Source organism: Antennarius striatus, chromosome 18, assembly GCF_040054535.1.
Source record: "Antennarius striatus isolate MH-2024 chromosome 18, ASM4005453v1, whole genome shotgun sequence".
NCBI classification, from domain to species: domain Eukaryota; kingdom Metazoa; phylum Chordata; class Actinopteri; order Lophiiformes; family Antennariidae; genus Antennarius; species Antennarius striatus.
In genome coordinates this window covers 8252950-8394945 of record NC_090793.1, presented here as the reverse complement: position 1 = coordinate 8394945, position 141996 = coordinate 8252950, and the positions used below count along the sequence as shown (strand labels likewise).

Genomic DNA, 141996 nt, shown 5'->3' with positions numbered 1-141996 from the left:
ACTCTCTCCCATAACTTCATTGTATTGCTCATCAGCTTTATTCCTCTGTAGTTGCCACAACTCTGCACATCTCCCTTGTTCTTAAGAATTGGCACCGGCACACTTCTCCTCCATTCCTCAGGCATCTTCTCACTATCTAAGATCCTGTTGAACAACCCAGTCAGAAACTCTACTGCCACCTCTCCTAGACACTTCCATACCTCTACAGGTATATCATCAGGACCGAGTGCCTTAGCACTCTTCATCCTTTTCAACGCCCTCCTCACTTCACCCTGACTAATCTTTGCTGCTTCCTGGTCCACAACAGTCACCTCTTCTAGTCTTTGTTCTCTCTCATTTTCCTCGTGCATCAATTCTTCAAAGTACTCTTTTCATCTTCCCATCACACTCCTGGTACCTGTCAATAGACTTCCATCCCTATCCTTAATCACCCTAACCTGCTGCACGTCTTTCCCATCTGTGTCTCTGTCTTGCCAACCTGTATAGATAAGTCTAGTCTCTCCCTCCTTATTGTCCAACCTAGCATACAAGTCATCATAAGACCTCTACTCTCACCTTACACTGCATCTCCCTGTATTCCTGTCTACTCTCCTCAGTCCTCTCAGTGTCCCACTTCTTCTTAGCTAACCTCTTTCTCTGTATACACTCCTGTACCTCCTCATTCCACCACCAAGTCTCCTTATCTACTGTCCTTCCATATGAAACACCAAGTACTCTCCTACCCGTCTCCCTGATCACATTAGCCGTAGTTGTCCAGTCATCTGGAAGCACCTCCTGACCACCCAGAGTTTGTCTTAACTCCTTCCTAAAAGTTATGCAGCACTCTTCCTTTTTCAGCTTCCACCATTTCGTCCTCTGCTCTGCCTTTGCCCTCTTCATCTTCCTCACCACCAGAGTCATCCTACACACCACCATCCTATGCTGTCACTGATCTCCTTCAGATTACACCGTCTACACAAGATGTAGTGTACCTGTGTGCTCCTACCTCCACTCATATAGGTCACTCTATGTTCCTGCCTCTTCTGGAAGAAAGTATTCACTATAGCCATTTCCATCCTTTTTTGCAAAGTCAACCACCATCTGTCCTTCTGCATTCCTCTCCTGGATACCAAACCTGCCCACCAACTCCTCATCACCTTTGTTTCCTGCACCAACATGTCCATTGAAGTCTGCTCCAATGACAACTCTCTCACTTCTAGGCATGCTCTGCATCACTTCATCAAAGTCCAACCAGAATTTCTCCTTGTCCTCCAGCTCACATCCTACCTGTGGAGCATACCACTAACAACACTGAACATCACACCTTCGATTTCTAGCTTCAGACTCATCACTCTATCTGACACTCTTTTTACCTCCAGGACATTCTTTACAAACTCCTCCTTCAAGATAACTCCTACTCCATTTCTCTTCCTATCTACACTATGATAGAACAGCTTGAACCCTGCTCCTAAACTTCTAACCTTGCTACCTTTCCACCTGGTCTCCTGGACACACAGTATGTCTACCTTCCTCTTCTGCATCATGTCAACCAACACTCTACCTTTTCCTGTCATAGTTCCAATATTCAATGTACCTACTCTCAGTCCTATGCTCTTGGCGTTCCTCTTCTCTCTCTTCCTACAAACACACTTTCCTCCTCTCCTTCTTTGACCAACAATAGTCCGCTGCCTGATGCCTTACACCATATTGTTCATGTGATTCCTTCTGGCAGTTGCGCTGTGATTGGTTGGGCGCCGTAATTCGTGGAGCCCTTCATTGACAGGTAGTGGGTTGAGTTAAAAAGCTTGACAGCGTGAGCTTATTCAAATATGTAGGTGGGGACATAATACAGTTGAGGTCAGATTTACATTTGATGGTATTTTATTCAGTGAAGGCATCGCACTAGAATTCTTCGGTGTGTGACACACCTTAATATTCTATTAATAAACTGTGATATAAAATCTAACCAAACCTAATTGTAAAAATACCACAACTGCTTCATATTTGTTGTGACGTTTATTTTTTTACGTTGAATTAAAGGGAAAGTACACAAATCAAAATAATCATCACAGGCAAAAAATGTTGACTCTGAGCGTTACTAGGTCTGTGGGGGAGTAAAAATCTGGATGAACTGGATTGAAATAGTTGGCTGTTAAACTGTGGTTGCAGAATTCCAACCTTCATAGAGAAAATAAAGTGGTCGTTCCAGGCTACGTTTTCAGCCCGTGACACCACCTATGTCCACTAGATGGCGCAAAAACATCATGATTTGAGCCTAAAACTTTAAAAAAAAAAATTATTCCCTCATTTAAGTCGTTTGAATAATTTAAAAGACTTTGACTTTAAGTATGTAAGACATCATCCTACACCACAGACCAACAATTAATGTTCTACACTCTCTGTTCATCACATTGTCCATCATTCAGTTCAGCCATTAGAGGTGAGTGAGAAGCTTTGCTGTCAGTCTGAGGTGTCTGACTCTGGGGTGCAATTTACGGAGCACCAAGGACAAGCACAAACTTTGTCCCCTTCAAAAAGTTCATCCAAACACTTATTAGCACAGAAGTGACACCAGAGAACATGAAGGACATTTTGGCAATAGGAAACATTAGTTACACCACAGTGATGAGACCATTAGCAGCATAGTGCTGTGGAGGAAGGACACAGGGAGCAGAAGGTGGCGACCTGCTCTCAGGACTGGATGGATGTCACGGTTTAGCTCCTAGAAGGCTGCAGAGGTTTCAACTCAGTGACATCATTTACCCAGGAGCCACAAGACCAGTGAGCAGGTGTGTGTTAGTGCGTGCATGTGTGTGTGTGTGTGTGTGTGTGTGTGTGTGTGTGTGTGTGTGTGTGTGTGTGTGTGTGTGTGTGTGTGTGTCTTCCTCCCTGTATTTCCATGGATGTCCTTTTGGTGCTCAGTTTTGCCCTCCACCTAATTAAAATGTGTTAAGTCAATTCTTCTGTTGGTGTCCTCTATCAAGACATTTCCACAGAGCTGACTTTGTCTCTGATCCTTTTATTTTGTGTTTCAACAATAGAATTATAGAAGATCCGACATAGTTCGATTATGGCTAGCAGTCTGTTAGCATAGCTAACAAGTTCTGGCACAAGTTCTATAATAATAGGTAACTAGGCTGGCCTCAGACCACTTTAAAGCAACAATCCCATCATAGTCCGGTCCTCTTTGAACATGAAAACCTTTTGAGATACCATGAAGAAAACTAAGTGGACATTTTGGACTGTGTTGAACTAATTGGCATTTAAATCAACATGGGCTTTGGAGATGCACAATATTTGGTGTAGCTATTTGGTTAAAAAATATGTTGGATTCAAACTGTGTTAATGTTCTGACAAGCCAAATGTGTCGTAATTAGGAAGAGCAAACAGACGGGTATTTTCATATGAGGCAATGAATGTGGGAGTCTGTGTGAAAGAGGGAGAAAGCAAGAAGCTCAAAGATGAAAATAATAATGTGATCAAGCATCTCTGATAAAACAGTTTGTCCTGTGAGCGGTTTAGTTTTCTTTTAGAATTTGCAGAGGCTGACAGGTCTGTAGTGACGGGAGTCTTTCACTTTCCATTATTCCTCCCAGTCTGTGAAACCACAGCCATCAGTAGGTGATTAATTCCCTCTGCTCGAGAGTGTTTGCATGAATTCAAGCTCCTTCAGATTAACAGGCAGTTAGAAATAAGTGTGAGAATTCTGGTAATGAAAGCTGAAAAGATGACACTACATCAAGAAGAAAATAAAGAAAGGTGTTGAAGTGGAAGTCAGACAACTTCCCTAATGCTTTTATGAGGCACACTAATGCCTTATTGTTGCCGTGGAAACTCCAAAAGTATGCTAATTTTTAATCAGCACAAGATTCCTGGAATTCATAATTTGTCAAGTGCAGAACTTACCAAGTTTCAAAAATGACTCTCACTCTTCTTTTAAAAATTTGCCAATGCAGGACAAAGCCAACTGTCAAAGTGGTCGAGAGTATGCATGTACAGCATATTGTTAAGAAGAAATTTAATAGCATTTTAAATTGAGCTTGTTGTTTGTTAGCATTGCTTCTAATCTGGTCCTGGTACCGAGTTCTACCAGCCACCTTTTACTCAATCTGGACTGTGACTCTTCACTCTAGAGCTGGAAAGCAGGATTATGTGTCGCGGTCTCATTCATCAATTCAGATAAATTTAATCTCATTTGGTAAATGATTTGATCCCTGCCACGTGGAGCTCCTCAGCATAACCCAGCAACCCTCTAATCTCCATCAGTCCGATAGCATTGATCTTTTGAAGCCCAGTCCTTGAATCAGCCTGAGGTGTCATTGGTGGGTGAAAGTGGAGCATGACTTTCAGCAATTTTTGATTAAAACAGACTAAGAAAAAAAAAAACCCCTTCAGAAATAGAAGACCTAGATGATGAAACAGGGTTAAAAACTGTTGTAAAGTAGGTTGAGGAGTGAGGATGCAGAGCTCCCTGATCATTTAGTCAAATTCCTCTGTGTGACGGAGTCAGAGTGAGGCAACGAGACTGAAACACTGTCGGACATCCAGGGTGAGTCTTACCTGCTGCAATTAGGAAATAAAGAACTCACCTACGTCTTTGTAGTGTTACCGTTTCCATCAAAGAGTTAAAGGAGAGGCAAGAAAGATTATGATGACAGGAGACCAGAGAGGAGCGGCAGAACAACAGAAACACCTCCATTTATTCCAAAAACATCAATCAAAAGGATGTCAAACAAGACCTGAACATTCAAACCCCCAGGAATTTATTCCACAGTTGTTTTATACCTCATTAGGGTTAGTCAAATGTACCTAATGAATCAGAAACCAGGTGTCTTTATTCTATTATTGTCTTAATTTGATAAAGAAAGAAGCCGTAGAAACAGGAAATGTGAGGAGGACGCAGAGAATGACAGAAAAGCACCACAGCTGGATATTATTAATAAACATATTAATAGTTAAAGAGAAATTATCCGGAATATTAACAATATTCAGCAATATTCAGCAATACTACCACAATATAAAAATACATTTGTGGTGGAAAAGCAGATGGCATTGTGAAGTAAATAAATAAATGTATAAATACACAAGTAAATATGTAATCAATCAATCAATCAAACAATCAATCAACAACTATGTAGTGCACTGGTGTTGCTCTCGGAGTGCCCCCCCCCCGCCCGTAAATCAGCTGGCATAGGCTCCAGCAAACCCCCCTGACCCTCAAAAGCTGAAAACGCATCAAGAAAATGAACGAATGAATTAATTGATGAAGAAATGAATGAATAATACACAAAAACAAATAAGCAAACAAACAAATAAATGCTGTAAATAATGAGTGTAATAATGATTAATAATGACAATAATAATAATAATTACAATGATGATGATGATGATTGTTGCCTGGAAACAGAGTTCAGTGAGGGTGTTGGCAGATGTTTACCTGTGAATATATTCCACCTGTGTTCTTCCTGTAACAGTGTTAACGAGTGAAATCAACCTGTGTGTTTGTGTTTGTAGTTTACAATCAAGTTTATTCATTAACAGTTCACTCTCAAACAACACGTCGGATTGTTTTCACTCGACCAGAGACACCTGATGAAAAATCAGGACAAAGGCTGAGTGTGATGTGGACCACAGATGCTACAGAAGAGAACTCATTAAAGACCCCCCCTCAGCACACACGCACACACACACACACACACACACACACACACACACACACACACACACACACACACACACACACACACACACACACACACACACACACACACACACACACACACACACACACACACAGACACACACACACATCTGCTCCTCCACACATGACCTGAATTTTAACTGCCTAGGTAGATCAGTGCGTAATTGAGCATGTAAAGGTTTTTTGTTCATCCCAGAGTTTGTGTGTGTGTGTGTGTGTGTGTGTGTGTGCGTGTGTGTGTGTGTGTGTGTGCACGTGTGTGTGTTTTGTTGGGGGTTGGGAGTGTTAAAGCTGTCATCAAGTCCGAATTAAAAAAAAACCTCAGACGCCAGTCGCTTGTAAGACGAGCGCATGCTAAAATAAACTGACGCTATGCTTCAAAGACAGAAAATCCATTGAAGACAAGCTTATTACTGCGGAGCTTAAACATTTATTATCTGTGTAAAAGCCTGTAGCTTCATTTGTTTTTGCCCCCCCCCCACCCTTCCACCGCTGCTCACCATCTCTCACAATGTTGCTCCTCTGATATATCAAGGTACATTTACCCCTCACTAACAGTGACATGCTCCATCCCATCTCCCTGTAAGGACATCTCGAGCTAACGGGGTCATCTCAGGAAGATTTTCTAAGGGTTTCCAAGCACTGAGCAAATTTTGTCCTTGAGATATTTCAGTGGTGATCTCTATTTCAGATCCCACTTTTATTCACTCTAGCCTAGACAAATTGAGCTACTTAAAAAATGATTTACTGGTATTGTAACTATAGTATCAAAGATAAAAGACAATGTTAGTATCACATATCCAAATATCTTTCCCTCATGCATGCATCCAAACCGATTGAAGAGATCCGCTAGCTGTGCTCTAAGGATTGTAAAGTTTTCAGCATCTTTGTGCATCAAATTTAACAGAGTGACCCTCATTATGGAAGAAAAATCTCAAATTAAAAAAATCACTAAGATTCATCGACTGGATGTCACAAATGTGTGAACTAAGCTTTCACACCCGTCAGGATAGTCTAAATCAGGAGGGTTCATGATGATTTCATGATGATCTATTTGGTACATGTTGAAATGTATTATTAGCTGCACTGCTTATATAACCGGATTTTAAATAACCATTTTTTTCATGAAATAAAACTAGCAATTTCTAAATTGACAGTCTACTGTCCAACGACGATGCGTTCCATGCGGTTACCCCACGTCCTCCTGACTTCCTCCACCCAGAAAAGGCCTCTGCTCGGAAACGCTTTAACCCAGCATGGTGGCTGAACCCAGTCTGCACCACAGTTTCAAATCCAGTTCGGTACAGACGTCTCTCTACGGGGATATATCCTGTTTCCCCTCTTTTTTATGTGTCTGGGTTACTGCTCTGTTTGATCTCCTTATATTAACAGCATCACCATAAAAAAGGAATCCCATGAAGAGCGTCTCCCCAGCAAATAATAACAAGTAAACACAGCAGCAGAGACGCATCACACATCTGCAGCAGCGTGGAGAAATCGCAGTGACGCTGAAAGCCTCATTATGCTCCAGTTTCCTACTGGGCCCACTGTGCGTTATTGGTGGTGGTGTTCCGCTCCCATTAAAATGCTGTAATGGCTCTTTCCAGAAGATGTATTTGAATCCTTGTCCTGATCCTACCTCCCTTGAGTATTGTGTATTCTCCATTGTGCATGGATGGCTGCCCCCCACCCCCTTTCTAGTTGGAGAGTGATTGACATTGTTTGTCTGTTTGACGAGGCACCCGGCATTTTTTAAAGGCACATCTTGCATTAACGCTGAACCAAGACTCCTGGCATGAGCACTGAGGCGCTAACTGTGTGCACATGTGCAGCATGCATACAAACATGTGCATCATTTCTTTACATTCATTCATTTATGATTGTCTTCCTAAAACAAAATCAGCTGACTAGGAGCTGATTTTGACACATGTGGATCATTGCGGGGGGTTGTTCCCACATTAACCACCTTTAAATAGGCTGACATCACAATGGAGCCTTATTTAGCTCATTATGTACAGCTTATGGCATTATCCTGTCATGAATAACGCCGAGCCTGCTCAGATATCCACTTTAAAAAACATGTTCACTTTCCATCATGTGGAATATTTTGATCCCAACAGCTTTAAATGCTTCAAACAACAAACACATTGTGTGTGACGACCATTTTTATGATGACTATAATCCGACATAAAACTGATGCTGTGAATTGAAGCTTATGGCAGTTTTAAATCTGCTACCAATCCACAGAAGAATGGATATTAATCAAATCTTTTACTGTTATTGAACAGTGGAGATTTGGCCTACAGATTATAGTTATTCCATCTCGCTCTCTGTTTGGTTTATGTTCTATGTCTTCTAAATGTTAGTCAGATTCCTGGATGTCTCATTCTGTTGGCATCTGCCGAACTGGCAGTCAAATGCAATATGCGATAAGATTTTTTTTTTCTTCTTTCTGTCAGTGCATTAATTAATATGAGAGCGGTGAGTCCATGAAACATAATATCTATGACAACAAAACCTGTGCCAACATCCTCCAGGCAAACATTCAAAAAGTGTCCAATTTTAATGCAGGAATTCAGATTAAATTCAGATCGCAGCTGTCTGACACCTCAGGGAATATACTGTATATATACCAGTCATTATCGATCTTATTTAGTGTCTAAATGCTGGAATTGTTAGCCTCTAATCCCGTTGCAGGCGGTTTGGTTTTGGCATCCTCAACATTATTGTGTTTTTTTGTGATATAATGTAAAACAAAAGGAGAAAAGCATACACTGCCTCACCCAGATTGGATCAGATACATGAGCAGCAGTTGAGGACTACTGCTGATGCTCCTGATCCAGTCGGTGTGGTTATTTCACACACATACAAGTTCCTCCATGGTGTCTGAGCCAAGAGGAAAACAGCAGTGGTGTGTGTGTGTGTGTGTGTGTGTGTGTGTGTGTGTGTGTGTGTGTGTGTGTGTGTGTGTGTGTGTGTGTGTGTGTGTGTGTGTGTGTATTCTTCTACCTTTCACTGCATCTGTGATTCCCACTTCACACAACAAGAGGATGGAGGAGCAGAAGGAGACAAACAATCAATGAACTGAGTTTTACTGCAGAGGCCTTGGGGAAGTGCTCACCTTAACATGAAAAAAAAACACACCCCCATATCGATTCTGTCCAGGATATCTTGTGCACCCTCGCTTAAAATTCAGTCAATAATAACACTGACAACTTTTAGATCTTCTCTGAAATTGAAAATACAGTGTAGTGAAGAATATGTGAACAGGATAAGTTTCCAGTTTCTAACTGATGTGCTAACATGTAGTGATCATTCTCCAGTGGATCCGTGGTCAATGTGCTTCGGTTAGAGCCTCCATCAGCAGCAGAGAAGCCCCCCCCCCCTTGCTTGCTTTACTAATGAAGCCGCTGCTGTGTGGTGCGTATTGACCCCTCTGCAGTGCCGAACCACTGGCTGCTACCAGATTGTGAGATGCATGATGCAAAGGTTTTGATGCTCAGCAACATTTTCCCTCCACAAACCTCAGAATCTGCGTCTTTGTCTCATGTGAACATGAGGTGTGATGAGGTGACGCACTGGGGGGCACACACACAGGAGGAGATAATATATGATGGATCTGATTGTCATGTGTGAATTTGAAATTAATTCACAGACACGGATCAGTCTGAGGTTTATGAAGGAATCGGATTATAGTCATATAAAGTGTTCCACACACACACACACACACACACACACACACACACACACACACACGCACCACCCACCCCCACCTCCATCCTCACCTCCTCCACCACCCTCTCTGAGTGGGGGGAGCAGGAGCCGTCTGCCTGTCACCGCTTTTGCCTCTTTGTTCAAACCGATGTGGCCCCTCGCTCCCTCGGGGACAACGGTGGAAGCACCTTGCTGTGTGTGTCGGAGCGCGTTCACGCAGGGGCGCGCCTCGATTACGATCCGGCAGATGTGTGTGAGGATGTAAGGCGTGTAGGCTGCAGCCAGCCCACTGAGGAGGAGAGTATTCCGCTGACGACGGACCGAAAGCGCGCTTGTGCGCTCACTGCACTCCGCATTTTCCTCCGCAAAGAAGTGCTGTTTCACCTTTTTTTCTCCCCCCCCCCCCCCCGTACGCATCCTGTTGGTGCGTCTGCACTGAGGCGCAAAGCTGCCGCGAACGCCGCTGAGTGGACTGCCGCATCACTTGAGACGCGTCAAAATAAGGTAAGAGTGCGAAAGAGATGCGTGTTTGATGAAATACATCATTTGTTCGGAAGTCAACCGGGTTGGAGGAGGCGCTCAGCTGATAGGAGATGCTTTAAAGTGTTTCAGTTCTCAGGTTTGTGACATTAAACACACTTTCTGTTCTGAAAACGTGCTCATGCAGAATTTAATTGTGTGCAAGTATTTCCTGTGCGGCAGGCTATTCATTTCCAATCGCATGATCACAGAGTTGCGCAAAAAAATCGCAGCCGATCGGGGTACGTTGAATTATTTACCTAGCTTTTTAATGTGGGTCTATATTTACGAGTCAGTGTAGGGGCATGCATAAATCATCAAGTCACCAAGTAACCTTGTTAGTGTGTCCTCAACATGGTTTCCCTCAGGAGATGTCTTCAAGAACTACATCTTCAAAAAAATATTCCTTTGGATGACATCAAATGAAGTACTGAAAGAGGAGGATGCTTCATTCTGAGTGATGCTCATGTGGAAGCAGATCCAGCTCTTAACACCAGAACAGGTGTTTGTGAAGCCTCTTATGTATCAGCAAATGATATATGTGGAATAAGCGCCAAAATCGGAACTCACACCAGTTCTCCTGTCATCATGTGCATGACAATATGTGTATATGTTCGTACTGCTAAAGTGCCTCTTGAAATAAGTTTGCTTTGTTCTGTAAAGTCTAAAAAACAAAAAAGCAGCAGTACGATGGTGAAATAAGTGACATTCTGGTGTCAAGGTGCTCAGTAGATCTTTGCAACTTTCATATTAATGACCTGCCTCCTCAGTAAACAAACACTGACACGCACAAATCACTGTGAAAGAGGAGAACACTTTGGGTCACCTTGACAAATGAGCTGCATTGAAGGGTAATATGAGAGCTCCTGCAGCCCCATAAAGTCTCCTTTCACAGCTCCTCTGTGGACGAGTCCAAGTCTTTTCTTCTGTGGCCTTGTTAGTTTGCCCACCACCAGCTGTGTGCCAGTGCTATAAAGCTTGAAGAGGTTAACCGGGCAACGCCGCTGTGGACCAGCTCGAGCTGAGGAAATGTAATGTGTGTGTGTGTGTGTGTGTGTGTGTGTGTGTGATGGGTAACAAAGAAGTGAGGAATGAAGATGAAAGTTTACGACATGCATTTTTCTTTCTGTCCGAATGAGCATCGCTGTGTTAGAAAAGAGCACTCACGAGGGCCAGCATGCATGCAGCAGTTGCATGTCTGTGTGTTCACACACATGGCTGCACTTAAGAAAGCGTAGGGACAGGAGGGCGGCGGCGTAGAGAAGGAAAGGGTCTGATTTTAACATAGGTAGGAACTGACTTTAACTGTCTGTTGCTGCACATTTGCACTCAGTCAGCCTCGGTCTTGTTTATCACGTCTGGCTCGGTGCCTTCCGTCATTCAAGGAGTCACTTTGCATCAGAGGAAGGTTGAAAAGGAGTAATGGTAGATGCTTTTAGATAGATGACAAATGGTAGAGGCGAAACGCGAGCCTTTTTTTATACACAGGACTCACAGAACAGCGTTTCCATGAAAGGCCCTTCTTGTCAACACCCATTGTTTGTTTGCACTGAACAACACAGCAGCAACACAACATCACTTACAGTTTGTCAGATTTCAAGCAGTGAGAGTCGAGGTGTTGAGAGAAAACAAGCTTGACATGTAAGACATCAGCCCCAAAAGATCCAGAGTGACATTTAACATGTAATATTTTGTTTTCCTTACAAATGTTTGGGTGTCCGTCCGATCTGAAGACATTTTGGGTTGATTTTACTCTTTTCTGGTCGCTTTCTAAGATTCCCACTGTCTTCATTAAATCACCACCGACCCACCCTGACTCCCCCCCATAGATGTGCTTTTTGATTTTGTTCCTACCTTCCTTCATTGGGAAAAATGAGTTTTTTTGGTCACTTTTATAATAAATTGACCATCAGGAGTGTTATTTTTTGTATAAATACAATTTTAATAATTTCACAGTCCATACAGACAAAAACAAATTTGTCAACAGTGAGAGCTGAAAAAAAATCAGTGAATGTTTTCCATTCAAAACTGCAGAAAATAGTTCGTAAATTAATTCACCATGAAGATGGCCATTAGTTTCAGCACTGAAGTAGGCTAAGTAAGTGTGATGCTATAATGAAATGAAGGAGAGACTTTTGCCCTGCTGGTTAGAAGTCAACGGTTTCAAGTATGAAGGTATTTTTAAGTATCGCTGATGGTTTACTCAAAGGGAGAGAGGTCGATCTAATCCAGGGTTTGTGGGGTTATTCCTTATGATATGAAGGTAACCACCATCCTTTGGGGTCTAAGGGGTCTATTCCCCATTAAAATAGGGCTAACAGCTAACAAAGTAATTCCATATAAATGCAAATCCAACACCCGCTTGCAGAAAACAATCAAAATAACTTTCACCTCTGATTCAGCCACAGTCCTTATGGTTCAGTGTTTTGCTTTGCTAAAATTTGGTTGAATTTGTTTGAGAAAATGTTTTACATTCCTTCCTGGCTTTTTTTTTGTGTCCCAACAGCAGCAGATTCATCTGTGAGGAAGTCTTAGAGCTGAGGCGGTCATCTTTTAACTTTGTGGTCCCTTTACAGCCAGAAGGGGAATTGTCTTTAGACTAACAATGACTTTACAATGACTGGACCCAAAACTGTCCATATTATTAGCACTGGAGGGTTCCAGAATTTCAGATCCCAGTGACCAAACCATAAACACTTGTTAAAATTCTAAAAAGCACTGAATTGATGTGTGTTGAGCTGATGGATGGGACTGGGAGGTCATTTAGAGCTCAGGCGCCTTGGAACATAAACTCTCATATAGAATGGGTCCCCAAACCACTGCAAATCCAAAATGGATTGGACAAGCCGGTCCATCAATCAGCCTCAGGTTTTGGCCTGGGAGGGTCTAACGCAGCCCACCAGGCCAATCATTAGAGGCGTATATGAGACCGCAGCTGAGCCGCTCACCCACACAAAGAGAAGCGTCTCTCTCTTTGTCTTTGAGCCGAGGCTCCGAGGGACCGACTGGTGGAAGACTAATGTTTGGCTTTGGAGAAGATGCTCTTTAAGGCAGAGCTCTAGCCTTTAAACATAGCCAGGATTAAACTGATGAGTCACTTTCAAAGACAGTGAAGATTCTGACACGTTGTTTTTCCCCTAATAATCCATAGTTTCAGACCAAACCAGAACCTCCTGTCACTAACTGATGTGGATTCTTCTTGCTTCCTGGTCGTAAACTCTTGAAGGACAGAGCTCCTCTTCTTTACTTACCTCATTGGTATTCCACAGACAGATCAGTTGAGATGAGCTTTTCTCAGATGAGGTGCCAACAGCATGACTGTTTGTGTCTCATATCCCTTTTCACTTGTTTTTGGTGACCGTCTCTCTGTCAGTGTTCCAGCTCCTACACTGATCCTTTATTGACTTTGTTACCCAGGGCTTAGCTCAAACCCCTCACCTCTGACATCTGGTATATTTTAGTCTCAGCTGGTGAGGTGGATACTTAGAGAGTCCCCAGCTACGTTTACTTGGCCTCTGACCCTAGAATCATTATCTCGTTCCATATTTTTATTTATTTACAGATTTGATGTGTCAGATTTAGTGGCATCTCTTCGTGTGCTTACAACTCACCCTCCCACTTTAACCATCAATTCATTTTAAGACCATTTTTTATTCATGTAACGCCAGATCAAAACAAAAAGTATTTAAATACTTTACCAATGGCATGCTAATACTCTTAATAGTGGTTATAACAGCGCTAATAAGGCTGGCCCCGAGCGGTAGATACACGGTAACCTTTGATACCATTAAGCACAAAGATTGTGCAGACATTATTAACTTGCATTAATGACATGAATGCATAGAGGAGGAGAGGGAGAGGGGTAGAGAGGAGCTCAGTGCATCATGAGGGGTAGTCATAGTCTATAAAGGCATAGCTAAGTGCTAGCATAAGCCTAAGCTTTAGTAATAAGGATGTTTTTAGCTGGTTTCTGTTGCCTGGACCAAGACTGGAAGTTGGTTCTGCAAGGGGATTAAAATGTTTAGAGACTCCAGAATCCTGGATCCTGGCTGCGTAACGTTTTGACTATAAGTCATAAGATGTAACAACTTCTTTAAAATGTGTCGTTGTCTAGAAATCTAGAAAGGCCCACTATAGGGGCCAGCATTTGTGTTGTCCATTTTGTGCTGCCCTAGAAACATGCTCGGGTAGACAGGAAGAGGAAGCTTCCTCGGATTTTCAGGCATGAATAGCCACCATAGAATATTTGTACATAATTAATCCAAGAAGAGATTCCTATTCGACTGCTGTTTAAGGACATCACAGTTTTTACAGAAAATAAATCAACTTGTTTTTTGTGTTTTTTTGTCTCTGAAGTCCTTTTTTTTTTTTTTATCCACTTTCAGAGAAAGGTTCAACTGGAACAAATCAATTGATGCCGGACTGATTTGATCTTTTTTGATGCATTACAGAAATAAGCCATGATTGATTTCAGCGAGGCGGCTGTCTGATGCTGTCTGGTTTTTACTTTATGAAGAAAAGCTGTTGATGTGCAGGCTTTTAAATATCGTGGCTCGCTCGTATGTAAATCTCATTTTAATTAGGTATGCTGTGTCTTATAGTCAAACCTATATGTTATATACATGTAAACACACAATCAAACCGTGACTACATCAGAAAGAGAAGCTTTAGGAGGTGGAGAGAGAAAATGAGCACATCTGAAGGAAGCTGGAAATAGATGGATGTTAAAAGAGCTGTAAACATCACATTAGTGTGTTTCCACTTCAGTAATTGTTAAATTAATAATCAAACTGTGTTTCACTGCACACACGTTTGAGCTTTCTTCAAACCGGTTTCAAAAACCCTCCGTTCCCACACCCAGTAATATCGCTGGACATTACAATTAATTATTGAACATTCTGTGGAAGCACGTTGACATTTAGATTTCAGTCACAAACGTGTTGAGTCTGGCTGCAGCCTTTGACTGGAAAACAGCAAATAAAAATGAATTATCCAGCTTCTGAGCCTGGAGAGCTTTCATCGGGACGGTATAGTAGCGTAATGTGGGAGATAAAATGACCTTTCCTTTCATTCCTCTTCTTTCATTTCCTTCCTCTCTCAGCTCACCACTTTGTCTGTCACTCATTATGAGCGGTTACTCTCCCGTTCGCTCTGCAGACTCTCTGGAGGTAATGGCTTTGAGAGACATGATTAAAGAAAAAGAGAAGGAGAGGAATCACCTCCTCCTGCCATGTTTCACCAGGGACAAGCAAGACAAACCGTCAGACTCTGCCTCTCCTCTTCAGCTATATGTGCATCTTCAGGCTGAAGTCTGCTGCTTCATTCGGGGGTTGTGTGTCAGGACGTCCTGTAAAATATGAAAAATAAATGTTGTTTTCCAGCCACAGTCTTAGTTTGCTCACGTGTGCACTGTGTTGGTCACAATAAGAATATAGAAGCAGGCTATGTGTTACCATTCCAGCCCAGGACCAGGAGATCGGCTGAGACCAGCTTCTGATCTGGCTAGGGGTAGAAGCTGGTTTGCTTAACCAATGACCTCGGTCCAAACATTCATAAACCGTCTCAGGAATGCGTGTCATCATAACAGATTTTAGCGCTCATCCTTGACGCCACATTTTGGGATATTTCCAGTCCCAGATGAATCCAGTCAACACCACATCAGGCAGATGGTAGACATTGAGTATGGCGTTGTGCGGCGGTGCAAGGTGGTGGCAGGGTTACGTTGTAGACAAGGATCAGCTACAAGCAGTGTGGCTTGTTGGTGCTAATTTGAATGCACAGTGTATCTGTGACAACATCCTGAAGCCCATTGTCTCCCCACTGGTCCGCCGCCATCACCTCATGTTGCAGTGCGATAAGAGTGGCCTTCTGTTGTCAGCAACCCAACACACACCTCTGCAATAATCATGTTCAGTCGGCATCTTATTATGCTACCAGTCAGGTTGATGGATTATCTCCATCAAGATCAGATTTTCACTAATGTGAATTTAAACAAATGTGCAAACAGAGTGAAAGGGGGATAAATAATTTGTGTTGAGAAGCAAGTCTTATCTCAGGTATTAAGATTCATCTGCATATTCTTCTCTTGATTGCAATATGAAAATAACGTCAAATAATGTCACATGTCTGAGACAAACGGATAAGACTGCTTTAACACAAAGGATGAAATGATTTGACGTAAAACTTTATAATTAGTGAAATTTGTTAGGAATGTCTGCTGAATGTTGGCAGCCAAGAGAGCAGACAAGTTTTTACAAGGAAAGAACTAAATGGTTTGCATCTAATTGAAAATTTAGAAGACACAGACGATTTTGAATTTCATCAACCCTGGATTGAGCTTCTCCTGACTGCAGGACTTCTAAAATTGCATGATTTTAAGGGAATCTGGAGCCCAAACACAGGATGCCGTGTTAATACCAGGTCTAAATGTTTGTTTTATGCAGATGACTCTGACTCTCATGTTGTGTGGACATAAAAGTGTTTCTACAGTCACATTGTGGAAAATCACATTTATTTTGAGGATAAAATTTAAGTTCCTGTAACAAAAACCATTAGATTTTAGCACACAGATCGTCTTTATGGAGGTTATTCAATGGTTAGAGTTTACCATCAGGGGGAAATACAAGTCAATGAAACATAATCATGAGAGGTAGATCCATGACTGTGTCAGTGTGAGCATGTGTCTCATAAGTTCCACACTTCTCAGTTTTCCCACCAACTTCAGAACTCAAATATCTGAGCGGGACCCATCTTTTCCTGCGTCACGGCGATCGTGATGCCGTTGGCCTCCTCCTTCCTCAGATTGACAGCTCAACGCTGAGCCGTAATGTGAGCCTGCCAGGCTCGTCTTTGGCTCCGTTGCGCTTGGCTCTCCGGCTCTCACAATGACCTAAAGAAAGCGTCTCCTTTCAGGCCACGTCGTCAAAATGTGTCCGCTGGACAATGAAGTCCACTGAAGCATTTAGAGACTTCTGTCTCTTTTCTTCTCACAACACAACTGCGCCTGTGAAAGTGAAGAGGGGCCATTTAAAGGGAGGCGTTCACGACATCTGATGTCTCGTCCCCAACAAAAAGCCTTATCGGTTAGTATGCAGCTGGTGCCATTGGGCGGTCGGTGCACTGTATGTCGTAAATCCTAGCTGGTAAAAAGGTGGGCCTCTATAGGTACACAGTGCATGTTGTATGTCATCCATAGAGATGTCTGTGGGCTACACTCTGTATTCTGCTGCTGTGGACCCTGGATGTTGGGCCCCAGCCAGTCCCAGGCTCTCCAATACAGCGCTTTATAATGCTCTCCCCTTCCAGGTTGGGCAAACTCCTCAGTGTCATGACCCTCTCCAAGTCTAAAGAAATCTCCTGTCACCCACCCAGCTAGCTCAAACCCTTTCCTCAACATGCAAAAGGACCAACAACTCGACCCCAATCTGTCACAGCCCATCACGGAGTCCTCACCCACTAGTTGGTGGCTCGGCGGGGGCCTCAGCCCCCTGGAACCCACTTTCTCAAGAGTTCAGAGAGTTGCCCGTTATTAAAAATGACTCAACAGATTGTTCCGTATTGGTGGTATAATGTGGCATTTGTCGCACAGTGTTTTCCTCCGCTGTTCCCAACATGCAGCTCCAGTTTTGTGCATCTAAAGGTTTTCACATAGTCAGAGAAGAGAGCTGCTATTCATCAATAAAGGCCTGAACTGGTGTTGCATAATCTTTTTTCCTGAGTATCGAGGATGCTGTTGGCATAGACCATGGTTACCGTGGTGTATGCAAAGCAGTTTTTTCTACTTCATGAAGCTGAAGTGTTAGTGTCTGTCGATAACGCCAATGCAGCCAGAAAGGGATGAAGAACCACTTTTTTGCCCAAGGCCAAATTGATAAATTAGTTGTTTTGTGTTGTTAACTTACCTTGAAATCGGCACAGTAAACAAAGCCGTTTTCACCGGAGTATTCTTGTCTTGACATCATTTCACTCGTAGAGGGAATAAAGCTGCATTTGAACTCTCTCTCTCCGTCGAGATGAGGAGCTCCTGGCCTCCGGCCAAATCCTCTCGCAAAGTAAGCAGCACATTTCTGACGTGTGATTGGATTTCAGAAGGAAGACACCGGAATCAGTGCTGAGGACTTAAAGTTCATTCAATCTCTAACCGGTAGCAAAATCTTTGGATACATTAGATTTACTACTGTGTGTCTGCTCCAAGATCAAATTAGTTTTAAAGACTAAACTCAATGTCTCCATCCTTTAGAGTTTTCATTAAGAAAAAACTGGGTTCTTTGGGTTTATTTTTACGTCATCACTTATTTGAGTTTTGGACTGAGTGTCAGGTTCAAACACTAAAACATGAAAATACTCACAAAAAGGAGAAGACAACAGTTGTATTTTTACTCGCAAGGAGAACAAACAGAGATATGCTCAGTTCCAGATCTCCAACCAGGTCTGAGCATCCCGGCCAAACCCTCTGTTTTTATTGCGTTTGGGAAGTGATTGTTTACAATGTGTCCTAAAGGATGGGGAGTAAAAATATCAGCAATGCAACATACATGGTATAATGTTACAAACAGAGTAACAACCTCTTCCTGTCATGGTATTCTCTTCTTCAGCAGATCAAAGTTTACATCTTAAAAGAGTCACCAGCTGCAACCTCAGCTACAACATTTCTGACGTCTGCCTAAACATAACTCAGTGCATAGCAAGACATTCACGGATGTATGCTGGATTATCTGGCCTTAGAGAATGTATGCAGTCTATATAGTTTCTTATATAGTGAGTCTTTAAAAGGACCTTTTACTGCTTAGGGGCACATTGGAAATGATGCATCAACAGAAAACAATAATAGTCTTACCTTGGGGAAGGTGCAGACTGCCAAATACCTACCCATTCATTAAAACATGGAGTCTTGACAGAAAACCTACTGCATAAAGAAGTGTCTCACTGGTTACCGACCCTGTCTCACTGCTCTCCTTTCGTGTTTCTCTGTTTGCAGGTCCAGGATGGTCCTCCTTCTGTTTGCAGCCGGGCAGCGGTTCCTCTTTGCTCTGATGCTGCTGCTCTACTTGGGCAGGGGTAAGACTTCTCCACCCCACTTACATTTTTTCATAAACTGCTGCATCTCCATGACTTGCAAAAATGAAGGAATTCTGACCTAAAGAAATCTATGATGGATGATGTCAGCAGACGAATGAGTAAAAAAGATCTTCATACTTTAAAAAAAAGAAACATTTACACTTTGAGTTTTCCATCGACCCAAATGTGTGTGGAGCGTCGTAAGTGAGAGGTGACATGTTCACAGACATGCTCAGTGGGATTTAGCTGGAATACCTCCAGACTCATTTATGTAAGTTTAGTCGACCATCTGTTCGACTACAACTGTGCAAAAAAAATCCCTCACAATTATGGAACAAGAAGACAAACCATCTCAGAGCTGCAGGTCTCTGGTGGATTGTATCACTGGTTTCAGGTCCCCCATGCAGCTTGCTGACTGCCTGCAGAAAAGATAAGTTCCTTCCCTTAATTACTTTTCCTGCAGTTGGCATGCATGATGGTAGCTGGTCAGCCTGGATTCTTATTAAAAAGAGAAACTGTATCGCTGATATTCAGAAATACAACACGTGATAGTAGACAGCTATTCCTCCACATTCAATTGTGGTTTTGTCTGGTTTTATCACACATTCCGGAATCTGAATGGCAGTTACTTATCTGATTCGCAGAAATGGTATTCACAGACATCTAAACACTTATTCATGCTGCATTTACATAAGAAAATCGATTCATCTGATTCTCACATATGTACACATTGATACATCCACAAGAGGGCAGTGAAGAGTCAGATATGATGACGTTATTGGAGGCAGCGACAATGTAGACTTGAGATAAAAAGTGGCAAAAGCATAGGTAGGTAACAATCAGAGGTCGAAGGTCGTTGGGTTTATTTATACTGTCCACTTCACTTATTTCTTCTTCCTTGCTTCTTAACAACAACGTGACTTGCTGGAATTGTAGCTACATTGCCCCCTACATTCCTAGTGGCATTTCACTGTTTTATCCATCTTTGTATCTGAAAAGCTCCATGAAAACATGCTTAAATATTTAGGAAGTGAATGCAAAAGGCTGTGTTCGCATCCTATGGATCTTAACGCTCCCATAGCAAGTAAAACAGTTTATTTCCCAGAATGTCAAACTGTTCCTTTAAAGAGATTAAAGCAATTTAATCTCCGAGTGTTAGCCTTGCAACCGATAACCTGTACATGCCACACGCCTGCCCCCTAATGCATGCTGGGAAACTATCCAGCTATATACAGTATGACCCTGAGAAGTATAACTGCATATAGAAATGACTGAAACACAAATGATTGAATTCTTTGACTGTAAATCTTTACTGCAGACATAATTCAACCCAAAAATTAACTTTTTTCGCATCAGATAAGGAGTATGTATTTTGTGAACTCAGCATTTCAAATATGAATTCCTGTATTATTTGTTTTGCAGCAGCAATTCTTGTCATTTTTTACATATGAGTCTGCGGGCAACAAAACACGTGATAAATCCATATTTGGCATGAAATTATCAAACTCAATCAGCCAGTACAATTTGTAGTCTAAATTTAAAAGCAGTGATGTCTATCTTTTTATCCTCTTTGCAATTTATTCATGATTTAAACGGCTCCATGGACCAACTGGAATGAGAGGACATCTGTTAATGATAGAAAGTGTCCTTTAATGCCTCCTCCAGCTTTCCCCTTCTCTTTTTTAGGTCGTTCTTCCTTTGTCCCATCTGTCATTACCATGCTACTGTCATCCACAGTCTCACTTTCCTCCTTTCAGTTGTGACTATCTCCTCCTTCTCCTCCCTCGGCGGTTTGCCCTCATATCCGCAATCTTCTTCCTAATCTTTCCTTCCTGCTCTGCCTTTGGTTCTGGCTCTCGTGGTTTTTCCTGTTATTTGTGATGCCATGATTTCATGTGATTTGGGGGGGGGGGGGGGGGGGGGTCATAAGGGTTGTTCTCCTACTCAGAGGGATGCTCTCAGGGGGGGTTAATGTTGTGAAAAGCCGTTCAATTGTAATGCAAATGGTAAAATCCTTCAGCAATTCAATATTCAAATCCAAATAAGGCTTTGTTTCCTGTTTTTCTGTTTTGTTTTCTTACACTTCTTTACGTGGCTTCGTGGCACACTGGCGTCGTGCCCGGAGTGTCCCCCGCCTCATGCCCTATGCCAGCTGAGATAGGCTCCAGCTCCCCGTGACCCGCTGCGGCGGATAAAGCGGAAGTAAATGGATGGATGGATGGAGGGATGGATGGATGGATGGATGGATACTTCTCTACATATTCTGCTCATTTATTTATTAAAAATCACCATTTACTACATGTGACATTTAAATGTAAAATGCAACATTTTTGAGCTTAAATCTTTCCATTTATCCCGTTTCTTGCTTTGCTGACATGATGGCTGACTTACTATGGAGTGTTGATGCTCTTCTTCCACTGCATTCACACAAAGACTGAAGATGTGATCATTATTCTGAAAATTCAAAGGTCATGTGATAAAAAGTCCATGCAGCTGAGCACAAATTTATTGTTTCGCACAAAAACACACCATTTCTTTGCTCACCAACCGTCACACTGTAATTACTATGGGTCTCTCTCACTCCTCACCTGTTTCGGACTCAATTGGCAAAACACTTTAATCGCCCGTCAGAGCATGAAAGAGGCCTCCGGTGATTTCAGCGTTAAGGAAATTCATCAGCATTGAGATTATAGAGTAAGCAAAGGAGAATGAGGAGGAGGAGGAGGAGGAGGAGGAGGAGGAGGAGGAGGAGGAGGAGGAGGAGGAGGAGGAGGAAGGCAAGCCAAGATTTCTAATGAAATCTGCACAACTTTGAACTCCACAATAATGATGCTGCAGCTTCAGCTCTGGTTTTACTGCATGACTGTGAGAAGATGGAAGTTTAGCTCAGTGTATTCAATATAATTTCTTTTGATGCTTTGAAGTTTTCTTTTGTGGGGGGGGGGGCATTTTAGCTCTAAATGGACAAAAACAGGCAGGAAAGAAATGCAGATGAGAGAGCAGGAGAAGACAAGTTGGAAAGGGTCAGTGTGTGTGTGTGTGTGTGTGTGTGTGTGTGTGTGTGTGTGTGTGTGTGTGTGTGTGTGTGTGTGTGTGTGTGTGTGTGTGTGTGTGTGTGTGTGTGTGTGTGTGTGTGTGTGTGTGTGTGTGTATTTATAAAGACCCAGAAAACAGAGCACAGCCCCATGAAACTAAATCACATCTAAACAATATTTTGTCTGTCATCAAAATAAAATACATTCTGGGCAAAAGAAGTTTTGGCAAAAGATGAAGTCGTCTTGGTTGGAGAATTTGGTCTTTACAGGTGATCCTGTTGTCATGGTTACATTGAACCTGCAGATCAAGGCCAGCAGACAGAGTGGATTGCTAATATCAATCTGAAAGACCACAAATCCAACTCTGCCGTTGCATGTGTGTGTCTCTAAAATGCAGCGAAGCAGATGCTGGCTTCTTATTCACCTTTATGCCTGATGGTTGTCTATTGGGGTAAAGTTTGAACATATTATGGGTTGTAAATGCAGACATCTGCAAATTCCTTGGAGTTAAATGCTGAGAAACTTTCCTCTTAAACTGTTGGACTATTTGCAGACTTTTTCAGAAGTGACCCTCGTCCCATCTTTACGAGTGAGTGACTGATCCTCTGAGGGACCGTTAATGGACCTCGTTACCTGTGGAATGTTTGAGTATTCCATAATTTTCTTCGTGCTGCCCAGACCCTTGACCTGTGAAGGCAGTGAGGTCGGTTGGTGCTGTTTTCAAGTGACCCGACGGTCAGAGAGGATCAGGAAATGACCTCCTAATGTTTTACGCAGCATCTCCACTGTTTATGAAGGACTGATGATACGTCATTGGTGAGATGATAAAACCGTGTTCTTGTGTGGACATATGGGTTTGAAGCTGTCAGTGAGGGTCTTTAGAAGACAACATAGAGCAGGGGCCAAATCAGCATAATGGCTGTCCTCATAGGGCCAGACGTAACTTAAAAATGTAACTAAATGTAACTCAATGTAATATAAATGTAACTACTCCTTAATGTTGAATGTATTACTTATTCAAGTTACAAACATTACAGTTGCACAGAAAAAATATGTTTGCTTGTTGCTCTGTTATGTTAGTCGGGTTTTGAAACCCACAGAACTCCATCAATCAAGGATCAAACTATCCAAGTGAAGAAAGAAAAATAAAATCAAACACAAGTTAGGACGTTCACTTTGTTCTATATGTTTTTGTTAGAGTTAAAATGGGCTTAATTACTGCATTGTGGGAAATGTAGTTTTGGTCAAAGCACACTTTTGACCTATTTATTTTTAGACACTCTGACCTTTTATGCTCTCGTGGGCCACATAAAACGATGTGGCGGATCAAATTTGGCCCCTGTGCCTTGAGTTTTACACATGCGACGTAGGCACTACACTTTCTATACATCATACCTATATAATAAGGTATAAAAACACATCAAATTCTTCATGCCTGTCAAATCATATTAATAAGACATGCTGTAATCCTGTGGTCTCCTTCCTCTCCAGGTGAAGCCTCCTCTATAGTGACGATGCGTCGGACGACTCATCCTACTGTACGACAGCAGCTGGCAGGCAGGGCCATCCTCCCGTGTGTCTTCACCCTCCAGACTGGCCCTTCCGCTTCACCCCCCCACCTCCTTTGGACTCGCACCGTGTTGCCTGCAGGAGGGCCGGGGGCTCCTGTGGAGCAGGTTGTGCTTTCAGCAGAAGGTAAAACGGACACAGAGGTCTGGTTACACGCCGACACGCTTCACCCAACATTCCCACAGGAGCTCAGAGAGTCGGTCCGTTAATGTTGCTGTATTAAACAGCATAGAGTGACTATATATGTGAACAATTATCACATGGGTTACACTTTCACTCAGAGTGTTAATGAAGTAAGCTGCAGGTCCCACCTGCTGAAACAATGACAATGAGTTGGCTGTTGAAACTCCTGTAATGAAAATGAGACAACCCTTCTGATTGGTGCTTTTCTGTTGGGCTTACAAAAAGTTCTAAACTCCTCGGGGGACTTTAGGAGAGAAGATGCAGATTGAATTCATCTACCTTGGGCTGGATTGGTTGGATTTTCAGTTTTGTCGCTCATTTCCTTTAATTGAAGTTTGTGTTCAGCTGACGTTGTTGATCAAATGTGGAAGTCCCTGGAAAGTTGGGGACTTCCACATCATCTCGTTCCATCTGTCTGAATCCAGCAGGCTGCCAATGGACACTTCTAATGAAGAAACTTGTTATTTGTGTGCCAAAGGTGATGTAATTAGGGTGAATAAGGCTTTCAGTGGCCGCGTCACGCTGCCAGGATACACTGCCAATCCTCTGAACGCTACCATGGAGATCTCCAGCGTTCGCACCAACGACTCGGGCACCTACCGCTGTCAGGTTGTGGTGGATCATGACTATGAGAGGGACACCGTGCCCCTGGTAGTCTCTGGTAGGTTCAGCCTGTGACCACATTAACATGTTTATTATATATTTCACACATCCGCTGTGTCCACACGTCTTCCGATGTAGGTGTGGTGTTCCACTACCAGGATCCCAGAGCTCGCTACGCCTTTTCCTTCGCCGATGCCCAGCAGGCGTGCCAGGACATGTCGGCTCAGATGGCCACACCCGCCCAGCTGTGGGCGGCGTACTATGACGGCTTCGACAGCTGTGCCGCCGGCTGGTTGGACGATCAGACAGTCCGGTGAGGAGACGCTCAAGAACTTCCTTCTGCTTCTTGTCAAACTTGCAGCATTTCGTCCTGCTGGGATTTGAAATGTTATTTACCGTTGATTAAGCTGCAGGTTATTTTTCTGATTAATTGGAAAGTAATTAGATAAACTCCAGGGATAAAAAAAATAAAAGCGCCTGGTTTTTTTTTGGCCTAAATTGATAAATTAGGAAGCTTTAAGGTTTGGTGAGTAGGCTTTATTTTAGGCTGATTTTAATTTAGGTAAAAATTTAATTTAGGTAAATTACTCAAATGTTTCCTTGGTCACTGCAGAAGCAGAGACCGCTGCTGATGAGGAACACATTGATTATTGATTGTGGAAAATATTTTGCACTGCAGTTGTGTCACCTGAGAAATTTATATCAGAGGTGGAGACAAGACACTCAGTCTTACCATCTATTATTCAACAAGTGGAGCAGATATATTACCAGTATTTTTCCCAACTATTGATTAAAAATTACGCAGTTGATTAAATGAATCTATTTCTTTTACCTTTGACCAATAAATAATCCCTCAATTACTTTATTTAAGCTCTGTCTGAGACGACTTTATTCTTTTATTATTCTAAGGATCATCTGCTGTCAATCAGTTCCTGTTTTGTCATTAGTCTCTTCATCATGCCTCTCCATTCAACCACTCTTGTTTCTAACTGTGCCTTAATTCACTCAAACTCACTGACCTTTATGCAAGATTACAACCAAGACTTTATATTTAATTAACATTTAAAGTTTTAATGAAAATATATATATTGTGCCGAGATGGAGCTCAAACAGTAAAGAGTTCACGACATGATGCTTCCTATTTCCTGTCATTAATAGAGAGGTTCACTCCCTTTAATGACGACCACATGGTTTTCTTCACAGCTATTCTGTCCAGCTTCCAGAACTAGGTTGCCATGGACACAAGGAGTACTCTGCTGGAGTGAGGAACTATGGAAAGAGGGACCGAAAGGAGCTGTTTGATGTGTACTGTTTAGCAAAAGAACTGGATGGTACACACGCACACACACACACACACACACACACACACACACACACACACACACACACACACACACACACACACGCACACACGCACGTACGTGTGCGTGTGTGTGTGTGTGTGTGTGTTTGTCAGACAGATTACACAAAACCTGCGTTGATAATGACCAACATCAACTACATTTGATTGATAAGACTTGATCGAATTAAAGGGACCGAATGTCATTCTATCATGAAATGAAACTTTTAATGAATTAAATGGTTTTAAGGAGTTGACCTTTTTTTTTGAATTTTTGTTTACATCACAGCAACCAATGAGCTTGGAGCTGAATGTGATAGACTTGATAAGTTAGACACCAGCTACAACTTGATTTTGGGCAGCTTCTGACATTTATTGAAAATAAATATAGAATGTTAATATAATTTAAAGCGGGGGTTGTGCAGCTAGAGAAACCAGCCAGACTGGCATCTAGTACTAAAGTATGCTGCTGTTAAAATCTTCTTTCGGTGCTGCTCTTCCAAGAAATATCCACCCAAACGTACCATTTTTGAACAAGCTGTCTGAGCTTTAGGAAACAGCTGGGTTAAAATCCCACCATGGTATCACCTGAATTTAAGTACTCTTAGATGACATTACAAGTGGTTTATATTCGATCAGGTGCCTCCCTGCTCTTCAACTCCTGTTCTGTCTCCTTCAAGGTGAGGTGTTTCACTCCTCCGTCCCGGGAAGACTGTCTTTGTCCTCAGCCTCGGACCGCTGCGTGTCCCTAGGGGGGCAGCTGGCCACGGTGGGGCAGCTTTATCTGGCGTGGAGTGCCGGTCTGGACAGCTGTGCCCCGGGCTGGTTGTCTGACGGCAGCGTCCGCTATCCTGTGACCCGGCCTGGCCCAGATTGTGGAGGAACCCAGCCTGGCGTCCGCACCGTGGCGCCCAATAGCACGAACGACAACGCCACCGCTCTGTATGACGCCTACTGCTACAGAGGTGAGTGTAGCAGTGGCTCTTAAATTCATTTAAAGAATACTGAATTCGTATTAATATCACTGACAAGTGTGGATGATCTGTGGAACTATTTTAACTTAACTAGGAAATATTCTTGTTACTGGAAAAACTCTGTTTGGCATAATGTTCGTATGCACAGGGTTAAATTATGCCTCCTTTTGGCAGGTACATTATATTAATGTCTTTTAATGCAATTGAGTGTAATTTGATCTTTTTTCTAAATTTAACAGCAGACAGTGTTCCTGTTAATATGCCACTGGCTAGCTGTCATCTGTTGGCAAGATGTCTTGAAATCTATAAAGCCATAAACCTGTCGTCGCTATGGCAACACTGATTTCCCGATCCACATCGTCCATCCCTCTGTCACGTCTGTGTGAAACAGCTGGAGTGACAGAAGCAGTGGGAGAGATAGAGAGGAAAAGAGGAGAGGATGTGTGACTGAAGCATCTCGGTTTACCGTCTGAAATCCGTCGTTGTTCTTCCTTGTTCTTCATTTGTTTGATTAAAAAGTGAAACATTGAGACAAACAGGATGAAATCATTCTGAGATTGTCATTTAAGCTGCAGCTATTCCATTTTCCCAGGTAAAGTGACGGAATCGGGCTCCTTCTCTCAGATCTACACGTCCCTGTGGATGCCCTGGAGCTACCTCGCAGGCTCGGCTGATGCCGACTCCACAGGGACGAAGAAACCTGACTTGATTAGGGACCAATCCGCTACCAGAGGTTCTGCACTCGTCTGTGATGATCGGATCTGCTCACCAGCTGATGGATCAGAAGCTGAACAATAACATAAATGTGTTTTTCAAATCTATCCCTGCAGGGACGCCAGACGGCAGAGACGCGTCCCCTTCGAACTGGACTGGACTGGTCGACCTTGAAGAGGAAGCCTCCCTTCACGGCGCTGATAATTGTAAGGACGGTCTTCCAATTAAGTGTATTGATCACAAAAGAATGTGGGCCCCCGAGATAACAACCCACTCGATGGTGTCCTCAGCCTCAGACCCCTGGCGGTCAGAATCTCCAGGGTCCTTCGTGACCTTCCAGATGATCCCAGGACAGAGTTTGTTAGAGACGCTGGAACCCGGTCCTGACTCGGAGGAGTTCCTCTTGCCACCGGCCCCCCCCGCTCCCACTGAGAAGAAGGTTCGTTTCTGGTTTAGTTGTAACAAACCGCAGCAGTATCACTGAACCGAATAAGTTTATATCTGAACGCTTGTTTATTTTTCAAGGTGATCTCCAAGATCGTCAAGTCCATTTGGAAGCCGTGGAATTACCTGGCAGGAAGTGTAGATGAGGAACAAACCCAAACGCCAGCGGGGGGGGAGAAGGAGGAGGCGACGGTGGCGAGAATTAAAAATGAAGGGTCAGATTCATCCACCGCAGCATCACCAGGTGAAGGAATTTAAATGGTTTGTGGTCTTTCATCTGGGATTGACTTGAAGACACAAAAGGGATTAACAAAGAAAATACCGATAAAGGAAAGGAAGTAATCTGGACATCTTTCCAGTGAGAGACTAATTACGGAGCGGTCGATCCGTGTGTGTCTGAGTGTGTCAGTCACACTTCAAACCAAAGATAGGAGAATTAGATTTTATGGGGAGCTTTAATACATTCTGTAGAAGACGGTGTTAAAACTATTTCTGCTGGAGTTATTGATGCATAAAAGGACTCCATCCACTGCAGTTTATCTTTCCCAGAGTGAGGGAATAAATTAACTCCATAAAATGCTTCTTTCGAAAAAGTAAAATAGATTTACAATTGTACAGCTCATATATAGCGCGTAGTGAATTAATCAAAAATAAACTATATAGGTTTTATAGGAGAAAGAAAACTGATGAGCTCATCAAATTAAAATTTCTCAATGACATTTGTAAGAAACTTTTTGGGATCAGCACATTTTTTTTATTTACATGATTCATTTTCCGAACCACTTTTTCCATTTTTGTGGGTCACGGGGGTAGTTGGAGCTTATTCCAGATCCCCCCCCCTGCCCCCCACAGCTATTTGCTTTATTTTCTTTATAATTTTAACACAACTGTCATCTAAATATCTTTGATTAGATTCAATCATTGAGAAAACATGTCATAAAAATATATCGTGTACGAGTGAATGAAAGTGGTTTCAAATGGGAGGATTCTCTGTTTCGTGTTCATTGAGACTGTGTTACAGGGTTGTTGATTCTATTCCGTGGTAATAAAGGAGGTTGAAGTGGTTGTAAGTTTCATTTTGTGTGACAGCTGTCTGTGTGTGTGTGTGTGTGTGTGTGTTTTCATCTCCATGTTCATCCAGAGGCCTTCATCCTTGTCATTTTCATTTTCTTTTCTTTCGTTTTTTTTTTTTTTTTAAATATTTGCCAAGGCTGTCCTTGTTCAAATGTCAAAATGACACAACACATTTATTACCTGACTGGCTTCTGTTTGTTTGTCTGCTTTTCCTCTAGATATATTAAAAAGCTGTCAACAGATTTAAATGAATTATGCTTAGAGTTGGGTTTTTTTGGACTGTGGGAGTTGTTTTGAGGTGTATTCGGGTACAGAAAACCTTCTTACTTTCCTTGACACCGAATATATGATGAACAGTAATAATGTGGGAACTAAAAAGAGTAAAGCATTCTGCAGTTCTGACTCTATAACACTGCAGCGTGTTGCCTAATGCTGCGTTCAGGTAATGTGGGGATTTTATGCATCATAATCAGTCTATGCATGACAAAACTGCTCTATATTAACTTTGGGTGTGATTGCTCTCGAGAGCTTTCAGAAATAGGCGCTGGTTTATTACATGTAATTATGATATGGGTGTCAGAAACGTGTAATAAAGGTAGCTGTGATATTACATGAGCATGGCTTAATATTGTTTGTGCTCATGCTGGGTCCTGAATCTCCAGCCGTCTCACTGCCTCGGCTTTGCTTTCATTAGTTTTTTATATACTGTAGGGTGTTTCTCTGGTGATGTTTCTCGTCGTGACAGGATGCTTAACATACTGCAGAGGGAAACGTTCTGTTCTTTAAATGTGATTCTTCAGAGAGGTTTTCTTGATGGTGCTGATGATATTGAAGTGGAGACAGGACGGGTGCGATGATGGATAGCTCAAACGATTTGGAGGAGTCTTATTTTGTTTCCCTTGGCAAAGCAGGAAGAATCCATATGGGGAGTTTTACTTTCATGTTTTATCTCTCTGTGTGCAATAATTGCACTCCTGACTCCTCCTGGTCTTTTCTATTTTCCTGTAGGTTTGTTCTCTTGGGGAAGTTCATGGTTCAAAGAGCTCACAAGGGAAAACTCCACACCCGCCGGTGAAGAATCACCCACTCGTCTGGCGTCTACTTGGGCCGCCTCCAGTCGCTCGATGACTACAGAAAGCACCAAGAGCGGCCAGAATTCAAACACCGCCTCCAGCTATGTGCCTGAAATCACCTCGTCCAGTGGGGACAGTTGGGTCCGGGTGGAGATGGAGACCACGACCGAGCCAGGCACCAAGAGGGAGGACGCCGTGACCCCTAGAAGCAGCGGTAGAGGAGGAAGAGGACGGGGGAAGAAGAACAGAGGGGAGGACAGGAGCAGAGAAGAGAAGGGGAAAGGAGAGGATGAGGGGAGTGGGGAAATCGCTGGTGTGGAAGCAAAAGGGGAGATACAAGTTTCACGCCGACCGGTTGGAACAAGTAAACCAAGGGAAAGATCCAGAGAGAGATCCAGAGAGAGGGGGCACAGAAAGGGCCAGACCACCACTACCATGGCGACCACGACTACCAGCGCTACTCCTCTGGAGCCCACAGGGAGGTCATCCTCACCGAACCCTTCACCATCAGTGACTCTCTCCATTTCCACGTCTCCTTCCTTTTCTCAAACGTCCTCCTCGGATGAATCCCAATCCACGTCTAATTCTTTCCCATTTTACTCCCCCCGCCCTCCAGGCAACCCCTCACCCCGATCCAAATACCAAAGCCCGTCTCCCTCGCCCTCCCCATCATCACTGCCTTTCCATTCCGGGTCTCAGACGACTGGATCAGGAGACCCAGCTCCATCACCTCACTCAGAAAACCAGGGCGGCTCCACCGACCCCCCAACACAGTTTAGATGGGTCCCAGTGGCGAAAGCAGCTCCAAACAGCTCGCTGGATTATCCACGCTTACTGTCGGGACCCCCGGGAGAGGAGGAGCCTGCTTGGTCTCGCGCTGTGGGCTCCGGGGCCCTGTTACCTGGCAACATGGAGGAGGAGAGCAACAAAGGAGGAGGAGCCAACGTCACTACGATGACTCTCAGCCCAACAGGTTAGCGTTGAATGTCTACCGATATCTACGTGTTGAGGTTTCACCATCCCACAGAAAAATGTATTGTATTAATCAATAGTTTTGATGTTATTTACCAAAGAATATTTTAATGCGATGACCTGAAAGGATGATTCAACAAAGTTTTCATCTGTTTGGAGCAGTGGTCAGACTGGTTTCCTACAGACTCCAAATGTTACTGCGAGAGAAACTGAGGCTAATCTCCAAAAGTAATCCCCAGTTGTGCATTCATTCCAGGGATTATTACCCTTTATTCACAGCATGGAGTAAACAGTTCCCTATAAATTAATTCTCTAACTGCAGCTATATGTGAAGTTATCATATTTGTATGCCGTTTCTTCTTAGATCCCATCTTAGCTTTCTTTTGTAAGTACACCACTGACAGAAATGAAGGCAGATGAAAATAACCAGACTGCCTCCCCCCTCCTTATGCTGGATAATTTATTCAAAAAACATCTAGTGTGTATTCCCCTGTCTGTGCACCTTTTAGTCCCACCAGAGGCAGACACCACATTCCCATCACCATACACAATCTGTTGATTAAATCTGCCGCATGGTGCACGTCAGCGAAGCTCCTGGCTGGCCAGCTGCTTTTACCTCTTACTTTTGTTTGATAATGAGAGCTCACGCTGGAAACATCCTATCACTCAGCGTTTGAAGCCCCCCCCCGGGCTTCTTGCTATTACACATTTCTGCGGTGATTTATTTTGTTTCCTTTGGAGGCGGCTCATGTCATGGCTAAGCCGCCCGACGGAAAGCAGCTGTAAAAAAAGTGGACGGACATGAAGCCGAGGGCGACCATCCGGACTGGGGGTGCACAGTACGAGGCCTGACTGATGGAGGGAGGGAGGCAGAAGTCCATAAAGACACAAACACACAGAGAGACACCTGTGCTGCACAAACAGAGATTCAACCACAATCCTGATTTTTTTTTTTCCTTACAGCTCTCTCCGGTGTACGTACTCCAGCACCCACAGTCTCAAACATATACACACACACACACACACACACACACACACACACACACACACACACACACACACACACACACACACACACACACACACACACACACACACACACACACACACACAGACACACACACACACACACACACACACACACACACACACACACACACACACACACACACTGCCATTGAATTTCTTTGTGGTTGGTTTTTTTTTTTTAAATCAGATTTTTATCACACCATCTTTACATAACATTTAAATCCTCCTTCGCTCTCCCTCCTGCCTTCACAGAAACACCACAGTCGTCCCCGTGGCTGGAAGCGCTTATCCCAAAATCATATTTCCAGATTAAAACCATATTTCCTCCCTTCCGGAGGCTGAGATCATTCACAGCGAAGGCTGTGTGTGACTTGTGGATTAATGTTTTGAGGCATCTCAGGGTTTGTCGCTGTAAAGTATTATCCTCTTACTGTCGTATCTCTAAAAACGTATTAGTTAGATTTTGCTGTTGCCAGCTTATTGTTGTTGTTGTTGTTGTTGTTGTTGTGTGTTGCTAGTGGTGTCAGTCGCGATGCAATGAGAGGGACGGTCCACTCTTTCACCTCCGACTGCACACTATTGATTTTCCTGCACCACTCGCTTTAATGAAAGGCCAATCACAGGTTTATCTTTCACACACGCAGACACACACACACACACACACACACACACACACACACACACACACACACACACACACACACACACGCACACACATAGTGTGTAAGTGTGCTTGTCTAAGCAGCTGATATTTGTCAAGGTATGCCACAACCTTGACTGATGCATTTGGGGGTGGGAGGGCAATCGCACCTCAGCCGGGGGGGGGGGGTGTACATTGAATAAAATGCATGGCTGCCTTTATCACCTGACTTCAGCAGGATTCCAATCAAGAGCAGAGCATTCGCTTGCAAAACTTCCTATAAATCTATAGCACGGATGCTATTGAGAAATCTGTCTCTGTGCAGCGGGAGGACTTGAGATTGAAAAACTCACTCTTTTCCTTTTATATTTCGTCCCTGAACGTTTGTTTTGTAGAGCAGCACCTGTTTCAGTGGTGATTCAGGGGATGTGAGCTTGAGGTGTCTGTTTCGGGTTACTTATTGGACAGGATCGGCCTCAAGGCTAATCATAGACAAGCATTGATTTTCGCTCATCGCACCTCGTAAACACACACACACACGCACACACACACACCCTCCGTCTTCAGCGTCAGAGAGAGCTGGCGGAACAAAGGCTCCCACGGCCGAGCCTTTGCGGCCAGGGTGAACACGCGGTGGATTTCAAAGACCGTGAGCCGCTGTAATGAGCGTTTGAGGGGAGAAACACGTGGTCATGTGTCAATTGATATGGAGATGTGTCATTGGTGAAGGAGACCACACACACACACACACACACTGTCATTTAACGGGTGAATAGTGAGGCCGAGGTGCGCTGTGGGGGGTCTGCTCATTTCTGTTTCAGAACGCTAATGTCTGAAGTTCTCACGATGCCCACAATGCTTGGCGTAAGCCAGGGACTCGCTTTTTTTTTTTTTTTTTTTCTTTCTGCATATGGTAACCATGACAACCGTGGCTGAGATTGGATGGCAAGGTTAAGGCTCTCTGGCTTGTTATCCTTTTGAAAAGAGAGTGTGAAACGGATACGGCTGAGCTGCAGCCACCGGTTGTGGTCGCAATGTGTAATAATTGGGATGCTGTGTCTTTTTCTGTGTCTTGCATTGACTTTGAATTTTGCTCAATGGTGGGGCAGGGGTGAGGGAAGGTTATTTTTGAGCATTCAACTGTAGGGGATTACCATGGAAATAAAATATTTCAAGCTCCATTCAGGTTTCAGGTGGAAAGTTTAGATCCAGGTTTTTTTTTTTTTTAATGAAATGTCACCTACAAACGGAGAGACATTGCCTTCACGCTATAATTCAATTGCTCACTTTCTCGAATCCCTGAACTCACCTCCACCCCTCTGTGTGTCAGTAGAGGTGGAGCCCTGTGTGACGAACCCGTGTCTGCACGGAGGAAAATGCCTTCCTCAGGGAACGGGTTACAGCTGCTACTGCCCACAAGGATATGCTGGGGAGAACTGTGAGATCGGTGAGTATCACACACATACACACACACACACACACACACACACACACACACACACATTCATGCATCCATGCAGCAGCGTGCAGCATATAATCAGCGCTGTGTGAGGCTGCTTGCATTGATTGACTGATGGATCAAAGGCAGCGCTGTCATTTAAATCAAGACATGAGGCCGAGTGAAGGCTGGGGTCAGAGGTTAGGGTCAGGTCCTACGAGTACCGATTACTTCAAATCCATCTTGGTTATTAGAATATATATTTAATATTTATATTTTTTGAAAATCAAATGGACCAGTACCATTTGATTTGCAAATAGGGGCTACAGCTGCTACAATCCAAGCAAGGGACTAATGCAGTGCGGCCTCGCACATTCGCGCATCAAAGCTCGCGACTTCACCTCTTCGCGGATTTTTGGTAGGCAGTCACGTGATACCGTACACTCATTCTATTGGCTGACGGCATTCAGAAGTGTGCTCGGTTCCGTGAGTCTTGGACATACGTGAGACACAAAAGTGCTTTAAACAGTTGATTCGAGTGTGGGAAAAGGTAATACAGATAGAAGGTGTTTTAATATCAGTATGGGGAGGGTTCATACATGTTTAAATTACCGTAAATAATAAGATGAATAGTTTGTCGCTCTATCCTGGAATTTGTTAATCGCGTGTGGTTCCTGGAATGCATTTACCGCAAAGAACGAGGGATGACTGTATGTATGTGATATCATCACAACCTCCTGTGACCATCTTCATATTTGTCATTGTTAAAACTATTGAGGCTTCGCTCCCCGCCTGCGGTTGTATCAACATAAAGAACATAATGGAGGCATAAACAGAGCGTTTACAGATGGACATATCCGTTTACATGCATAGAGGGAGCGATAAATGGGAGTTTAACCAGAGGCGAAGATGAAAAATACAGTTTATGCAAATCAATTGGTGGGGATTTCATTTGGTTTCATTGATAAACAGATGGAGAAAACATAAACTCCTTATTCACAGAGGTTGTAATCACTGTTGCCTGTGATTAGACCTCTAGAAGTTACAGACGGAGCTTACTATAGGAGGGGTGAGTCAGGGCCAGCAGGATGCATGTCGAACAAAACCAACTGTGACCTGCATGAACCACCAGACAAAGAGGGAGAGCATCGAGATTAAAAACCGTCCAGATCAATTCTTCTTTATCGACATTTCATTTCCTCTCTTTTTCTATCAGCTGATTTGCCCGTTGCTTTCTCCTGTTTGTTTGGCTGCAGCGAGGTCAAGTGTGAATTATGCTAGAAGTTTGCCTCCATCCTGTTGTGAGACAACACGCTACGATCCTGCATCTTCAATGCAAGGACAGATGTCTGCAGAGTAGTCGTGGTAGTGCTGCGAAATGTAGCCGTGACAAACCCGCCACAGATTTCTCTACAGGAAACAGTCAGTCATCCTTCAGCCCACACCATCACCACCAAACCTGAACAGACAGCAAGAGTTTTCTCACCCGACAGACTTTTTTTTTCTGTCATTTACAAGAATATTCAGGCCTCTGAAAGTAGAACTGGGTGCACGATAGGTGCTTACCATTTTGCATATCTGTGGGGACATTATCAATTGTACTATTTTAGAGAGGGCTTAGAAAACACCATGGTGATTTTATCATGATGACCTTGCTTTAGTCACACTCATGCTAATTTAAATATTACTGTGGGATTCCTACCACTACCATTAGAAATAGTTTTTGTAGTTTTTGTACCGATAAAATATGGTTCCATACTTTTGGCTCAGGATCAGGAACTTTTAAGGTGCATGAAATCTACTAGAATGACTACTAGATTGTGTTTTCTCAACTTGCATTAAAATGCTGGCAGCACCATGTCTCTATCCCACTTTGTTTTTGTACTGTAAACCAATAGATATTCACCTCCTCCTTCTTCTTCTTCTTCTTTCACTTTCAGCTTTTCCCTTCAGGGGTCGCCACAGCGAATCAGTTTCCTCCATCTAGCCCTGTCCTTTGCATCCTCTTCTCTCACACCAACTACCTTCATGTCCTCTTTCACTAAATCCATAAACCTCCTCTTTGGTCTTCCTCTAGGCCTCCTGCCTGGCAGTTCAAAACTCAGCATCCTTCTACCAATATATTCACTATCTCTCCTCTGGACATGTCCAAACCATCTCAGTCTGGCCTCTCTGACTTTATCTCCAAAACCTCTAACATGTGCTGTCCCTCTGATGTACTCATTCCTGATCCTATCCTTCCTGGTCACTCCCAAAGAGAACCTCAGCATCTTCATCTCTGCTACCTCCAGCTCTGTCTCCTGTCTTTTCCTCAGTGACACTGTCTCTAGACCAAACAACATCGCTGGTCTCACCACAGTTTTGTACACCTTTCCTTTCATTTCAGCTGAAACTCTTCTATCACACATCACACCTGACACCTTCCTCCACCCGTTCCATCCTGCCTGTTCACGCTTCTTCACCTCTTTTCCACACTCTCCATTGCTCTGGACTGTTGACCCTAGGTACTTAAAATCCTCCACCTTCTTGATCTCTTCTCCCTGTAACCTCACTCTTCCACTTGGGTCCCTCTCATTCACACACATGTACTCTGTCTTACTGCAGCTAACCTTCATTCCTCTCCTTTCCAGGACAAACCTCCACCTCTCTAGCTTCTCCTCCACCTGTTCCCTCCTCTCACTACAGATCACTATGTCATCTGCAAACATCATAGTCCATGGAGATTCCAGTCTAACCTCGTCTGTCAGCCTGTCCATCACCATAGAGAACAAGAAGGGGCTCAGAGCTGATCCCTGATGCAGTCCCACCTCCACCTTGAACTCCTCTGTCACACCTACAGCACACCTCACCACTGTCTTACAGTCCTCATACATGTCCTGCACCGCTCTAACATACTTCTCTGCCACTCCAGACTTCCTCATACAATACCACAGTTCCTCTCTGGGCACCCTGTCATAAGCTTTCTCCATATCTACAAAAACACAATGCAGCTCCCTCTGGCCTTCTCTGTACTTCTCTATCAACATCCTCAAAGCAAATACTGCATCTGTAGTACTTTTTTGGCATGAAACCATACTGCTGCTCACCTCCTCCTTATGATGTTAAAAAAAATGACAATAACTTTGATCTTCATCGGTACATGGATCAGATATGAAAAGATGATATATGAAACATATTCATTAACATGACACCTGGAACCAAACCTTCAGGTTAGGTTACAGGTGTCCAGACACCGGTGGTGGTGGTGGTGGTGGTGGGGGATGATGAGTCTGACACTGATGAGGCTAATGAAATGAATAGTTTGGTGTATCTGTGGTGACTGGGCAGTGATAGGGGGGTGAAGGGAGTGGATACCAGCATCATGAAGGAGATAGACGTGCAGAGAGATGAATAATTAAAGCCAGCAGCAGGATCACAGACTAACAATGAAGGTGTGTCGCTGGATAGATGGGACCGGCTGATGTGAACCGCTGATAACTCAGCCTCAGACAATGTCAGCAGGAAATGAAGACAGCGTGAGAGTGTGAGAGATGAACTGTGGCCTGATGGAGCATTCACACACATTCGCGTTGCTCTGATTAGTTTACTTTACTGCCATTGATAGAAAGTTGCAACAGGATCGTGAGAAACAGAACCGAGGCCAACGCCGTTTATTTCAGCTGTTTTCTTGTTATTTTCAACCCAGAGAGATGTAAAGACTGCGGTTTCAAAAACTGTTGCTAATCTGGGGTCACGACATAAAACCATAAAACCTTCAAATCCTGTTGGTACAATTCATGTCGTTGCTATGGTTACATGTGTTTCGTCTCATTCGCTGTAGGAATCTGATATCAGGATATCTGTTAAAACGGTTAAACAACAATTTGACTCAACTCTGTGTTGTTGTTTTTTTTCATTTAATTTCATTCAAATCTATCGAATTAAATCATATACTGCCTCAAAGGTGTTACATCTCGTCTTCCCACAATAAGTGATAAATAAGGAATGTAACATCACCGTTTATAGATGAGATAATTAGGCTTTTGGTCTCTTCCTGGATTTAGGCTCTGACAGGCAGCATAAGAATGCAATCATTTAAATACAATTTTTTATTCCTTTAATGTGATGAATACCTTCTTTTAATATGCTAGAAAACATCACATACCATAGTTAATTGTACTTAAGTACATCTTGAACAGTAAACTACACCCCCATGTAACCCTCAAGACCAAACTGGGTGGGTAGGCCTCCCTTTGACCTGCTATTATTCTACTATGGCAGAGGTTAGGCTCCATCCACATCAGCACTAATTGGGTTTTTCAAATGGCGGGGGCCATATTCGTCCTTGGACACTCATTTTCAAGGTGCTTCAGTGCAGCTCCCCACGCCGCACAGCAGACGCCTTCACAGACATACGGTGACACTTTGGCACATGAGTATAAATCTGCCATTAAGTTCTTAATTTGTTTAATTTGTATACTCAGCTCATTAGGCAGCCATTACTCAAGGAAGTAATCACTTTCGTAATAAATGAACAGCATACAGCAACATGAATTTGTTTTCACGGCCCCATTTGGGCGGCAAACGGCTAAATGTTTTCTGGATGCCAAGTGTGTTCTGTGCAGAGTAGCAGAAAGACGGACAGACGAACGAACAACCAGCAGCTGTTGCGTGGGTTTGCTGAAGGGCTGAATCATCCCAACCACTTAGCATGGAGCAACGCACTCATGGAGTGACAGTTTTCACTGCTTAGAAAATATGAACATAAAGGAATAAAAGGATTCAAACTTAATAAGATGACAAGCTTTTCCATCACACCTTTCTTCTGCAGGAAAGTCAACCTTTGCACTTCTTGGCTCAACACGCTTCATATTTATAATTTCACATTAACATGTGTCAACCCCAGAAGATTATCTCACATTTTAAATCAAAATGTTCTGTTGAAACCACATGTTTTCTTCTTTTCAGCTAAGTTTAGTCACTAATTAACTACCGTAAATCTGCCAGAGTAGGATAACTTTTCCAGAAAAATTTGTCTGACCATATCATGGGATTAAAATCAATGAATCTGACTGATTGCAATTTTAAGCCTGTTTTGCAAACTAAAATCCTGGATTTTAGTTTGCAAAAAATTAGTTTTCTACCATAAAAATGTTATAAAAGTTTCCTACTTATGAATATCCTTGACCATCAATTAAAGTCAGTGTAGAACTCTTTTTTTTCAAATATTTTTGTTGCCTGTAGTAGACATTAAGATAAGAGGAAATACTTCTTTTCCTACCCTCAAGCTTACATTGATTTCTTCAGTTCTTGGGGTACATTTGTTATTGTTTGTCCAAAGAAAATCCCACAGTGGTGGAAAAGGATTACATGCTCTCAATTTACAATGATAAAGTGATGCTTTATGGAGACCTGTGGAGAAATGTTCTTTATGTTAGTGTCTTACGCCACAGAGAGGTTAGAAAACACGTTTAGCACCGTTAGCGCTGCGGCATCAGAGTTCTATACTCTCTGTTAAGAGTACCTTTTCATTACTCCTGATCATAAATTGTTCTTCTTTTTTGAAATGTTTTGTAAATTGCTTACTCACAATGTCCAGATCCTTGGTTTGCAGCCAAAAACAAAAGAGGGTTTTTGACACAAGGCAAACAATCCCATGCAAATTATGAGGATAGTCCTGTAACAGCTTTGAAAATTAATACTATTTTTGTGTTTTAATGGAATAAATTTACTCCATCCAATTAATAAATCAAGTAATATGTCTTTTCCTTTATTATACTCTCAATAAAAGACTGAATATCAATTCTGACTTCAAGAGTTTTTACTAAAGCTAACTCTTAACATATATTCATCTCAAAATTAGCCAATGAAATGACACTGAAGCATGTCAAAAGCAATTTCTCTGAATGACTTTGGTAGTTTAATCTCACTTTATTACATATAATGAATAAAATTGTCCACTCTAGTAAACCAACATTGACAACTTAAACCACATAAGTTATCAAACACACAACGAATCGACTCATCTGAGATTCAGAGGAAGAAAGAACCTTGAACCCAGATCAGTTGATCAAGTTCAGCCTCTGTCCAACTGGAAACAAATATTAGAGAAGTAATCAGATTACATTCAACATCACATCAGATTTGAGTATGTAAGAATGAGGACAAGTGAAAGAGGAATGTCTGCTTGTTCGTCACACCCTGCTTGAATGACTCTTCTGTTGCCACCAGCGTGAGCAGATTTAACCGTCTGAGCAGAACTAATGTCCAGCTCGTTTGATGGCGGCGCATGAACGGCAGCAGATGTCTTTTTTTATGATCAACATCTCTTTAGCAGAATACGTCCTTTTAATACGAACCCTAATGAGATCTGCACCCCCACCCCACCCTAACCCCCCCACTCCCTCCCCATCCCATCTTCCTCACAGATGTAGACGACTGCCAATCAGAGCCATGTGAGAATGGAGGCACTTGCATCGACAAGATTGATTCATTCCTGTGCCTCTGCCTGCCCAGCTATGGAGGAGACATGTGTGAAAAAGGTGAGGGGGATAATAATAATACCTACAAGGCAGTCAGAGACTGCAACGTTGTTTTGTGATTATATCACATCAGGTTTCCGAGATGTGTGCCTAAAAGGGTTTAAAAGTGAAAATTTGACCTTGACCTAGTTTTTCAAGGTCAAGGTTGTGATTTAATTTCCATCCCCTTGCCTGCCTGAATATAACACCTTTTGTTTCGTCTTTCTATATTATGCGGTTCCTGAGATCTGTGCAAAAAAATGTACAAAAGTTGAAATTTGACCTTGTCCTAGTTTTCTCTAGATCAAGGTCATCATCTCATTTTCATCCCCTTTGCTGCCCGAGTAATGTGCCTTTTCTTTTATCTTTCTATCTGCAACGGTTGTGAAGATATTTGGTGGACGGATGGACAAACACACAAACCCTGACAATTCCAATACATCACCACTTCACAGAATTTAATAACACACACCTACATATTGGATGAGGGATGAATTACTGCAAACCACAGAGTGAGAAATCATCCTGTGAAATGCTATTTGGCTGAAACCGGCAGTAAAAGGTTTGCTGCAAATAATGCAGCTGGAAATAACCCCGATCAGGATGCAGTGTCTGTTACATTTGTATGTCACGCCTCACTATCACAAAGACGCACCTCTGTGCAGCGACGGTACGCCGGTGTTTGTCAAAGTACTGACAGATAGTAAACACACATCGGTTAGTGTTTGTTTTTTCTTTTTCTTTTTTACACGGCGGATGATTCGACATCCCACTGCTGGTGTGTGAGCAGGGTACTGTCTTTGTGGTTTAGGATTACTGCTCAGCAAACAAAAGCTGCGCTGACATTGGCGTTAAGTATTTTTTGGGCCTCAAACAAACAGGAATATGTTCAATCCGACATTGTTTACATCTGTGTCGAAAGGCTTGCAATGTTCCTCATCAATATTTCCATCGCTGCGTTGCCGTGCTTCTTGGTGTGTTACTGCCACCAGCTGTTGATCAGAGAAAAGGTGTGAAACATGTGACGGGGACGTGTGTCACAGATTGTCATTATTGTGTGTATGTGCAGGCATGACAACAACAGCAATAACAATAACAACGATAATGATTTACACAGTGAAATATTGCTAATTAGTGCTGCAGTTTTTTCTATTTAGTAAAAAATGAGAGCAGCAAACAGAGAAGGCTTTACAGGATAATTAGAGTAATTAAATTTAATATACATAAGGAAAAATAAGAAAACAAGCAGAATGACAAACTACAAAACAAATTATATCCAATCAAGAATAAACAAAAGAAACCAAATAGAGGCAAGATTATTTTTAAAAAACTAGTTTGATGTTTAGGGACATGTCTTTATTGCCTTGTAGAGTTCCTGAGATATAAAGTACGTATTAATTTATGAGCTTTGATTGTTTTGGTTGTTAGGACCTGTTCCCTTTAAACCAGAGGTGTCAAACTCATTTTCACTGAGGGCCACATCAACATAATGGATGTCCTCAAAGGGCCACATGTAACTAATAAATGTAACTAAATGTAACTCAATGTGAAGTAAAATAAATGTGACTACTTAATGTTTAATAACCCTGAATTTATTACTTATTCAAGTTACAAACATTACAGTTTCACAGAAAAAAAATGTCTGTTTGTTCTTCTGTTATAACATGAACCCTTTTAATTTTGTCAGGTTATTAAACCCACAGAACTCCATCAATCAAGGATCAAACTATCGAAGTGAATAAAGAAAAATAACATCAAACACAAGTTAGGACATAAACTTTGTTCAAAATGATTTTGTCAGAGTTAAAATGGGCTTAATTACTGCATTGTGGGAAATGTAGTTTTTGGTCAAAGCACACAATTTCGACCTATTTATTTTTAGACACGCTCACCTTTTATATTCTCGCGGGCCACATAAAATGATGTGGCGGGCCACATTTGGCCCCCGGGCCTTGAGTTTGACACATGTGCTTTATACAGACCTGGCTGGTTGGTTCTTTTGGGTGGTGCTGTGGATAGCGATGTCGCCTCACGGCTGGTTGGTTCCTCCTGTTTATCAGGAAGCATCAGCACCAGGCTCTGTGATGCAGGTGATCTAACATTAAAGTACAATAATACAACAAAAAGAGGCGATCTAGTGCTTCTAGCATGAGGTGAGGTTCACCCAGTGTCTCTGACAGGCAGGAGGAATCACCCCCTATAGCACAAGCTGAAACCAGCGTGCACACGAGCACCAATTCTTCACCTCACTGGCTGCAGTTACCTCCAGCTTCAGGCCGGTCCTCATTCTCTGTCTGTGTGGCTGTAATGAGGATTAATGAATATCTAACCTTTGCTGTTATTAATGAATCCACAGGCCTTGGTGTGATGAATGAATACTAATAGAGCAGAGAGAGAGAGAGAGAGAGAGAGAGATGCTGCGAACAAAGGAGTTTGTATAATTACACTTCATACATTAAGCCTCTGTAGATAAGTCACACATTTTAGCCTTTATTTGCTAAATGAGACAGAACGCTCAGTGGAAAAGCTGCCGCTCCCCTCTCGTCTCGTATGAAGTATTTTATCTCACTTCTTGTTCCTGCACTTAACTAAGCTGTTATGTGGCCTTTGTGAAATTATTTTAGCTCCTCTCGTTCCCACCTCCTCATTCCTCTTCATCTTTGCAGACGTAGAAGGCTGTGAGCACGGCTGGAGGAAGTTCCACGGCCACTGCTACAGGTAGGAATGATGAAGAACTGTTGGAATAAATGGAGCCACAATACATTTTATACCCCGGAGCTAGCGGTGACATACTTAGCGCGGCGCTCTGGACCATTTTTCAACCTGTCTGGCTGCATGATGTGTGTGAAACACGTGTGTTCATCTCCACAGGTACTTCACCCGCAGACACACCTGGGAGGATGCAGAGAAGGACTGCAGAGAGCACAGCTCGCATCTCAGCAGCGTCGTCTCCTCCTCGGAGCAGGAGTTCATCAATGGTGTGTGTTTGGTTTGGATTTGACATCACGCACGTGCAAAAAGGAGGGTTTGAAGAAACAATCAAGTGAAAGGAACTCGTGTTTTATTTCTTAAGGTCTGGGTCATGACAACGCCTGGATCGGACTGAATGACCGCACGGTGGAGGAGGACTTTCAGTGGACGGACGCCAACGATCTGGTCTGTGATCAGTTGTCAATCGTACAGCCACGTGAAAATTCAAAGATTTAAAGCCCTGAAAATCTTTAACTGTTTTTACTATTGCGTGTTTAATAACCTGACAAATTACAACTGTAATGTTTGTAACTTGAATAAGTAATAATTTTAGAGTTATATATCATTAAGTAGTAGTTACATTTATTTTACATTACATTGAGTTGCATTTAGTTACATTTATAAGTTACATCTGACCCTTTGAGGACAGCCATTACGCTGATGTGGCTCTTGGTTTGACACCCCTGCTTTAAATCCTCTTTTGCGTGCAAAATCTCTTCTCTGATCTTGAAAGCTGCGTTAGTCTGTAACTAACAGTGTTTTACCGATTCTTGGTTGGATATGCAGGCAAATGGAAAACCAACAGTTGAATCCCGTTGTCTGCTTTCCTGTAGGTGTATGAGAACTGGAGGGAGAGCCAGCCGGATAACTTCTTCGCAGGCGGGGAGGACTGCGTGGTGACTATTGCCCATGAGGACGGCAAGTGGAACGACGTGCCCTGCAACTACAACCTGCCCTACATCTGCAAGAAAGGCACAGGTAGCAAAAGGCTGCTGGACTGAAACTGTGAACAAACCAAACCTCCTCGGTTTCATGCACCCAGAGCTACTTTGTGAGACTTTTGCTGTCACTGTCAGTGTTTTTGCTCTTTAGGATCTTAAAGCTTCACTGTTTGTCACATTTTCCGAGCTGTTTTGCATCACTAGCACCTTTTCACAAATGATCACAGCAAATGCTCCAAATGCTCACAACAAACACAAACTAATGTGAAGACTGAGTCTGTCTCAAACCTGTATTGATTTTTGGGAGCAATATCAATCTCAATCTTCCTCTGTTTAGTGCCTCTCTCTCCTCTGGGCTCACTTACACTTGTCTCGCCTGCAAACCTCTGCAGCCTAAGTTATTGCCAATTACAGCCTCGTTCGCACAACTATGATCTGAAATGCCTCTGAGCCATTCATCCTTATACTCACCATTACGGACTTGAGAAATTCTATATGACCAAAAATATATGTCAGTATTTGATGGGATTATTTTTCAATAACGATAACCAGCAAAAGTTTTGCATATTTTAAAATTGTTTATGATATGATTATATTCATACTCGTTCAGTATTTATTTACTTTGCTACATTATCTACTTTATGATGTTCCACATCTGGATCAGTACTCAGTACTATGCTATTCACCTACATGAAGCACTCAGTGTAATACTGTGCTAATATACTGTATGTCTCTAATAAATATAATTTTATTCATTGTATGAAGGCGCAAGATCGATATCAAGCAGATTTCAGGATTTCTCTGATGGTTTAATTCATCATCCCCTGCAGTGTTGTGTGGAACCCCACCTGCAGTGGAGAACACCCATTTGATCGGTCGCCGGAGGTCTCACTATGACATCCATGCAGTGGTCCGCTACCAGTGTTCTGAAGGATTCTTCCAGCGTCACATCCCCACCATCCGCTGCCGGGCCGACGGCAGCTGGGAGAGACCCAGGATCATTTGCACAAAGTGTAAGTGTTCAATATCCAGTTCAATGTGTGGTTTACGCAAAAGAAATACATAATACAAAACATAATAACCATCTGTTTCCCTCCATCTTTTTTTTAGCTCGACGATCACACCGGTACCGACGCCACCACCACCACAACCAGCACCACGAGCACCGTGGCCACCGGAGACACGGAGGAGACGGACACAAGGCCAGAGAGGCTGCACACGGCTACTACTGAACCAAATAACACCACACCCGCAAAGCCTGGGTGAAAACCGTGGCTTATAAAGACAGACAGTAGCTCACTCTTTGCTTCTAACCAGCCTCCGTTTATTCTCCTGTTAACCGTTTTCTTACTCTAACTCACAGTTGATCTCCACCACTCCTGTCCCTTGAGTTTTGATGCTTCTTTTAGTTTCTTACCCGCCTCCTTTAACTGAAGTCCATGCGAACACTAACAATAACTCCTTAACGTCAGTACAGTGAACCCTCCTAAATCCCTGACAGCACTGTGTGTGTGTGTGTGTGTGTGTGTGTGTGTGTGTGTGTGTGTGTGTGTGTGTGTGTGTGTGTGTGTGTGTGTGTGTGTGTGTGTGTGTGTCAGATAGTGCTGATTGTTTTTACTTTTTTCTCTTACATTTAAAAAAAATAGTATTCTGTCTGCAAAGCACAGAAGTATCTGATGCAAGTATTCTAGTTTTCAGTTCCTGGTAACCCTCAGCTTTTCATACTGTTGCCGTTATTTTTACTATAGAATGTCTGAGTAGCTGCTTTGATTCCACTGATGTGCTTTTTGCTTTTTTTCTAATATTCACTATGGTTTCGTGTTTTGTTGCTATTTATTATTAGTATTTTGCTTGTGAATGGGCTTTTTTTTTTTTAATTTTACTTCATAGAGCCGATGTAACATAATTTTTCTACGCTAGTGTCTAAACAATTAACTAATCATATGATTGCCTCTAATCTTTGTATTGTAAATATTGTGTCGTTGGCTAATCTTTGATCAATAGCTGGACCTCATCCAGTCGAGCAGATCCCCTGTCCTCATAAGCACTCTCAGCTAATGAATACGTCCCATTGACCGATGGTGTGGATGGGATTCTAGAAAACCTTCTCCAGATAATCACTTGATTGTACGTGAGTCATCTTTGCATGGCTACATTTACACAATGGTTAGAATGTCACCATTTTTATTCTTGTCTCTGGTATTTGATCAGTCATCCCCCTTTTTTTGGTGTTCCTATGGCTTTTTGTCCTGCTGATGTATTTTCCATTCTTAATAAATTGAGAAAATGAATATTTCTGACTGTTGTAAATTCAGGTTTGCACCACAGCCATCTATTTCTTTGAAGAAGAGAAAATTATGGTCATCCTCAGCTGCTTTTTCACCTTGCAGTTCTTGGGTTATGCTGGAGTTAATTCCAGCTGGCTATGGGTGAGAGGCGGGGTACACCCTGGACGCCCACATTGTGGGGCAAGTTTGCACCACATTTGCACAAACATTGGTCCAGAGTAATAAACAACCAGTGCTTCTTTTAGCTTTGATTGCCATGCATTTGCTGCTGCAACGGTGAGATAAGCTCATTCAATGCTAGACTTCTGATGGGAGATTTGTATCTCTGCACCAAATCTTCTCCAGCATGTTCTACAGACTCTCCATAGGGTTCAGGTCTGGACTCTGGCGGGCAGTTCATGAGTGAAAATGAAGTCTCATGCTCCTTGAACCACTTGGTCGACAAATCATGAAGCTGTCATCTTAGACTGCGACCATGACATCGAGGAAGAAAAAAGTCCAGTCAATGTATTCAGGTGGTCAGCTGACATCAGTTTCAAAGGGGTCCTATTATGAATATCACACTTTTTCAGGTCTCTACATATACGTAGTGGTCCTCCCTAACCCAAACGACTCCTATAATCTGGTAAAAAAACGCTTCCTGCATCAATAGATATTTGGAGTTTTAGGAATTCATGGCCTGGACTGAATCACAATGAGCGGATTTTGCTAGAATGGCCGTTTGTGATGTAAATTAGGTCACAAATGGCGCTCTGTGATTGGACAGAGTGATTGACGGTATTGATTGGTTGACATACCCAAGGGCGTGGCAATCCTCGAGGGGGGAGTTTGTTCAGGCTATGGTAGCCTAACTCAGAGCTACACACTGAAAGTTCCTCACAAACTGTTGAAGTCAGCTAGCATTTGGCTAACTAGTAGCCCCGCTCCAGTCAGGTGTGTGTGTGTGTAGTTCGTGATCAGGCTACGTAGCAGTGTGTGGTAATGTCCTGGATCAGAGCTACACACTGTAAGTTCCTCACAAGCTGTTGAATTCAGCTAGCATTCGGCTAACTAGTTAGCAGTCAGGTGTGTATGTGTGTGTGTGTGTCCGCCCGAGGTTATCCCCACCATCACAGCGAACACATAACCAGTTGCACATTAATTACTAATTCAGAACAATTTTCTGGTTTTTGGTGAATGAAAGCAGCTTTAGCTCTTCTAAGTGATCGGAGAGCTGCTTGTATACACACACACACACACACACTCTCAGCTCATCTCCCTTGTTGTCCACGATCTGTCATTGTCCATGAAGATTTTCAGAAAACACAGCCTTAACAATCACAATACGTCCCCGCTTTGAAGCGAGATGTAATTATCTCACCGGCCGGTCTCATCATGTTTATACAATTAGTCACGTGTCTTTGTTCAGCAAAGACTGGGGAACATGAGGAAGCAGGTCCAAGCTTAGCGCCGAACAATCTACCTTTATATCATGAAAACCAAGAGTGGAAAACACAGAAGAATCAGAGTGAAATATGTAGCAGCAAAGTTACTGAAAGTTGAAAAAGTTCCAGAGAGCGGAAGAGAATTTATCAATATTCAATCAAAAATATTGAGCACCACGGATCACTTTGAGACATTTCCAGACATTTCAAATACAGTGTAGTTGGACATCTGGCAGCTGAATGACATGAATTTAAAAAAAGCATAATATGGGACCTTTATTAAGGAACATCACATCACGGAACAGATTTTTCGAACTGAAGCAAAATCATATCGCTGATTTGGGTGACTTACCTTCTAATGCCCATAGCACAAAAATCATGATTGAAGAATGCCTAAAATGAGCAAATGTTAGCATAGCATGCTAACAATGGCCATTTTACTTGTCAATTAACAGTGTTAAGTACACTAACAGCACTGTGGTTGTGAAGACATTAGCAAGTTGATAGCATTTATTTTAAAAATAAGGTTACACTGAGCTCTTTTCATCATCATGATATTCTCCCTGGGGTGTACCCATTCATCAATTATTTCCTGATCGTAAAGTTGTAGCAGAGGATTTCTTTCAGATAACCTTTTGCACCCCCGCAGACGAAAGTTAACCAAACTCTTTATTTTTGGCTTTAACTTTCAGAACTTTATTGCTTACTTTATTTTTCACCCGCCAAATCCCACAATAGTTTTATTTCATTTATTGTACAAGGCAATTTTCCTCAGTCCCCGAGCAGAATGCTGTCAGACAGAATAACGGCCCACCAGGTGAAACAGACACACAGGATTGTTTGCAGAAAAGTTAACCAGCGGAGCACCAATCATTTCAAAAGAACGCCAAAGTTCCCTCATAAAAATGAACATGGATCTTTGACTTCAGCTCAACTGATATAAAACAACTTTGTAGCGGGGTGCCTGGAAATAGTAAAGTCATGAATCCAAACACCCTCATCCTGAAAAATAGAATGTTTTTTTTCTTATCTCTCAAATAGCAACACTTCTGAAGAAGTTTGCATAAAAAGAATGCGCAAGTCAGTTATAAAATACAACCAGTTGAAAAATGTCTTTCCACTGGCAGCCCACATAAACATGGATTGAGCCATGGACAGCTGCCACGTGTGTGTGTGTGTGTGTGTGTGTGTGACAGCAGACCTACTGTAAATCAAGAGTTCACTTCTTATCACTTGGACAGCAAAGTGAACTGGGCCAGTGTTCCAATGACATCACCACCCTAAAACAATGGCAGCAACTAAAGAATTAATTTGGTACCACCTGGAAACTGCTCAGATATGATCTCATGAAATAACTGATGGAGGAAAAGTCTGATGCAAACATATTTTCATTAAACATAATTAGACTGGCCGTGGCAAACCTTATGGATCCCATTTTCAAGTGAAAATAACCCAAGTTTGGGGTCTGATATAGTTTAAGGAACAAAATAAAGTGGAACATGACACATGGAAAACCAGCTTGCCCAGGATGAGGTTTCTCCATTTTACAGGACAGAATTAGAGCTTGTGATTGGACAAAAACAGCATAGGAATCTGCTTAATATTTTTATTACTTTTAGCTTTATGTGTCCCCAGTGACAAAACTTTAAAGTATTTCACAATACAAGGTGCCAGCATCAACACATTCTCTGCTTGAGTAACATCTGTTATGATCAGAAACTCTTCAGCCATTAAAGCGCTTTTTAATCCTGTGAAAACTACTTAAATTCCGATTTTAAACAATGAAATCCAAGCAGTAGAGGAGTTTGCAGTGTAGTTCTGCAAATACAAGGTGAATAAAAATGGCCACTACCCTCCTGTTTTGCAGATACATGCACAGTGCAAGTAGATAGTCTAGATTGAGGTAAGGGGGGGTGTTGACTGGGTTTCTGTATGAGTCACCTCAGAGCTGTGCAGGCTGACCCCAGTCCTCACTTTGATCAACAGCCTTCTTATCAGGGTCCAATAGTCCATTGCAGGGAGTGCTGTTCATGCTGCTGCACATTGTTGCTGATTTTCACCAGCTCAGAACAGAGATTTTAAGCTTTCCTCTGGGTCAAGAAAGTGTTTGTTTAATGCAGTTTGTGCACCATCAAGAGTCACAAGAAGACAATAGCCATATCGCAGTGGGAGGTCTTCTTTGAGGGTCTGGTTTATTTCTTCTTCTTCTCTTCATGTCCCTTGGAAACAGGCTTCATGAAATAAGTGGGGATAGCGTGGCAGCGCAGCGCCAGCAGAATGGGTACGACAGCCAGAAGCACATTGAGGCTGATAACGGGCCACCACTTGTCTGATGGGAGTCGGTACGTGAAGGGAGTGTGTGAGTGCAGAGATGCTCCTATATGGCACCACTGGGTCTGCGAGAAGAACAGGGAAAGCTCACTTTACTGTATTTTTTACTTTTCCCCACTGATGAATAAAAACAAAGACATTACACTCATGGTCACCTGAGCCATGGCTCCAGCAAAGAAAATAGACAAGTCCAGCATCCAGCTACATCCAGGTGTTTGCAGACCGTAGATGAAGGCAGCTAGCAGGGGCACGGCGTAGAATAAATACACCAGCATCTGCAGATATGGTGCACAAAAAGATCCATCACCATTGTCATGAAGAATGTTTGATTTAAGGAAGTCTGATTTCTCTCCTACGCTCACCATAACCTTAGGGAAGCCAACCGGGTCTTTGAGGTAAGGCTCGTACTGGTAGATGTAGGTGAAACAGAAGTCAAAGGAACAGTCCAGCACCACCTGGAGCAGAGCAGCAGCAGTTAAAGTAGAAGTTTGTTTGATCTGACATCAGAGATCAGACGGAAACGTTTCCACTTGGTTTCACTCACAAAGGCTCTGAAAACAGAGAAGATAGCCGCTCCAACCAAGAGGAGAGATAGAAGCAGGTCGACAGGTCGAGACGTCAGCTTCTTCTTCTGCTCCACTGAAATCTACAAACATAAAGCAACTGGTTAGTTGTTAGCATTCTTGAAAGGAAAAAATCTGATGCTAATACTCTGAAGGTGAAGAGATTGAGATCGAAGAGATGCCAATACTGATCGACCTTGTCTGCTGTGATGACTGGCATCTGTGTGGGTCTGTTGAAAAGCACTGACGCCACCCAAAATGGTGCCAGAAAGAAAGGGACGTTCCTCACAAAGACCGGCCGGAGGTTGGACCCGTGTTTCCCTAAATAAAAGAAATCATCAACACAAACAGCCACACACAACACATAGCGTGTGATAAAGCAGTCCTCACCAACGACTACCCCTGGGATGAGAACGATCTGATGGGCGATGGAGGAGCCTGCCCACAGCAGCCCCAGGTTACGATAGGACTTCCTGTAGAGACAGGAAAAACGCAACAGGTTTCACCCTATTGGCTGATTGGATGAATCAGTAAATGGCACTGTTGGGCAGCTACGCCTCATCTTACCCGTTAAACATGCGATGGATGATGATGAGGAAGAGACCGAAGTGAAACACGCCCTCCCAGTAGGACATCATCACAGCGTAGGCGCAGCTCAGGTGAGGCTCGCCCTGAGGAGAAGTCAGGATCACATGATCAACATAACCCAGCTGTAGGATGTAGTCCGGGGGGGGTTAGACAGGTTCAGCTCGGTAGAGAAGCTCTTACCATCTTTAGGTAGAAGCCCATGAAGCCCCGGATGAAGCCATCCTGCTCCAGAGCGTTAGTCAGTCCCACCAAGCAGGTGAAGGAAAACTCTGCAAACACTGGACAGATACAAGTCCCATGAATAAAACCAAAGCCGCCATCGGTTCAGTCTCAATGTTCACGTTTGTCCTTGTCTGGTCGTACCGTAGAACAAGGGGTCCACCTTTGGCTTGTTTTTCACTATGAGGTGGACTAAGAGGCAAACCGATCCCAGGACAAATATTCCCATTCCCAGGATAGGAAGAGGTCTGGACAAGAACGGTGACAAAAGGTGTTCAGTCAGACACACTGTACAATGGAGCAGATATTTTAATAAACATTTAAGATGTTTGAAAGAAACATCCACTCAGGCACACACTTGAGGTGAGAGGAAGCTGCAGAACCCTGAGAGAACCCACACAGACACGGGGAGAACATAGAGCATAGAAGGGACTCAAACTCAGAACCTTTTCGATGTGACGCGACAGGTCTGCTCACTGCACCAACTGAATATGTTTTAGGATATTATGACGAATAGCTCTGTTGACATTTTAACAACCAAGCTAAATTCATTAAGAAAATAACGAAGATTAATCAATAATGAAAATAAATGTCAGCGACAGCAGTAATTTGATCTAATTTATCATCTTGTTAGGAAAAAACAGTCAGCAGAAGTGAAAGATTTGGGTTATAAACAACTAGAAAATATTTCACACCAGCTGTTTTCTTTTTTGGAAAAGTGAAGTCAACAATTTCAATTTGACTCACAGATTTTTAAGGTTTAGCTTGGTTAAAAAAAATGGAAAAACTCAGTTGCGAGTAAGGAGAACCTGTAGGCTCAGCTCTAAATCATATTTGGATACGAAACGACCTGGGTCAGATTTCAAGTAAGAAGGAAAATATTTGAAGCAAAAATCACTTTGATTCCATGGTTAGACAATTTCACTGGCATTAAAACATTTTCTCCTCGAAGTCTGCGTTTATTACTTGACTTTTAATTCCATCCTTCTTTTTTTTTGGCGTGGAAAACAAGCCACGTGGTGTCATGATGTAAAGACAAGAAAGTAATTCTATGGCACGGTTGCAAGAGATTAATTTCAGTACTTTTTAAAAGCTTTTTACTATTGGATTAATTCTTTTCACTGTCTTTTAAAATGTCACATTTCCCTCGAATTCGCTGGATTGTCCAGAACTTTAGAGAATCGTGTTTTCTATGGAGGGATTAAATCAACAGCAGCTGTAAATCAGGTTATTTCAGGATAAACGCAGCTTCTCTTAAACCTCCCCGTCCCATCGGGGCAGGTCGCCTCCTAATGTCAGGAATAAGTCTGATCACAGAGAGAATGAACACTTACTCCTGGATCGCAGGGATGTTGTTCAGTGTGAACAAAACCACAGGAGCCGAAAGAGACAGGAGGAACACAGAGACTTCAGTTGGAGGCTTCATTTTTTTTTTCTTCCAAAAACGTGTTAAAGTCTATTGAATAATAATTTTTTTTAAAAAAGAAAGAAATGAAACAATCCAAACAGAACTCTTCAGTGCCCGATGGTGACGCGGCGCATGATAGACGCGTCCTGTGCGCGCAGGAGAGACAGGTGATAATGAAAAAGGAGCGTCACCTGTTGCCTTCTGAGCTGTGACGAAACAGCTCAGCTGAAATGTGTCTGCTATCTAAGTAGGTCTCAAAGTTCATCCCAGGAGAAGAGACGGTATAAAGGGGGGGGGGGGGGGGGCGATGACACGTTCCGATAACGCACAGCCGAATCGTGCGTAACTTGCGCATGTTTCTTTAGGAAAACCTTCAAACTGAGATCCACTGGGGTAATTAAAAAGGTGAACTCTCAGAAGGGTGATTCAATCCAACCTGGGGTTATTCCCCATCACTGCTGGGTTTGTACAGGCTGCCACCTGCTGGTAACCAATGTATTTTTTTCCCATCAGGTTTAATGTACAGTAATGTGTGTAAATAAAACCAACAACAGTTTAAAAATCTCCAGTGTTTTTCAGGATTCAGCTTCTCTTTTACTTTGTAGAAAAAGCCTTTAGCAGCCGCTGATGGGATCCAAGCCCATTCCTGATGGATAAACACCTTCGGTTCTGGAATATTCCTACATCCACGTTCCTCAAATCCCAACAGAAGTTTTCTGTGGAATTCAAGTCAGGTAGTTGTGATGGCGATTGCTACGACGATCCAGATTGTCTTCTGAAAACAAGCGTTAGTTGACTTCGAGGTCTTCGATCATTTCTTCCTTTGGGAAAATTCCATGATGGCCAAGCTTTATCTTCTTCACAGGTGGTGAGATGTTTTCCTCTAGATTTCCTGATTAGTGGAATCTATCTTAACCTCTACATGTTTCAGGTTTAGAATGTTCCAGGAAATAACTTTTAGTAGAAATAAATTGCAGCACAAAAGCTTTTTTAAAAAATTGTATCATCCAGTTTGTATTATAAGACAATTCCGTGATAAAAGGTAAAATGAAAACTCGATCACTCTGCACGTGTTGAATCGCTTTGGGCTCCTGTGGCCCCAGATGTTCGCATCAGGAGCCATCTGTCCCGTTTGGGTTGAGATTAAGAACTCCACCGTCTGATATATCTGATGATTGGTTTCTGGATTATATCTGAGAGAGAACAAAGTTCAGAGCAAAGATCGTGTTTTTCCTGTCTGGATCATCCTTGTTTCACTTCCTGAACAGTTCCAACATGAAAGCCTCAAACCAATCTACTCTTCACGCTAACATGACCCTCTGGGGACACCGTACACAGGTGTCCTCTGTGGCCCACATACTCAGTCTTCTTCCCTCTCAGTCCTGATTACACAAGAGTGTCTTATGGATGAATTCGATCCGTGAAGCAGACCTACATCTAATGCACCTTTATCTTCTGCAGCAAAGCGGCTGAAGAGGATTAATGCCGCTGTTGCCACAGAAACTTGGTGACCAGTGAAAAGCAAGAACAGAGAGGGGTGGGGAGTCGGTGCAGAGGGTAGAGGCGGACAGGGAGAGACGATCCAGTCCAACACAAATACCATCCTTTGCCCACACAACAGACACACAAAGTCTTTTAAGGTGACACAGAGTCCACCTGTTCCGCCAACATGCTGCACCCTCTCATCATCGGCATCATGACCGTCAACACCTCCCTCACCGTCGTCTACTGGGCCTTCCTCCTGGGCGATGCCTACTTCAAGTGGGTGATGGAGCCAGAAGACAAACCCAAAAAGGTGGTCACCCCAGCCTGAGGGAGTCCCCGTCTGGACTGATGACTGGACGCTTTTACCTTTTCGCATAGGACTAGTCATCAAGAGTAGAACAGCTGTCAGAGCTTTTCTGTGGAGATTTAGATTCTCTTGAATCACTCGCTTGTTAACTTTTCATCAAACTGAATCCATCCTGGAGGTGAATGAGAAAAACTCTGGGAGGAAGTCACGGCACATTCATTGGCTGCTGTATTAGGTGAGCTACACCTTTACTGCCCATGCAATCCGTTGCACATTAACTCCAACAGCTTCCTTAATAATCTTTATCCTGTTTGGTTTTAACTGACATCATCAGAAAGGTACATGTTGATGATTGAGGTCATAGATAAGAGAGTTTTACTGGACTGCATTAGATTCAGAGGTGTTTTTAATGACCTATTAGGATTGAAATTTGGTCATTACATTTATGATAGGAGCGGGATATTTTTATACACCTTTAAAAACAGCCCGGCTAAATATAAGCTCAATGTTAAAACATAAGATTTAAGTGAGTCCCCTATGAGAGAGCTTTAGAAATATTAATATTTGTGCACGTGTTTAATTAAACTGTAGAGGTGTGCTTAATAAAGTGGCCACTGAGCAGGTATTGATTCCCTCTGTAATTATGGGAGATTTATCTTCCTGAGCTCTGGGTGTGAATCATCTGTTCAATCTGCTCCACGCTTATGTTCAGGAGCTTCAGGTGATGCTGCTTGAGCTCCGTGTTCTATCTGGCTTTGTGATGACTCAGTTGAAAGCCATGTCCATCAAATCCTGTCAGGGATTACTAAAGGATCGACGCAGACACCTTCAAACCGAGACGCATCCAGCGACTTCACACCGCGCTTTCAGCTTCCTCAACCTTTAATTTATTTCTTTTTTCATATAGCTTTTTTATTTTTCATCTTTTACACAACATGACAGATGACTTCTACTGGGGCCTCCACCCGGTCTCTTGGTTCATTCTTTTTGCCAACGTCGCCATCACCATCATAGAGTGGCAATTTCTCTTTTCTCAGTTTATGAAAGTGACCAAGCCGAAACCAAATGAATCCAAACCTCAGTGAAGCGATGAAGGACCTGCGACCCAACGGGATGACCTGTGAGGAAAAAGATTTACTGTTTGAAGACTGTCAACTGTTATTAATGGTGTGTCTTGTTTTGGGGGGGGGGGGTTGGGCTAAAGCTACTGCTACTCTGAGCCTTTTGTTGGTATGACGTTCCTCCATTTCTTTCCCTCACAAGCCAGAGAGAAGAGCTGAGAAGTCATTTCAACTTTTCATTACAAGGTAAGGAGTCACCCTTTTCTTCTACGACCTCCCTCATTTCATCCAAATGTGTTCATCCTCTCATCCTTTATATTAGAATCTGACTTGCTATGTTGATGTGATCAATTTCACCACACTTTTACTTTCGGTGATGTAGTTTTCCCTCCCGTAGAGATGTCTATTGGACACAAATCTCAGATAACATTTTGAAATATTACCTTCTGCTATGTTGTGAAGCAAATGAGCCATGGGAATGAGGTGCAATACCGGTGAAATATGTGACAGGATATTTATAGAGCATAAGAAGTGGACCTGCTGTGCTTAAGATGAATTTAAAGCATGGCATATCCATAAAGCAATGTAGTCATGGAGGACCATAAGCCTCTTTTGTGTGTTACTGTCCACCTCTCTTCGCTCATATCTCTAATCCCTGCAGATGGAAAGCTGATATTGTTCAGTGACGGACTTAATCCTATTAACTCTGTCTGTCCTATATTTTACTCATTGCACTCCTCGCTCGTGTCATTTCGACCAAGGACTCTTTCCAAAAAGGTTAGAAAGAGGAATGCAGGGATTTAGGTCTAGACAAAAGATTAAGAGAATCGGTGTATTTATGTTTTCACATCTCTGTTGTCTGATGAGCTACATTTTTAAAGTGCCGCTTTGTGACACAAACCGTGTTCTCATTTGTAAACCACCTTGATTTTCACATCTGTCCTCAGTCCTCACATCTCATCTTTACAGTCTCTAAAATTGAAACTTTTTTATATCCAAACACTCTCCCTCCTCGTCTCGTCCCGTTTTCCCCAAGTTTTCACAGTGAGATGAAGGAGTTGGATCCTCCAACAAAGCAATAAATCTGTGACTTTCAGAAGAAACAGGCCCGGAGCTTCTCCGCATACTTTCAATACGCTATCCCATAAAAGACAGCATCCATTTGTCAAAACCGATCCCAACCATGAACCAACCACCAGTCGTGTCCCTGAACGCCTCAGGACGAGCTCTGCTCCTGAACGTCACACCTCCGCTGGTGTTTGAGCACCGACAGCTCCTCCAGCTGTCCAGGAGGAAGGAGGACGTCTATTTCCTGGACTACATTCCTCCAGCGAGAGATGCGATAACTCTGCCGCGCAATGTAGTCTATGTCCTAATCGGGGTGGTGCTGGTTTTAGTGGCCACGTATGCCATAGTGGGACATCTGATTAAAGATCTGATGCATGACCTTGCAGGTAACCCTCCCTCCACCCCCTTGGTGATGACCCCTCCTTTCCATCAGTCTTTCTATTCCGTTGTTTTGTGGTGTGTTGGAGTCCTTTTACTCCCTGAGCTGATGTTTCAAGCCGGACTTTTGTCTTTTCCTTTTTTCCCCTTTTGGACGAAAAAATGCCTGAACGAATTACCCAACACTAATACACAGTAAGGAGACCAGAGGGTATTTGGACTTTTAGACCCTAAAATTCTATTACAATCTGCCAGGATATGACCCACCGCTTTCAAACTCCATATCCATTTTTGTAAGCAAGCACTTTAAAATTTGAGCTCTGATTAAAGTCCCAGAATTCACACTGTTACCTTGACTTTAAGCTGGAAATTAGCCGTTAGATATTCTTATTATCTAAAATATCATCATATTAAAATCTCTGTTGCTAGCCTCTGAGTTAGCAACCTGTAGAAAACCTTATTCACCTTTATAAGTTATTCTAACCTGATCGATACACACACACAAATGAAAACATGTTTTCTGGTGTTACACTTTCTCCTTGGCGTTATTTTTTAAAAGAACGTTGTCGCTGCATTTGAGGCATCACCCTGTTCATTTCTGACAAACCTTTCCTCTTTTCCTGAGAACAAATGATATCAAATGACACAGGGTCTGGCTACAACAGTCATTTAATAAAATAATATTTCTTTTCATTTAAACAGACTGGATTCTGGGCCCTAAACAAGTTCATGATGATGCAGAAGAAGGGGGAGCAGAAATAGAAGAAGAGCGGCGACTGAGCGTTTCCAGCGGCTTGTTGGAGAACGACCAAATTAACATGGAGACAGAATCGGACGGGCTGCTGCCTGGTCTCCTCCATCCCTCCATCCCTCCATCATCTCGTGCTCCTCTGAGAAGCGCCTTCACTTCATCCCACCCTGAAAAGAAAAGGATGTCTACCCACAGTGTCTCCTTTGCCTCCCCCACGACCCCCGATGTCACCTCCCTTTGAAATGTTGTCACATTCCTCATTTCAGTGCTAATCGGTGTTGTTGTCTCTGTAGATTTGAAGTATCTGTTTTGTATAAAGGATAATTTAGCTTGTACTCATTTTGCTCATAACAAAAGCTTTGATCACTGATTAAAATGTGTGTTTACCTAGTTTTTCAAGAGAAATTGAACTATATCGTTGTTTGCTGCCCTGAACAATCTTTCATGCTAAAAAATATTAATTCTGTATGATATAAAGATGTTGATGAACTAACTGTAAGCTGTAAAGAAAAAAACAACTATGTTACTTTAATGACTTGAATTTGAATTACAATTTAATGAAAATATTATCCAGGAATATTTCTTTCAATTACACACATGACCTTCGTGCATTTTCCTTCACGACCAATCGCTTTCCTTAGATGTCATTGTTGAAATGTTTCTAAAAGAAAATCAACCATCACTTTACTTGTTCGGCTGTTGGACTGAGATTATCTCCAGTAAACAACTGACTTATACAAGAGTATTGTCCTGTCCTCTCTGTGTCCGTTAATCCCAGATACCTGCTTCTAATACCTGAGAGAAGGTCAAGGACTTTCAAGTACTGTTTCATAATGATGTCGGGAGATGGATGGATGGATGGATGGATAGACAGATAGATAGATAGAGGGATAGATAGATAGATAGATAGATAGATAGATAGATAGATAGATAGATAGACACATGGTTTCCCGTATGCATCATCTTAATGCCTCATTAAGACACTGTGCTGGCAGCATATTCCTCTGACCTTGAACACCTCAAACTGCTGCAGCCAATCTGATTTCCATCTCTGTCGCTCCACAATCAGACAGATGTGGATTTTTTTTTCAGGTAAGAAATTTAAAACAGGTTGAGTGATTTAAGACTAAGTCTTTCTCTCTCAGTGTTGTCTTTATCCTGGAGTGTACTGATGCAATTATAGGTAGGATTTTTCCTACTTTTTTTTGCTGTGTCTAGTATTTATTCACCTTCTGGTCACTAAGCTTTTGGTTGTTCCTGCAGAATTCATGCAGATGTACATTTTTAAGGTTAGAGAATAATTGGTGGTTTGCGTGGACTAATCTGTCAGCACTGGCTTCATCTGAAACTGCAGTGACACTGAGGTATTAAGTGGATTACCTGGTCGACCAACAAGCAGTTTCCAAACCTTCCAGACAGCAATGGACCTACCGGGGAATCGCTTAAAGATTCACCACAAGGAAGAAGATGGGACGGTGTTCTTTGAGAGCTACGTGCCCCCCTCACGGGATGCCATCCACCTGCCGACCTACACCATCTACCTGATCATGGCCGTTTTTATCTTACTGGGTGTTCTTTATGCCATCATTGGCCACCTCATCAAAGACCTCATCCATGATGCTGCAGGTTTGTGACCAGACCGTAGCTTCTTTAGCCAGGAGGTAGAAAAAGCATTTCTTTGAATGTTACCTCTCACTGTTCATTTCCTCCTCTGCTTTGAAGACTGTATGCTTGGAGAGCAACCTGAAGAAGTGGTGGTGAACTACTGTGAGGCAAAGGATAAGTTTATGGCAGACTGGTGCCCAGAAACCTCCCCTGAACTGGAGGCGATGGCCCGGGCTGAGGAGAACAAGGTGGCAGACAGAGATTTCATGAAATCTCCTGCCATTTGGATCATCTCTACAGAACCTCAGGGGAGCAGGACAGGACCTCGTGTTGTGTTTGGAAAGAGGACTTAATGTTGAGGAGACTTTGTCCCTCTGGTGTGATAATTCGCATGCTGAATATAATGTTAGAGGACTGTTTGATTATCAAAATAAATAATAGTATTGTAGTCTTGAAGCTACCCTATGAGAGCAAAGTGGTGTTATGAGGCCCTCTAGCGTCTTTTTGGGTCACTGCAGTTAATTTAAGGTCATTCCTGAAAACAAATGGCATAACACGAAATTAAAAATAATAATAAATGTTTTATAACATGCCCTAAATAATTTCTGAGAAAGATTACATAAAGATGGTTTATTTCTCTAGAGCAGCTGTAAGTGTCTGAAGGCAAATGGGTGAATGTATAGAATTGGATAAGTTGATAAAAGCCTGAGGGAAATAACGACCTTAGTTCAGTTCAGTTTTTTATGTTTTACTTTAATATATCCAGTCAGTACGATTTAGTTCACAACTGCTAAAGAAATTACAGCGAAATTGAGGAATTTGAATCAATCAATTTGAATTTATTTGAATCAACTGTTTATACAGCTTTAAAAATCTCTGTCCAAATTCTCCAAACGGTGGCGGTAGATTCTATTTAGAGCTGCTGGACCTCGGGCTCCTTGTTGCACGGGTAATCCTCCTCCTGATGAATGGGTATAACCTCTGGATGATGTCATCCTGTGGGATGGTGGTCCGCTCCTCAGACAGGAAGTTCATGTTGAACACCCCCTCTGCTTTTCAGTTGGGTTTCCTGTCCCAGTCGTGTCTATTCGACCAAAATCGTTCTCGAAGGAACAATCTTACGGCGCCTTTTCACTAAAGTGTGTTAGTTCAGCAAAGCACATCAGATTCCGTTAAAAGCGTGCTTTGAAACTCATGATATGCAAATAAAATGAGCATATTTTTTATTTCTATTTATTGGATCAATCATTTATCTGTCAGCTTCAGGTCTGTAGATTCAGGCTCAGCAAAGATCTACTCAAGGTGCTTATCAGGAGCCAAAGTTACCCATTATATCATTAACCCGATCCCCTCACACACACACACACACACACACACACACACACACACACACACACACACACACACACACACACACACACACACACACACACACACACACACACACACACACACACACACACACACCCCACTCAAACAGACCCTCTTCCAGTCTAGTAGATCACATCTGATGGTGGGCCGTTCGGCCAGCAGGGGCTCTGCTGCGTGTGATGGGGGCTGTGGAACATCCGTGTGTTCATTCGTCAGCCTCACATCCTAACACACACACACACACACTCACACACTCACACATACCCGCAGACCTGAGCGACGTGCGGCGGCTCCCCCGCTAGTGACCATGTTCCTGCGCGCTGTTTCCTCCACGGAGGCTCAAGGTGATGTGAAGACGTGGATGCGCGCCGAGTAACGGACGAGCCTTCATGGATTGGAGCTCATCGTCACCAGAGCAGATCTGGGGAGAGTCTGAGAGGTGAGGCGGTTTGTACAGATTGTGTTGCTGGGGGGTGGGGGGGGGACACACCGATGCGCTATTGCGCTCATTGGTTATTATAAGAAAACGCGACGCCGTCTTATTAACCGAGGATTTGATCACTGCGTTCTGATGCAATTTGGTTATAGCTGTGTCATTTTTTTGTGGATTTGTGTCCGTCAGTCAGTCTCATCCTGTCGGTGTCGGCAGAGATGTTGGCCTTTTCCTTCACATTAGAGATGAATGTATCGCAAACTAGAGCTCTGCATGCTTCAGGACAAAGATACCGGATTCACCGGGAATAAACAAATAAATAAATGCTGCTTCTAATCAGCAGGTAGCTGCAAATCTGATGGAATGTCGTGCTGACATAGCCTCTGTGCAGACATGGTTTCAGTGATCAGTCTCTGGCCTACTTTACTTTGCACAAATGGAAGAAATATGATATTAAACATATAGAAATTTAAAAAACAAACAAACCCTAATTGCTCATAGACAACCCTCTGTAGTCTGGCTGGTGTCATGCCTTCAGATCCTCTCATCACTTCAATCCTTGTGTATGAGCCCTTCTCCATACAACAACACATTGGATGTAGGTTACTGCATCACCAAACAGAGGCGTAGCTAGAAATAAAACACCTTTGGGGCTCACGTCGTTCTGCTTCCATTATTGCTGTTTAGTGATGGCTGGAAATGAATAGGATCTTTATTATTGTAGTATTTCAACTTGTTTATCATATATCTGACATATCTGAGTGAAAAAAAGACTTCATGTGTGCTTATATATATATTTATAGCATTACGTTGATAAAAATCAATATTAAACTTTTTTTTAAAAGTTAGTTTTCTGTCTTTATGATCTAAACACATAGTGTTGGTGTGATGAAATGGGTGTAGCAACAGCCATGACTGAATTCCTCCTGCATACAAAGAGGCACACTGTAAGCATGAGTGGACCAACCCAGTGCTGCATGTCCATAAGAACGCCAGTGAAATGTGCGACTCACACCCCGACATGCCAGTCGTGTGGCATGTGGACTTTTTACCCACCTGGTTACAAACTTCTGGAATGCAGCAACTGTTTTTACATTTTCTGACAGAGCAATCAGTCTGGGAATTTATGGCGAGGGGCTGGGAGGGGGGAGAGATAAGGCAAAGCGTGTTTTTACGTTCAGTGTTTTATTTTTATTTTTATGTGTGTGTGTGTGTTTTCTTTTCTGTGTAAATCATTAAAGTGTTTGTTTGTACTCAAATCTTTTGGCTATCACAGCGTTAAGAGAGTGGTTTTCGTAATTATATCTCATTGATTGCAACCATTATGTGGCAAGAAGTTTCAATGAAAGCAAACAGTTGGGCTACTACAGGTTTGGCAGGCTCAGATGAACTTTGACCCTCAGTTTCTCCTCCCCCTACAAATCTCTCCTCCTGCCTGCTGGGAATCCCTGCTGGCTTTCAATTCCCTACAGAGGTGCAAATTGGATCTTGCCATTATAGCGACAGATCTAAGTGGCTTTTCTGTTTCTGCAGAGACATCTGCTCCTCAGGATTACTCTCACCTTGTTTCAACTTCTGACAAACTTCTGTATTTAGAGCATCTCTAGACATTAATGTTGTTCAAATGAAGTATAGAGGTTTAAGGCTTTATCTCTGGGTGACACTAAATTTTAACATTATACCCAATAACCTTGTCCTACACCTTTCCCATATTTACCCCTCATCATCGGCTCTGGCAGGTTATTTGACATTCGTGACAAATCACGATTGATCAGCTGAAATGATTTCGACACGAATGATTTCAAAGTTTACCGATCAATTGCTCCAGAAAGTTGTGCTGTAATTCACATTCTGTAATTCTCATCTGTCTTCCCCCTCTATCCTTTTGTTAATGCCTCCTCCTCCTCCCTACTCCACAGTGTGCGTGTGTGTGTGTGTGTGTGTGTGTGTGTGTGTGTGTGTGTGTGTGCGTGTGTGTGTGTGTGTGTGCGTGTGTGTGCGTGTGCGTGTGTGAGAGAGAGAGAGAAAGACAGAGCTAGAGAGCCATGCTGACTTTGCTATTTCCTTTGTCTCTTCACACAGCTCTGCTCTGGAAGAGGAGACTTCATCCAAGAACACAGGTCACATGACAGGTGAGCAGCGCTCAGTAAAACATACACCGGTACCAGGCTTGCGTGTCTTGATTGCGTGTAATGTCTGTCTGACTCCAGAGTAACTCCGTTTTTTTCTCTTTCTTAGATTTGTGCAGCGATGAAGCAGACAACTCTCCTCCTCTTCAGCTTCACACACTCAAGGGCTTCGAACAGGTGAGGCCTTTGATTTGGAATTCATCTCATAGGTCGCCACAGCCAAAGGAAAATATCCTCTAGAGCGCCGTCTGGTGGTTGTGCGTGTTTGAACTGAACCAACACACACTCCGCACTGCAACTAAACCCCACAGTCGGCCAGTGTTCCTCTGGAGGTGTTGCTGATGCAAACATGAGGTGTCGCTAACACACCGCCCCTTATGACCGGGCTGCACGCACACTCACACCTACATGCAGTATATTTAGAGATACTCACTGCTCTTATCTCTGATTTTTGAGTGTGTGTGTTTGGAATTTAAAAATTCTCTATTTACTGGGTGTGATCTTTAAATTTGGAGGCTGTTCCTTTGTCTTTTTCTTGTCCTTTGCTCAGAACTCTTCAGCAGCAGGATGTAACGTGACACTTTAATGGACACTCAAGGAAGACATCAAGAACTGATAATGACCCAACTGTGTCTCAGTCCATTCATTATGGATGCTCTTTGCATCCCACATTTGTCTGTTATTACCTTCCTGTTCTCTCATGTCTCTGAGGAACTTTCAGGGAATCACCAGCATGTGAGATTCAGCACACGTCCCTATTAATAGCGCTGCGGCTCAGAGACCCCAGGTCTCCTATTTCATCCATTGGTTTTCCACTTACCTGCTCCAGACCTATGTTAGATCTATTTTGTCTGACAGATGTGACAAAAACACCCCAAAAGCCCTGATTTGATGCTATCACCTATTAGCTTGTTATGCAAACATGTTAGCTGACAGTCCCGATGAACCAATCCAGACATTTAGACCACTGTGAACTAACACTAACCCTGTCTGTTTGACTTTGGCTTCACAAACACTTCCTTTAATGTTGCGCAACCTGATCAATGTGCAAACTCCTTAACAGTTAAAATAGATGCTAAAATGTCATTAAGATTGACTTGGCCCTGATTTCAGTGCATACTAACAGAATGTGAGTCCCTGCTCTGATCATATGACATGTAGCCGGAGTGGACTGAGCTTCAGCTGACCTCTGAGGGTAGGATCAACCCCCACACGGACAAATATTGGTTTAAACTCCACAAATCACATTTGGTTTCATTACATAAGATTGGAGGCAGACAAATGCCACACACACACACACAGACACAGGCACACACACCTCCTCATGTGGGTTTTGGCGCTCTGCTTTAGCAGAAGGGTGAGATATCCCTGCAGATCACAACTGCCTGTGAGCCCTGATCCATTTACCTCCCCACACTCTCCCACCCCACACCCCCCTTCTCTCTTTCCACACATTTCCCCCTGGTAGTCTGGAATTCCACGGATGTCTCCTCCTGTAAAATAAGCTCCTGTCCCGTCCCCTAGCAGACCAGAACGCATCATGGCCCCGACGTGCCCACATCTCTGACTGCTGGGCTGCAGTCGCCCTCTGCACTGCAGACATCCATGTAGTGTGTGAATTTGTAGTTGTAATGTGTGTTTGGTTTTGTGGATGATGGTCTATTAGATTCTAGGATGCCAGGTTTATTTTGACATGCTGCTCTGGAGAGCGGGGCAGCATGTCTGACAGTGATCGGACTACGACCCGACGACATGCCCCGATTGTGGCCGTGTTTTTAAACGGACTCCGTGTTCAGCCGGGATACGGAGAGATCGAAGACGGCTTCTCATTTCTGACCTTTTTGATGGACATGTCCAGAGACTGCGGTGCTGCTTGACAGTCATGTCTAACGGTTATCGTACTTTATCGCAGCACCTGAATGACCTGAAGAAGGAGAACTTCAGCCTCAAGCTCCGCATCTACTTCCTGGAGGAGAGGATACAGCAGAAGTACGAGGAGAGCAGTGAAGATGTGTACCGGACGGTGAGTAGGGAATGAATGGAGCTCTACATGCTGATTCACTGACAACAGAATTCACAAAGTAGGGTGTAGAAACATTGATTCTGCTATGTGTTCCTGATTGGATAATCAAAAGAGTTGATTTGTGCGTCTCTCTGTCATTATGGGTCAGTGGATGTTACAGTGCATCCGTGTTATCTGGGACGTTTGCCTGGTTGTTGAGCCAGCTGTTGCATTGATCAATGGAGATGAGCTGACATGTTTGTTCTACCAAGGGAATGTTTTTCTCTGCTGTCTTGTTAAAAGACCTCACATTAACAAGACCTGTGGTCCTGAGCTCTCATTTGATGCAGGTTGCGTTCACCCAGCCGCTCTGGTTTACTGCGCTCCGGTGTCTTATACTGGGATTACTGTGTACACTTATTTATCACTAACTAATCTCACACAGTGTCTGACCTCACTCGTGTTGCTTTTTGATCCATACCTGTCGAGAATTCCTGAGGGGAACTATTGGACTCTTGATTTAGTTTTTTTTTTAAATGGTTAAATTTAATATTGCTTTTCTTCAACTTCGTCATCTTTTCTTTTATCTGTTGAGTTAAAGACCTCAGCACTGGAATTCAGAATTCAATCACGTGGATTGATTTAAATTTTGGTTTCACTTCTGATAAATGTCTTCATCTGACCACAAAATCTATTTGAAGATACAGCCAGCGTGTGAATATAAATGGTAGGATGATGAATTATGTAATCAAGTGCCTGATCAGGGAATCAGGAGCATCGAATGTGGTTGAATATTAACAACTGAGAAAAAGATCCGTTTAGTTATTCCTACTCAGAAACAAAAGTAGTTTGTTGTGTTGTGTCTCTGCTTCTTATATTGAGAAATTATGAATATTTGTGTTTTGAATGAGAAACATGAATATGTTGCCGTCAGGCTGAACGTACTCTGCAGGCGTTGTGTGTCATTGTCTACATGCATGTGTTGTCCGCTTCATGTGAGCTGCTCCTGCATCGAGGTGACCCTGATCAGCTGTTGTTTGCCTACACATGTCAACATGTGTCTTTCTCTCTCCGTTCATTCCACATCTCATGAGATCATCAAGACTCTTTGATTAGGGTAAAAACCTAATTGCCGTTTGATCCATCTAAACGCGACCTGAGCGTCCAGACTCTTAACCTCCGTGATGACTCCATACCAGCAGTGATTGAGTAAACCGATCCCACGTCACCAGCTGGATTTTCAGCTCTCCGTGTCACAATGTCTCCCCCCGCATTGCTAAAGGTTAATCAGTGTAAATACTGTATGGTTGGAGACTAGATTTGTCCCGTAGGCTGATCCTGACAGCGTTCTCATCCTTAGTGTGTGACGCTCTGGGTGTGTTCTTCCTGGGCACATAGTCTGCCTCCTCAAAAGCTCCATGGGCCCTATTTATAGAGCCGGCTGGAGTGCACTGATGTGTTCATCACACGTATTCATAGGACTCGTGCTTCATAACATGTGTCTGGAGGATGCGTTTGTTACATAAGCATTTCTTTTCATGTCGTGTAAAGATTGATTTCATATGAATGAACTGCAGAGCAGAAAAACGATTAGTCAGAGGAATTTGACCACTAATCTGAAAAAAAGGGTCCAACAAGCTCAGGCTGATAAAAGCAGTAGATGTGATGCTATTCCTTATCCAATTTGATCGTAAACCAAACATATTTGGGGTTTTGATTTTATTTGACTATTTTAGATTACAAATATGAATTACTATATCTTCTTCTTCTTTTCCTTTCGGCTTTTCCCTTCAGGAGTCGCCACAGCGAATCAGTGGCCTCCATCTAACCCTGTCTTCTGCATCCTCTTCTCTCACACCAACTACCTTCATGTCCTCTTTCACTACATCCATATTACAAAAATAACATCCAGATGAATTAAATCACATTTGTAGCTGATATTTTTACTTTCATTGGTTAATATTATTATTATTATTATTATTATTATTATTATTATTATTATTATTATTATTATTATTATTATTATTAGTATAGAAACGTGTGTCTTTCTTAGATGAATGACTGATTCCATCAGCATGTTAATGCTTTAGAGTTGGGTACAGTAAAGCTAGTAACAGCTGATCAGGTTATCACGATGTCACAGGTGTGTGTCTTTAATGAGTGACACTCCTGTCAGTTTGTGTAGATGCAACCCCCCCCCCCCCACACACACACACACACTGCCTGGTTATTAGGGGATCTGTTGCTGAGGGCTGACGGGGCCAGAATAGCAGGTGTGCTGTGCTGGGGGGTCTATATATGGAGCTGTTTTCAAGATGGGAAAATGTCTCTACCGAAAGCCAAGTTGTTGACACACACACACACCATCATGCAGTGGTGGCAGAGGCCACTGGCAGTAACCAGTCACACCAGTAGAACAGCAACTGGGAACAACATAGGGTTTGAAATCTTTGAAATGAGGACTGCAGCAGCCTTAGATCGACATTATCCTGAAGCAGAATCTAGACGAACCTCCATTTCTTCACCACATATAAGAAACAAACAGAAACCTGAGTTTCATTTAGCTTTAATCCATGAGCAGCAAAAAAGCAGACAAGTAGTTAAAAACATGCATCAGAAACTAACAAACGTGTGTGTGTGTGTGTGTGTGTGTGTGTGTTAACCCTCTTATGAAATTTTTTATAGATTTCAGGCGTAAAGTGTTTGTGCTTGTGTCACGTTGCTCTTTAAGAGCGTCAGGAATATAAATACTGATGAAAAGTTTATGGAGTCAGATTAACAGAGAAACACTGAAACATATCAGGAAGGAAAGAAGAAAGAGAAGGGGGTACACGAAAAGAACAACGTGGAGGTGAGAGGACGTGGCCAGTCTGTTGAGATGAACAGGAGATGAACGGTAGTGATGAAAAAGAAAGGAAAGACTGACTCCTTCTGATCCCTCTGTTTCAATCATCTGCTCCATTGAGCCTCAATTGGCCTTTAAGGGTCTTCGTGGGCATTGGGAGGTAAACAAACCGTGGGGTTTAGCCTTTGGCCCTGAGGATGAGTATCTGATCCTCCCTGAATTCACCACCTCTAAATATAGCAGCACAGTCAGATGTTCTGTTCTGCAACACAAGCAGGTCTGATTCACACAGCAGAGGTGGGAGGAGGTCAGGGGAGCAGGACGAGAAGGTGTGAGGCCTAACGGAGAAAATAATGATGAGTGTTATTGTGATCTGGTTTACCGTCGTCTTAAAATCAGTCAAGTTGTCTTTTTTTTCTAGTTGTGTGTGGAATAAACTCAAATACAACCGTGTTATGATGTGATTTCATCCCATTGTAAGGAAACATGGCAGCAGCAACAACGCTTGCATCGAAATGGAGCAATGGTTAGCACTGCTCCATCGGAGCAAACAAGTAGGGATTCGATTCCTGTTCTTCAAAATATTATATTGCAAGATAAGTTCCGTGTACATTCTCCTAGGGTCTGCGTGGGTTCTTTGCGGGTTCTCCTCCCACCTCATAAAAATAAAACAAGAAAAATCTTACAGCTTAGATGAACAGATCAGTCCAAATTGTCCATACGTTTGAGTCAGAGCATGAGTGGGTGCTGGTCTTTCTTGTGGTCCTGCGATGAGTTGGCGTCTCATCTGGGGTGCACCCTGCCTGTCGCCCGTAGCCAGTTGAGATAGGTTCCAGCAGACCTGTGACCCAGGAGGTGGATAAGATGCTGTAGACATGAGGATTGTGGTTGTCTCATCTACAAGAAAATGGATGGATGGATAGATGGATGGATGGATGGATGGATGGATGGATGGATGGATGGATGGATGGATGGATGGATGGATTTGTTTCCTGTAATTTAAACATTAATGTGATCAAACTTGTCAAATTTCCTGTGTTAAGTTTTTTAAGTAGTTTTACTTCACAGAAATCAAAGTTTTTGTCTTAATTTTTTTTTCTTTGGGCAAAGTATTTATTAATTTTTGTGGAAAGGATGACATTTTAAAATATATAGCTGCATTTTCTGTCTTGGAACAGACAACATCATTATATGTTTGAAGATATGATATTATTGAACAGTGTTTCCCATTCATTTGAACTCATATATTCTTGTCTCTGCACTGAGCTGAACTGGTTTGATTTCTCTCTTCTGTTGCAGAACATCGAGCTGAAGGTGGAAGTAGAGAGCTTGAAACAGGAGCTCCAAGAGAAACAGCAGCTTCTGGATAAAGCCCTGTAAGTCCTGAATTCTTAATCAGAACTGTTTAGTTAAAAAAAGAATAAGATAATCTGATCAAGATAAAAGTAATCAACAATTACAGAGGAAAGAGATTAAACCGATGTGTGCTTTAACAATGCCAACAAACAGTAGATAAGACAGAAAGCCGTTAACCTGGTTTACTTACACATATCTACATTTATCTACCTGTGTGTGTTGGTTGTCACACACAGGTAGTGTGTATGCACACAAGCTGCTGCTGTCACAAAGGATGAATAATGAATCCTATCTGTCCGTTAGTCGATCTATCTGTGCTCTCAGAACTGTCTCTATTGATTTACATCTATCCCATGTCATGAATTCAAGTCAGGACTCTCTCGACATGGTTCTAACAACTACACACACACACACACACACACACACACACACACATAAACACACACTCGGTATTTTTATAGAGAGGTTGTAATGAGGTGAATGTTGTGAATGCGTCATGGCGATGAGGTCAACTCCCCTTTAGTTTTTCACCTGATTCCTGCCATTCCAGAATTAAGAGTAAGCAGAACAACATTTGGCCACGTTTTCAACCCCAGAGCTCCAACCTGCTTCTGGAATTGTCCGACAGCCTCGTGACATCATTACTTGTTATTTGAGACCTCATTGTCCACTGACTGCTGAATCACCTTTCCTCTCACTTCTTAGAAGGACCAATGTGTGAGGTTGAAGGTCTTGTCCACGGCAAATAAAAGCCAGTTGTCCATGAGACAGACATTTGCATTACTCAGACCAGTTCAAAATATCCCAGTTATTTGAGCTGTTGCATGTGGTGGACGGAGTTAAAAATGTATGTCGAGAGCATCCAGATTGGGCCTCATGGCGACAGGGTGGCGAGCGCCATTCTGGGAGCAGAAATTCTGGAACAGTGTTGTTGACCGAAGAAGTTATATAGGCAGATGTAGGCACAGTTGGGAGTCTGAACCCTTGTGCCATGAACGACGTTCTGTGATTGAAAGACAGTGAAGAGTTGGAAGGATGGATGTGAGAGAGTTAAACACATCTGCACCTGAATCCTCACATTTAACAGAAAATTACAGCCACATCCATCTTTTCTGACGCTTTCACACTGAGTTACCATCGTTTCTGTGATAATAAATGTGACAATAAAAGTCCACACCGTGTGGGTAGCAGCTTAACTTAGCTAAGTGGATGGGTGTTGGGTTTCCCATTAGTGCGGCTGCAGACAGGAAAGTAATGACATCATATTATGTCTTGGCTCTCTCTAATGCCTCCATCACACTCTAATACAGACCCCCCGTTTGACTATTTCATGTCCCAACAGCACAACAGCGGAGAGTTTAACCAATCACAATGAGGCAGAGCTGCAGAGACGCTGTCAGGAGAGACAGGAGGAAATCGATCACATGCAGCAAGTGCTCGAGACGAAGATTCAGCTCCTGCAGGAGGTCCGTCCCTTCGAACCTTCAGTGCTGAGGTGATTCTGACTCACAAGCCATAACTGTTTCTATGTGTGCGTTTAAAGGAGGCCCAGCTAGCACGCAACGAGGTCGAAAGAATGGCCTCTCAGGCTGGGTCACACTCCCAAGCCTCCCTCCTCTCCCTGGACAGCCCCATGGAGGACATGCTGGAGGACGAGAGGTCTCCCAGCCTCCTGTCTCCCACCAACACCAGAAAAGACAGGTGGAAAACACTACAACTCTTCAATCAAACAAACTGAATTCATGTCCCCGCCTCACTGACCGACTGTATGTATGTCTGCGTTCAGGTTAATAGAAGATTTGACTAAAGAGCTTCGCTCTAAAGAGGCTCTCATCACGGAGCTGAGCGGAGACAAGATGACGCTCACCATGAGGGTGGAGGAGCTGGAGGGACAAGTTCAAGATCTTTCTTCTTCTCTGCTGCAGAAAGACAAGGATGTGGAGGTACAGACGTTTCTATTCTCATTTCAAACAAATTCTTCCTGGCGTCTCTGCAGCAGCGTCCCAGAAAACCGATACCCATCTTCCCAACAGTCTTCCAGCATGCAGCCCTTCAGCGCCTGCATCAGCTGTTTATCCACTATATGGAGGATGTAATGGTCAAACCTTGCATAACTTACACAAGGCTTCTAATGTTAGTGCATTCCTCCAGACCACCACGTCTCCTTCTATTCTAGAAAGAAGATCATGGGGGACATTCCAACGCCCCATTTTAACATATGTTCATGTAGATCATTAGAGCCATTCGCACAGACAGATGATGAATTTAACACAGACGACTCACACTGAAGGTGAAAGTGTATGTAGTCAAATAGTGTGATGTCATCTTATATCTGCAATTTTTTACATCTCAACTTGTGTGTCATATTATATTTTTTATTCTAAGATACATACAGGAGGCTAATTCTTTCTCTTTCTTTACAGTTTTATCAGGAGGAACTCGGCCAAGAGAGGTTGCGTATCGAAGAAGAGATGCAGGTATGTGCGGAGCTGCGTATTTTAATGTAGAAAAGACTGTAATGTTTGGTTTATTATCCTTCATGTGTAATTATAGAGTCCTCCACTAAGTGTCAGAACAACATCATGAATCAGATCCTCTGACAAGTGACATAAATACATTTTTCCCCAAATTAATATAACTCATCTTTATCTGCACCATAGCTTTAGAAAACTGTTTGTACCAAAGCAAACATAAAGTGAAACATCACCTGAATGTTTTATTAGTCACTGATGGCAGCTTATGTGAGTCTGACCATGAAACAGTAGAGATGTGTTCAGCTGAATGTTCCTCTAAAGTGAACAAACAGAAGCCAGACACAGAGAGATGGTTGTGGTACCGCAGAGGGTTCATCTCATCGCTCAAAAAGCTAAAAACTTGTTACGTTTAGAGGCTTTAGCTGCAGCGACATCTCCAAGGAGACATTCCTCTCCGGATATATATAAGGGATCGTTACTTTAACATCAGATCCTTAAACAGAATAGTTTGGTGTGAAGTTCTACAACTGAAACAAACATGTTGGTGATATTTTATTCATGTTTGTGTTAAGTCTGCATAAAAATGTGGTTTTAGTTTTGATGGAATTTGAAGACTCTGTTTGTGTGCCCTCCTCAAATGTGGATAAGTGGATTTTTATGGAATAAAAAAGAAAAAACTTGCTATTTTTTTTGGTTGTACAACAATTATATGTGTTAAGAAGTCATTATTCAGTCTAATTTTATTCCTCTTGTTGGTGCTGGGCAGCTGCTCTGGCCTGAATGCCACATGAGAAGGGTTTAGCTTCTGAGCAGTGTTTTAAAGTGTAAATCAGTTGTGGATGAAGGATGCAAATATATTCTCCATACAGGATCTCTGCTCAGATTTATCATGGAAGACATTCACTAAGTAAACAAGAAAAAGCTTTGTATTGTGAAAATTATTGAAAATATCTTGTCTTTAAGGGGACAGTCAGCTTTTTTGTCTCAGGGTAACATTTTCTTTTATTTATTATTAAAAAATCAAGGACAGGACTCTTTCCTGGACTAACGTTGTTGGGTTTTTTTGGATTCTGTGCAAAAGATCTGTGCTTTGTTTCATAGTGGCGCTTCATGTTATCACTTTTAATTCGTGCTACGTGTTCAGCCCATATGAGGTAAAATGGTTTTGAACTGCCTGACGGAGGAATAAACATAAATTTCGTCCACTCATTGTTAACCAGCGGTTTTCCTCGTTAACCTCCCTTCGTTTGGAGCTATGCTGTCTCCCTTCTGCGCTCCGCTGTAGCGGTAAACTCACAGCAGTAGCGAGCTGTCTCACTTCCTGGTACGCTGACAGCGCAGGGTAGACAAATGATCTGATTGGCTGAACTTAGTGGCGCTATTACCGTATTAACTGAAGGAGCAGCGCCCGCCGTCTGTAGCCGCGAACTGCAAGTAAAAATGCGCAAAGAAAATGTACTCTCGTGAATTTATCATGGAGTGGTCACGGGTCCGGACAGGACCGCTTTTTGGTGACCCCTGCTCTATGGAGAGAGAGAAAGAGCGAGAGAGAAGAGGGGGAAAAAAGCGCACCAGATTTTTCTCCCTAGTCGCACTGGTGCTCCCAAATATACAGTATTTGATAGTCACACTGATAAAAATTTGGGCGCATATGCCACCAAAATGGTCGCAATTTAGAGCCCTGCATGCAGATTGGAAAACCATAAGTAAACTATAGGACAATTTGAGACATTCTGGGGAGTATAATTTTTAGTCCATAGGTTATTTAGAAACTGGTCAGTTCTGCACTGGTGCATTTGCACTTAGTAGGAGGAACCTGTGCTACTGGGTTTTCAAGTGTGTTTTTGTATGCGTGCATTCATCCAAATATTTCACATATTTATTTATTTTTGTGTGTCTGGTTTCAGCCGGGTCATCAATAGATCAGGTTGACCTCTAAGTGCTCAACAACCGCAGCCATGATATCATGTTGTGTTGTTTCAGAGAGACAACTGCCATTAGAAATCTTAATTAGCTCCCAGGACACCACATCCTTTGAGATCAACTGTGTGTGTGTGTGTGTGTGTGTGTGTGTGTGTGTGTGTGTGTGTGTGTGTGTGTGTGTGTGTGTGTGTGTGTGTGTGTGTGTGTGTGTGTGTGTGTGTGTGTGTGTGTGTGTGTGTGTGTGTGTGTGTGTGTGTGTGTGTGTGTGTGTGTGTGTGTGTGTGTGTGTGTGTGGCGGGAGAGGAAGAGGCAGGAAACAAACATCAAGAGTCCTTTGTTTGCATTGGGGACGCTTAAAGAAATGAATTCTCTTCGCATTAGCATAATTTTATATTGTAAGCATTGAAGTTCACACAAAATCCATTCAAAGATAAACAAAATCCTGAACAAACCTTCAGCTGAATCCTCCCTACATGTGATATTGACTGCCTGCAGTCTCCTTAAGGCAAACTATTCAAATGATGCAGGACCAGTCTTTCAAGTATTCAGCAGCCCAAAGGCAGACACAAAGTCCCACAACTCAATCTCACAGAGCAACAACACAATAGAATTAGATTTACTGTATGTTAAGGATGACATTATGTGTATTGATCATTGACAGGCTTTTCACTGTGCATCTAATTGGATGTCAGAGTGTGACAGCATGAATATCTGTTTGTCTGCCCTTGGGAAGACAAATTGTGGTTGCTGCAGAGATGAACTCATGCAGTCAAATGTATGATAAAGACCTGGTTGTTTGACCAACACAGTCAAATCATTGTGAAAATACCTTCACCATGGCAACAGAAAGCAAGTTTTTCAAGAGACACGCTGGCCTGATGACGGTAGTATTAAAAGACCTGAACCACCAGTATGGTGTGATTACTAATACACCTTTATTTAGTAAGTTCAGTAATATGTTAACACATTAGCAAGTGAATAGCTTTCAAACAGCTTTAGTGAATACCTACATTTTTTATTTTATTTTGTGCATAACTTATTTATGGAAGCATTAGCACAAGAAATATAAAAGTCGATTACTACTTATATACATGATAAACATCAGTCGGAGCAGCAGTGATGTTTTACTGCACATAATCCTATATTATTTGGTCATTGGCTGCTGTTTCTTCAACATAGAATTGTTATCCTTTGAGGTATATGAGCTCATACTGTATAATATACAGTTATCAAAAAGAATACAGGGGTGTTGCTTGAGCAGTTTTATTTGGGTCTGCAAACGAGAAATGATCTGCTCTGTTATAAAACTAGCTAGCTAGTAAAGCCACCTTCCACATCTGGGATATAATAGCCTGACTGGCCTCTTGTGCGCCAGTAACTTAGGGGACCTGAAAGTGGGTGGTTCAAGATCGATGTGGACTAAAAAAGTTCAGAGTGTGAACTGGCTGTGGAAGGTGCCAGTTCAACTCCGGAGGACTACTGAGGTGCCCTAGAGTAAGGCACTGTCCCCGTACAAGTTGGTTATTGGGTTGCCCCATGAGGGAGCTGCCCGTCGCTATACCTCTCATTATCTGCATGTCTACATGTGTGTGTGTGTGTGTGTGTGTGTGTGTCTTTGTGTGTGTGTGTGTGTGTGCGTGTGTGTGTGTGTCACGAGTCTGTACCCATATGCATTTACATGTGATGATTTATTAACTAGACTGGATTGCCCTTACAGGGGACAAATATAAGGTTATTATTGTTATTAATAGACACAGAGAGAGGCTAATATGCCTAACAATATTGTCTCTGTTCAAATCTAAGGACAGCTATATATCAGTGACGCGCGGTCAGGGGAGGCATGTGAGGCATGGCCTCACCTGCCATCATGAAAGAAAAAAATGGAAAATCGAATAAATAGATTAAATGCTAATATATATCCAGCGATGTGTATTATAAACTTATTTTCCGTTTAACGTCACCAATTTTAGGTTATTGTTACTCAAAATCGCTGAATTTTCACATTTACCGCTGAAATACGGAGCAGAGACCTGCGGTCAGGCCCCAGCCAGCCGAGCCTCACCATGGATTGCGCAATAGCTCAGATAGCTGTGCTGGTACGCTATACAGTGAGACAGTAATGCTATCTCTCTATATGTCGTTATTAAAATGTTGAAACACGTTTGCTCTATAAACTAGATTCCCATAATTTAGCTAATGTATATAATGTTTTTGTGTCAACAGCTGCATTTGTGTAACGTCTTCATTGAGTTGAGTGGTCCTGAAACCGCTGTTAAAAGGCACTAGGTGAGCAACAAAAATACCTGGCCTTATGGATAGGGGGCTCTGGTGATCCCAGGGATTCGTCTTGGGACTCCTCAGCCGAGGAATAAGTGAATGCAGGCTACGATCTACATTAAGTCAAGTGCAGCAATTTTTTTCCCCCCGCTTTCCTATTCAAATGGAGGATTAAATATTACAAACTGAAGGAAGATACGGACAATTTCTACAAATAAGTTATTGATGCGTTTGCTCAGAGGGAGCGCCGCATGGACTTCATTTACAAGTAAACCTGACATATTAATAGGTATGTAACAACATTACGTTTTTTTAATCAAATATGCTTATTTGTGTGTTACAGATTGTCGGTGTAAATAATTTTGCAATGAGACTTTAACATAACCCACTCACTGTTGCTAATTAAATGGTGAATAAGCTACACTGTAGGTTCATATTTTTGTAAATCTGATCATGTGATCATGATGACGTCGGTGCCTCACCAGCCATGATCCTCACCACACGTCACTGCTATATATTAATATTATAAATGATGATCAATCCTTTAATAATTCCGGCAGGGAAATTACTATGCGTGTGCATTTGTGTGTGTGTGTGTGTGTGGGTGTGTGCATACAGTATACGTACATACACATAAGGGGCCTCTGCCTCTAGCCAGCTCTAGTACGTGGGGCATACCAACTGAGCAGCTTGTGGAGGACGGTGCCTTGCTCAGCGGCACCTCAGCTCTGTTTGTGGTAAGCATTACTGAATATACAGAATAACTGACTCAAAACAATTGTACATTGTACATTGTAATTGTACAAAACAATTACATTGTAATACAGTGCTCCCTCGTTCCTCGCAGTTAATGTGTTCCAGGAACCACACGCGATTAACAAATTCCGCGATAGAACAACAAAATATTTATCTGATTATTTACGGTAATTTAATCATTTATGAACCCTCCCCATACTGGTATTAAACCACCTTCTATCTGTATTACCTTTTCCCACACTCTCATCCACCGCTTTTGTGTGTCGCTTAAGTCCGAGACTCATGGAACATAGCGCACTCCCGGATGTCGTCAGCCAATAGAATGCTGCATACGGTATCACGTGACTGCCTACCAAAAATCAGCCATGAGGTGAAGTAGCGTTGATATATTCATAATGTTTGTGTAAAACACTTTGTACCATGTTTCATTTACACAGCAGGTATTTAGGAAGACATTTGAGTAATGGAGGTCGTGTGCCCTGCATTATAATCTGTCTCGTATGTTATTCAAATGCACAGAGCTGTCACTGATGTTAGCATGTTAGCATTTCACCTGTTCAGTCAGGCGAGGAGAGGTTAGTAAACCGGGTAGGAGGAACAAACAAGCTCACAGGGGAGCCCGGGTCCGTGTGTTTACCGGTAGACCCTAAGTAATCACATATTTATTGGCTCTTCATTTAAATGTGGGTTTGACTGCTGAGCTGGCCGTTATGAATCCAAATAATGGCGGATTTTAAACGTGAGCACCCCTTTATGGCTGCTCACAGCGTTTGTCCCCCCCCCGCCTCCCGTCTTGTAATGGTTCGCTCCGTCGCTGCAGGTCTGGTTCAGCAGCCTCACCATCGTTATCTCTCGACTCGGAGCGGAGGATCCCCGCCCTGAACGAGGGTTATGATTTCCGACTTTAGCCGTCGGTAAACGCTGAAAACAGAATGAAGGCTCCTTCTTTTGAACACAGACGTCGGAGAAGGTCTCAGAAGACCCTACGAGGACTCACTGCTCTGTATCCGTGTGAAGGGCGTCGTTCACCGGCCGGGAATACTTCCAGTCCCCGGTCACGTTAAACCCGAGGACGCGCGGTGCCGCTCGCGTATCGCGGGCGACTAATGCGGCAGAGACGCGACTGATGCTGTGGGAAATGTGATATAAACAACTAAATAAATAGGACTATGGAATAGTCAGTGTGAGTGTACTGTACGTCCTTTTTCGTGACGCACCTGTACCTCTGATAATCAATGCTGATCGAGGATTAATGGATTGATTTTAATTCTGGTCATAACATTTTTTTTTTTAAATATACGTCATTCTTTGAATGTACTGCCACCCCCTACGAGCACTGGGTTCTTCCTTTCTACCTCATCTTATATATTTTTATAGACATTCAGTGTCTTTAATGCCATTGCAAGGACTAAAGAGTTTTGAACTGGTTCTATGACAAAGGTTTCAAAAGCTTCTGAAGCCTGTGTTCATCTGGGATCCTATTCACTATAAGGACTCAGGTGTCCTCGGTGCCAGAGTAAACATTGTCAATTGTACGCCTCTGGAATGCTTCTTGATCTCAAAATGAAGGAGGCGTGTCGCATCTGCGGACGTGAGCTGTGTGGTAACCAGCGGCGATGGCTCTTCCATCCTACAGCCAAGCTCAACCTCCAGGTGCTGCTGTCTCACGCTCTGGGACGTGAGCTGACCCGTGATGGCAGAGGGGAGTTCGCCTGCTCAAAGTGCACCTTTATGTTGGACCGCATGTACCGCTTCGACACGGTGATCGCCCGTGTTGAGGCCCTGTCTATCGAGAGGTTGCAGAGGCTCCTGCAGGAGAAGCATCGGCTCAGGCAGTGCATCAGTGGTCTTTATCGGAAGACCAATTCCGAGGAGGATGTGGTGGCATTTACTGGAGGCATTGAAGGACCAGGAGATGGGATGGTAGATATTTCAGGTCTTACCCATGCCAAATACTGTGCCCTGCTCCAGGATGATCTGGTTTACTCTTTATATGAGTCCTGGGCCGACGACAGCCTGGACTGTTATCACCATCACCCTCAGTCTCCTGTCGGTCCGGGGTCGGAGGTTACGACCTCGCAGCGTTGTTTTGCCAGCACTCCCAGCAGGTGCCGGGGATGTTCTTACCTACGGGTGACGGACTCTGACTATGAAGCTGTTTGCAAGGTGCCCAGGAAGCTGGCAAGGAGTATTTCCTGTGGTCCATCAACCAGATATTCAGCCAGTGCTGTTGGAGGGAGTGGCGGAGAAGCAAAAAAAGAAACTGCGGTGGATTCGGAGGAAGACATATCATCTCCAACTCTGGTCCCCGGTTCTCAGGACCCCTCGAAGGCATCGGACAGCAATCGTACCCTAGATGCACGAGGCAGTTCCAGCCCCTCCATCGCATCCATAGAGACGACTGAGGAGTGTATTGAATCTGAAGCCATAATAGATGGGCTGCTTCAGGCCCAGAGGGAACCACTGGACGACCGGATATCTGACTCCTTCTCTGAAGATCAAATGGGAGCCCTACATCGCCAAGCCTCTCCTGGACCAAGCATCTCCATGGTTCTCAGTTTGCTGCAGAGCTATGCTGTTCACCGGCCAGTCCGTGGATGCAAGGGGAGCAAACTTCCTGTCCTGCTCCGACAGAGCTCCAGCAGAAAAAGGCTTTACTTCCCTGATCCAGTGGTGGAAATGTCCTACAGCACTCCGAATGGAGAAAGAGACATCCACCTGCAAACACCTGAGCTGGTGACTCCTGTTATCAGGCTGGATTCGAGGCTCGAGTTGGGAGCCAACCTGGCTGAGATGGAAGAGTTAATGGAAGATCTGTACAAAGAGTATCCTCCTCCTCCTCCCCACCAGGTATAAAACACCGAGAGAGGACAGTGATGGTGCTGTAATGATGACACACGTGGAGAAATGAATTTCACTTAAACCCAGAGACCTTTAGCAGTGCTGCCTGCCTACAAAATGATTGAGCTTCATAATAAGTCACTTATATCAAGCCGATTATCCTCCAACAAGCTTTTACACAGGAGGATGTCAGCTGCAGGGTCGTGTTCCTTTGTGGGTTTTAGTTTTTTTGCATGTAGGAAGGAGTTACATAAGCATCATTGCTGATGCCTGTATGTGAGAGTGTGACAGTAAAGGCCTGAAATTTAAAATGTAAATGAGTGATTGGTTCAGTTCAACCCTTGAGGAAGACTAAGTTGACCTTTCTCATTGACTTCCACAACAAACTGCTGACAGACTACAAGCTTTTCCAGTCTGAAACTAGTTTCACAGCACAGACACGTTCGCTGAAATGCGAGCGTGTATTTTTACGTCAAGCTAAACAACTTCTGAAGGGGTTTATGGAGGCTGCATGTTTGCCTCTGAATGAGTAGTTTTCAATAAGAGTGTTTGGCTGAAGTAGGTCAGATAAGGGGAGACATGAAAGGACTGTGACTCCTCCACTGGCCTATTTTCATTCTCAGGCCTTCAGGCAAAGAGATTGAAAATCAGTGTTCTGATGTTACCACAGTAACATCTCAACACTGATTGGTTAGTTTAAAAGCAGTATTTTAAATGTGATCTATTAGAAAATAAAACTCTAAACGGATGTTCGCCTCATTATTCAATTTTCTGAAGTCTTACTAACGTCCCTCTAGTCAGTGAGAGTTGTTACGTAAAGATAATCGTGGTTCTGGAGCGCAGTCATGCTAACTCATGCATGCAGACACTCACAGCGCTTCAGATGCTCTATGCCTTTTAGAAAGCACTCGCTTGAATAACCACATATTACACAATCAGCTGTTGAAGTTATGCAGCCTCTGCATGTTTTTCAGGGAACAACCTTCTCTCACCAATAATTCAACAGCTGGATCTGGTCAGCAAGAAGTCAACACATTGCACACAACCAGATGTTTTCATAACTTGAAGCTCTTGTTCTTGCCTTTAGAGCCTCGTTGAGGAGCAGCAGAGTCAACTGAACCAGTACGAGTGTGCAGCCGGTCAGTGTGTGAGCGAGCTCCAAAAGGCCCAGCTCCAGGTCCAATCCCTCCAGGCCAAGATCCACGAGAGTGAGGCCAACAACATGGTAAAGGCTCGTGAGATCACCTCGCAACGGCTGTTTGTGTTTGGTAATTGCACATCTGGTGACGGAAGAACTCTGTCGTGATATGCAGAAGCTGCAGGAGAAGCTAAACGAGATGGAGTGTGAGCTGCGTTCCATCCGTCAGGCGGCGCAGAGTCAGGAAAGAACCATTGAGGGGCTGACAGAGTCCAACAGCACCAAAGACCAAGAAGTCAGTGTTGGTCTTTGCTGCACAACCAGTGTGAAATGATAACTATGTGAAGCTAACGTCTGTAACTTATTGTTTTCAAAGGCGCAGGAGCTGTACAAGCTGATCGAAGGGCAGAACACCTCGCTGTGTAAGCTGAGAGAAGTGGCCCACCGCCACCAGCTCGCCCAATGCAAGGTGAGACATCTAGTGGAGCGATTCTGTCTCCTGGCTCATGACGGACTGACTGTGGCTTGTGGTCCTTCTTCCTCCAGCCTCCAGAGGGAGTCAGTGAGTCCCTGATGCTCGCCCAGCTGCAGGGCGAGCTGGTGGCGGTGCAGAGCTCGCTCTTCTCCCTCGGTCTGGAGCTTGAAGCCAGCCAGAGGAATCTGAGGCAGAGCCAGAGGCAAGGAGGAGACCTGATGAGATTCAAGGACAGACTCAACACTGACCTGCAGGAGGCGCTCCAGCACAGGGAGATCACCGAGAAACACAACCAGGTCAGTGCGCTCTGTTCATGAAAGAGTAAACTGAATGATTGTTAGCCGAGCACTGTGAATGATGTTGTGTCATCTTTGTGTCGCAGGACCTTTGTCGTGTCCTCCAGAAAACTCGCTCAGAGCTTCAGGCTAAAGAAGCAGCTCTGAAGGAGAGCGAGGAAGAGAGACAGGCTGTGGTGCAGGAGAGAGACAGGAACATCTCACAGCTCAAACGCTCTCTGCAGGACAAGGAGCGGCAGTTAGAGGTAGCGCACGCCACGCCGCCCCTTCGTACATCTAGTGAAAAACATGTCTCTGATCCCGCCTCTTCGTATCCGTAGGAGTACTCTGAGATTCTAGAGTCAGCAGGAAGCTCCAGACCAGGAGATTCGCTGCTGGGGAAGCTGAGAGAGCGAATTAAAGACAGAGACAGAGCGCTGGAGGTAAAAGACAAACACATTTACACTTCAGAGACAAATGGAAAAATATCAGGATCAATATCTTCATGTCCTGAAACTTTCAAACCAGTATTAGTATGAAAGAATCAGAAGCTTTTTTAATTAGACTTTCTTCTCGTCCGTGTGTAGCGCTCTATTGATGATAAGTTCCGCTGTGTGGAGGAGCACGAGGGCCGCGTGAGGAGGCTGCAGCTGGCCCTCAGGGAGAAGGAGCGCGACCTGGAGAGAGTTCGCTGCATCCTGTCCAGCAACGAGGAAACCATCACAGTACGCTCATGCAAAATTGAGATGTTGTGTATTTATACACATTTAAATAAGCTACGATTTTGGGTTCCTGTGTGTTTTTTAGAGTCTGGATGCTTTGGTGCGTGGTAAGGAGCTGGAGCTGGAGCGGGCGGCTGAGGCCTACAGGAACCTCCAGTGGATGAAGCAGCAGAGTGAGGAGAAAGAGAGAAACACCCAGAGGGAGAAAGACGCCATCATCAACCAGTTGCAGGCAGCTCTGCAGACACGCAACCAGGAGGCTCAGGTGGCGAACACACCCTCCTTTAGTCCTTTGTGTGTGACGGTTTGTGTCGCTTCCAAAGCTTCACAATCCACACAGAAAAACCTGTACTACATGTTTTCATCAATACAAAGAAGGTGTGGAGATAAAGGCGTGTGTGTTCGTCTGTGTGTGTGTGTGTGTGTGTGTGTGTGTGTGTGGCGGGTATTGCAGGATCTGACAGCTGCCCTCGTTGCTAGAGTTCAGGCCGGTCCCACTGAGCTGGTAGAGGAGCTGAAGGCTCGACTGGCTCTGAAAGAGAAACTGTTCCAGGAGCTGCTGTCAGACCGCAGCCGGCAGTCCAATGAGCACCACGCACAGATCCAGGACCTGCTGAACACCATCAGCTCCAAGGATCAGTACCTGCAGGTGGGCCCGGTAGCTGAGGCGGGTAACGGTCTTAGAGGCGCAGCTGGTTTTGAACCCAGGCCGTGGATGTGGTTTCTCTTCCAGGACTACTCCTACAGGCTGTCCATGGTGACGGGGGAGCAGAGCAGCCAGCTGCAGGAGCTGCGCAGACAGCTGTTCCTGAAAGAGCAGGAACTGTGCGAGCTGAAGCTGGACAAGGAGAGAGAGACGGAAAGGGAGACTGGACATCTCAGGAGTCTGCTCACTGAGAAGGAAGCGTTTATAAAGGTACTAGTTTGCTCGTTTCCACTCGGCCTTCTTCCCATGATGCTGTTTGACTTGGGGCTCATACGCTGGTCCTTCAGGAGCTGATGCGTGGCCAAGAGGAGATGATGCAGTCCTCCTCTAAGGAGAGTGAGGCAGAGATGAAGGCCGTCCAGGAGGAGTTGCGGCTGGTGCTGAAGAAGGAGAAAGAGGCCCAGGTAACTTGGACTATTCTGATGCTTAATAAGTTCTGTGAGATTCTTCTTTTAAATCTCATGAGTTTTGTTTTTGTGCTGTGCAGAAGGAGCTCTCTGCTCTGCGTTTGGCTCAACAACAGGTGGAAACTAAACACAGCTCTGATCACCAAGTAGGATTTTCTCTTATTCCCAGTCGACGGCACAGTGTTGGATTGTTTGTACTGTTTTAATACCCTTGTCTTCCTGATGTTCTGATCCAGCGCGTGTTAGAGCAGCTGGTGTCTGAGCACACCAAGCTCAAAGAGGCCCTGAAGACAGAGAAGAGATTATACCAAAATCTCTTCCAGAAACTCGCCAAGACTGACAGGTAGGGAATCTTCACCCAGGCCTTGTGACAGGTCCAGGTCGCATTTAGATTTTGCTTTAAAAAGAACTTTTTCTTTCCCCCTCCCTATCAGTTCAGAGAAGATCCAGACCCTCCACACTGAGCTGGACTCTGTTCAGGCGTTGCGCACGCAGCTGGAGGAGGTCCTGGCCAGGACCCGCAGCGTGGCCCTGATGCTGGAGAGGGCAGCTCATAGAGAACCTGACTATGGAGGTGGGGATGGGCAGGGTCCAGCCCCGAGGGTCACGGCGGTCATTAATGCTCGTTGATTTGCACCGTTGAGTAACACTGATGCTCTTCACGTGAGATGGAAGCTGTCTGCAGCCTGTGATGCTCAATCTAATAGAAGAAATGGAATTTCAAAGAGAATTTAGTCTCTTTAACAGTGAGAAACTGTCTTCAGACAGCTTCATCCAGTTTGCACAAGCACTACTCACAACAGCAGCCTGCTCAGATCAACCTCTAGTGTGTAAAGAAGCATCGTGCGACCCAGAGTCTTGTGTGTGCTAATACTTGGAGAGAATGGTGTGAACGTATTTATTTGTTGTGTTTGTAATGATGCCTGCATACCGTCTGCATACTGTACCGTCTGTCATCGGTGTCGCTCTTCTAGACTTACCCTCACAGTGAAGAAACTCCAGCTCATGCCTTACAGTGAAAGGTCTCCCCATCCATTATTTGTTTTTTACATCAGCTGCTTGTGAACGGGACGTGCGCTCGTGATAAGGCCCAAGATACAAAAATACAAAAAGACGGCCGAGTAGTTTCTGCTTAACCTCTTTATAACGTATCTCCACTAGTCCTGTGTTATTCTAACAGATAATGCATGAAACATAAGATATTGTTAATATTTAAGTGGTTGGTTTAGTGTTTTGGTCATTTGGTGTTAATTGCGAATAGTTTGTGTTTGTGGGACTTAATTTCAGCCTTGTACCAAGAGAATAATAATATTACTGTCTGCACTGTGCTCTCTATGAATCACATGAGATGTGAATGCCAGAAGGAACAGCCATTGTGTGTGCGTGTGTGTGTGTGTGTGTGTGTGTGTGTGTGTGTATATGGCAGAGTACATTTTATTTTAAATATGCCCTGATCTCTCATCTAGTCTTGGGAGATGGAATCCTTGTCAACACTTATTTTGTATTTTAAATGCCACAGAAATAAAAACGTGCTTCTTTTATGTCAAAAGCACTTCTGTTTGTTGTGTATAATTGGTTAATGCTGTTAAAATTATCTTAAACCTTGAGGTTTTCCAAGCAGAATCCAACTCCTTCCCCTGTTAGAAATATTGCTTTTGTTTGACCCTATTTTACCACAATAACACATATTATAAATACGTCCATAGTTATGTGGATTTGTCACAAGTAGTGCATAAATACAAACAATCACAAGAGATTAAGAGTGTGTTTTATTTATGTCCCCACTCCCTCATGCATGCTATGGTGGCATGGTTTCTATGTTTGCATGGCTGTTGTGTGTGAAGCCCACTTAGAGATTCATAACACACACAAGAAGCTAAACCAACACACCTGATTGGAAGTAAAATACACAACCAACAACATGAGTCTACGTGTTCCTGATATGCTGCACATATTCATCAATAACATCAATTTCAGCAGAAAGATATTTACATAATCATAGTTAAATATCATGCTGTTCTAAAGTGGAGACATTATACTGTTTATTTAAAACTCTAAAAATAAACCAGTAATAGGTCCCATCAGTGCTGCAGACACACACCCCTACAGGAAAGACACACATCCAGCGTTACACACTATGTATGTGGAGTGTTGTGCGTGTAAGTGTCCTTTAGCAGCTGTTAGGCAAAACGGTGTAACTTTGAAATGCCTAACAGTCACTTTCCACTCAGCCTGTTACCTGGCAACAAACCCATTTGTGAGTCTGCGTGTATAAAATTAACACAACACAAAAAGTTTCCTGACACACAACTACCATTAAGATCTAATGATGGAATGTTACCAAGCCAGAAGTCATCAAAATGTCCAGCACTCACACACACACACACACACACACACACACACACACACACACACACACACACACACACACACACTCCTTCAGCTGGCTGCTTGCAAGGTGTGACATAACATTTCCCGTTTAGTCCCATGACTTCCAAAGCGCTGATTCGGTGTCCTGAGTTGTGGAAAGAATGAAGGCGAGCACGCCGGAGTGGGCGGGGCCTGGAATAATAGGAAGAGTAGAGATCCAGCTGGGAAGGTGAACACTCTCCTTGTTCTGTTTCCAGAACTCAGCTCGGAGGAAGAGGAGGAGAAAGGATGTGATGAAGATGACAACAGCGAGGAGTTTTCAGACAGTATAGAAGAGGAGGAGGAGGAGGAGGAAAAAGCGACGACCAGAAGTGAAGCTTCCCTTAAGGTAAAACACCTTAATTCACATGTTAGTGTTAAAACCATTAGAATTCAAACTTTCTTAAAAGTTGGAACCCACCCTGGAATTCTATGGTGAGACTGGACGTCTGTCATTCTGACGTGTGTGAAGGTTTGTGGAGCTGATTTTGTGACTGGACAGCTGATGAGGGCGTTGGCTTCCCAGAGGGTGGATGTAAAGCAGCTCCAGGAAGCCAAGAAGACCTTAGAAAGCCAGCTTGAAGAAACACACTTCCAGCTGCAGAGAGACGGATTCGCCTCCGTGGGTCACATGAGGTACAGATTTGGATCAAAACTCCATGTTTTAAGTTTGTTGCGTGTTTATCGTTACCTTCTGAGTCCCTGAAACGTTTTCATTTCTGACAGAAGCGAAGTGGAGAGGCTGCTGCGGGAGAACCAGGCTCTGAAAGAAAACCAAGGACACACTGGAGGTGTGGGACTGAGCAAAAACACAAAGGAGCATCCGAAGATTCAGCAAGAGGCTGAGGAAGAGGAGGACGAGGAGGAGGATATTGAAGAAGAAGAAGAAGATGAAGAGGAGGAAACGCTTCCGCAACACGTGACTGTTGGGAAGCGAGGTCCGCCGTGCTCGCGGGGGAAGAGGCGGTGCACGAGGACAAAGACGTCCCACCGTCACAAACGCCAACCTGAGACGGTAGATAGGAATGAACTCATGTTGACTTTTGACCTTGATTTGGAGCATCTGGTTCAGATCGTTTATAAGTTGAACTTATCAAACTCAGGTGGCCATAAAAAAAGCCATCATCAGGACCCAAATAGTAGGTTAAAAGTTGCATCTGAGATAAGACTGTGGTGCTATTTATGCTGTTTTTTGCTAGAATCATCTTCTCAAATACTATAAAATGTTTAAACTTTATTGGCATCGGATAAAGTCAAACCTCTCCTGTCATTTGGTCCTGCGTTTGTTCATCTTGACGTTCTTCTGTCGCTGTTCGCAGGAGGCGGGCGAGCTCTGGAGGGATCTAGATGAGGGTCTCCGCCAGCAGGCGGCCCGTCTGAACTCCGATTTGGCTCTGAGCCGCCAGGAGAACAGAGAGCTGCAGGAGAGGCTGATGGTGTCCGAGGCGACGGTCCACGCCCAGGCTGAACAGCTGAAGGACTACAGAGACCTGCTGAGTGAGTCGCGCTCAGACAGGGGTGAACAGAACACTTCCTGTTTAATGTTGAAGCATCATCTTCCCCCTTTCTTTGCAGCAGAGACTTCGGTCCAGCAGGCCAGCAAACAGGTGCAGGTGGATCTCCAGGATCTGGGTTACGAGACTTGCGGCCGTAGCGAGAACGAAGCTGAGAGAGAAGACGCCAGCAGCCCAGGTAGGACTGCTGATAGGCCACGCCCCTCTCTGTCTCTGTGTTTCTCCTCCATCGCTACTTCATCCAGGGGTTTTTCCCACCATCTTCCCCCTTCAGAGTTCGACGACCTGGAGATGTGCACGTCGCTGTCCCACCAGCAGGACTACAAGGGCGAGACTGGGAGCTGGTACTCGGCCGACTGCAGCGCCGACGGCCGCTCCTACGAAGCGGGAGGCGAGTCGGCGCCCCTCCAGCACCTGGTGGAGGACCTCCGCTCGCAGTTGAGCCGCTGCCACAAGGTGATCCGCGGGCTGCAGCTACGCGTCCGATCCCTGTCCAACACCAGCGACTACGCCTCCAGCCTGGAGCGCACGCCACGCAAGGTACCACCCACCGCCTGCTACATTGTGTTCACCAATCAGTTCGCGCAGCTTAGCTTCATGATGTTTTTTTGCTAACCTTTCAGGTAAACTGGGCCTTTGGGGCAACGCTGACCCCTAGTGGTGTGGAAGAGGATGAAGGTTGGATGTCTGACACCCAAGGGGTTCACTCAGGGTCGAAACCGAGTAGGGAACTGCAGGAATTGGTGGCTCGAGTTGCGTCACTGGAGACGCAACTGAAGAGCTCCACGCTGGAGGGCAAAGGTCAAGAAGAGGAGGGGAAGTGTGCCACCTGGCCCGGGTGAGCAGACAGAGACACCCTGAATGATTTGTGTGATCTACAATGAGTTGTAACAGGAACAGGAAGTGCTTAAGGCTAACATGCTAACATACCGTTACTGTCCGTCTGCAGTAAGTACAGCTCTCTGATCCAAACCCAAGCTCGGGAGCTGTCCCACCTGAGGCAGAGGATGAAAGAGGGGCAGGGCGTCGGCCACATCCTCACCCAACACCTGTGCGATACCACCAAGGTACAGCTGAGACTTTTAGACCTGACAGCGTTTGTTAAACCGTGTTTTTTGAAACCCCAAATGAACCGTAGGAGCGTTCCGTTTTGCAGGCCTTCGAGGAGCTGCTGCGTGCCAACGATATTGATTACTACATGGGTCAGAGCTTCAGAGAGCAGCTGGAGCAGAACACCGCCCTGGCTCAAAGAGTGGTCGCCAAGATCAGCGGACGTAAGGAGCTAACCTCTAATCGAAACGTCATTACGGTCCTCAGGGGTCATTTTTAAGAACACCAGCAGCATCCTCCTCCTCCACCTCCTCCCTTTTATTCCCACAGGTGACCATGCAGAAAGTCACGACGACAAGACGGGCCATGAGTTGCTGGCTTTACGGTGAGCTTGCCGTTATGACATCGCCTGCATCACCGAGATCTGCAGACATATTGTCCAGTTATTGGCTTACAGTGGGGAGCATGGTTTCCATGTCGCTGTCCATATGTTCCTCACCGCTGAGACGAGGCAGAAGTCCGTTGTTAATCCACTCGCAGAAGGCAGAGCCGTCACTCTTAAGTTGCTTTAGTTGAACAGATTTACTCAAGTCCCACCAGATGGATTTAAGACACTCTGGGGACGTGGGACAGTGAGCCGCTGGTTGTTGGATCAACACAAAGTGACTTTTTATAGGAATGGTGGATCAGACGACACCAGTCTTTTTGCATTTCATTGTTTAGCCTCATGCAGACTGTGTAGCACTTTGTGAAACTCTCTGTCCCTTATGTCATGTGATTATAACTCTCAGGCTGAGTAAGGAGCTCCAACAGAAGGACAAAATCATCGAGTCCCTCCACACCAAGCTCCAGCAGCCCCCAGAGAGCCCGTCCAGCTGCCAGGCCCTCTCCGAGACCACCGACCACTCCGACAGAACCTCGCTGGTGTCCGATGAGTACAGAAGCAACGAAGACCTGGAGCTGTGCTCTGATTTAGATGCTCGAGAATACGAAGAGGAGCGACAGATGCGGCGTCCAGGACCCGGATCGCGACGAGACGGTATTCTTTTAGCTCAGTTGTTACAATCTCCTCTCCATTCTGTGAAATTCCTCGTCGATCCTTTCACTCTCCCCCTCCTTTAGTCTGCTTATCTGTCCACCCTACTCCTCCTCCTCCTCATGGCTTCCTCAAGTCCTCCAACAGCTGCCCCAACATGCTTTGCTCAGCCCCTGTTGGTTTGACCTATCAGCCCTCCAGAGGTATGGGACTCACAGCTGGCCGCGACCCCAGAGCATCCATGTTTTTTGTTGCTCCGCCTCCTTCATTTACATATCACCTCCTGTCGTTCTCCTCCAGCCCCTTTCAGTGAGCCGGTCACCCCTACTCTGTCAGGCCCTGACGTCTGGGGTATGGAGGTCAACTCCGACCCCCGGCCCAGGGCCCTGTCTGTGATCGCTGTTCGCCCAGAGCTGGACACACTTTACAAAAAGATGAATGAGCAAATCAGGGGTGAGGGGCGGGGCCTGAAATGCATTTATTGTTAACAGACTTACTGTATATCTGCTGTCTTAAAAAAAGTATGCATGTGTGCTGTCACAGGTTTTGTAGTCACCCAGGACAAGGCTCTGCTTCCTCTCTCCCCTGGTGCCCACAGCCAGCACAACCTCTCCAGCTTCGGTCAGCTTTCCCATCATGCCTTTCAACAGTACCAGCTGGGCGGCGTCCATGAAGGCCCCTTGCTGAACTCTGATTCAGGTTTAGTTGCGGGAGGGAGTTTGTGGGACATGGAGAATATGGCCCAGCCCATCGGAAGCTTTTCTGCATCGCCGGCACACCAGCAGGGAGGAAACCGTGCAGGTGTGACTGAAACAAAAGCCTCAAAATGCAATCATGTGACCTCTGCATCTGCTCCAGCTGCAGTATTACTACAATTCTGTTTCTCTCTAGGGGTGAACTTGATAGAGGAGCACCTGCAGGAGGTGAGGTGTCTCCGTCAGCGTCTAGAGGAGTCCATCAGGACCAATGAGAGGCTCAGGCAGCAGCTGGAGGAGAAACTCGCCACCACAAGGCATGATGGAGGTACTGCAGCATCCACATAACGCAACCACTACCTGTTTTCCATCCAAGAAATAACATAATTGTTATTATTTTTAATCCAGGTGCACCAACAAACATTTACATTCAGGGACTTGACACAGTCACTCAACTGTCCAATGAGATCAGAGTCCTGAAGGAGGTGAACGTAGGTCTGCAGTCACGCCTGCAGGCCAGCACAGGTGCTTCATCTGGATGACAGCTGATGTTAGAATCCCTCATGAACATTCATGTTCACCGGTCTTGACTCTCTTCTGCCATCAGACACCAGCGAGGAGGTGGTGCACCTGCGTGAGGCGGTGTTTGCGGCGCGTGCACGCCTCAAACAAGCCGAGCTGGAAGCGGAGCAATGGAAAGAGGAGCTGAGGCGACTCCAGGCTCACAGTCAGGAGCAGGGACAGCAGATCCACTCACTGAGACAGGAACGGCAGGACAGTCAGGAGAATACCAACAGGTTGGTGTGTCTGCCTGGAGTGTGTGTGTGCAGAGATCAGATGGCAGGGAGGTGGACATGTGGATTGAAACTGTTGTCCTGTGAATCCTCAGGCTGCAGCATGAGAGGTCCCTCCTGCAGCAGCAGCTGTGTGAGAGCAGGGAGCTCCTCCACTCGCTGCAGAGAGAGCTGCAAGTGTACGATCGAGTGTGTTCCAACTCAAAAGGTCTGTCTGGTTTATGAGTTCACATTAGCCTAACTTAATATAAGCCCCTAACACAGACAAATAGTTAGAGCCACTATCTTTGAGGGCTTCTGTAGTATTTGGCGCCATCTAGTGTCACTATTAAGAATTACACCATTTTATCATATAAACCAGGGGGTGAAACTCATTTTCACTGAGGGCCACATCAGCATAATGGCTGTCCTCAAAGGGCCAGATGTAACTTATAAATGTAACTGAATGTAACTCAATGTAATGTAACATAAATGTAGCTAATCCTTAATGTGAAATAACTGAATTTATTTCTTATTCACGTTACAAACATTACAGTAACACAGAAATGTTTTTTGTTTGTTTCTCTGTTGTAACGTTAATCCTTTTAATTTGTCTCGTCATGAAACCCACAGAACTCCATCAATCAAAGATCAAACTGTCCAAGTGAATAAAGAAAAATAACATCAAACGCAGATTAGGACATTAACTTTGTTCAAAACGGTTTTGTCAAAAGTTAAAATTTGCTTGATTACTGGATTGTGGGAAATGTAGTTTTGATCAAAGTACACATTTTTGATTTATTTTTAGACATTTTATGTCTTATGTTATCTTTTACCTTTTATGTTCTCGTAGGCCACATAAAATGATGTGGCGGGCCACATTTGGCCCCCGCGTCATGATTTTTCTGATTTTGTTATTTGATTTTAATCCCCTCAGGAAAATTAGTGGCGCACTCTAGTTAGTTTAACGTGTGATATAAGCTGTGTGGTGTTGTTTTGGTTGAAGCAGATGCATGTCCAGTCAGACTCTTTAGTGATATTGCGTTTCGTCTTCAGGCTACCTGTGTGAGCCACCGGGTCTGCCGGTGGAGCTGGGGGAGCTGCTCGGGGAGGTGAGGAGTCTGCGAGCGCAGCTGCAGAACAGTGTGCAGGAGAACAGTGCTCTCAAACAGCTGGAGCTCCACAAGCAGCTGGAACAGAAGCTGGGTGTCACCTCTCCTCGGACTCCCTCCCTCTTGGCCTTCGCCGCCAGCCCCCAGAGAGAGAACTTCTACAGGCGACAGCTGCTTCACGGTGAGACCGACTCCCGCCCGCTATGGCGGTGACATCATTCTGCACAAAATGCATGTGGGGTTTTGGCGTGACGTGGTTTGCTGTGTGCTCCACAGACCCGGCTCCGTCTCCACCGGTCAGAGATATTGGTCTGTTTAACTGTGGATCTCCTGGTCCCCCCTACTCAGACCTGGACGACAGCCATAGCACTGCCATTGGTGTGACTTCAACTACCATTTAATCCTGCATCTAAGATTTAGACGGATCATAAAGACTTTGTATTGCTTTGTGATAATAACACCAATAACCTCTAAATTCCTACTCCAATGCATAAATTAAAATTTAATTCCTTCCAGAACTGATTCTAGCTCCTTTATCTCCAGCAGACTCTCTGGACCCCCACTCTGAACTGGAAGGGGAGGCCCCGGATGGATCGTTCGCAAACCGCAACGGTCGCCACGCCATCGGCCATGTGGACGACTTCACTGCTCTGCAGCAGCAGGTGCTGGAGGGCCGGAGCCTCGTGCAGCATCTGGAGATGACCCTGCAGGCCTGCCTCGGCCAACCGCTGCTGGAGAGGAGTCCGAAGCAGAGCGGCGACCTGGTGAGACCCCATGAAATACCAAAGCCTGGATATAGCAATCAAGCTGAACATCAGCCACCTCAGTTGAATGAAAAATTTTTAAAAAAACCTTTTACAGACATAGTCTGTCTCTTTGGCTATAAGCCGCAGGCATCGAGGTGTTATAATGTGAGATATTTACACAGAAAGATAGGCTTACTTGCAGCAGCTCTGCTTCCTGCTTTGACAGCCAGATCGATTGCCTTTAACTTAAAAGCTGCATCATGTGGCTTTCTTCATGTGTTTTCTGTCATATGGGGTGTGCAGGATGTGCAAAAGGTCTTTTCAAAACGCAACCATACCACGCTATCGTCGTCCTCGCTGTATTATCTCTGTATCTCTGTACTTCCTCCTAGAGCACTCCCTGGAGGTCATTAACCTGTAAAAATCTAGAAGAAAGTAGCGGTTTATAGTTCGGAATTTATGTTAACTGAGCTGTGAATGCAGGTCCTGGACGACAGATGTGTGAAGAGTCTGCTGTCCAACACCAAGACTCTGAGGCAAATCCTGGAGGAGGCGATGTCTCTGCTGAAGATGTTCTGGAGAGCAGCTCTGCCCAGCACCAATCCGTCCATCCAGAACCTCAAGAAGGTTTGTTGCACCTCGTTTTACAGCTGGTCTAGTTGACTTTGGGCGTGAGTCTGGTAAGACAGTAGAAAAGCAGCTCTGCTTTGTGTGTGTGTGTGTGTGTGTGTGTGTGTGTGTGTGTGTGTGTGTGTGTAGGAGCAGTGTATGCAAGAGGAGATATTGTCCCTGAAGCTGCGAATATCAGAGCAGGAAGAGGTCCTGAAGGGGACGATTCAAAGACTGAGGAGCACCAGCCGCACCAAGGAGAGCATGGAGCACTTCATAGTGAACCAGTGTAGGTGTTTCTGTGTGTTTGAATACCTGAATAAAGAACAGGGAGTGGGATTCGGGACCATTAATGCTGTGGTCCCCAACCCCGGTCCGCGGACCGGTACCGGTCTTTGGGTCATTTGGTACTGGGTCGCACAAAATGATAAAATAATTTACATTACTTCCGTTTTATTTATTTTGGAGTCTGAAAGATGTTTTATTTTGAAAAGTGAGACTTGTGTGGAATGACACCGAGACGAATGCATGCGTCTGTCCCGCTTGACAGGTCTCAGTGACTTGTTCACCCTTTTATTGGAAATGATCAGTATTTCTCCTACATTGAATGCACTGATTAAATAAACCTCATCAGTGCTGTCACTTGAATCGAGTTTTTAATATAATTATTTCTTACAATTATTTCATTTACAAAGATGTTGATTATTATTTATGAAAAAAAGGCTTGTTTATTGTCTGTTGATGTCTGCATTTTACATAAAACCACTGCGGAGGATTTATTATTAGACTACAGCTGTCCTGGCGTCATTAATGATTATCGAGCAAATGAAGGCCGGTCCGTGAAAAAATTGTCTTAAATAAAACCGGTGTTTTTAGATCCCTTTTCTTTTTTTCTTTCCAGTATCAAGGACTCGTGATGTGCTGAAGAAAGCCCGGACAAACTTAGAGGTAAGTCAGAATGAGAGCTCTCAGATCCAGCGTACGTTATACTGTGTGTAAAGACTCAGTGTCATCTGCATCACTATGAAATGTCACGTCTGCTGTCCTTCAGGATTTATGATGTGGATCCATTTCCTTTGGCTTTTACTGTCTCACTTGTGTCTCCGTCCTCCATTTGTCTCCTCCTCTTCCTCTTCTTCTTCCTCTTCCTCCTCCTCAATTCTACTCTCCTCTCCTCCCTTAAACCCCCCCAGAAGAATGAGATGAGACTTTCCTCTCTAAGCTCCTCCTCTTCCTCTCCTTGCTCCGGTAACCGTCTGACATCTTGTCATCTTTCAAAGAGGTAGATGTCGCCCCAGACCCTGTATTTATTTACCCCTGGTCTGGGTCGGCCTTTATCTCTGTGTGGATTTGCTGACATCATTGCTCTGCCATCCCATCACACAACCCATCCTAGTATAGAGTTATCACGTTTGGAGGTGAATGCAACAAAACAGCTCCATGAACGTGTGTGTGGTCGCTGTGTTTTCAGTCCACGCCCATCTACTAACCCCCCGCTACACTAGAATGTTTACTTCTACATGTTTACTTCCTCATGTCCCGCGTTTAAAGGTTAAGACTATTCATAGTTTGAGGCCTCTAGCCGTCTGCACCGAAAATAATCACGCGCTGCATAGCTTCCATTCCCTGCAAATGCTGTCACAACATCACCAAAGGATGCACACACTGCTGACCTTCAGTCTTGAGACTCGTCATAAACTCGTCGATTTGGATGCACCACCGGATGAATGTGTGTGAGGGATTCCATGGCTTCTTCTCTAACCACTCACCCAGCTTTTTGTGTGCAAGCAGTGGTGTTTCTGGAGTTTTGCTGCCACTAATGGTGCTCAACCGAGGTGTTAACCGTATGCAAAGGAATGTTTGGACATTTTGGGACATAGGTTAATGATGTCTACTGCCCAATATTTCAAGATGAGAATGGTAGCGCTCTCAGTTAGCCTTTAGGACAGTTAGCCATTAGCGTAAAGACTGGAAATAGAAAGACAGCCTGGCTCTGAGGTAACAGAATATACCCACCTGTGCTTTGAGAAGAGATTTTATAATTATAGTATTTTCCACACTGTAAGGCGCACTGGACTATAAGGCTCACCGTCAATGAATGGTCTGTTTTTAAAAAAATAAAATTATATATATATATATATATATATATATATATATATATATATATATATATAAGGTGCACTGTCGGTTTTTGACAAAATGAAAAGCTTTTAGGTGCGCCTTATAGTGCGGAAAATACTGTACATGTTTTTCTTTTCACTTTAATTGAAGACCAGATACAAAAGTTAAAATGCATGAGTAGGTTTTAGCCGTGCTGCTAGGTAGATTTTACCTTTCAAAACAATAATAAAATCAGCTTAGTTAAACTGAACTAAGCTAAGCTACACTAATCATCTCCAGGCTTCAGATTTACATCTGCAGTACAGACTCCGATAATTCAAAGCCCAAATTCAAAATGTTCAATTTTTCCTTTGTCATTCCACCCTGTCATTAGCTTGTGGTTCATCTGCGCTCGTCCTAATCTCCATCTTGTTGTTCTTCTTCCTGTCCTCCTTAAAACCCAGCTGAGGACCCCCGAGGTGCTGCCAGAGGGCGGCCTGCTGATCGCGGTTTCCTGAAGGCAGGAGAGTTGGCCAATCAGCGCCCAGCTGCCAGGAAGCGCAGCAGCCAATGCCTGCTTTAGACTTTCAAAAAACCAGCCTCAATGCCACCACCTCTGACCTCTATGCTGAAACAGCCAACACCCACCTCTGCCCCCCCCCCCCCCTCCACGCCACACCAGCCTTTCCCACCTTCCTCCACCCGACTGGGAGTGTTTCCGTCCCTCCCTCCTCGAGGCCATCTGTGCGCAGCATAATCTGCACCTTGAGCCTTACCAAATTCGCTTTCTGTCACTCTCCACCCTTGCCCCCACCCCCACCCCCCCACACATGCACTATTGTCTTTGAGTGATCAGCAGTTTGCCTTATCGTGTGTGTTACAGAAGGAAGGCTTTGTAATGTGCCTCTTGTGGTTTTGGTGATGTGCGTCCTGCTGGAGGGGCGGGGTGACGATGCTCCTGGACTCGGATCTGTGTGCAGGAGCTTTCAGGATGAGTCCAACATAAAGTTAACCCGCAGATCTGCGTGCGAGAGCATCGTCTCCTGCCTGAGGACAGAATAGATGATCCTGCATGTTTAATCGTGGCTTGTGAGAGGAATTCTGCACACACATACACACACACATTAATATATACGTGTGTGTGTAGTTGAAAACACTCAAAGACAAAATTTTGACTGCCACAGAAAATGCAAGTTTACTGCTTGTGGCTCTTTTAATATTTCTTTTTTTTTGCAAGTGCATCACTACACAGTTGAAGAATGTAGAGGAGGTGGGCGATCACTGCAACACAGCTGCATCTGAGGAGGAAATATATGACAACCAGTCGCTAAGGGATACAAATAGCAGAACTGAAGGTTCCATTTTAGCCTCTGTTTGGCCTTTCTTGGCTTCTATCTGCTGAATCTGACGTACCGAATGGGTGAAGTGGAAGGGAATCGGATAATTTACATGCTCAAGGCTTTGATCTATTGGCTGGCTGTCATCTCTAGGTGGGAAAGTGTGATAAAATATTTTAAGAGGAGGTTAAAGCGCTCAAACGGAATGAGGCTAAACACGCGTATTCAAGCTCCTCTCTAGGAGTTCTCACACGAGCATGTGCAATAATGTTGTTTCTGAGTGATTATGCTGCACTGGGTTTTCATCACCAGTAGACACTGGATTATTATTATTATCATTTTTATTATTCACACTCATTATGAAGCTAGCAGCCAATCAGTGTTAGAGTTCCACGTTTTTGTTTTGATGCATGACAGAGATTGTAAACGGTCGATTCTGACCTGTGGAACGACACCTGCCAAAGTTTGACCTTTGAACTCCATACTTTCATTTTTGATTTGCCTTATCCATGTGAATCACGTGGTCAGATCAGACGGGGGACGCCGAGGCATCCCATTTGTCAGACGGCCTCCAGAACCACAGAGGGTAACCCCTTATTTCAGATTGTGGGAAAGGACTTGGCTCCTTTTTTATTATTATTTTTTTGGACCAAAATTAAACAGAGTGGGGTTTTCCCACACGGTCATTTACTACTGACTTCAAGTTATTTCTCTTGGTTCGTCAATCATTCCCATGGCAACGGCAATATAGCTTATTAAGTTGTTGTAGATGATACAACCTTTGGCATACGATCATCGTTCTTTAAATCATTCACTCATAATAGTCTGTCCCGCTTAGTTGCTGTACATTTGCTATTTTATGCTGTAAATAATAATCTTTTTCTCTATGTGCATCCTGTGTGTGTGAGTGCGTGTGTGTGTGTGTGAAAAAACATCCAACATTTGCTTTTTGCAAAGTGGATACTCTGGGTAGTCGTGCAATAGCTTTCTATTTTATATTTGATGTGTTTTATTGAGTTTAAAGGTGTTAAACATCATTTAGTTAGTTTGTCACACTGACTTCATGCAGCGTTCGGTTTATATACTGTATTCACTGACTGTGTGATATGATGTCACAAACTCCATGATATCTACGTCACTGATCACCGTACTAATCACCTTTATCAGAGCTCTGATCGATGTTGCTTCGCTTGCCTTTAAATTTAGCTCCAGAACTCCTTCGGTTCTGGTAGAAACGACCTCAAACTAATCAGGTTTTGTTTGCGCTCAACTTTTCTGCAAAAAAAAAAAAAAAAGAGAAATTTAAAATGATTAAAAATCAGACGTTTAATATTGCCAACCTGTTGCAAGTAAAAGGGAAAAATTCTGAATATTTGTAAAAAGAAAAAAAGCCGGAAAAAATAATGAAAGACGTCCTCAAAGCGCCTCTTTAGAGCGTAAACAAAGTCTTCTGATTCGTTGAGAAAGGAATCGCGCAGCAGTGTGTTGTCAGGTCACGTGTGTAAATAGCGCTGATTGGTGCAGCTTTTTAGCGCGTACAGAACCAGGTAACCGATGCAGGACACATGGATGACGGTAAACCGCTTGCTGTGTTGGCAAAAGTATTATCAGTGAAGACGGGATGAATAAAAAACTCCAAATGTGTTTTACTCTTGTTGGATTTTTATTGGCTTCAGTCAATTTATTATTATACCAGAGATCATCAGCCGCTGACACTTTATACACATCCATACATTGTGCACAGATGCATGATGCCAACTTGTATTTGTAGTGTCATCAGTTATGAATTCAGTGCCATACATTTACTATAAATGGCCCCTAATCGCTCCATAGATGTGATCCTCACAGAAACTACTTGAACATCAAGAAAACACAACTACAGTATTTTCTGCACTATAAGGAGCACCTTCAATGAGTGGCGTATTTTAAAACGGTTTTCATATATAAGGCGCACTGTTGGTTTTTGAAAAAATTAAAGGTTTTTAGGTGTACCTTACAGTGCGGAAAATGCTGTACTCAAAGAGTAATGATTTAACCCAATTCCCCAAATAAAAGGTGTATGAGTAACAATCCAGACCATCAGGATACAGATGTTAGCTTCTACCACTGGAGAGAGGACAACAGACAGGATTCAATATCTCTTTATTTGCACACAAGTAAAACCTTGTAGACGTGCATCATCATTGTGGTTTCGCAAAGCATTCTAAAACATTCATGAATGGTTTGTAAGATTCAAGTTGTTGTTGTTGCAGCCTTGGTGGCGTCCACGCCGTCAGTCCAGTCTCACTTAATAAGCAAGAAACACTGCTGGACAAAACTTTGTGACGAACCTCAACATGCATAAAACACTTTAAACGGTTGTGATCAAACGGCAACAGGGTTCCTGCTAGCCCCCTTTGTAAATCTGTAGTGTAGCAAGTCATTTAAACAGCAGTGACAAATATAAATTTAAAAGCTGGCATATAAAGCACACACGTGATCAACTTAACACCATAATCTTAAAGCTCGTGGCAGCTGTGCGACACCACTATCCCGTAAACTCACCCAAAAACACCCGATCGACTTCTAAACTTTAAACCACACCATGTAAAATAAAATGTCAAGCAGTGCAGCTCTGTGCGTCCATACATGTGACAATCATGTGGTACATTCCTATACTTAAAACTCAAAATAGATGCAAGAACATTTAAATCACTTCAAGGTTGTCATGTTTCGAGAAAGACTCCATCCGCCGGAGAAGCTACAAAACCGGAGTCGTCTGCTGCATAGTTAAAAGCTGCTGCCTGACACTCCTGCTCACAGGAAGCTAAGGCGCTCCCTAAATATGAGGATAAAGAAAACAGCTGAACTAAACGTCCACCTCTGACCATCATCTGAAAGAGGTAATGTCCTGTTACAAAACGCAATCCGTCTGTTAACTGAACATCTGACCTCTCTGGAAGTTTATCTCATGTTACAGAGGCCAATGAGAGCGTGTGAAACTCCACGTCATCATCTACTGGCCGAGCTCCTGTTCACCACGACCTCACATCGATGAGTCCACCACCAAAAGTCGCTTCTCTTCACAACTGTTATTGCACTTCTTCTTTTTTGTCTGAGAAATAGCAGATCTGCCGCCATCTGCGGCGCCGACGCCCCGGCTTCAGCTGTTTCTGCATGCGCTCCGCGTAACTCTGTCAAGTTCAACAGTTCAAACGGAGTAAAAAGACACAGCATTTCAGATTAAAACTGTTGCTCCACATCAACGACACTCCAAAAGCCCCCACTGAACACGCTCACATGCATATATTCAAAAGCTAAATCAAACACTAGAATGCACACAGTGAATTAGTCAGTCTCTGTAAATATTGCATGTAAAAGCCACAGCAAGGCTGTCGTCTTCCTTTAGACCTCACAGACACACACACACACGCATGCGCGCGCACACACACTATTATCTATGTTTGTTCAGAGCCCTATGTAGACAGAAGAGCAGCCTTGTAAAACCTGGCGCACATTTGCAGCCGCCCTCCTTAAGCTTGCCTGTAAACTTGTTTCAGTGCAAGATTTGGCAAAATGTGACGACGGAACATAAACGTAACAGCAGGGTACGAACATGCTTGTGCTCTCTGGCACCGGATGGGACATTTAAATAGGCTTGTAAAGCAGAGAGGTGACGTATTTCTTCTTGTATCTGTGAGTCGCGCTCAGCACCATCACTCCATCCTGAAAGGATGAAAACACAGGAGGGTTGTGATGAGTGGCGTCCAATCAAAGGGAGCAGAGAAACAGATTAAAACCATGACAGAGCAGACGGTTACTAATTTAATACTAAAAATGATTTCGACACAACTGGAGAACAGCTGCTGGATTTTGGCACATTTGGTTTGTTTTAACGCTGTAAGACTTTGAAACATTATTAAATCACATAAATTTAAATAGTACAGGTTCACTGCTTAAGGATTTTTAGTCTTATTAGAATCAAGAAAAAAAAAGCTGAATATAAAATTCCCAAAATATTCAACCCCTGACCCCCAAAGACAAAGTGCCAGAGATGGTATTTCATGTTGTTCTTGTTACATCTCGAAGAGAATGACAAGATTTAAATTTTAGATATCTACCTTTATCGAGAGAGCATAGAGGTGGTTCAGCATGACGTGGTTTGGCTCAGGCAACAGGGCGGGGTCACACTGAAGAGAGAAAACAGTAAATAACAACAAGAAAGTAAAACCAATCAAACAACAGGGACAAATAAAAGCATATATTCATCAATGGGAAGGAATACAGCGACAACAAAGGTGGAGATACTGACCGATATGTTGGTATCCTTGTTGAGGATGACTTGAAGGAGGTGAGGAGGGAGTATAGGCGGGGCCTTGAAGTGTCCCTCCGGTCTGAAGCTGTACTGCTCCTGCCCGTAAGGACCCGGAGGGGAGCTGGACATATCTACAAATATATAGCAGTCAGGACTTCACTACTGTCAGTAAACATAGCTGATCGATTCATTAAAGCACCAGATCACTACGGCTGACCTGATGTGTCGGAGCACTCCAGCGAGTCGACTTGCAGGGCGTCAAACACCTCAAAGTCAGACTTCTTCACCTGGATCAGGTTGTTTATGGTTCCGAGCTGGCTGGTTACAACAGTCTGCAAATGAGGAAGGCACCAAAAGGCAATTACGAATATTCAACGGAAAAAAACCAGTCGGCACGTTAAGGTTTGGAATGGATGATATCTCAATGTCAATTTTGGAATAAAGCTTTTGAAATGTCTTGAGTTCCTTGTGCAACAGAGCATCCATCCATTTCCTCTAAAAGCTGATCTTCTGTAGGTCGTACCTCTGATGGATCATGCACCCACTGTCCATCTACAAAGAATTTGTACTGGTGTTCTCCTTCAGGGAGGTCCAGGATCGCTACGAAGTCATTGTGGCTGCAGATGGGGGGGGGGGCATCAGCACATAATTGGACATTCCATTAAAACATGAGCGTATTGACATCTGTAGCACGTTTCAAACAAAAATCTGTTTACCTCTTATTTAAAGGTATCTTTGCGCTCCAGTTATTAAAGGAACCAGATATGTAGACCTCCTTCCCCCCTCCGGCCCAGCGGATGACTGTGGGTCGAGCCTGGGGACCAGTTTTCACCAGATCATCCAAATCTGGGGTGAATTCTTTCTCTCCTGCCTTAAAGCAACAGATAAATATTATAGCTATCAGCTGAGGGAGTATAATCTGCATTTACACCCAGCGTCACCTTGGACTCTGGCCCATAGGTATTGAAGATGTTGGGGTCATCGGTGCTGTCCACCATTTTACTGCTGGGTTCGTGGTCTTTGTGGATGCCGCCGCTGTCTGAGCGCTGGGCTTTGGCTGCATGGCGGTCTGCAGCCACCCTGTCACTTGTGTTCCCCATATTGCCTCACTACTGAAAAGATACCTGGGAAAAAGCAAAAAGGACTAACTTTATTTAATTCAAACCAGTCAGGAACAGGCGGCAGATTCCACGTCCCTTTAGTAAGACATTAAAGATCTGAGATCCAGATTGTATTAAACTGTAATCACCAAATAAAAATATTCACTCTCTGTTTCCAGACTATGCAGTGGGGAAAAGGAGTATTTATTCAGCCACCAATTGTTTAAGTTCTCCCACTTAAAAGATGAGAGAGGCCTGTGTCATCATAGGTATACCTCAACTATGAGAGAATGAGAAAAATTTTTCAGAAAATCACATTGTTTGATTTTTAAAGAATATATTTGCAAATTATGGTGGAAAATAAGTATTTGGTCAATAACAAAAGTTCATCTCAATACTTAGTTATATACCCTTTGTTGGCAATGACAGAGGTCAAACATTTTCTGTAAGTCTTCACAAGGTTTTCACACACTGTTGCTGGTATTTTGGCCCATTCCTCCATGCAGAGCTCCTCTAGAGCAGTGATGTTTTGGGGCTGTTGTTGGGCAACACAGACTTTCAACTCCCTCCAAAGATTTTCTATGGGGAGACTGGCTAGGCCACTCCAGGACCTTGAAATACTTTTTATGAAGCCAATCCTTTGTTGCCTGGGCAGTGTGTTTCATCTTCATTGCCCTTGCTGATGGAAGGAGGTTTTCACACAAAATTTCACGATAAGTGGCCCTATTCATTCTTTCCTTCACACGAATCAGTCGTCCTGGTCCCTTTGCAGAAAAACAGCCCCAAAGCATGATGTTTCCAGCCCCCTGTTTCTCAGTAGGTATGGTGTTCTTTGGATGCAATTCAGTATTCTTTCTCTTCCAAACATGAGAAGTTGTGTTTCTACCAAAAATGTTCTATTTTGGTTTCATCTGACCATAGGACGTTCTCCCAGTCCTCTTCTGGATCATCCAAGTGCTCTCTAGCAAACTTCAGACAGGCCTGGACGTGTACTGCCTTAAGCAGGGGGACACATCCGGCAGTGCAGGATTTGAGTCCCTGGTGGTGTAGTTTATTACTGATTTGCCTTTGTTATTTTGGTCACTTGCGTGGTTCTGGGATTTTTGCTCACTGTTCTTGTGATCATTTTGATCCCACGGGATGAGCTCTTGCGTGGAACCCCAGATCCAGGGAGATTATCAGTGGTCTTGTATGTATAATTGCTCCCAAAGTTGATTTCTTCACATCAAGCTGCTTGCCTATTGCAGATTCAGTCTTCCCAGCCTGGTGCAAGTCTACAATTTTGTTTCTGGTGTCCTTTGACAGCTCTTTGGTCTTGGCCATAGTGGAGTTCGGAGTGCTACTGTTTGAGGTTGTGGGCAGGTGTATTTTATACTGCTAAGGAGTTCAAACAGGTGCCATTAAAACAGATAACGAGTGGAGGACAGAGGAGTCTTTAAGAAGTTACAGCTCTGAGAGAGCCAGAAATCTTGCTTGTTTGTAAGTGACCAAGTACACATTTCCACCATAATTTGCAAATAAAATTCTTTCAAAATCAAACAATGTTACTTTCTGGATTTTTTTTTCTTCTCATTCTCACTCTCATAGTTGAGGTATACAAATGATGACAATTACAGATCTCTCTCCTCTTTTTAACTAGGAGAACTTGCACAATTGGTGACTGCCTAAATACCCCCCCCCCACTGTAAATAGGCCTGAATCCTCCCTAAACTTTAATGGATCCTTCCTTGATGCATTCACAAACATTTCATCCTACTTAATGAACAACATTAGCTCGTTTTTGAGTAAAAAAAAATCATCAAAAGCAGGTGAATATGACCTTTTTGGCAGCAGTCATCACAATCCAAAGCTGCCAGGGATGAACTATGAGGATCTCCTTCAAGGCTCAACACCTCTCAGAACGGCTAAGGGGCTTACAGCCTATCCTACCTCCTGTGCTAGCTGTGGCCCTCTGACTTTCTAACATTACATTTGATTTTGAAGCGATTATGGTTGATCCTATCAATCATCCTATCGGTGCTACCATTAGCATCCAACAGCTATCCAACAACACAGCGACCCATCAGAAACAACCTTAGCTAAAGTTTTTAGCTGTAGCCTCCTAGCATGCTAGCTGTCAGCTGTGACCAGCTCGGAGTATTTTTAGCTGCGGTTTGCTAGCTAGCTGTTAGGGCTCATGTTATAGCAACTAGCACGCATTTGTGACGCCAGTGTCAATAACAGCGTGACATAAACTTCACTATGTCGCGACTCTATTGCTGAATAAGGTCACCAGAACGAGCTGGTGTCATTCTGTAGTGTTTCTAGCGGACGCTCACCTGTTTGCAGCAACCGGCCACAGCGCCAACTACGGTGGTCGGCTAGGACAAAATAGGTGGTGCGGATTTTTGCGACTGAATAGATAGAATGAGGCCGGAACTCGACTTCGTAAATCCACAATAACATCGTACGTTGATTAGACTTTTTTGGCTTAAATGTAGCTTTATATTAACGCTAACGCCCTTATCCCGATGTTATCAAAGAAAAATGTCAACTCAAAAACTCTATTCACGTGACACACCAATAAATTCAATTTAGAGTTTGCTTGAAAAATATGAACATGCTGTTTCTTTATTCACCACTAGGTATCGCTGTTTCCAGACAAGGGATTATCAAATACCATCGACTGACAAATGACACGAAAATGAAAATGAAATGAAAATTATATGAAAGAAATCATTGACCGAAGAGCTGAACTTTATACCATCAAACCATTGCTCTGCAATAAGGGCTGAAGTAAATGATTGTGTAACCAAATTAAATACAAACGGTTGAATGTCATTTTATATAGAGGATAAACATTTCCTTTCTCTGGGCTAACCACAGTCCAAGTGAGAAAACAGTGACTAGAACAGCATCCTGTAGTGTTTTGTGTCAGTGTTGGTGTGCTGAAAGATGTTACACAAGGCATGCATGCTAGTAGTGAAAGCACTTTATGTCTAATAATTATTATGATTCATGTTCACAAATAATTTCACCTTTCCAAAAACCATCTCCTTTGTCTGGTGAAATTATATTTTGTTACCAAAAACCACAACAGTTCCTCCAACTGAGCTACCATTGGGCTTGATCACAGTTTTCAAAGGACAGTGGGAGCATTAATGACCCATTATATATTATAATCTTCCTTTTAAGTTAGCATTCTTGTGTAAAGTCTGAGATAATAAAAATTAATGTTCATCAGGATTGCTACATCCTATAACAACCCATTGCATACATATTTCCACTGAACTCCTGTGCTGGCTGGTGTTAAGTCACGCTCCGTATGTTTAATGGCTGTCGGATTTTTCAGCTTTTACTTCAGGCAATTTCAGGTAAGTTCCTTTTCCATTCACTTGCAGCATCATTTGGTGATTCCTAAACCAGTCTTCATGTACTCATAGACTACGTAGCTGATGCTGACAGCTGGGATGACTTTCATGAAATTTGGCAGGATGCCCCGGTAGAGTCCGAAAAAGCCATCTTTGGCTAAAATGTTTTTGATCAGGTTAGTCATGGAGGGCTGGTCCGATGTAGTCAAAGACGCTGGGGAGAAAGAGAGAGTTAGTGGGGCAGAGCTGCTTCTGATAGCATGCACTGATAAAATACATACTATGTATGATTACAGTATTTTCCGCACTATAAAGCGTTCACCTAAAAGCCTTTCATTTTCTCAATTTCTAATAATCCAATGTACTTTATTTATGAAAAAAGTTTAACATTCATTGAAGATGAGTTCTCAGATGTGTTTTATAATCCAGTGTGCCTTATGTATGAATTTTAAAAAAATAGACCAATCATTGGAGGTTCGCCTTATAATCCAGTGCGCCTTACCTAGTGCGGAAAATACTGTATATAACACTGTCAGTGCATGTGCAATATGTGCAAAGTGTGTGTGTGCATGTATATACACATATACAGTGCCATACATTACACCACTCTCTCATCTGATGGGGTAAGTTAATGGAGACTGTGATGCTAATTGAACTCCCTCTAGTATATCTTTAGCTTTGTCATAATATAAACAACTTCCCTGTCATGAAAGATATTATTTACTGTGAAATAACGTACTGCCAAAGTTTTCTCATTGCCAGTATCTAATTACCTTGGGCTTGCATCCGTGTGCGCACAAGTGCCAGCGGATAACTGGCCAGCTGGCCACAGGTACTAGAGATGGTCCCGCAGCCCACCAGCACCAGAACACCAGGGTTAGCAGAGTCTTTGGCGTGGTACGACAACCAGGCGTTCTTCAAACTCTGACACACACAAAACCATGTCACAGGGAATTTGAAAAATGTTTAACAGTAAGCACTGCTGTGAAATGACATCAGAAGCGCAGAGGACACCCTCAAGCCTGAGTACCTCATAAACAGCGAGGTCTATCCCGGCGTAGGGAATGATGCCCACTAGATTTGGAATGTAGCCCTTGTAGAAAGCCTTTACACCCTCCTTCCTCAGGACCTTCTTGGCACAATCAAACATTCCTGAAAACTGGCCAGTTTTCCTCAGGGTCAGTCTAGTTTTCAACACCTTAAAGAGAGAAAAAACAAAAGGGAAAAAATTGTTTTATTCATACAAATGCAGCAATGTATCCCACCTTCCCCTACATTTGTCCTACCTCCATTGGGTAGATGGCAGTCTGTGCCGTGGCCCCCGCCAGAGAGCCTGCCATAAACCTCATGTGCGTCTCGATGTTCTGGCCTTCTGATGTTAACAACTTTTTATACTGCAGAACACAAAATGGGAGGAAGATGTGTGTATATTTTTATTGTTATAGAATCAATACCAGAAATGAAAAGAGTTTTATCTATTTACATGTTCATATGACATGAATTTGATTGCCGTCTCTGGGGCAATCTTTAAAACGTTGATCCCGTTCCCCCTCCACAACGCCGTCAGACCTCCCTCGATGATCATCTGCTTGAAGCCACCCACCAGACTGATCCGGTTGGTCTTTGTAGAATGAACCTGCAGCACAGGACAAAAGTATTTCTTCTCCTGAACCAATCCCTGGAGGGATAATTGTGTATAACTTTTCTTTCATTTGTTTTACCTGCATGAAGACTTTCATTCTGTCCAGAGGGGCGGTACCGGTGCGAGAGACGGCCCCCGCCACTGCGCCTGCTACCAGCTGCTTCCACCAGCCGCCTGAGCTCTTCTCCTCCTCCGTAAATTCATCTGGGATGGCTAAGCTATCGCCTATGTCGAGCACCTTTTCATTACACAAGCAAAATTTGCTCAAAGCGATCTGAGGACAGATCTACTGGATTAATCACTATTAGCTATAAATACAGATAATGCATTGACTTGTGGCCACAATGAACAGTATCATGTGTCTTAAATGTCTTTTGGCTCAGATCATTTATCTCAGGAATCTAAGTGTCATAATCACTGGTCCTAGTTGAGTCTATTTTTACTGCTTTCAAAGGAACACTTTTCCCTCTGCTGCTCATTTGTGTGTTCACTGTGGAGAGCACAACATTTACAAAACCTTGAAAAACAGGTTCCAAGGAAGAGAATAGATTAGCAAAGCAGTGGTATGCTCATTTCCACTGTGTACAATGCAACTGCTCAGGGAAGAACAGCCTACAGCCTGCAGGAGTTGTTCAGTCAAACAAAAACCCAGGCTCTTTATCCTTTATCTAGATGCGCTCATGAAATAATAATCACTGAGCGGACTGAACCCGTGTCTTGCATGCTTTAACTGTTCCAGATAAACATGACTAATGTTTATCCAAAAGCATAAACGTGTGTGCCAAAAATGGTGTGAGGGGCAACTTAATGCAATTCCGAAAGGGCTTGTGACACATTTATGGTATGACAATGCTGCTCTGCCTGGTTTTGTTGCCCATCATCAAAGTGAGGACTTAATACACAAGCAAACAGAGCATAGGCAAAGCAGTCGAAGACATCTTTATTTGCATCAGATTGGAAGGAGTGATCTGTGGGAAGCAGCACTTTGACCTAATTAAGTCAGACATTCTAGTCTTTCGAAGCTGCAGCCAGTGCAGAGAAAATCCATAACACCCAACGTGAGAGACGGCACGCGATTGATCTCACTACAGTCGTGTGTTTGTCAACAGAATGCAAGTTTTGTGTGCAGCTGTCCTGTACCGTGGAGTGTTTCCAATAACGGATGATCTCCTCCAGGTTTTGGGCTGGGAGTAACAGGAAGTGTTCTCTCCACTCATTCCAGTCCACCACCATGGTCCCATCGATGTCCATACTGAGGAAACACACACACAAAAATGTTTTACCCATGTGTAATGTGGATTGAAGTTCATGCATTACTTTATGATCGTGCAGCTTTGGCCCAGATAAATGATTTGTCACGAGGTGGAGGACAAACCTCTGCAAGATCTTCAGTGCATTCTCTCTGCTGATGTCAATGCCCAGCTCAGAAAGAGACTGCTGGATCTCTGAGGCATCAATGCGCCCTGACACAATGTAAAAAAGCTCCATTCAGACATTCTGTGGTGTAAAAACAACAACTCTGATGTGTGTGCCAGTGTTTGGACAGACGTGTCAAGTTTTCTCTTTTGTTTTTTTACACTAGAGGCTGCTCCTGCAGCCCTCACTCCTACCATCGTTGTTTCTGTCCAGGCTCTTGAATGTCAGCCGAAGCTTCTTCTCATGCTCCTTCAGATACTTGGAGAACTCGTTGAAATCCAGGCACCCGTCCTTGTTTTGGTCGCCAGAGGAGACGATTTTCTGCAAAAAGGAGACAGACCTTTGATCCACTTTGATCGTTTGCTATCAAAGTGACCCGCACACCCACACAAGCATTTTACTATGAAATTTACGCACGAACTGCAGGAAATTCCCGCAGGACCCCACACCCAGTGCGCCCTGCGGCCGTACCTGTGCAGCGCCCTGGCGGAATATGCCCATTGCTTTGAGACCCGCTCGTAATTCAGCGACGTCCACCTTCCCATCTCTATTGGTGTCCAGCCTCTCGAACAGGTCCTGGTACGATCTCTCACTGTCGGCATCCCAGCAGCGGGCTTCTAGGAGTAAAAGCGTGCGGATCATCTGATGCATTCTAGCGCTACTGTGGATTCTGACGACTGGTCCTGCAGATAGGGTCTAGATTATTGATCCATATTGGAGGTCGTTGATAAACCTTATGATCAGTAAGGAGCAAGGAGTTCGGGATAACCGGCAGTGTATCCGCTAGTTTATTCTGCAGGCTGCTCCATGCTAGCGTTTCAGGAGGAACTGCTGCAATCAAGGGCGGAGCGACTTCGGATACGTTGCCACTCGACGTTTTTCAGGAGAAAACAGGAAGATGGTCAAATAAAAATAAATAATCCCTGGGTTAACCGCGTGCATAATCTCTCTCGTGGTGATAAAGGCGGACTTTTCCCGACTGTTTTATTTCCCTGTGGTGTGTGATGCTGCGTAATAAAGGGAATTTAATCTCTCCTGGCCGGCCGCGTCAACACTAAGAACCTAACAAGCGTAGTACTTCATAAAGTGCAGTATCGAAAGTCTCCACTAGAGGGCGACAACTCTTTGTGAATAGTTCGTGAACATTCCGAACGGCTGAAAGCAAAGGTTCTACCTCAATCTCCGGCAAATTACACTGTTAATGACTCATGTCAGAAACCAGATTCATTTTTTTATTCATCTTTTTCTTCTAGGATTTCGTGATACGTGGATGGAATCTATCGTAGCCTTGACATGCTGCAAATTTTAAAGTAGTGTAAAGCAGATTTGGTTATTACAAACCGCTGTCAGTCATAGATTTTGCCAATATGCCTGATTTTAAACAGACTTTTATTAACTTTCCTTCTAAATTTAATATTAATAAGTCATCAAATCTTACTGAATTACGAGCTATGTCCTGGGGCAGAGGGGAACATTCACCAAACCCTAATTGCACAACAGGTTTCAGGGAAGAGAACACGTCAGATCAATTTCCCCCTTACGTCATTGCCCTGAAAAGCAATTCCCCATGACAGATTGATCACCCTAACATGACTCCCTGACCATTAAAATTCTATCCCCAGGAGCTAGAATCGGATCACTGTGTTTACAGTGTAAATGCTCCAAACAAAAACCTGAATCCTGCACAAGTTGTAGAGACAAAAACAACTTGGGTTTATTGTTCTTGATGGAGACGTGCTTGTGGAATCATAATCACTGAACGAACTGAACCCTTGACCTGCATGCTTTAGCTGCTTCAGATAACCCTGTTCAACGTTTTACCTGAAGCATAAACATGTCAAATAGTGCCAAAAAGTTACGAGGCAGCAACTTTAATCAACACTGTAGGGAATCGTAGCGTTTATGAGTGTCCTGCTGCCAGTGCTCTGACACATTTACAGGATGGTATTTTGTTCTGTAATGCAGAAGATTAAACGTTGCAAGATTTTAATAACGTGAGTCAGGTTTTATGATAATTCACATACGCAGGTTATGACTGTTATGTCATAACATTTATCTCTAACATACATTGAAATATCTCAGTAGGGGTTAATAAATCTATATTTCTTAGAACAAAAAATGGTTTGCTTAGCATATTTTAGCACAACTACCACGCACGTACAGTAATAGGTAATGGGGGGGGGGGTGCCCTGGTAACTTCTATGTGTAGAGACGCCCCTGGGAGTACCAACCTGTCAATTTTAAGTTCCCTTTTTTTCATGCAGCCGCAACAGCCAATCAAACGCTTGGCTTTCCTCTACGTCACGAGTCGGTGGGTAGGAAGGAGGAGATTTGAACTTCGAACGGTGTGAACGGAACTCCAGCGGCCACCAGGAACCGCGGAGCGGCGCAGAAAGGAGAAACCTGCGGCTGTCTGGACACAACATCATGTCGTTCATTCTCACCAAGAAAAAGAGATTTAAATTTAAGGTGGACTTCGACCTGGATGAGTTATCATCAATTCCTTTCGTGAACGGAGTTTTATTCTGTAAAGTCAGACTCGTCGATGGAGGCTTTGCCGAAGAGTCGTCTCGGTAAGAAGTGTTGCTATTTATAGCTCCGTTTACTGGTTGTTGGAGCTAAAATTATGTTTAAAAAACTTTTTTGTTCCCTGGTACATTTAAGAAAATCTGGTATCTCCTTCAACATATAAAATTTAGAAATAAAGTGATATAAGAACTCCGTAAAGCAAAAGCCTTATACAGTATTACAATCAATTTATAGACAATGCAAGGGGCAAGAATAATTCCCAATGGAAACATCTGAATAATCTCACTAATAAAACAAATCAACACAAAAGGGAAAAGTATAAATAACCCTGTCACTATGAGCAACGAATTTAAATCCTGTTTTCTGCAGTCAATATAATTGAACTACAATACCCAGATTATACTGTACATCTCAAAATGAATTTAATTCGTTTCATATTAAGATGATCCAGGAAAGAAAAGGTATGGAAGTAATTAATAAATTATCCATCTGTAAAACTAATGATATACTGTGTATAACATGAACAGTTCCTATCTCAAACACCACAGTACAGTTCTGGCTAAACCACTGACACGTTTAGTTAATCTCTAGATGAAGAACCTGTACCTGTTGTTGTACCAGGTATTCAGAGCAGGAAGTCAAGATTGAATGAGCAATTATCATCCAGTCTCCATACTACCCATAGTTTCTAACTGAGAAAGCAGTTTGGATTTAGTTTTTGTGCTAGTCAACCATGATCTGTGTCTGTCTAAAATGCAAAATTCCAGTATCTCTAATGAGAGAATATGTTGGTTTGTATGATTTCTTCGGGCACGGGTTCAGTGTGTTAACATTGATCAAGATAAATCTCTTTTTCTAAACATACCTGGACCTTTGCTGTTCAGACGGGTTGTAAATGACATGCCCTCAGGCTGTGCTGGAGTCAGGTGTACGCAGATGACTCAGTTTTTTACACACCTGACAAGACACCACAACAGGCTGCTGATACACTACCTACATCACTGGTCCAGATCAGGCAGTGGCTCAATAACAATTAGTAGGTGCTTAACCTCTCAAAAATAGTGGCAATGTGTTTTTCTGTTAAAAAAATAAATCCATAACAAAGTTTTCACCTAAATTTATAAAATGAAGTAACACAAACTATATCAGAATTTTAAATACTTTAGATTAGTTCTTGACCCCCAACTCAAAGTTGATAAATATTTAGAAAATCTCCGAAACAATTCAAAGCATAAAGATGAAGATAAAACTGTTCTCATTAATAAATACTGTGTATATTGATTGGGACAACAAGTGAATGAACTTATAATATATATATAATATAATATAATATAATATAATATAATAAAATAATATAAATATACTTGATTTTTGATTTGTGGGGTAGGACCATTTTCAATTATGCATTTTTTTTAAACATTTTATCATGTCACATGTAATATTGAACTGTAAGGTATGATTGTTCTTAAATGATGTATATTTAAATTGTATGGTAATGTTGTGGAAGAGCCCAACGGTGACTTGTATTTGATGTCATTTTTCTTTATTCATTTAGATAGTTTGAACCTTTGATTGATGGAGTTATGTGGGTTTAATAACCTGGTAAATTAAAAGGATTAACGTTATAACAGAGCAACAAGCAAACATATTTCTTCTGTTAAGCTATAATGTTTGTAACTTGAATAAGTAATAAATTCAGGGTTATTTAACATTAAGGAGTAGTTACTTTCATTTTCCATTACATTGAGTTACATTTATAAGTTACATCTGGCCCTTTGAGGACAGCCATAATGCAGATATTACTTTACCTTTGAAACTAAAACTTTTATATTTTTATAAGTGGAAATATATATTGAAATGCTCTGTAGGGTACGCAATTTGTACAAGCAGTTGCTAACCTGCTCATGCTGTTTGTTTAATTATTGTAAAGCGAGGTAAGATTAGATTTGACACAAATTGATTGGTAAAGAAATTTTAATGGCTAATCCACTGACTTTCATTCATAAATTTTTGGCATTCGTTGCTTCAATTGAGGGCAATGACATCCAAAACTTTAACTTTCTCCCATCGTGAAGAAGCCTACAGTCCTCCTCATACACCTATCATTAAAACCACTGTAAAGCTTCTAAATGAGTCACTCTGGAAAAAGACACGCAGCACGGCACATGTTAGCCACTGACCAGAGTTACTGAATCATGGTTACTGTGTGTGTTGCTAAAAACGACCATGTAAACACAGCTTTTGTCTTAATTTCAAAATAAAAGCACCAATATATTATATCGACAATCTTGGTTATGATGTAAGAAGCATGTAATTGGTCTTATTTTGTGTTGTATTTTCATTATTATATCCCTCTCTCTCTCTTTATGTACTTCAATTATTATCAAAATAATCCCATCATCATTGTCTGATCTGTATGAACCCTTTCCTCTGAAGTCAAAAAGCAATTCATCACCAAACCACTCCTGCATGTTTCTGCACAGAACATCATAAGAAATTGCTCTAAGACCGTAGGAAACAAAAAACAGAAATCTTTCTTGATGTTTTGTTGTGCTTCTCTCACAGGGAGTCGGTCCAAGCAAACTGTGTACACTGGAAGAAGAGATTCTCCTTTATGTGTAAGATGAGTGCCAATGCTGGGACAGGGGTCCTTGACCCCTGTGTGTGCCGAGTGTCTGTGCGCAAGGTATGGGACAATTTATCTGACATCAAACCAATGCAGAAAAACATTTTCCAAAGCAAGGATTTCTGACCGTGAAGTGAGCTTTTGATATGTTAATGTTATATTTACATAACATCAGAAGCAATGTTAATGTATAATCACAAGTGCTTTGTGTGAGCAGTTATGATACTGAAGGGGTCACGAATGTATTACTGCAAATATGGGAATGAAATGGGTAAACGTAACCTCACTTATCTTGTGATTTTTTTTCATTTCAGGAATTAAAAGGTGGAAAAAGTTTTGCCAAGGTAACTGTTTTATTTCAATGTCCATAGACTGACATTTGTTGTAAACACTACACTTAAATACCAGAGCTCCACTAGAACAGTCTTATCATAAAGTGAATCTGATAACGGTCAGCCTCGGCGTGCCCTTCAATGACTTTCCGGTTATGTGGGTTTGTTCGCTTACAATATTTTTCTTTTCAGCTTCCGGCTTTGGTTACTGATTGAGAAATGTGCAAATCTAAACCTTTGCTATGTTAACCAATAACTTCAATGACTAGTTCAGGAACGAGGTGATCGGCTTTCTCAGGGATTGAAGGTTCAAGTCAACTTGTGCTGTTTCTAAAAAATTAACCTGGAATGGGTTTATATTAATACAGTTTCCTGTATATACTTCAATTCCGCTTTATTGTTAAGTAGTATAAAGCTTAACATATTCTCCAGGGTCACTACATTCTCATTGTTCAGGACAATTGGTACTCAGTAAAATGTGGTATTTAATCATTAAAAAGCAACTCTCAAATGATCCAAACCGGTTGATCTCTTGTATCCTCGTGCAGCTGGGCTTTGCTGATCTGAACCTGTCTGAGTTTGCTGGATCTGGCAGCATGACACGACGGTGTCTCCTGGAGGGATACGACACCAAGAACACCCGGCAGGACAACTCTATTCTGAAGGTGTGGCAGCATATTGACGCATTGCTCTGAATTCTCCATTCAAACACTGTTGGGATCATTCTTCGGGGACTTTACCAACCTGGTCATGTTTGAATGACTTCCAATATAAGCAGTTCTTGTTTGTTTTAAAGCATCTCAACATTTCTTGAGGTTGTTTTTATTTCTACTGGGGAGTTTTATGGATTTATATCAATAATGCAACTCTTGATTATCCTGACACTTGATGACACACGTCTGATCCTGTGAGCTTATTGAACAATTGGAATGAATTTTAAATATGCTGACGCCTACTGGAGCTCACATCTGCATAGATTTCCAAAAAGTCGAAGATCTCAGCTACAGCAGAGCCAAACGTTTTGAGAATGACACGAGTATAGGTTTTCATCTGCGGCTTCAGTGTTTGTATATCTTTTTGCCAGATATCTTTAAAATACTGAAGTATAATCAAAAGCATTTCCTAATCATCAAATGCTTTTATTGACAATTACATTTAGTGTATGTAAAGAGTTCATATTTGCAATGGAGTGCAATTTTTTGCACTGGAGTGACCCTTTCCAAGACCTCTGTGATTCACCCTGACATGCTGTCCGTTACCTTCCGGGCCACATGCTGACTGATGACAGCCCGCTCTTACATAATCAATGCTTGGCTTTTGTCAGTATTTGTATGTTTTTGTCCACCCACCTCTTGAGGATTGACCACAAGTTCTTAGTGGGACTAAGGTCTGGGGAGTTTCCTGGCCATGGACCCAAAATATTGATGTTTTGTTACCTGAGCCACATAGTTATCGCTTTTACCTCGTGGCAAAGTGCTCCATCATGCTGGAAAAGGCATTGTTTGTCACCAAACTTGCTCTCAGAGGGTGTTTCAGCTACCATTCTTTATTCATTGCTGTGCTCTCAGGTAAAATTATGAGTGAATGCAGTCCGTTGGCTGAGAGGCAACTCAGACATGAGCTTCCACTCCGCTGTTCTAACCCAGTCAGCATGCAGGTGATCTCCAGGCCTGTCTTCGTCAACACGCTGACCTGTGTTTACGGGATTATCACTCATGTGATGTCAGCTGGTCCTCCCGTGGCAGGACTGAAATGCAGTGGAAATGTTTTTTTGGAAGGGGTGGAGTTCATGTTCACGGTAAAGAGGGACTTCATATGATCACTCTTCATAACATTCTGGGGTACATGCAGATTGCCGTCATAAAAAAAAAAGGCAGGAGACATTGTTATACTTAATATTTGTCATTGTCAAAATGTTTGGACATGGCTGTAAACAATCAAGCCACACTATGCAGGAAATGACATATTCTGCCTCATGCATGGATGTTTATCAGCCTAAAAGTGACTTCTTTTGTGACAGGTTGTCATCAGCACGCAGCTTATGTCTGGAGATCCTTGCTTCAAAACGTAAGACCTTTTGACTTCACGCACCTCTTCATCCTTTAAACCTGATTGTCATTTCAATTTAAACAAGGAAATATTGACACGTCTGTTTTGTTTAAATAAATTCAAATACAGCCTCTTCCTCACATTGAAGATTGTCCTTCTGACCACGGAGGAAAAGGTTTTACGTCACATCCTGTTTGACACCAAACTCAGATCTTGACATGTGACACCCACACACGTATAAAGCTTTATTACCCCGCTGAAATCTTATCAGTCATATCTGAGATTTAACTGAACCTCACCCACACATTACTCCACCTAACCCCCAGCCATCATCTGATATGTCATCAGCTCCTCCCAGAGAATGAACACTCGCCCCCTTCAAGAGCTGGAAGTAGAGCAGTTTGTCATAAAGGGCGTGATGAAACATCACAGTCCTGGCAGAGCCGGCATCATGTGGAAACACTCAGCTTTGTTCAACTGACACAGAATCCTTTTTATTTTATTTGCTCTTCCCACACCCTGTTGGTGTCACAACACAAGCCTTGTTGCCTCGGAGATGTCTCCAACGTCCTAACTCAAGCGTGTCCCAGTCATTCTTCTGGAGCAGTGTTACTCACTGTGTGTGGAGGATTTGCTCAGATTGAGACATGTACTTTTCTACAGTTAAACTATCATCTCCAGAGCAGAGGAGTGTGGTTTCCTGTATTCAGGTCTGCAGTACCGGATGTTGTTAAACGTCACTGTCGTGTGGTTTTGACCTTCCTACATACATGTGTAACATGTAATTAGGTGAAAGCCTGTTGCAATGGCTTCGTCTGCTTTTTTGTGTGTGTCTGTGTTTAAATATCTTCTTATGAATTACAGTACACTTGAATGAATGTTTGATGTCTGCTTCAGTCTTGAATAAATACTTTAATCAATTCTATTCTAGCAGCTCCTCTTTTCTTATCATCCCACTGTGACATTCTCAACCCTACACGTAGGGGATGTAGTAAGGTTAGAGTCAACGATGCTGAGGACACAACATCTTCTCACTGCCGTCTCTCTGTCTCTTGTCCCCTTCAGGCCACCGTCCACAGCCATGACTCTGGGAATCCCACATGCTGAATTAGAGCATCTCCATGAGGACAGAAAGGGAGGTGACATGAATGTATCCCATTCACTCACTGGTATGTAGGCACAGATCTTGAAGCGTAGAGTTTTTACAATGGAAATATTTTAGTTTCCTCTACAGAATTCATAAGTCCTCTAAATAGATGTTTTAAATGTGGTGAAATGTTTTTTCAGCTTTTGTGCATGTATTTTATTTCCATATAGAGACACCAGGTAAATCCATATCAGTTCCAGAGGAGCTGGTAGCTTACGGTCACTCCAGAACACCCAGCTTTGCCAGTCAGCACTCCAAAATTTCAGGTGACTTCCATCAGACAAAAACATCACGGTTATCAGTAACAAATCAAAAGCACAACCTTAATGTTCGTGTGCCTCTCCTGCTCTGTAGGCTACAGCTCGAATCACTCCAGTTTAACAAACCTCAGCCACCGTCGGAGTTCGTCAGCAGGTTCTGACTCCACCGGCATCGGCAGCATCCTGGAACCCGGAGATCAGCAGGGAGACAGAGGAGAGAGGGAGAGCAGGTCTACCCCCACCATCTCTGCAATCACACACCAAACTCTTGAACGCCCCTCCACCCCCGCTAAGGTCTTAAGGTAATGCACACGTCACATACACCGTATATGATAGCAAGAGTTTTTATTGAACCAACATAACAATTACAATGAAAACCATGAACTTTTCGTATGTATTTTTTTATTTTCTCCTTTTGTTTCATTTCGCTGGGATTCCATAGTTGTTTAAATAAATCTACTGGACGTTAAGAAAGCGTCTTGAGTATGTTTCGCCTCTCCCAAGAGGCTTCTTCAGTTCTGGCGGTGGCTGGTCGTGTCTCAGCTTCTTAGCCCTGTGAAGTGTGGACAGAGCTATTCACATTCCAACAACCATTGTAAAGACCCGATGGTGTATGGAGGTGTCAGACCCCCCCCCCCTTACCCCCGTTCAGAGATGACTTCTCCACTTTCTGCGACATAATCTTTTGTCGATTTACAATCAGGTTCTTTTGAAACTCCCCAAAAGAACTATGAATAGCACTGACCACACCTCACAGGGTTAAGAAGCTGAGACAAGACCAACCAGCACCAGAACTGAAGAACCCTCTAAGATGAGAGGTGAAACATTTTCGAGAAATTTACATCCAGTGGACTGATTTAAACAGGTTTGGATAACCATAACCTGGATGAATCAGAACCTACACAGACATTTTGCTGGAACATATATTTTTCTGCTGGTTTTGACCTTTGTTTCAACAAACCTTGGGGTCAGTCTATAATCTTTTTTTCTGGCCCACCAAAGATATGGACTTGTACCTTTCAGTTCTATACCTTGTGCATATTTGTGTAATATTTCACACCATTCCTCTTTTGTTCAGACATCCGTTGAAGCAGAACTCAATGGAGAATCAGCTGAAGAGAGTCGACGCCACCAGGGTGGATGCTGATGACATAGTAGAGAAAATCCTTCAGACCCAAGATTTCAGCCACTGCTTCTTAGACTCCAGTGCGGAGGGTGTGTCCAGCTAATCTGTAATTTATCTAACTCTAACCCTACCATTCTGACGATGGGATTAAATTACTTTGGGGTGTTGTAATTCATAAACAAAACACGCACACACAAGTGATGACCTTGTATGAATGATTGTTCACTTTGGATACTTAGAATTTTACACATTATCATGTAATTCATCACAGATTACAAAGCTTTCTTGTTTAATATCTTTAAATGTGGTATTCAGATATAACCTCCCTACGTCATCCTATAATTTCTGATTCATTTTTAAAGATTGTTTAGTAATGATCCAATTACAATCACTGACTGTAAACCGTCTGTTTGTCCCTTTCTAATGAGTATTTGTGTGTCTCCTGCTGTAGAGGAGGGGCTGAGCTTGTTCGTGGGTCCTGGTGGGAGCACAGCCCTGGGAAGCCAACACACGAGGTGGGTGTGATTATGTAACGGCACGTTGTGGCCACCACAACAAGCAGTTTGGGAATAATTCGGATTATTAAGCACATGACGGGACGGGCTTCCAGCGTGTCATATTTCACACGAAAGCACTTTCAGTTCCACAACTCGGTGTCAGTTCTGCATATAAAAGAACGCTTACCGCTGGTGTACGTGGTGACTTTCCGGACTTCCTTCCTGGTAACTCATTGTGACATTCTCTTTCAGGGTTGCAGCTGGGCCCTTTGAGCAGGTGGTGATCAAGCGTTGAACACTGGGCAGCATGCGTCTGTCATAGAGGGTGCCGTATTACACTGGTGTGGAAGGTCATAGGACTGAGAAGTGGCAGTGCCATCAGGACTTCACTCCTGGGTGTTTAATTACTTTAATGCGGTCTCTGTGGCTGACCTACGGTTTCTGTCGATCAGGAGCGAACTCCAGTGGTCAGGAAGTGGAACTTGAAGCCACTTCCTGGGAGCATTTTGGTGACAGCTGGTATACTGTCATACACAAACGTAATTCTAAAAACATTGTTCACAGAACTTTGGGATATTATTTTGAGTAATTGAAGTGTGCTTTTAGCTGGTAATGGTTATTTAGGTATGTATTGCTGAAACTGACTATTTTATCATCACATCCTTGCCCATAATAAGGCGCAGGGTTTGTTATGACTGTACTTTAAAAGTCCTTATGCGTAATGTTGTATGCCACTGCAGACAAACACCTCTGTTCACCAGGTTGTGGAAGAGACTGCGTTCATAACACCATTACGTTTTCAGCGTTTGATGCCTTTGGTTTGATATCTTTGTCTTGTGCGTATGTAAATACATGACTGTTATCTTTCAAAAATGATCGATTCATTTTTACCACTGATTTTCTAAATGTACCAAACACATTTGCAGTTTACAATAACTGACAGTAAGGAAGTCATTTATGTAGTCCGTAAACAAAGTTAAACTGTATGAAAGGTCAGAATGATTTGAAGATGTTAAAATGTCAAACGTTTTTAAGAAAGAAAAATTATATTGTATTTAATGCCAAATAAAAAGTAAATATAAAAAGGTACTATCTGGATAACCTCAATCACTCTTTTTTGCATTTTATTTGTCCTTCAGCAAAAGGCGTATGGAGTAAAAAACAAGATACTAACATATTGCATAATCCATCCATCAGTCTACAATGAGAAATTATCAGAATCATCATCTCTGAGCCCCTTCTTGTTTGTAGTAGTGATGGATAGACTGACAGATGAAGTTAGACTGGAATCCCCATGGACTACGATGTTCACAGATGACATTGTGATCTGTAGTGAAAGCAGGGAGCAGGTGGAGGAACATTTAGAAAGGTGGCGGCATGCGTTAGAGAGGAGAGAAATGAAGATTAGTTCTAGTAGAACAGAATATCTGCATAAATGATAGGAGTGGAGAATGAAGAGAGGCTACAGGAAGAAGAAATGGCAAAGGTGGAGGACTCTAAGATAGGATGAGATAAACCTCTATTTGTCTCACAGTGGGGAAATACACACAATGGCAGCATCAGAGAAGAGTGGTTCAGTCAAACATACATACAGATAGATATACATATTAACAATTTATGATTTACAATTTACAGCCACCAATGTACAATTTGCAACCTACAAACTACACTGGTCATGCAGATTGTGTGAGTGATTGTGTGTGGTCGACTGGGAGCAGTGCTGGTTATACAATCTGACAACCGTAGGAAGGGAAGACCTGCAATAGAGTTGCTTCACGCATTTTGGGTGAAGGAACTCTATCGCTGAAGGAGCAATATTTGGGGTCAACAGTCCAGAGCAGTGGTGAGTGTGGTAAGGAGATGAGGACACGGATCCAAGCAGGCTGGGACGGGTGGAGGAAAGTGTCAGGTGTCATGTGACAAATGAGTCTCTGCTAGAATGAAGGGAAATTTTTATTAATTTTAAGACAGTGGTGAGGCCAGCCATGATGGACGGATTAGAGAGTGCTGCTGAAAAGACGACAGGAAGGTGATCTGGAGGTGGTGAAAATGAAGACGTTGAGGTTCTCTCTAGGAGTGATCAGGTTGGATAGGATCAGAAATGAGTTCATCAGAGGAACAGCCAAAGTTGTATTTTGGAGACAAAGTTAGAGAGCAGACTTTGATGGTTCGGACGGGTCCAGGAGAGAGATGGTTAGCATATTGGCAAAAGGATGTTGAAGATGGAGCTATCAGGCAGGTAGCTCTAGAGGAAGAGCAAAGACAAGATGGATGGATGTAGTGTGGGGAGTCATGTGAACAGTTGGTGTTAGAAAGGAGGATGCATAAGATTGCCTAACATGGAAAAGGATGACACGCTGTGGCGACCCCTAGTGGGCTAAACCGAAAGGAACGGAAGAAGACGTGCTTTTATTTTGTAAGCCACCAACGTGATGACGTCACGTGTTTACCGCAGCACGCACACTGCACCACTTACGTTACGGTTCCACTTCCACCTTGCAGCTGTACTTCAGCTACAACGACGGCGGGAAGTTGTTATCATCAATTTTATCGCAAGCCAGCAACGCCAAAACGGAAAAAATAGTTAACGACTGATATTTCATTAATTAACATTAATGGATTTGTAAGCAGAATTACAGTTACCGTGTCCAACTTTAGCGGCGTGGGGTTCGGCTAACATGGCTAACATCGGAAACCAGCTAGGAACACAGGCCGTTAACAAGCCTGCGCCAGGAAAACATGGAAATGTTTTGCCCCTGTGGGGCAACGAAAAGACTATGAACCTCAATCCAATGATTCTTACTAATGTGCTGTCGTCGCCGTATTTCAAAGTTCAGCTCTACGAATTAAAGACGTACCATGAAGTTGTGGACGAAATCTACTTCAAGGTAAAATTAGCAAATGCTAAACCGCATGCTAGTTGTGTGCATGTTAAGCTAGTTCCAGTGTGGTTTCAGGACACCGCTGTCGTTAAATTACATCTGGAGTCGGAAATATAGCCGCTTATGTCCTATAACTTAGAAATATGCGAAACGCTGTGGTTATATTTTTAACGTTAACAGTTAGCTAAATCATCAAGGAACAAAGCTACATATGATGACGTTAGTTTATTATGAATACCAATTCGTGGTACCGTTACGCCACGTTGACTGACAGTCTAACTATAGCTTACGTTCATTCCGTCCGGACTGCGTTGATCAACTTTATATGTGTGGTTTATTTCTGCGTGTGTAAAGTAAAACATGTGCTTTCTGTGTGGCTACAGGTGACTCACGTCGAACCTTGGGAGAAAGGAAGCAGGAAGACCGCAGGCCAGACTGGAATGTGCGGAGGGGTAAGTGAGAAGTACGTGCTTTTTATATTTCCCGCCCCCTCCTTTCATATTTTCTAGTCAAAGATGAGTTAATATGGTTTACATCTTTTACCAAAATATTTTTCTCAAGTACTTGGAGTGTTATACTGAACTTATGGAGTGGTGTTCTTTTTCCAAATACCAGTCCTGAATATGGTAGCTTTAAATAAAGTGGAATGGTGTGTTTTACAGTATGCCTTCCACTTCCTGTAGGTGCGTGGAGTTGGGACTGGTGGGATTGTGTCCACTGCCTTCTGTCTGCTGTACAAACTCTTTACTCTCAAGCTGACTCGCAAACAGCTGATGGGACTGATCACACACACGGACTCTCCTTACATCAGAGCACTTGGCTTCATGTATATAAGGTATAACTCATTGAGTGAGTTTGTGTAGTTTAAACTTGAACATATTTGTTTTTATAATAAAAGCTGTATGGTCCTTACGTGTGAATGTCAGTTTGTAAATTGTAGGATACTACACCATGATTTTCTGACAGAAATTGAACTTTTTGTGCTGGTTTTTTTTTTTTGTCCCATCTCAGATACACTCAGCCCCCGGCAGATTTGATAGAATGGTACGACGGCTTCTTGGATGATGACGAGGTATGTCACCTCGGGTAATAAATTCATGTTTTTTTCCCCCTCTCCATTACATAAACAGTCACACAGCCCATGTTAAAAGCTGTCCACCTTTCCCACACTGTGATGCTCATAGCTGATGTTTCACCTTTGCCTTCATTTGGCTTAATTATCCAAAGTTTTTGTCCTCTAAACCCGATTAGCTAGGTTACTTGTTCACTGCTCTGCTGCTGAATTGTTGAATCAGGGTAAGTACTGCATTTGATGCTGGGTAAATTTTTCAGTCATTATAGTGTAATGGCATGTTCTTTGTTTTAGACAAGCTTTTATCAGGACTTGTTGCACAAAACTAAATTTGGGATTAGTAATTGGGGCATTTATGGAAATGCCACTGAGACAGACACATGGTATAGTACCTGTGATATGTACATGTGATCTGTGGCATAAATCCTCGTATTATTAAAACATAATTTGATCCCAGGCTGTGCAACCAGGCCTCTTTTTGATTTTTTTCTTGCATTATATTTGAATTGATATGAAATCCTTCCCAACTGGTTAATACCCCTGTTTTTTTCTTTAGATGCCCATTGTGCAGCAAGTGAATTGGATATTTATCTCAGCACTGTTGGTTTGTGTGTGTGAGTGCAAAGCAGCTGTTCTCTACCTTTGTTAAGTTAACAGTTCTTCACCTGGTACGCACTTACTACCTGCTCCAACCTGTGTTTACACTGTGGGTAATATTCTTACTCTCACTTTCCCTGAATAGGTCATTGATGTGGGTTTTATGGTAACCCCGACTTTGTTCCTAATGCTCACATTGTAAACACAGACATGAGGAACAGGCAAACAGCTTAGATGAGGCAAATGTATTTGTAATATTTTAAGTTTTCTCAACTTGGACAATCATTGTAAAGTCAGACACATTTGATTAACATGAGAGATTAAGCTAGATGAGCAGAGGTGAATGTTCAGTACTTGGTCATCACGTATTGCTTTTTTAATTTGAGGCAAGACTGAAAAATTAATATTTCTGTGCCACCTCACTGTCTGTACTTACTGTGTTTTTCTATGGCAATTTTGCGTTTTTTGATTCTAGGAGCTCGACGTGAAGGCAGGAGGCGGCTGTGTGATGACAGTTGGAGAGATGCTTCGCTCCTTCCTGACCAAACTGGAATGGTTCTCCACACTGTTCCCTCGTATTCCAGTGCCTGTGCAAAAGAACATTGACCAGCAGATGAAGGCGAGGCCTCGGATGGTTGCGCCGAAGGAGCCACAGGAAGAGGAAGCTGCAGGTGGAGAAGCAGGGAGGCAAGGGGACCGTCGGCGCTCCAGGTATTAGTCTTAGCCTGGAAGCTGTTTTCTGATCTTTAGGGACAGATGTATGTTTTCTAGTGTTTTATATGAGAGTCTTCCCTTTGAATCCACTGGATGATTTTATTGCATTAAGTTACTTGCTTGAAGTTAATCCTATCTTTTTTTTCTCAGGACACCCAGACGGACACCGAGCCCCCGGAGGTCACCCAAACGATCAAGGAGCAGGAGCCACCACCGCGAGAAAGACCGGCACGGCCCCAGCTTCGATCGAGAGCTAGAGAGGGAGCGTGACCGCCAGAGGAAGGAGAGGGAGGGCAGGGATCGGGACAGGGACAGAGAGAGACCTGACCGAGGGGACAGGGAGAGACGACGGTCCCGCAGCCCAGATAGGAACCAGGACCGACGAGACCGTAAAAGAAGTCTCAGCGGCAGCCGAGACCGAAAGAGCGAACGCAGAGACAAAGAGAGAGATGGCGGGGATGACAAGAACAGGAGGAAAGACAGGGAGCACCACAAAGATAGAGGAACAGAAACGGAGAGGTCCAGGGATAAAAAGAGCAGAGGAGAGTCTAACGACAGAAGGCATAAAGACGACAGGGAAAGGCACAGGGAGGAGAGGAAGGGCAAAAGGTCGAGTCGAAGCAAAAGCAGGGAGAGGAGGCACAAAGGTGGGGGAGAGGAGAAGAGCAGGAAAAGAGAGCGCAGCCACAGCAGAGATAGAGAGCGGGAGCGAGACGGAGAAAAGAGCTCTCACAAACGGAGTCGTAGCAAAGAGAGGAGCCATCATCAGCGGGAGTCGAGCAACGACCACAGTAAACACAGCGAACGCAGAAGGAGTCCGAGCATTGAGTAACTGCTGCATTGTTAATTCTTCTGTGTTTTCCTTCTTCCCTCGACCAGTTGTCCGGTCTGTCACTTGTGCTAAAGATAGGAAACGTCACATCCGACATCTGGAGCTGTCGTCTTTGGCCGGTGTAATGTTGCTCTGTTTGTTTTCCTGTCTTTTTTCACTCCCTGTTAGACAGATTATTAGTGTCCACTTAAAATTGCAGAAGTTGTGAAATTTGCATTTTAATTTGTTAAGGTGTATTCTGTTCCGGCCCAGTAGTGGGTTTGTACATAATGTTGGTAAAGCTGTCTACACACGAAAAGTGGTCCGAATCGCCTGTCTGCTCAAAGCACATCGTATAATTTCTGTAATTCATTTAAAAAAAAATAAAAAAAATTCACATTTTAAAAACTCAAACATTTACTTTTACAATTTTGAGTGATATTACTGAGGAAATGTGTGAGATTTCTGTGCATTTCAGCTTCTTAGTTTGCTGTATTAAATATGATTTGAAGGGTTACAACTGAAGTTCCATTGACTGCATAATTTGAGTCACCGTCGATCCATGGTGACTCAAGCCGACACAAAGCATTCTTGTCCGTGATCGTGTGTAGACAGAGACTGTTTTAAATGTCTGAAGGACAGGCTGCAAAGGGTGACTGGTGTCACACCCTGCTCTGATGCATTTTGTTTTCTAATAAAACACTTTTACAGACAATGGGTTATTCTTGGTTTGAAAGAGAGGGCCGTTCTAAAGACACACAGTCCCAGGTTTCTTTAGAAAGAAAAATCACTGACATGAAACGGTAAGAGTGCGAACAATATTAGTTGTAGTTTTATTAGAATGCAAATTTAAATACACATTTAGAACTTAAGGACAATTCTCTGGACACCCAAAGCACCTCCTGACCTTTATTATAACTAATATATAAATTAATGGATAAAGTGATGAACAAAGCCCCAGAAATAAGATATTACCTCAACCAACACGAGATGTAAGATGTACTTTAATGTTGCACAGAATATAAAAACTGGCTACAAAAGCAATGATCTGGAACACGGGTTCCCCAGTGTTACACCATCAAATATTGTAAAACTCAGCAGGAATGAAAATGCTAGAACATATTTTTCAGGTCTTAAGATTGTTGTACGAGTCATTGAGAAAATGTTTCCCAAAGCTGCCACTTTTGGCCAACCCCCAGAAAGCAACCAATTAAATCGGGATTCTTGTAACTGTTACTGCTTCACTTTCTCCAGCCGCATTCGCAGCTGTGATCTCCAGGGTAGTGGCAGTAATGCCGGCCAGATTGCAATAAAGAAATGTAGTGTAGCATAATATTGTTGGACCATCATACACCGTGTATGCGGTGGCGAATACAGATGATTGCCATGTCACTGTGGAAGAGATGTCATCACCGATGTACGACCCTCCAGCTGGTGGGCAAGGAGCTAGGAGAGGAGAAAAGGGAGTTACTTCAAACATCTGGCACCTGAGTCCTGACGCACCACCCCAGAACCCTGTATCTGTCCACAAAATGTCTGTTTGTTCATGTGGTCTACAAAAATGTGTGACATCAGTTTTTATTAACTATTATGCCAAAGTTGGCTTCAGACTTCATCCAGGGAGTAGTGGCACAAACACAAACACAAATTGGAGCAAAGAACCAGAAAGACAAAGCCACACCCACTTCAAAAAGGGGCGTGGTTAGGCCGAGTTTACATGTGTTCTAAACCCCAGGCACAAACACAATATATGGGTTGCTGTATGTACATTAATGAAGAAAAAATGAACTTAAATGATTTTGGCAAATGGCTGCAATATAAAAAAGAGCGAAAAATTTAAGGGGGTCTGAATACTTTCCATTCTCACTGTAATTGATAATGAATGCAGTGAACTGGTTCTGTGAACACCTTTAAACCCTTAAAACACAGTTGCTCTACTGGAACCTCCAACCAGTAATCTGATGTAAAAGTCTGAACAGTAACATGGGTTGGGTCTACCTGTAGTTCCAGTGACGGGAACAGATGGGATACTGGTGCCAGCAGCATTTCTGCTGTCCACTGTAGCGCTGTAGGTCGAGCCACAAGGTAGAGGCATTTCAAAGAATGTCATTTCTGTGCTGTAGGAAGAGAGGTCAAAGAGGGCTTGGGGGTCTCCCAGCAGTGATCCTTTCAAATGCAGCCTGTACTTGGTGTCATTACAGGCGTTCTCTGTCCATTCGAAACGCAGATCCTGGACCTCCGACTGCATTGGAAACAGCTGCACCCCAGTAATGTCTGGAGGACAGGGAGCTAAAGAAGACAGGTGATGTTTAAATGTGTTTTTCTGTTTCAGTGCAAACATAGTAAAGCGGTTGACAAGTAACAGTCAATTACTATACCTGCTCCAACCTGCATCGGCTCACTGTGCGTGCTGTTGCAGACTCCATCGGAAGCCTGGACAGAGAAGTTGTATGTTTTCCCGCAATCGAGTCCCTCGATAGTACACGAATCATATGAGCTGTAACAATACAGCATGTCTCCATATCCATCCTGGGCATAGCCATAATAATAGTATGCATAGTAATATCCATGTGTCCATGTCAGAGTGGCAGACTGATAATCACAGTTGTATGTAACTGAGAGACCATGAGGCGGGCAGGGACCTGACCAGAAATAATGGGATCATAAATGTAGTTTCATCATACCGAATTAACATCTAGATGGTATTCTTTCTTTTTTCATGTAAGTATATATACCTGTGTAGATAGTGACATTTTCACTGGCCATGCTGGAGCAGTTCTCGTGGCTAGCCATCACATACACTTTATACTGCGTCTCACAGTACAGGTCTGATATGCTACAGTTACTGTCAGTGGTGTTGCAGGTATGCACATATCCGTATTCATCCACGGCAACAGCATGGTAGCTTTCAGCTACAGGAGAAGGTGTCCAGGACACCAGTGCACTGTTCTCACAGGAAGTATTCACCATCACGTTTGAGGGTGGACATGGCTCTGAGAGAGGAAGACAATCAATTACAATGGATTAGATTTGCAAAGCGCTTTTCCAGACACTCAAAGGCATTTTTAGAGTGGATCCATTATTCATTCACTCCTCATTCCTACTTGTGATGGTAAACTACATATGTAGCCACAGCTGCCCTGGGTCAGACTAACGGAAACATGGCAGCCAATCCGCACCAACGGCGTTTCCAATCACCACCGGAACAATCACACACATTCACACACCAGTGAGTCCCTCACTGGAGTCAAGGAGGGTAAAGTGTCTTGTACAAGGACACAACGACAAATGACTGGGGGAGCGGGAATCGACCCGCCAATCCTACGATCATTTGACAACCCACTCTACTGACTGAGCCACTGCTGTCCCAGTCAAGATAAGTTTTAAATCAACACCGAGTTACACTGAAAGACTTATCCTTTAATTAATGATTTATCTTTTCAAGTAGTCAAATGAGGCAATTTCAGAAGTTTAGGAAAGGAAAAACTACTTTCAGCTCAAATGTACAGCAAAGACAAGGCATCACTCAAGGTCCAAACCTTTGACTCAGCTGCTTATTGGTAGTTATCAGAATCTACGTGGACAAAAGCTATCTTTCAAGCAGTTTCTTGATAGCTTTTAAGAAACTGCTTGAAAGCAGTGGGTGCAACTTATCTGGGAAAAGGTGATCTTGATTTAATGAAATTTGAACAGGAGACGATGGCAAACATTTGACCAATTGCGTTTTTTAAACTTTGACCTTTAGTGTGTTTGTGTCAGGAATGAAATCCTGGATGAAAGAACTTCCTCTGTAAGGTGGCTGGTTTGAGCCTTAAAGGCAGGTCAAGAAGCTTGGAACAACTCCTTTTTTCCCAGCCTTTATCCTCATCCAAGTCACATAAGCCAAAATGCACTGGGAGCCACTTGTTTGAACAGATTCTGAAAATATATGTATAAAACAGAAAGCAAAAAGACAAATCTATGTACCCATGCTTAGTTTGTATGGTGGACTTCTCATACTGCTGCACTGGTCTGATGAAGATGAAACCATGATGGTGTAATGGTGATCGCATTGTGCTCCTTGGAGGTAGCAGCCGGTGGTGATGTTGTTGCAGGATAGGTAGGTGTGGTCCCTGGACTCTGCTGTGGCAGTGTAAATAGCATCTCCATCGCTACCCGCCATCAGCTCCCATGTGACCAAAATGGTGGAACTGTGGCACAGAGGTACCGCCATGACACCAGCAAGGGAGCAGGGGGCTAGAGAACAGGCACAGTTCGTAAAATCGTTTCATATTCTGAGTTGGGTGTTCTGATTGATTGGGTTTATTCTTTGATCTTTTACCTGTCTCCAAGTCAATGGTGGCACTAGGTGGACTCTCACACATGCTATTTTTAGCAATAACGCTGAAGTTGTAAAGTACGCCACATGCCAGATCCTCCACCTCACAGGTAGTGTTGGACGAGGTGGTGCAGTTGACCGTATATTCTCCACCTTCAGCAAACACGCAGTAGCTCTCTGCCCCATCAGTGGCATTCCACGATATAGAGGCAGCGTTGGTCACACAGTCCAGAGTACCATTGATTCCCTTGGGCTGGCAGGGAGCTAGAAGGGAGACATGGGAACTTTAATTGTCATAGTATTGTTTTATGTGAGAACTGATGTCTTTCAAGACTCCATACCTGACTTGATGCTGTGGGTCTGACTGCTTTGACTACTGCAGGTATCTCTGACGGAGGTGACATGAACGCTGAGTGTATTTCCACAGGACACGTTCATGATGGATAATTCAGTGCTCGTGATGTTAAAGGACTCGCTGGTCCCGGCGTTGTCTGTCATTACTGAGACCAAAAAGTGGTCCGCTTTTCCAGGGGCTTCCCAAGACACCATCACATCGTTTGACCAACAGCTGATCTCAGCACTCACATTCAGAGGCGGACACGGGGCTGTCAATAAGAAGCTGTGGTTACTCGTTTGGAAATACGAAGCTGACTGTGTGTTACGGTCAGTCGGTGTTTCTTCTTTTTACCTGAGTTGAACATGAGATCCATACTGGGGACACTTGAGCAGTTGTCGTCCATGGCAACTACCTGAACAGCATAGCAGTTTCCACATGTAAGACTGTCGAGCCTGCAGTGGAGGTCGGAGCTGTAGCAGCTGACGTTGCTGTGATTGCTGTGGGCGGTCACTAAATACTCTACAGAACCTGGACTGGCAGACCATGACACCCGAGCTGTGTTATTGGTACAGTCCATCATCACGGAGACATCACTGGGAGCACATGGTGCTGCAAGGACGTGGGAGACATCACAACATCAAAATCAAACAGAATGGGCTTGTTTTTTCCCCCCACCATGGTTAACCTGTCAATTACCTGATTGGATGGACACAGTGCTGCTAACTTGGCTGTAACAGCCCTGACTGTAAGCTGTTACACTAAAGTTATACATCTCTCCACAGTCCAGTTCAGTACACTGACAGGTGGAGCCTAGACAGACACACTGCTGCATCTGCCCTCCTGATGCCATGACAGCACTCGCTGTGTACATTTCAACATCATACATTTCCTCCCAGGTCAAGACTGCAGTTCTGGAGCCACACTGCAAAGAAACAGCGACCCCTCCAGGAGGACAAGGACCTAAGGAGTATGGAAAGTACAGGGGCTAAATATTGGTCCTGTAAAACACGCTATTTCTAACTGTTAACGTTCAACTCACGTGTGGTGAAGTTGGTGTGCATTGGCATGGTGAGGTTGCACTGGTCATTGCTGGCGGTGAGGCTCAGGTTGTAGGTCTGTCCGCAGCTTAATCCCGCCACTTGACAGCTGTACTGCTGAGTTGTACAGAGAGTTTGAAGACTTCCGTTGACCATGGCTGTCACGGAAAAGTTTGTTGGTCCATAAGTGCTACTCCACGAAACAAGGGCAGCGCCGTCGGCATAACAGTCAACCTCCACCTCTATATCTACGGGCAGACATGGAGCTGAGAGGAAAGAAGATGATATTGTTTATGGGACGCAAAAAAAATAAAATAAAGGATGTAAATGCCATTTTAAATCTGTACCGGATGTAAGAGAGATCACCACGCTGTCAGAGCTATTGGAGTACTGCCCCACGGCCTTGACCCAGATGCTGTACACCGCGTCACACATCAGGCCTGAGATGACGCACTGGGTGTCTCCGTCCGTGGCACAGGAAAAGTAATACCCATACTCGTAGACTAAGTAGGCAACATAACCTACAGCCAAGTCGCTTTGCTGCCAGGAAACTGTAGCAGTACGTTGTTCACATGCTATAGTGGCCTGAACGTTGGTTGGTGGGCACGGCTCTGATTGAAAACACACATATAAACATGAGAATGTTTAAACACCCAAATATTTTTTGCACACTTCTTCCTGATTCGAAGACAAACCTGTCATAAAGAAATAAGGTTCTGAAATCGCTGTGTTGTTGCAGGCCTGGTTTCGTGCTGTGACGGTCACGTTGTACATCTGACCACACTGCAGCCCATGCAGGTAGCATTTGGTGTTGGTGCTGTTACAGTAAGCCATCATGCCCTGGTACGTCACAGCCTGGACAGAGTATGAGCTAGCACCCCTTGATGGCCCCCACATCACATGGGCAGTACCCATGTTGTAGTAGACAGACAGATTCATGGGGGTGCAGGGCTCTGGAGGGAGAAGGAATTTACAATAGATGCTCTTTGCTGTCGTGTCTGCATCACCTCATCTCACACAACCTAAATGATGACATGCTGTACCTGTTTGGAGATACATCGCCATTTTAGCAGTGCTGTTGCAGGTGTCTCCCACAGCTGTCACAGAGACATTGTATTCCTCTCCACACTGCAGGGAGCTGAACTCACAGCTGGTGAGGGTGGTGGTGGTACAGCTGGCGTTGTGGCCTGATGAAGCTGTGAGCTCAGTGACGTAGGACCCAGCTCCCATGTTGGGTTGCCAGGATACGGTAGCAGAATTGGCCTCGCAGTCCATCATGGCTTGGATGCCGCTCGTCTCACATGGTCCTGTATTGTTCAGGTCAGTAGCATTAATTCTGTATTACACGCAAATAACTCACAAACATAAATGTATATTAATGTTATAATCCCCTTAATGCTAAATCTTATTAAAACTATTTCCTGTTGAACTGAGAAATATTTGGTTTCCTTCTTCTGGTATTTTGCAAGACTTGAAAATCTTAACAATGACTAAAATTAGTTGCTGTGAAACAGTAAAGGCGCTCATGGTCCCTAGTGGATGAACCACAGTGACCCTCATAATTTACTCAATATCCTATAAAGAGCTCATACTTTGGTGTTGGCTTGTTTGCAGGTTCACACAAAAATCACTGTTAGATTTTGATGAGTGTTCATGGAAGAGTTGGACACATGAAAGGGATTAAATTCTGGAATACAATGATGGAGCCAACTTTTCTCAATTTTTCCATAAGGATTTTTTTTACACATCAGCAACATGTAGGTAGGTTCTCAGTTATACAGGTCAACCACCTGATGGATAAACTTGAATTTAGATGGAAGGGTAGGGCTTGTGTCACCATGGGGATCATAAAACTTTGGAGCAGATCTAGTTAAAGGAGAGACCATGAATTTCTAACATTCTGAGATTTTTTTGGAATCATTTTCATCTATTACACATAGCCCACCCCACTGATTCTCATGACACTTGAACAATATGCGATACGAGGTGCGTCTGTACCTGACATCAGAGCGATGACAGTGCTGTCAGAGCTGTTGTGCATATATCCCAGTGCCTTGACCCAGACGTTGTACACCATGTCACACATCAGACCTGACACAACACACTGCGTGTCTATCTCTGTGGTACATGAAGCACCATATCCATTCCCGTCCATTAAGTAGGCGACATAACCCACAGCCAAGTCGCTCTGCTGCCAGGACACTGTAGTAGTCAGCTCCTCACATGCTACACTGGCCTGAACGTTGGTTGGTGGGCACGGCTCTGAATGAAAACACATTTGTATTTTAATACAGTGCTGTATTTTCACACACATCTTTCCACCTTTGGGTCCCTAACCTGTCTTAAGGCAATGTGTTTCAGAGGTTGCACTGTAACAACCCATGTTGTGTGCAACCACAGTCACGTTGTACATCTGACCACACTGCAGCCCATGCAGGTAGCATTTGGTGTTGGTGCTGTTACAGGAAGCCATCATTCCCTGGTACGTCACAGCCTGGACAGAGTATGAGCTGGCACCTCTTGATGGTCCCCACATCACCTTCGCAGTGCTGATGTTGTAGTAGACAGAGAGATTCATGGGGGTGCAGGGCTCTGGAGAGAGAGAAGCAACCCTTATAATCCACACAATTTAATTGAGGTTATATCAGTCCTGTTGCAGTGATATGATGATGACTTAAGTCGTGTCCTTTTATAAATCTGTGAACATATTCTTCTCTTGTTGCAGATTAAGGCGTCAAGTTGTATAAAAACTGTCTACACTATATGACTTCAGTTACCCTCACCTGTAGTGAGCATGACAGGGGTGCTGGAAGGCCCAGGACAACCAGTATGAATCGCCTCCACAACAACAGAGTAATTGTGTCCACAGACCAGGTTGTTGAGGGTACAGTAGGACATCCCCATTGCACTACAGGAGGCATTGTTTCCATCCATACAAGTTGCCTGGATGCTATAACCTGTGCTTGCAGCTGATTCACTCCAGCTGACAAGAGCTGTACTTGTCGTGCAGTTCATTTCAGCTAACACATCGCTAGGAGGACAAGGAGCTGGAAAAGACGAGAGGAAAAGCTGAAAGGATCACTCAGAATGAGGACGACACAAGATCAGTTTCATTTAATTCCAAGAAAATGACAAATGGTTGGTCGAGGGAATATTTAGCTAACCTGTGAGCTTCTGTATGGGGGTGCTCATCTCGCTCATGCACACATTATTGTGTCCCATCACGGTGAAGGTGTAGAGCTGACCACAGCTCAGGTCCGGGAGGGAGCAGCTGCTGTCGGCGGACTCGCAGGTGGTGTTGACACCGGAAGCAGAGGTGGCTGTAACGGTGTAGTTCTGTGCTGCGCTGCTATGCTTCCACTTCATCGTCACCATGTTGCTGCTGCAATTCTGGTCCACGGAGGTGTTCTCGGGTTTACAAGGAGCTAGAGGACATCGGAAAAGGGTCAGATTTTCTGTCGTTACCATGGTTTATTATTCTACCATTACATCATACAAGTAAAAGAGCTGCACTGACCAGACTGAATTTTGTAGTCTGAACCGGCAATCCTTTCACACTGAACAGAGGAGGAGGTGATGGCCACCTCGTAGATCTTGCCACACTGAAGGCCGTGGATGGAGCAGGAGGTGGTTGTTGAGTTGCAGTTGACTCTGTGTCCATCAGTGCTGATGGCCCAGGCGGTGTAGTTATCTGTGCTCGGGGTCTCCGCCCAACTCACATTCAACATATTGGTGTCGCACTGTAGCTCGGCAAAGATGTCTTCAGGGAGACACGGAGCTTTTGGAGAGAGTTTGATTGTAGATGAGAGCACAAACTGGAGTGCACAGTATACCCAGCTAGAAAATCGGTCGTGTTAAAATATTAGTAAATGAGTAACGAGCTTTCGAGAATGAGGACGGCTGAAAATGCATCCTGGAGCCATGAAGAGTCAAGGCCGTGATCTACAATAAGTAGTCTTGTTGTGTTGTTTTTCATGTATCTGCAGGTATATGGTCTGAAACAGGTGGGTTTCTCTGCCTGTGTCATTCTACTTTTGCATGAAAGACAGATAGTTAGATAACATCATGATTCTGGGTTTCGATTATATTTCCTCTTTTATTTTGAAAGTTATTTTTTGCTGTACACTTCATGTTTTTGTCCACTTTTCCTCCCTATAGATTGTTTGTGGTTTGCACCTTCTCTTGTGCTCTCTGTATTTAGTCTCTATAGTTCTGTCCTCCTTTGTCATTTTACTCTCTGATCATTGATTCCATATTTGACCTTCCTGTAATTGGACGTTGTTTTATTCTTAGACTTTCAGTTATCACCATTTCTTTTAAGCTTTGTTTTCCTGTGCAGTTTAAATGTTTGGTTTATTAAATATAGATTTAAGGAGTCAAATCTTACCAGAGTCAAAATGAATTTCGGCATAATGGGTGCTGTTGCAGCTTTCTGTGGAAGCTGCCAGTCTAGCGGAGTAGGACCGGCCACAGTGAAGCGTCACACAGCAGGAGGTGTCATTGGAGGAGCAGGACGCCACATGGCCATGTTCTCCTGTTACCTCAACGATGTAGAAGCCTACCCCGCTCACCTCAGCCCAGGAGAAATTACCTTTGTTTGTCCCACAGTCAACCCGAGCATTGAAGTTGGTTGGCTGACAAGGGGCTGAGGGAAGAGGAAACCGATTTAGATTATGATGTATTTAATCTGTAAACCTGACAGCTCTTTCGTAACACATCCCACCTGTGCTTATTTCTATGGGCAGACCGTAGCTGCTCCGGCAATCTCCGTCCATTGCTTCGATGCTGAAAGCATATCTCTGTCCACACATCAGGTTGGTCATCATGTATGACGTATTAGTGGTCGTGTGCATGGAAGGAGGCAGCATGCTGCCAATCCTCTCTGATCGTAAAGAGTAGGTGGTCCCAGACTCGGTGCTCTGGTCCCATGTGAGGGTCAGTGTGTTGTTTTCGCAGGACATTTGACCTGTCAAGTTCGAGGCTGAACACGATCCTATGGTAGGAAGAAAATGAAAAGTAAGGTGAGTCTCTGCACCATCCCTGCAGGTAGCAGGTATACTCAAGTATTTTCTCTTACCCTTGCAGGTAAATTTAACTAAAGGTCTTGTTCTAGTTTTGTCTCACCTGTTCTCAGCACCACGGCTGAGCTTGGCTCGCTCCAGCAGCCACGGTCCACAGTGACAACAGTAACATTGTACGTTTCACTACAGTGGAGGTCAGTGAAATTACATGAGTTAGAGTAGTTGGCACTGCAAGTGTGAGTGTGGCCATCCTCTGCTGTTGCTATAGCAATAAACATGTCAGCCCCTATTACGTTGGACCACAAGACGGTGTTGTCCTGACACGCTGGAGACACGGTGACATTACCGGGAGCACAGAGACCTGGAATGGAAAGGAGAGAAAAGGGTTTGATGTCGTCTGGTGAGATGAAGTACGAGGTGAATAATCCACATCTAACTGAGCCCCTCAGCACCTGCTCTAAAGACATAAACCGCACTCTCTTCTCCTGCACATGTCTCAGAGTACGGCATGACCGTGACCCTGTAGGTGTCACCACAGTGGATGTCAGGAACCAGGCAATAGGTGGAGTTGGTTTGGCAGTGGTGTGTGTGTCCATCCTGGGCCACTAGTGTCACATTGTAGTGAGTAGCGCCGTAGCTTTTTAGCCATGAGACCAGGACAGTGTGATTCATGCAGATTAGTGTGGCGTTAACGTCCTGTGGGGCACAAGGGACTGAAAAACACAAAAAGTCACAATGACAAACTGGTTAGTCAAATGAAAGAGTATACTGTTTGGCCGTTTTGGCTAATATGCCAAGATAATTTTAGTCCACATTTTAAATGAAATTTGTAGAAATGCCTGTGGATCAAGAGAATAGCTTGATTAAAATTAAAACTCTATTTGACACCTGGTAGATTATAAACATGTAAATTATATATTTATATTTATAATCTATACCCATTATCCTTGCTCCACCCACCCCTGTTCTCTCAGATCAATCAAAATGATTTTTCCATGTAGATGACATTTTGTTCAGAAGTCATTATTATATTAACCATATCTACATCAGAATGTCAAAAATAGATGTTCTTGTAGTCCTCCTTTCAACATTAATTTGATTTAATTTCAGAAAAGTTCACAAGGAGTCATGAATCCTTTATCGACCAATCAGCATTCATTAACAGAATGATACTGTTTTGTTGACAAAAAGAGCCTTCACTGTATTGTATAAAAAAAAGTCAAGAACTTAGTTGTGCTTTCATTTCACATACATACTTATTGTAATATTTCCATTAACTAAAATAATAATGTGAAAATAACTGTTTTAGCCGTTTAGGTCCATTCACTCTCATTCATTGATGATTCCTATGAGAGCGCTCTGTGGGTGAACTGCAGCCGAATTTAACTCAATGGATGTAAAAAGTGTGAACGGGCTGTTTGCAGAAGGGCTATGGCTCTTATTTCCAGTATCTTGGTAAAAAGATTGATGGGATCGTTTAGAAATTTTTTGGATTTGCAAGGAAAAAATTGACAGAAGGTTTACCTGTGTGGAAATATTCACAGACACCTGGGGTGCTGTTGCACTGTGGCCCCTGAGCCTGAACGGTTATGTTCAAATGCAATCCACAAGGTAGGTCTAGGAGCGTACAGCTGGTGTTTGTAGTCTGGCAGCCGTCCTGATAACCTTCTCCTGCTACCTCAGTCAGGAAGCTTAGGCGTCCAACAGGGTCGGTCCAGCTGAACATTAATGTACTGTTGCTGCATGTATATTGCTTAGATTTGATGGTAGGAGGACAGGGAGCTGCAGAGAAAGCAGAAATCAGGTGAAAAATTCCCCACATTGGTGATTAATGCTCTCCGTGCACACACTCACCTGTGGTGATGTTGGTGCCTGGGCTTGGTGCACTGTTGCATTGGCTCCCCTGGGCAGTGACTGTGGCGCTGTAGGTTTCACTACACAGGAGATCATGAAGGGTGCACGTGGGCATGCCGGAGCTGCATGAAACTGTGTGTCCATTCGTGGATGTCGCATTTACCACATAACCTGTGGCCTTGGCCATTGGCATCCAAGACACAACGGAAGAATTGGCGCCACAAACCAGGGAGCTGGTCTGGATCATAGGTGAGCAGGGAGCTTAGAGGAAGACATAAAGGAGGTTTCTTTTTGTTTGTGAAGGTATAACTCTCTAACAAGCTTAAGTCTGATGACTTATCCTCTCTTCTACCTGTCATCAGGACTGTGCTGGTGTTCCCAGTGCTGTTACAGGTGGCATCCTCAGCCATCACAGTCAGGTTGTAATATTTTCCACACTGCAACTGATCAAGGTCACATGAAGTCATGTAACTCCGACAGGAAGTGTAATGTTGTGAGCCGTCCTCTCGAGCGACCACGGTGTAGGCCAAAGCTCCGGCAGCCGGCTCCCAGGAGACAGTGGCCTTGTCTGAACCACAGTGGAGGACACTGGTGATGTTGACAGGGTCACATGGTCCTGGTGTGACATGAAGAAATGAGAGTTGTGTCACATGGAGCGTTTAGTCAGAACAAGACATTTCTATAAAATGGGCCTAACTACTTCAACACAACCTGTCATTGTTGTGGTTTGACTGGGTAAGCTGGTGCAGAGGCTATCCTGGGATGTCACCATGACGTTATACTGACTGGCACACTTGAGGCCAGAGATGGAACAGGAGAGGTTGTACGAGGAGCAGGATTTCGCAAAACCGTCAGAGTTCATCACCATCACTGTGTAGGAGGTAGCTCCAAGAGTGGCGTTCCAGAAGACTCTCAGAGAGTTCATGCCACAGTCTGTCTCTGCTCCTATATCCAGAGGGGAGCAGGGACCTGCAGGAAGATGTGAGTGGGTAAGGAATTAATAAACAAGGACTTCAAATTTTATGGATGTCATTATCCTATCATGATCTTTTTTACCTGTCTGAACCATCTCTGGCTTGCTATACGCTGTACTGCAGCTGCCAGTGGAAGCTTTGACAGACACATTATACTTCGTTCCACACTGAAGACTGAGGTTACAACTGGTCTGACTCGTGTAGCAGCTGACTGAACTCTCATTTCCAGACAGTGGCATAGCAATCACGCTGTAGTTTAGGGGCATAGCAGAAGAGACTTCCCAGCTGACTGTCAAAAGATTGGTGCCACATGACAGGTTTGTGCTGATGTTCACCGGAGCACAGGGTACTAATGGGAATAGAATATTATAGGAATTAGTCACATGCATAGGTATAAGATTATATTATTATATAATTTTATACCTATTATATTATATAAGAACCTCATTAAATATTACAGTGTTCTCATTTGCTTGGGTCCTTGCGTGTTTGACACAATTTTTGACATGGTCGCACGATCGTCAAACGATGTGCGTCCCTGGGATGCAAGCTTTAAATGCACTTTCATTCAACAAAAATATTCACAATTTTTTCATTTCTCCACTTAAATTTTAAACCCGGAAATCGCCATTATGTTTCCATTTCATGCGAGTTTCTTGCATGAGATTCTCGTCACGAGAGTCACCTGCATGATTCTGCCTTATTAAAATTGACCAAACGGCAACACAATGGCTGCTCATTTAACACGCTGCAGTGAGATTGATGACTTAGTTAGTCCCTGTTCGGTTTTGTTGGGTTTCTCTGTCTGTTAAAGGGCTTTAAAATGTTTGCAGATGTGATTAAGTATTATACAAATAAAGGTTGATTGATTGATTACTGTAATTGATTATCACCATGCCTCTGCAAAAGATGCAAAAGATGGAGAAAAAGCAAGTGGAAACAAGTGCTTTCTTGAATAAAAAACATCGAAGAAAAAGAGACATATATTATTTAAATTTGTATGGAAAAGGCTCTGTCAGCTTGGTGCAGTGTCCACAGGCGAATACAGTTTATGAAGGCAAAGAAAACTATTGAGTGAAAAGCAAAAGTGAAACAAACACTGTAACAAAACTCTCTAAAAAAAAAAAAACAACACTGTTTTTTAAATGGCTACCAGGCTTTAACATTTTGATAAAAATAATTTTACCCTTTTTTTCTTTTTAACTTAAACAGTTATGACATCATTATTAATAAAATTATTTAAATTAACATTTTGGGGTTTTTTTATATTGTACTATTGGCAAAACTAAATCCTTGTGTACGCTTGTTCCGTATATTCTGGGTTTTTTTGGGATGCATAAACTTCATGTTGGGATTCACAAATTTTTCTTCAAGTACATCCCAGGGATGCACTACTTTCTTGAGGTAAAATGAATTCTGGATATTAGTATTTATTGCACCAATTAAAGAAGTTGTGAACCACTAAACAGAAGCGTAACCTTTCTCTCATTACCTTCGTCTTGTCTGTAGGAGGCACTGTATTTGCTAACACATGTGCCATCAGTGGCATTCACAACAATGTCATATGGCTGACCACAGACCAGGTCCATCAGAGTGCAGTTGGTGCTGGTGCTCATGCAGGTGAGAGTGTCTCCATTGCTGGTGGCTGTCAGAGCATAGCTCATTGCATTGGCACTGGGAGCCCAGAACACCTGAGCAGAGCTGGCGCTGCACATCAGCTGGCTGGACACATCAGAGGGAGGACATGGCTCTGGAGAACAAGTAGAACATTAACCACTGCTGATAAATGAACTACTGCTGACATTGATGGAGGCACTGGTGTTGTTACCTGTGTACAAATAGGTGGTGTCACTCAGTCCACCTGTACAATTTTCATCGGCTCCTGAAACACCAATGGTGTAAACCTCCCCGCACTGGAGTCCGGGGAGACTGCAAGAGGTTTCATTGGTCATACATTCTGACCTGTGTCCTCCGTTGCTCATAGCAACTGCAGTGTAGTATTTGGCACTGTTACTGGGCAACCACATCACAGGGACAGGATCTGGGGCACATGTGTGCATGACTGTGACACTAGTGGGGGGACACGGCACTGAAGGGAGATAAAAGTTAGACATTTAGTCCTGGAACTCTAAATATATCCCAAACGATGATAGCATTGTGGGTCTTACAAGTTTGCACTGTGACCTCTGTGCTCGGCAGACTGAAGCACATCCCAGTGACGGAGGAGATGGTCACCCTGTAGGAGCTTCCGCACATCAACCCCCCTATGGTGCAGTTAGTTTCCGTGGAGTTGCAGTACAGATGCTGATCCATTCCTTTGTAGATGTAGGCGACATAGTTCTCTGCAGGAACTGGGATGTCCCAGGTGACCATCAGCTCACCGGTAATGCAGGTCACACTGGTACTTACATTCTCTGGACCACATGGCACTGAGGAAAGAGGAATCATGATTACTTCAAATCAGTATCTGTCCAGACAGGACCCGTTCACCCCTCCTCATTCACTACCTGAGTCCATGCTGATAGGCGATGACATGGACACACACTCTCCATCGTCATAGCTGACGGTGACTGAGTATGTCATTCCACAGGGCAGAGAAGAGATTGTACAGTTGTTGACTGTGTTGCTGGTGCAGTCGAGCTGTGCCCCCATCTGATCCCTTAGGGTTGCTGTGTAGAGCCCCATGGGCTGATGGTCCTGCCAGGTAATCACAGCGTTGTTGTCATCACAATTTCTGAGTGCCATCACGTTGGGTGGAGGACAGGAAGCTGATGG

At 43.4% G+C, this 141996-nt stretch overlaps 7 protein-coding genes and 2 long non-coding RNA genes across 21 annotated transcripts; 6 read left to right on the top strand and 3 right to left on the bottom strand.

Moving 5' to 3' along the window:
- The first annotated feature begins 9798 nt into the window (after positions 1 to 9798).
- Positions 9799 to 46508, top strand: LOC137612288 (neurocan core protein-like). The gene is made up of 20 exons (XM_068340748.1): positions 9799 to 9898; positions 18891 to 18970; positions 23497 to 23700; positions 24236 to 24418; positions 24499 to 24673; positions 25564 to 25691; positions 26380 to 26664; positions 27266 to 27406; positions 27504 to 27593; positions 27678 to 27826; positions 27913 to 28075; positions 29914 to 30951; positions 33953 to 34066; positions 40465 to 40578; positions 43224 to 43275; positions 43429 to 43535; positions 43631 to 43713; positions 44142 to 44286; positions 45080 to 45262; positions 45360 to 46508. Exons 2-20 carry the CDS (start codon positions 18898 to 18900, stop codon positions 45479 to 45481), a joined length of 3549 nt encoding a protein of 1182 aa, XP_068196849.1. The 5' UTR covers positions 9799 to 9898; positions 18891 to 18897; the 3' UTR covers positions 45482 to 46508.
- Positions 46509 to 49430: 2922 nt separating this feature from the next.
- On the bottom strand, positions 49431 to 53210 carry tm6sf2a (transmembrane 6 superfamily member 2a). Its single transcript, XM_068341210.1, has 10 exons — positions 52997 to 53210; positions 51807 to 51910; positions 51624 to 51721; positions 51423 to 51526; positions 51246 to 51328; positions 51052 to 51176; positions 50837 to 50938; positions 50655 to 50747; positions 50448 to 50567; positions 49431 to 50357 (listed from the first exon to the last, which is right to left on the bottom strand). Exons 1-10 carry the CDS (start codon positions 53086 to 53088, stop codon positions 50154 to 50156), a joined length of 1125 nt encoding a protein of 374 aa, XP_068197311.1. The 5' UTR covers positions 53089 to 53210; the 3' UTR covers positions 49431 to 50153.
- A 1372-nt stretch (positions 53211 to 54582) lies between these two features.
- LOC137611803 (uncharacterized) lies at positions 54583 to 58689 on the top strand. Of its 2 annotated transcripts, none has more exons than XR_011038783.1 (4): positions 54583 to 55097; positions 55900 to 56029; positions 56126 to 56169; positions 58072 to 58689. It is a non-coding gene; the product is annotated as an uncharacterized lncRNA (long non-coding RNA). The 2 variants fall into 2 exon arrangements; XR_011038782.1 differs by having other exon boundaries at positions 54584 to 55097; positions 56130 to 56169.
- Positions 58690 to 59076: 387 nt separating this feature from the next.
- On the top strand, positions 59077 to 60185 carry LOC137612422 (uncharacterized). The gene is made up of 3 exons (XR_011038841.1): positions 59077 to 59212; positions 59475 to 59746; positions 59843 to 60185. It is a non-coding gene; the product is annotated as an uncharacterized lncRNA (long non-coding RNA).
- A 1279-nt stretch (positions 60186 to 61464) lies between these two features.
- Positions 61465 to 98880, top strand: LOC137612419 (myomegalin-like). Of its 10 annotated transcripts, XM_068340939.1 has the most exons (49): positions 61465 to 61535; positions 63612 to 63661; positions 63768 to 63835; positions 65571 to 65681; positions 69805 to 69881; positions 71204 to 71327; positions 71405 to 71562; positions 71648 to 71804; positions 72285 to 72338; positions 81220 to 81357; positions 81446 to 81565; positions 81647 to 81739; positions 81817 to 82041; positions 82128 to 82286; positions 82362 to 82463; positions 82608 to 82745; positions 82828 to 83007; positions 83197 to 83391; positions 83476 to 83658; positions 83736 to 83852; positions 83936 to 84001; positions 84092 to 84198; positions 84290 to 84429; positions 86483 to 86613; positions 86737 to 86900; positions 86991 to 87279; positions 87584 to 87761; positions 87840 to 87956; positions 88053 to 88318; positions 88402 to 88616; positions 88728 to 88845; positions 88935 to 89052; positions 89159 to 89213; positions 89620 to 89867; positions 89951 to 90067; positions 90165 to 90317; positions 90408 to 90665; positions 90756 to 90887; positions 90968 to 91084; positions 91167 to 91356; positions 91449 to 91561; positions 92389 to 92625; positions 92721 to 92822; positions 92988 to 93208; positions 93674 to 93817; positions 93950 to 94088; positions 94701 to 94747; positions 94993 to 95047; positions 96364 to 98880. In XM_068340939.1, the coding sequence occupies exons 1-49, from the start codon at positions 61486 to 61488 to the stop codon at positions 96480 to 96482; spliced, it is 6855 nt and encodes a 2284-aa protein (XP_068197040.1). In that variant the 5' UTR covers positions 61465 to 61485; the 3' UTR covers positions 96483 to 98880. The 10 variants fall into 10 exon arrangements, with proteins under 10 accessions (XP_068197040.1, XP_068197034.1, XP_068197033.1 ...); XM_068340933.1 differs by lacking the exons at positions 61465 to 61535; positions 63612 to 63661; positions 63768 to 63835; ... (4 more) ...; positions 71648 to 71804; positions 72285 to 72338 and adding an exon at positions 78158 to 80141 and having other exon boundaries at positions 86994 to 87279; XM_068340932.1 differs by lacking the exons at positions 61465 to 61535; positions 63612 to 63661; positions 63768 to 63835; ... (4 more) ...; positions 71648 to 71804; positions 72285 to 72338 and adding an exon at positions 78158 to 80141 and having other exon boundaries at positions 92991 to 93208.
- A 35-nt stretch (positions 98881 to 98915) lies between these two features.
- prkab2 (protein kinase, AMP-activated, beta 2 non-catalytic subunit) lies at positions 98916 to 105072 on the bottom strand. Of its 2 annotated transcripts, none has more exons than XM_068340942.1 (8): positions 104949 to 105072; positions 102472 to 102654; positions 102247 to 102401; positions 102054 to 102147; positions 101748 to 101862; positions 101528 to 101661; positions 101337 to 101405; positions 98916 to 100941 (listed from the first exon to the last, which is right to left on the bottom strand). In XM_068340942.1, exons 2-8 carry the CDS (start codon positions 102628 to 102630, stop codon positions 100864 to 100866), a joined length of 804 nt encoding a protein of 267 aa, XP_068197043.1. In that variant the 5' UTR covers positions 102631 to 102654; positions 104949 to 105072; the 3' UTR covers positions 98916 to 100863. The 2 variants fall into 2 exon arrangements, with proteins under 2 accessions (XP_068197043.1, XP_068197044.1); XM_068340943.1 differs by lacking the exon at positions 104949 to 105072 and adding an exon at positions 104450 to 104911.
- A 118-nt stretch (positions 105073 to 105190) lies between these two features.
- Positions 105191 to 110071, bottom strand: LOC137612147 (mitochondrial adenyl nucleotide antiporter SLC25A24-like). Of its 2 annotated transcripts, none has more exons than XM_068340516.1 (10): positions 109510 to 110071; positions 109233 to 109359; positions 108998 to 109085; positions 108763 to 108874; positions 107702 to 107896; positions 107464 to 107616; positions 107267 to 107374; positions 107011 to 107178; positions 106754 to 106904; positions 105191 to 106194 (listed from the first exon to the last, which is right to left on the bottom strand). In XM_068340516.1, exons 1-10 carry the CDS (start codon positions 109687 to 109689, stop codon positions 106013 to 106015), a joined length of 1464 nt encoding a protein of 487 aa, XP_068196617.1. In that variant the 5' UTR covers positions 109690 to 110071; the 3' UTR covers positions 105191 to 106012. The 2 variants fall into 2 exon arrangements, with proteins under 2 accessions (XP_068196617.1, XP_068196618.1); XM_068340517.1 differs by having other exon boundaries at positions 105192 to 106194; positions 107702 to 107860.
- Positions 110072 to 111413: 1342 nt separating this feature from the next.
- Positions 111414 to 120700, top strand: LOC137612148 (EEIG family member 2-like). The gene is made up of 11 exons (XM_068340518.1): positions 111414 to 111611; positions 114133 to 114253; positions 114508 to 114537; positions 115074 to 115190; positions 116546 to 116592; positions 117640 to 117743; positions 117892 to 117987; positions 118076 to 118283; positions 119060 to 119196; positions 119559 to 119622; positions 119857 to 120700. Exons 1-11 carry the CDS (start codon positions 111466 to 111468, stop codon positions 119897 to 119899), a joined length of 1113 nt encoding a protein of 370 aa, XP_068196619.1. The 5' UTR covers positions 111414 to 111465; the 3' UTR covers positions 119900 to 120700.
- A 1369-nt stretch (positions 120701 to 122069) lies between these two features.
- On the top strand, positions 122070 to 126389 carry prpf38b (pre-mRNA processing factor 38B). Its single transcript, XM_068341518.1, has 6 exons — positions 122070 to 122492; positions 122870 to 122938; positions 123170 to 123321; positions 123498 to 123558; positions 124631 to 124866; positions 125020 to 126389. Exons 1-6 carry the CDS (start codon positions 122283 to 122285, stop codon positions 125699 to 125701), a joined length of 1410 nt encoding a protein of 469 aa, XP_068197619.1. The 5' UTR covers positions 122070 to 122282; the 3' UTR covers positions 125702 to 126389.
- Positions 126390 to 141996: the final 15607 nt, after the last annotated feature.

Coding starts and splice junctions, on each gene's coding strand:
- LOC137612288 (XM_068340748.1), top strand. CDS start 18,898: ATGGTCCTCCTTCTGTTTGCAGCCGGGCAGCGGTTCCTCTTTGCTCTG. Junction 40,579..43,223: donor AGGAGACATGTGTGAAAAAG/GTGAGGGGGATA, acceptor TCATCTTTGCAG/ACGTAGAAGGCTGTGAGCAC. Junction 43,536..43,630: donor GGAGCAGGAGTTCATCAATG/GTGTGTGTTTGG, acceptor TTATTTCTTAAG/GTCTGGGTCATGACAACGCC.
- tm6sf2a (XM_068341210.1), bottom strand. CDS start 53,088: ATGAAGCCTCCAACTGAAGTCTCTGTGTTCCTCCTGTCTCTTTCGGCT. Junction 51,722..51,806: donor GGTGGACCCCTTGTTCTACG/GTACGACCAGAC, acceptor GTATCTGTCCAG/TGTTTGCAGAGTTTTCCTTC. Junction 50,358..50,447: donor TTGCTGGAGCCATGGCTCAG/GTGACCATGAGT, acceptor TTCTTCTCGCAG/ACCCAGTGGTGCCATATAGG.
- LOC137612419 (XM_068340930.1), top strand. CDS start 78,837: ATGCTTCTTGATCTCAAAATGAAGGAGGCGTGTCGCATCTGCGGACGT. Junction 87,957..88,052: donor AGAAGACGCCAGCAGCCCAG/GTAGGACTGCTG, acceptor TTCCCCCTTCAG/AGTTCGACGACCTGGAGATG. Junction 89,214..89,619: donor CATGAGTTGCTGGCTTTACG/GTGAGCTTGCCG, acceptor TATAACTCTCAG/GCTGAGTAAGGAGCTCCAAC.
- prkab2 (XM_068340942.1), bottom strand. CDS start 102,630: ATGGGGAACACAAGTGACAGGGTGGCTGCAGACCGCCATGCAGCCAAA. Junction 101,863..102,053: donor GGGTGCATGATCCATCAGAG/GTACGACCTACA, acceptor CCTCATTTGCAG/ACTGTTGTAACCAGCCAGCT. Junction 101,406..101,527: donor ACAAGGATACCAACATATCG/GTCAGTATCTCC, acceptor TTCTCTCTTCAG/TGTGACCCCGCCCTGTTGCC.
- LOC137612147 (XM_068340516.1), bottom strand. CDS start 109,689: ATGCATCAGATGATCCGCACGCTTTTACTCCTAGAAGCCCGCTGCTGG. Junction 107,617..107,701: donor GAATGAAAGTCTTCATGCAG/GTAAAACAAATG, acceptor CCTGTGCTGCAG/GTTCATTCTACAAAGACCAA. Junction 106,195..106,753: donor CACACGGATGCAAGCCCAAG/GTAATTAGATAC, acceptor CTTTCTCCCCAG/CGTCTTTGACTACATCGGAC.
- LOC137612148 (XM_068340518.1), top strand. CDS start 111,466: ATGTCGTTCATTCTCACCAAGAAAAAGAGATTTAAATTTAAGGTGGAC. Junction 114,538..115,073: donor GTGGAAAAAGTTTTGCCAAG/GTAACTGTTTTA, acceptor ATCCTCGTGCAG/CTGGGCTTTGCTGATCTGAA. Junction 119,197..119,558: donor CTTAGACTCCAGTGCGGAGG/GTGTGTCCAGCT, acceptor CTCCTGCTGTAG/AGGAGGGGCTGAGCTTGTTC.
- prpf38b (XM_068341518.1), top strand. CDS start 122,283: ATGGCTAACATCGGAAACCAGCTAGGAACACAGGCCGTTAACAAGCCT. Junction 122,939..123,169: donor AGACTGGAATGTGCGGAGGG/GTAAGTGAGAAG, acceptor CACTTCCTGTAG/GTGCGTGGAGTTGGGACTGG. Junction 123,322..123,497: donor CTTGGCTTCATGTATATAAG/GTATAACTCATT, acceptor GTCCCATCTCAG/ATACACTCAGCCCCCGGCAG.